This window comes from Zootoca vivipara, chromosome 10 (genome assembly GCF_965207765.1).
Source record: "Zootoca vivipara chromosome 10, rZooViv2.hap1.1, whole genome shotgun sequence".
NCBI lineage: Eukaryota > Metazoa > Chordata > Lepidosauria > Squamata > Lacertidae > Zootoca > Zootoca vivipara.
Genome location: NC_142593.1, coordinates 12,192,845 through 12,318,704, shown reverse-complemented (window position 1 = coordinate 12,318,704; position 125,860 = coordinate 12,192,845). Strand labels below are relative to the sequence as shown.

The following is a 125,860-nucleotide window of genomic DNA, read 5'->3' as shown; positions in this document are numbered from 1 at the left end:
GCTGTAAGTAAATATGGCTGTACCGTGAATAGAAAGACTTTCCAAGAAGCGTGGAAGATGACCCTCGAAAGTACCCTTTCTTGAGTGGCTTACCAACCTTCTCTTATGCATCCTTCATCTATAAAGCCTGCATTAGCGGGTAAGAGGTTTTTATTCATTTTAGCAGGCATAATAACAGGATGCTAAAATATGCACAATAACCAAAGAAGACATTCTTAAGTGAGACTGCACTGCTTAACATCAAAAAGAGAGATCGATTGCTTTTTAACTGGTGTAGCTCCTAACAAGACAGCACAGCTGGTTTGTTTGTTTGTTTGTTTGTTTGTTGTCTACATGGATGGTTTCTATGTTATTGCCTACATGGTGTCTCGGGCCAATATGAAGCCTGAGGTCAATTCTTGTGGTTCCGATGCTGTGCCTGAAATTCGATGCATTAGGGAGGGAGAGAAAGAGGAGGAGGAGCATCTTTCCCCATTTCTTAAGATGCCTGAGACAAACCAAAATAGTCATCAGGATGTAGCTTCCCCTTGCTCCTTTCGGCGTGATTTGCTGCCAATAGCAACTAACCTATCATCTGACTGAAAACAATGACAAAGTTATGTCCTGAGTAACATTAATATTAGGGGAAGAAAAATAATCTTATTGTGCATCTGGAAAGGAATGTTGCAATGGTTTCCTTTTTATTGGCATAAATAGTGAAGCCTTTAGTTCCAGTACTGAGTCTTCACTACAGTTCTTCATGATTATTTCAGTCTTGGTTTTGGAGATGGGAAGAGTTGTGCTTCAGAAACTAGTGTTAAGGTCCGGTGCAAGTCTGTAGCAATCTCCTGTCAAAAAGAGAATGGTAGTCATTCCTTCAAAACAGGCAGTTCACCAAAGAAAACAGAGCTGTGGCATGAACAGTAATGCAAAACAAATGAGAACATGAATGAGGATGAGGACATTAGCATTCGGAGAACAGGAAAACAAGAACAAACCAAAGAACACAAAATAAAGCATTGTCATTGTGCTGCTTTTATTTTCAGAGGCTGCCTCTTCTCTTTCCTTCCTAACAGTGTGGAAAGTGGATTCTATGAAAGTTTAGGCTGAAAATCATCCTCTTATCTTCCATTTTGGTGTCAAGAGTAGTTTATTGCGGTGTTTTCTTTGTTATGTGTCCCTGTACTTGTAACAGCGGGGACCGCAGACATGATAGATATGACTCATAGGCCCTAAAGGATGGAATCTCAAGAGCAGCAGTTCCAAACTGTGGCCCATGGCATATTAATATGCCCCAAGATACCCGAAGTATGCCAAAGCTCAGTGGTACAGCGCCTTCTCTGAAATTCTGCCGTGCCCCTGCTATTCAGTATAGGCAATTCTGTGCTAAATGAACCATTGGTCTGAAATAGCAGAAGACAGGGTCTTAAGTTCCTGTGCCTTGAAACAGGGGGGGGGGTTACCAAAATGGATACTAGGATAGCCGCTCATGATGGCTAAATATGAATACCACTTCCTGGAGTTAAGAAAAGGAAAGGAAAGGAAAGGACCCCTGGATTGTTAAATCCAGTCAAAGTCATCTATGGGGTTGCGGTGTTCATCTTGCTTCAGGCCAAGGGAGCCAGTGTTTGTCGGCAGACAGCTTTCCGGGTCATGTGACCAGCAGGACTGAACCGCTTCCAGCACAACAGGACACTGTGACAGAAGCCAGAGCGCACGGAAATGCAGTTTACCTTCCCGCTGCAGCAGTACCTATTTATCTCCTTGCAATGGCATGCTTTCAAACTGCTAGGTTGGCAGGAGCTGGGACAGAGCAACGGGAGCTCACCCGTCGTGGGGATTCAAATTGCTGACCTTCTGATCGGCAAGACCAAGAGGCTCAGTGCTTTAGACCACAGCGCCATCCACATCCTGAATAAACAAGCACACAATCATTGAAAGGTCCACCTGCTATTGTGAGGCTCAAAGCAATGAAGATGATGCCTCCCCAGCTGTTGCCATTGGCTGTGGGTTTCTTGTGATGTCACAAAAGCACTTGGCAACTGAGTGGATATAAAGGCAGGCCAAGGGGAAAGCCCCTTTTCTGTTTCCAGCAGGACACATCTGGCAATGGATGTGACATTCAGCACTGCCCAGGTTTCTTCCACTTGGAAGAGGCAAAGTGGTGAATGGAAGGAGGCAATCCTCTGGCCGTGGGATGCTAGGGAGCGATAATAAGGCAAGTTTGCTTGCTTGAAGGCTGCTGGTGTCTGTGGTTGGAAGCTGGCGGACGTCTCATGATGGACCCAGGAGAAGCTGGCAGGTGTTGGTGGATGGAAACCAGTGTCTTTTGGATTCAGAAGTTGGTGGAGGCTACAAGGCTAAAGCAGACTGATGTTTGTGGATGTCGGCTGATGGAAGTTCACCTTTGGAAGACAGTCAACAGAATCCAGTGGATATTTGTGGATTGAAGCCAGGGAACGAACGTGAATGGATGTCATGTTTTTGGATGTTGGCTGGTATATGTTTGTGTGAGTACATGGGAGCTTTCAAATGTGGTTGAGACCCCTTATAATGCAGGAATCTTTTGCCAAATGGGCTCAAACCCATTGGCGTGCTTCCAAACTGCTAGGTTGGCAGGACCCAAGACAGAGCAATGGGAGCTCACCCTGTTGTGGGGATTCAAACTGCCGACCTTCCATCAGCAAGCCCAAGACGCTCGGTGGCTTAGACCACAGCGCCACTTCCTGAGGAACATCAGCTAGAGAGGGCTGAGAGTTTTCCAGAGGCTTTTTGTCAGCCACTGTGGAAACATGTTGGAACAGATAATCCAGCAGAGCTCTTACATTGTTCATGAGTACTCTATGCCCCATAAAGTTGGGAGGCTCTGTGCCACTTTGCCGATATATGGGCAGTGGCACCATCCCAAAGGCTAGAGTAATGAAACACAGGATTTCCTTACAAAGTGTATGCTACAATGAGGTAAAGGTAAGGGGACCCCTGACCATTAGGTCCAGTCGTGACCGACTCTGGGGTTGCGCGCTCATCTCGCATTATTGGCTGAGGGAGCCGGCGTATAGCTTCCAGATCATGTGGCCAGCATGACAAAGCCGCTTCTGGCAAACCAGAGCAGCACATGGAAACGCCGTTTACCTTCCCGCTGTAGCGGTTCCTATTTATCTACTTGCATTTTGACGTGCTTTTGAACTGCTAGGTTGGCAGGAGCTGGGACCAAGCAACGGGAGCTCACCCCATCACAGGGATTCGAACTGCCAACCTTCTGATCAGCAAGCCCTAGGCTCAGTGGTTTAACCACAGCACCACCTGAGTCCTACAATGAGTCCTACAATGAGTCCTACAATGAGAGATGTAGGGAAATGATGGAAGGATCACTGCTACCCAGGAAGCATGGTTCTTCCTCTTCTTATCCCTCAACCCTGATGCACTGGACAAAAGGGAAGGGCAGACTACTATATCAAACACAGTATGGTTAAACCCACAGTTTTAAGTGGGTTTAAATACACTAGTGGCCAAAACACTGGAAACCTTTGGAAAAAAGCGTATTTCCAAGGTTTGATGGCTCTCATAATACCTGATTGACTCTCTAAATACTCATGCTCATTGACTACATTCAAATGAAGGAAAGCTACTGCATATCAACCTAAGCAAGTTGTGCTTCCTTTTTTTGGTTATTTGGCTATAACTTTTGATAGAATACAGATTGAACAAACTTTGTTGCATTACATTCTTCCTTAAATTATCTTTCCATTGATATATAATTTTATGGTATTACTTACAAAAAAAGTGGTGTTATGAGCCATCAAACCTTAGAAAAACACTTTCCCCAAAAGGTTTCCACAATTTATTGGACTTTCCCAGCTCAGCCTGGGCCTAAGTCAACCAGCCAGCAGAATTTACACTGGCATAAGTTTCACCCCTCAAAGGGGGTGTTTTAAGGATGGGGTTAGGAAAGGGCAATGAGAGACTTAACACCTATTCCAATCCCCTTTGGACTTTGTCAGATGATCTAACAACCCGGTAAATCTTAGCCAGCAAAAAGGAAGAATTCAAAATTATCCATATACCCCATGAATGGAGTTTGGAATAGTTGTAACATAAGCCAATGTAAGGGGGGGGGCTTGTTATATGCCTGCTGTCCAAGCCACATGCCCGCACTGTATTTGTCACCTAAAATCAGGTTACTGTTCTTTGGGTACCAAAAGTTTGGGACTCTATCTTAGAATAAGGGCTGGGACCTTTGCCAAGAAAGGATAATAGACTTTGCATAAGCTAAATTATAATGTCCAATGTATCTTATCAGGAGCAATGTAGCTACCGGGACCAGGACAAAAAAGGGAGTAAATGGGTCATTGGTTACAAACAATGTTGAATAGGTTTAGTCTTGAGGTTTTGATCCAGAAAACAGCCATTGTAACTTGCATGAGAGAGGTCAAAGAGATGCTGTGGTTACAACAGTTCATGGCTTTGCTATAGCTAAGCAGAGCTACAAATATCCAATATCCACATTCTCACAAGTACCTTGTTCACGCTGCTATAAAAATGTTTATTGTTATGGTTGAACTCAAACTACTTCATTAGCTAAGGGGGGAAATGGAAAGGATTTTGGAGGCTACATGATACAGCAAGACAAAAATCAGAATAAAGATGACTTATATGCTTTTAGCCTTTAGTAGACCATTTGGTGATGAATGTTCATCTGTAGTCTCTGACGCGCTTCAAAATCACACAGCCAGGAGCAAGTTCCTTCCTGAGCCATTTAAGCAATATTTGATAGCACTGCAACAAATCATAAGATTGACTCCTGGATAGTACTTTTATCGCCTTCAGCTAGTGATAAATGCATACCTACCTGGCCCAATAATGATAAAGAATTTTTATTTAGAATTGCCTGCCAACTGGAAATCAAAGCTGGTAAAAAAAAATTGTTCAGATTCTGATTTAATGGTTCTTGAAAGAAGCAGATAAATATCAAACACTATTGGTAAGTAAGGTCCCACAGAGCTGGGAGTTGATAAGCAAATGTGATTATATTTATCAAGTATTAGACAGTGAGTATGGATGGGTCTTGTTACAAAACATTAATAGTTTCCCATTTTGTTTTCTAAAATATTTTTGTGAGTGTGACTAAGTTTTCTACATGCACTCAATGTACATGCGGTCCCTTTCCTTGTCTGCCCCCCCCCACAGCAATTTCCTTTTCCATGCTTTTCCCAGGCTCTGTCTGAGGTAAAGTTGCTTTCCAGCCTATTTGGCTGCTGCTTAGCCTGGGTGAGACTGACGCAAGATAAGCTGAGATAGAAAAACAACTAGAGGAAATGGAGGAGGTTATAATTGCTTCCTGGACCAAGAGAATGCACCCACCTTTTGTTTCTCAGTGAATCAGCTTTGCTGAATATTTAGCTTAGTGTTTGTGGCTTTTTAAAAAACAATAAACTAAAACTGGCAAAGCTACGTTCCCTACAACAAGTGTCTTGGGAAAGAATAATAGTGTCTAAAAGCAGCAGCCCCCCAAATCCAGTTCCTTAGTGTGCATACTTAAACACTTCCTGCTGCCCCAAACCTCCTCAAAACCAATGTGTACATCTGGTAGGGATGCGGGTGGCGCTGTGGTGTAAACCACTGAGTCTCTTGGGCTTTCTGATCAGAAGGTTGACAGTTCGAATCCCCACAAGGGGGTGATCTCCTGTTGCTCTGTCCCAGCTCCTGCCAACCTAGCAGTTCAAAAGCACACCAGAGCAAGTAGATAAATAGGTGCTTTTGTGACATCACAAGAAACCCACAGCCAATGGCAACAGCCGAGGAGGCATCAATCTTCATTGCTTTGAGCCTCACAATGGTGGGTGGACCTATCAGTGATTGTGTGCTTGTTTAATCGGGATGCATGTGGCGCTGTGGTCTAAACCACTGAGCCTCTTGGGCTTGCCGATTGGAAGGTCAGCAGTTTGAATCCCCACGATGGGGTAAGCTCCCTTTGCCCTGTCTCAGCTCCTGCCAACCTAGCAGTTTGAAAGCAAGCCAGTACAAGTAGATAAATAGGTACCATTGCAGTGGGAAGGTAAACGGCATTTCCGTGCGCTCTGGTTTCCGTCACGGTATCCCATTGCACCAGAAGCGATTTAGTCCTGCTGGCCACATGACACGGAAAGCTGTCTGTGGGCAAACGCTGACTCCCTCGGCCTGAAAGCGAGATGAGTGCTGCAGCCCCATAGTCACCTTTGACTGGACATAACTGTCCAGGGTCCTTTACCTTACCTTTGCCTATACATCTGGTCCACACAGTTTAAACAAAACTTGGTTTAAGGACATGTTATGTATTATTAGGACCTCTCAACATTTAGTTCCAAACTGGCTAGCCTATATTGAGAATGATAATATGGAATGATGATTCTTCTCCCATTTCCAACTTAGCTGAGGGGTATGAATCCATGGCTCACCCAGCCTGGTCAATGGTCAAGTATGATGGTGTAAGTCTTGTCTCACTAACCTTTTAATGTTATTTTTGGAGTGTCAACAAGCATATAGATGTAATCGAGTGGACATCTTGTACTTAGATTTTCCAAAAGCTTTTGATAAAGGATCTAATCAAGGACCTCTGGATAAGCTTTGCACTCACAAAATAAAAAGAGAGGTACTTTGGGGAAGCAACACTTGGTTAAGACAAAAAAAAAAGCAGAGAGAAGGAACAAATGGACAGTTCTCCCAGTGGATGGATGGATGCAGACAATGGAGCCCCCCAAGGTTAGATATGGTGCTTTTCAACTTGTTCCATAAACAATCTAGAGGAAGTCTGAGGGATCTCTGTCCCTCCAGATGTTTCTGAACACCCACCAGCCCCACCAAGGATGGCCAATGGTCCCAGATGATGGGAGTTGTAGTTTAGCAACATCTGGAGGGCCAGATGTTCCTAGATCTAGACATAGGGGTGAGCAGCAAGGTAACCAAGTTTGTTGATGGTACCGAATTGTTCAGGGTGCTTAAAACAAAACTGGATTGCAATGTGTTCCACAAGGATCTGTCCAAACTAGGAGGATGGGAAGTAAAATGGCAAACACAGTTCAATGTAAACGAGAATAAAGTGGTGCACTTTGGGGCAAAAGAAACCTATTTTCACATATTTGCTCATGTTGCTGTTCGACAATATGAAGGGCCACAGGGTCCCCTCTCTAACAGATATTTACCCTGTATAAAAATAGGGGAGCGGAAGGGTTGTACTATGGCCTTCATCCAACTCACCAGTTTATTAATTCTTCACCTTTTCCAGTAAACTAGCTTTGTTGTCATCATGAAGAATGAAGAAGCAGAATCACAAGTTCATCTGGAGAAGGATTGGCTCCCTATGCTATCTGTGCCAGCAGATTTGCTGTGACTGTCTTTAGTACTAACCTTCTATACCTGTTGAGATGTTGAGAGGAGAAGGAAAACTGAAAAATTATTTGTATTTTTTTTTTTACAGAATTTGTATACTGCATACTGAAACAAAAATGATGCATAGGCAGCTTACATTAACAAATTAATTGGGGAAGGGATCTCATTTTAAACATCTGTCTGTCATAGTGATCAAATAGAAACAAAATAGGGAATTTTGTGCCAGGTTCAGAATGTTTATGCAGATATATGGTCCTTTTCCTAATCTTTTCCTTCTGATAATATTCCCTATCTTGAGAGGCCTCCTACCACAGTCAAACTACCACCAGATATCTGCAGCCCTTGGTTTTACTTGAAATAACACAAGTGCCCTCCATAGCTGTTCAGTGGCAAGCTACATTTGAAGTCGCAGCCCTTAACTGTCACATATAGTTCTGTCCTCAGAAATGGAGAAATCAACACTGCTCAAGTTAAGAGAGAGATTTTGTTGGAGTTGAGCAAGAGGGAAAGTAAAAAAAGGTTAAAAAAGTAAAGAACCACTAGATGATTAAAAGGTAAAGGCACCCCTGACCATTAGGTCCAGTTGTGACCGACTCTGGGGTTGCAGCGCTCATCTCACGTTATTGGCCGAGGGAGCCGGCGTACAGCTTCCAGGTCATGTGGCCAGCATGACAAAGCTGCCTCTGGCGAACCAGAGCAGCACACGGAAACACCGTTTACCTTCCCGCTGTAGTGGTACCTATTTATCTACTTGCACTTTGACATGCTTTTGAACTGCTAGGTGGGAAAGAGCTGGGACCAAGCAACGGGAGCTCACCCCGTCACGAGGATTCGAACGGCCGACCTTCTGAGCGACAAGCCCTAGGCTCTGTGGTTTAACCCACAGTGCCACCTTCGTCCCTTACTAGATGATTAAGTCCAGTCAAAGGCGACCATGGGGTGTGGCACTCATCTTGCTTTCAGGCCGAGGGAGCCAGTGCTTGTCCACAGACAGCTTTCCGAGTCATGTGGCCAGCCTGGCTAAACGGGACACCATGACAGAAGCCAGAGCGTACAGAGATGCCATTTACCTTCCCACCACAGCCAGCGGTACCTATTTATCTACTTGCACTGGTGTGCTTTCAAACTGCTAGGTTGGCAGGAGCTGGGACAGAGCAACGGGAGCTCAACCCCGCCACAGGGATTCGAACTGCCAACCTTCCGATCGGCAAGCCCAAGGGGCTCAGTGGTTTAGACCACAGCACCAAAAATGTCCAAGAGGGAAAGTAATCTGTCTTCAGAATAAATATTCAGGCTGGCACTTCTTTTCTGCTACTTAATGTTTTGAAATTCAATAGGTGTTTTCCATGCTCTGTTTAACATATGTGAACAAGTTTAAAGGTGTCTGTATTTTATGTGGCAGCAGGAGATTTTTGCCAGAACGTTTTGCAAACAGCTTCAAGGGCAACAAGCAATTTACTGCAAAGTGAAATCCATCTATGACCATTGAATCCAAGGCAAGAGAACTCATTGATTAATACAGTACCAATTTGTAAGACTGTGCCCCCAAATTGGAAGTACTGCTCCTCTGTTTATCTGAGCCTTGCAAAAGCGAAGGAGATTGTTATTGTTGCCCTGTTAAATCTTAGCAATATTTTGCATTGCATTTCTTAAAATCTAGTTGATCCTTGGGTGGGAGGGTGGATAAATCCAAATTCCCCTGATAAAATTTATTTGGCTATAAAACACTCCTTTGTCTTCACTATTAATGGCAAGTCTCTGTTCTCACAGACTGCCGAGGGAGGGAAGTGTTGAATGAACTCAGTTCATCTTGAGGTAAAAATCCCACCCAATGCTATCTCACCAAAATTGCTTAATAATGGGGGGGGGGGACTCAATCCCTTACTTAGTTTTATTCGCATCAAGTGGCTGTTATATCCCTCATTTTTGTTGTTGCTCCTTCCTGTGTCAGCACCACTCTCACAAAAAGGCCTGACTGCTGGACAGAAACATTTAGAAATAGATGCTTTGCAGGGATGCTTCTCTTGTCACACATTAACAGGAGCTGCCACAGTCATTTCACAAAGCCCTCTGTAGACACGCAGCAGCATGTTTAATGCTTAGACATATTGCTGGGGAGGAATTTGCCCATGGGGACAGCACACTGCTCTAATCTCTTTGCGGTCCGCAGCAGGAACTTCAGATCTATAAATTGCTTGCTAAAAGCTGCTGCAGTCAGATGCACAGCAAAAGCATTCACACACACACACACACACACACACACACACACACACACTGACTTGTATAGAGATGCTAACAGTCTTGTGTCAGGAATTAATCTCGGAGTATACATTTTAAATTTATGATAAATATTTGATTGTACCTTTTTCCAGTGTGTGTTCTATTATTATTATTATTATTATTATTATTATTATTCGAATTATTCAATCAAATACCTTTATTAGCATCACAGTATAAAACGTTTCAAGTAACTGGAATAATTAAAAAGACAAGGGTGAAGTTATCAAGAGTTATAAGGTCGCACTGTGGTCATGTCCATTTGGATGTTCTGTCTATTTCCCAAAAGGATATTTCTCTGGGAACCCTTTCGGGTAAAATTGTGGCTAAAAAGGAAAATATATTTGTCCCGATCTGCCAGGAGAAACCTTATTTGACTTCTTCTCAGAGTTGTGGGCCGGAGGTCCAACATTTTGTTCAGCGTCAGTTGGGAAGGTCTGCTGTGTAACGGGCAAACCAAGAGAATGTGGTCCATTATTATTATTTGTTATTTATTAAATTTGCATACTGCCCTATGACTGTAGATCTCAGGGCAGTTCACAACCTAAAATCACAATATAAAAAAACAGAAAATACATAATAAAACAACTCAATAATCTTGGGTAGAATAGTGCATCAGGTATATTTTTAAGGGTAGTTGCAAGGTACCCACAGATGGTTTTGACCCCAGATTGATTAACGTAGAGCATAGTGGTACAACAATCAAGTCAAAAACGAAAATAAAATAGTATTGCCGTTGGCTCTTTATCATTCGCTGTGCTATTGCTACCTTGCTCAGCATACATTAACAGATTCCGGAGGAGGTCAGTTTTAATCCACCGATGGATGACAACAAGAAAAGCCTTGGCTTGGTTTCTCACATTGGTTTTCAGATCCCTTGCTCAGTGTGGCAAGTCAGAAATTAAAATGAGCCAAGCTCTGTGTGTGCTACTGATCTCCTCATGGCTTCCTCAATGTGAGCTGCCATCTCAGGCTAACTGTAACTGTGAGAATCAGCAAGGCATCCTGACTCTGTCCCCAAACCCCGATGCTCACCAAGCAAACATCACAAACATGCTGCATTTGCAGCTGGTTGAGGCTGATGGAAGTTGAAATCCAAAAACACCTGGAAGGAACCATGTTGGCTATCCCTTCTAATAGCACCCTGCAAAATTCCTCAGATAACTGTTTGCTGCTGTGATCCACACTTCCTCATTTCCCCAGCAAAGTCACCTAGAGATCTGAAACCACCGTTCTTGTTTTGTTTTCCTTCCTTACCTCTAAGATGGGTGTTTCTGTGGTCCTCAAGACCATCTCCCATCATCCCTGACTGGGGAAGGTGGAAGCTGAAGTCCAACAACATCTGGAGGGATGCCGATCCCCCACCTCTGCTCTCAGTTCACAGCAGTAAATAAAAACATATAAGCGGCCATGTGGAAGCGTGTCTATTGGCATTATGAAAAAATATTGCCTCTATGTGGGCATCATTGCCTCATTTTTTTTAACACGCTCATTAAAGTTGCTCCCACACATTCTACTTGCATCAAGGGATTTTTCTTTGCAGTATTGATTATGACTCATTTTTGCAAAGATGACAGCTCTGAATCCAGCTTTCATGTACCCATGAAACGCTCCTCATTGGGTGTGTGGGTGAGTATTTCATGTAAAGTTGTAAATTTTTTAAGTGTGTTTTCACAGACTTTGCTATTAAGAGATTGGGGGCTTTGTTACAGTACAGCCGCTGATGTAGGCAGAGTTGGCAGGCTGATTCCTGCAGGGTGCTATGAAGACAAAGGCAGTTGGGGGTAGGTTACTACCAGGCAGGCTTGGTGGTACAGGATCCACAGGTCTTTGCCCCTGTGTCGGCAGGGGCGTAGCTATTCAAGGCTACCAAACACATTGCCAAAAGAGAGAGAGAAGAAGATGCAGCTTAGGATCAGATTTGCTTATTCTGGTGAATATCTGCAAATAAAAATACTTTAAATGGAAATGCAATGCAGCCCATGAAGGGTTGGCTGAACAAAATCTGGGACATGTCTCTTTGAGAATGTTTAGCTTATCAAAATCAGGTGATAAGAGGAATTTCTTAAAAGTTTGATCCTATTTAGACTCCTTTTCCAATCTATGCAAATAAAATGGAAATGCACTTCAACTTCCATGCAATCAGATAACTCTATGGAGGGAATATGTTCACCAACAGTGGAACCTCGGTTTACGACTACCTCGGTTTACAACTATCTCCGTTTACGAACACCGTGGACACAGAAGTGTTTACATCTGGGTTCCACGGCGTCGGATGCGTAGACACGATCTGCGCAGCTCGCACATGCGCAGAAGCGCTCTATTGGCGCTTCGTGCACGCGCAGAAGCGTGCCTTCGCCAAGTGAATGCCTCGACGAGTGAATGCCTCCGCGGAACGGATTGCATTCACAAACCAAGGTACTACTGTACTTGTTTTGGAGGGGGAACTCAACCTTTATAGATTCGGGATATTGTGAGTACGGGTACATGTTCTGCTTTTTGTACCTATTGTAATTGTACATGTTTGAGAATGTACTCCACATATGTTGTTTTCTTGTATTTTAATATGTGGAGCCACCGCAGGCCAGCAGTGACCCGTGCTGACTGCACACGCGCTGGATCCAGTGCTTGCGCAGTCCGATCGGGGCGCCGCTGGCGTGCGGCAGCTCCACAAAGCACCACTTGCGCACGGAGACCCGTTAAGGGGTGCTGCTGGCCTGCGGCGGCACCCCGTAAGGGCCGCCGAGCGTGTGCAAAACACTGTGGAGCCGCCGCACGCCAGCGGCACCCTGACCGGATCCAGCGTGTGTGCAGTCAGCACGGGGTCACGGTAACGACGCATGCGCATTTGCGGACGGAGGCGAGGTTGGGCCAGGGAGGCTGAGTGTCTGTCACACACACACACCCCGGGGCGTCGCTCAAAGCAGAGCGCCCCCCGCTTGCTCCGCCCCTGTTTACCAATAAACTGAAACTGACACAGGAACAAATAGAAGAAGACGCCTTCACTCCGGTATGGCTCCCCTTTATCACATACACAGCCCAACAAGACAATGACAAGAATCCACCAACAGGGTACGACTCAATATGGCTAACCTGATCCAAAACACCCACCTACCCCACTCACACATGAAAAGAAAGCTCACCACAGCCAATCACAAATGAACAACCACACCGTAGACCACCTGTAACCTCTCCCACCACCAAAGGAACACAAGCGAATAGCAGAGAGCCTGCACAAGCGACGCTGACATGAAACCCCCCCCCACATATATTAAGTAAAATAGAAACATTGCCACCCCACCCCACCCCCACTCGCCTTTCCTCCCTCCCCCTTTTCTTCCTAATGTAACACTAATGTCTCAACAAATGAAACTGATCTGTAAAAATGTTACTTGGAATAAAAATTTACACCTAAAAAAGAGAGAGAGAAAAATAATGGATTTTCATGTTACGGCAACAAAGGATTTCCCCAGAGGAATGCGGCAATTAATATTCACTCTTCAGTGTAATGATATAGAAGAGTGAGTATGGTTTGGTCCTATGATACAAATGTTGGAAAGCTTTAGGCATGCATGTGATTAGCTGATTAGCTTCGACTCCTCCAAGCCAAGTTTGCTCAGTCAGCAACTGGCACAAATGATTAGCCGCCGTGTTTCCGGATATGGGTTTATTTCCCCTAAGGCAGACCCAAATGCATTCATATGATCAAACCTTACGACTGTAACATTAAAAATTGCTTTGTTAGCCTTTTATTAAACTATTTCAGATTATATGTGGTGGAGAAGGTATTTTTACATAATAAACATTTCAGGCAAATAGCGAGATGTGAAGCACACAAAAGAGACCTTATTCTTTTGACTCTCTATTCGTCTGACTTGCTCAACAGAGGCTTATTTATTTGCTTCTTGCTTTCTAGGACCAAACTTAGACATTATATGGGGAACATGCCACCACTGTTTCCCTCTCACACAGGGTTGGGTGGCATCTGTAGGGGAGAATCAGTGGGACACCTTCTCATTGTTTGACATTTCCTTTCCATTGAAATGAAAGTGAGTTATGTAAATAGTTACGTAAGTTGAGTGAGTTGCAGAACCTATGTTGAATAGCAGACAGTGAAACAAATTATATAGTACTCAGGGGAAACCAAACTGCAGCAGAATGGAAACAGGACTGGTTGTGATGAATACAGGTCAGAACAGAAATCAGTGCTGCCTTTCACCCCTAGTTGTAAGCTGCTGCCTCCTCCACCTGCATTCCCTATTATCTCAGCAAATGTTGTCTTAGGGCTACATTTGTCTAGTTAACATCCAAGTAGTGGCCTCCTTCAGTGTCAGACAACAGTGGTACATCGGGTTACAAACACCTCAAATTACAGACACTTCGGGTTACAGACTCCGCTAACCCAGAAATAGTACCTCGGGTTAAGAACTTTGCTTCAGGATGAGAACAGATATTGCATGGCAGCGGTGCAGTGGCAGCGGGAGGCCCCATTAGCTAAAGTGGTACTTCAGGTTAAGAATGGTTTCAGGTTAAGAACAGACCTCTGGAAAGAATTAAATTTGTAACCAGAGGTACCACTGTACTTCTCTGTCTCTGTCTGTCTGTCTGTTTGTCTCTGTCTGTCTGTCTGTCTGTCTATCTATCTATCTATCTATCTATCTATCTATCTATCTATCATCATCTATCTATCTTCTACCGGTATCTATCTTTCACAGTTCTACAGCAATAGCAATAGCAATATTGTTATTTATGGGCAGAGGCACCAAGATCCACGCACCATTGAGCAGGGGCTTGTCATGTGCGCATGATGTCACATGTGTTTTTCCTTTCAGAAGCGTGACGAAATCAAAAGTGAGAAAAATAGGTTGGACGTTAGATTTGTGGTCCACCAGGTATAAGAAACCTTCGGCCCTCCGCATGTTGCTGAACTACAGCTCCCATCATCCATGGCCATTGGCCCTGTTTGCTGGGGCTGATGGGAGTTGTAGTTTGGCAGCCCTTGAAGGGCCGAAGGTTCCCCACACCTGTTGGATGGAAATGTGTTGGCTGGTGTAAGGTTGATAGAAGAAGGAATAGTCTTTCTTACTAGCCATGCCCACCCAGTATAAATAGATCTTTTGGAATAATAATAATAATAATAATAATAACAACAACCTTGGCAATTTTCTGCACAATCTCCTACTAAAAATTGCACTGAAAAGGAGGTGCAATCCATGACATAATGTCACCTATTGTTCCTATTTAGTGCTCTGAGACCTTAATTCCTTAAAGTACAGCATAATTTCCTGTGATTGTTCTGGGCCAAAGTATTGCACTTTCATCCATTATCCTAGCTCTCCCTCCTTTGCTGCCTTTTAATTTATTTATTGTGCTGTATTGCAAAAGTGACCCATTCACCAAGACACCCGTTAGTTTCTTCAGCTAATTCTTGTTCCTTTTTAAAAGCCAGGAGTGGAGAAGTTGTGGTTCTCCAGATACAGACTTCTATCAGGCCCAGTGAGCATGGTCAACGGTTGGAGATGATGGCAGTCATAGTCACCAATATCTGGAGGGTCACGGTCTCCATTCATGTTTTAAGCAGAAGCAAGCTAAGCTACATCCACCGTCCTCCGAACTATCTACACCACAGACCCATTTCAGCCCCACCCCATTTGGGAGGCACTTTTTTGTTGTTGCTGGCATATGGAATTTCATTTGTTGGGACAGATCTGTAATTGCATAAAGTCAAATCTAAATAAAGGAAGCATTTTTAATAGGAAACACAAGAAGCTTACTACTGGAACAACGAGAGACAAAATGGCTGGACACAACTAGATGGGACCTGGGAGACCCATGATCAAACTTTCCAAATAGGGCTGGGTGATATATCAATCTATCATCCCAAACCACTTTGAAGTCCATATCGTGATATCGGTTTCATCATTTTGGACCTGGAAATATATTGTGAATCATGATATGTATGCGTGCTGTGCAAAAATCACAATGTGGGGGAAACCGTGAAGCCAGCCAATACTTCTACATAGCTCCATCCTTATTTCAGACATTGTGATCTATTGGTATATCGTGATGTTTAGCTGGTTATATATTGTGATGCTGAGAACCAGAGATTGCCCGGCCTTAGTTACAAATAGACGTGAAGTAGGTTAGGATTTTATTTATTGGTAGCAGGGAGACTTCACCATTTTTCTGATTTGAATCACTCCCCTTACCCTCAAGTTGCTCTTTCTCCCTTGGAAGGAGATATACAGGTTGGTGTCATGTATGTTTCAAGTATATGCAGTATAAAAAATTGCTACACACCACCCCAAGCGGTGCAAAAATTCTCAGGGTTCCAGGTGCTCACCCAGGGTTCGGTTTGCTTGGAATGAGGGACAGTGAAGACACTGGTTTCTTTATGATATGTGGTTTATTTACACATATACGGATTGAGTTTACAACAGAGGGGCTCCCAGCATTAACACCCCAAGAGGGTCTTGCTTCTCCCAAAACCACAGCCTTGGATTCCCGCAGAAATCAGCCTGCAACCTTGCTTCCAACTTTTAATTTATACACACCTCAGCTTTCAACTCTGGCCTTAGTCTTCTAACTACTAGCTTCTAAGTTGAAGGAGGGTAGCCTGCCCAGGAGCGTTGCTAGCTGCTTTGACACGTGGGGCGTCAAAGCGGAGGGCCCCCCCCTCACCGCCAGGGAGAGAGAGCATGTTGGCTGAGAAAGCCCTGCAGCGCCTAGCGAGGTTTTCGCCGGGTGGCTGCCGGGACCGGCTTGCTCCCTTGGCTGATGTGCACTCTCCCTTCCTGCTGCGGTGCGCGCTCTCCTTGGACGGAGGTGAGGGGCGGGCCAGCGAGGGGCGTCACGCCACCCACAAGCGTGACGCCACCTTGTGTGCATTTTGGGGCAGGGCGCGCCGCGTGCAGGGGCGGGTTGCATGTTTTGGGGGCGGGGTGGGCAGCCATGATGGCGCCCCTGGGATCGCGCCGCTCGGGGCGGCTCGCCCCCACCGCCCCTATCTTCCTATGCCCCTGAGCCTGCCCATTTGTCGTCTGTCACAGAGCGGTGCAGCAGGTGGCGGTGCTGCGGTGCAGTGCGTGGTGGCGGTCAGCTCAGCAGGATCCCATCCTCGTCGCCAGTGAAATATACTCGGAGTCAAGAGTGAATTTCATGCTCTTTATTCAGCTCATAGTCATCAAGGAGGAGAAGAGAAGATGAATAGCTCTTTTCCCCCAAACCATCTGCTTATATACATTATTTACACAATGGGCCTTGCGTGATTGGCTACTTCAGGGCTACACCTGTGGGCCAATTATATTGTGGATTGACTTCTGCCTGCAGCCTGATTAGCTGCTCCTACAGGCCAATCAGGTAGCAGATTCACTTCTGCCAGCCGCCTGATTGGCTGCTCCAGCAGGCCAATCAGGTTGCGGATTCACTTCCACCTGGAGTTGGATTGGGTAGCTCCCGCTGATTCTGAATCCTATTGTTCTAGGATTCAGCTCAGTACATAACAAGGGGCATTACCTCACCAGGAAGCTAGCCTGGCTATTCCAGGAATTGAATCCATGCCAGATCCAGGAATTAGAAAGGGGCTCGGGCATACAGCCTACCCCACCCCAAACTCATAGCAGTATGCTTAAGTGCTTTCTTTCATTAAAACAGGTTCGCGTGTTCTTTGGCAAACTCACCTTCTGAAATCCTTGTTGCGATTAAACTCACCCACGAAAACAGCATGCAATCAAACTTTGTGCTGCTCCTATTATGGCAGTCATATGCTTCTGTTGCAATAAAGAGGAAATGTGCCTCAGTTGTTGATCAGTTGCACATGGTAGCCGAAAGCAGTCCATGTTTATTCCAAGTGGATGCTTAATTTCCTTTCAAAGCCCTCTCTTCCACAGTTTGGGAAGTGGGAGAGCCCCGGGGTCATTGGACAAGAAGGATGAAACAATTGACTTGCTGCCATTGCTTCGGGGAAACTTGGGAGACGCAAAACTATTCTGGGTCATCACATAAGCAAGCAAGACTCTCTACTGGGTTAGCCAATGGGGTGTTCAGGGCCACAGCTAGGGGGTGGTGAGGTGGGCCCCTGCCAGGGGCGCAGGTGTTTGGGGGATGCACAAAATCGGCAAAAAAATGTCCATAAATATAAATATTGATTGTTGCCTCATAAGAAATGGTTTTAAATAGAAGGTGAATTGGATGGGGATGGGGTGGAGGAGAGGCAGAAAGAAGAGCTAATTTGTCCATGGCTAGAGGGTGCTATCTAGACCAGGCATCCCCAAACTTCGGCCCTCCAGATGTTTTGGACTACAATTCCCATCATCCCTGACCACTGGTCCTGTTAGCTAGGGATCATGGGAGTTGTAGGCCAAAACATCTGGAGGGCTGCAGTTTGGGGATGCCTGATCTAGACGGTTCTGCCAGGGGCGCAAGATCACCTAGCTACAGCCCTGGTGGTGTTCTCCAATATATATATATATATTTAATCTCATATTTATTGTAATGAGAGATTAGTTTTCATCCACATTAACAGTCTGTGTAGGGTTTTGAAAGTGGTAACTGGCACATATGTGACCAGTGTATATTTGGCGAATCCTCATCTTCACTGAGTATGGATCACTTGCATTTGCAAGTTTCGGCTTTGTGTTTGCAGCCAGAGCAAATCCCAATATAAGCAGATGGGGGAGGAAGGCAAATATTCCAATTGTTCCAATGCCAGAGGGGTGGGCATTGAATCTGAAATGGCATGCCCAAAGGGTGCATGAAATATGGGCCAGTTGGAGGGAGGAATCTCTAATAACACACCTGATATGAACTCCCCATCTGTCCACGCAGTCCTGCTCAGTTCAAACATTCTGTTGAAAGAACAATCCCCTTTTCACTCCATACTCATTTCCTTTGATGTCTCCGACATTTCTGGACACCTTTTATGCTGTGTGAGCATGACTGTACCTTAGAAAGAGGCACTAGTGCTTACCTGCAGCTGGCAGTCAGGTGTGCTAGGAGACAGGTGACAAATAGTTTTCTTTTTTAAGGTTGTTAAAAAAGAAAACTATTTGTCACCTGTCTCCTAGCACACCTGACTGCCAGCTGCAGGTAAGCACTAGCAAGAAACAGGAAGGATGTAACACAGTGGTTTCTTCCTCCTTGTCAGTCTCCTTGTCAAGATAAGAATGCATAGGATTCTGCAATTTATTTTTCCGTGGGCAAAGGAGGCCTGAAATGAAAGCAGGCTTTTGGAATGTACAGCCTTAAACCACCAGCAGCTTGTGGCCTTATAAAGACGGCGATCTCGCTAACACCCTCTTAGTTATTTCTCTCTCGATAGCAATATTGGCTGTAAATCAAGTCTGTACCAGGATTTGCAGCTTGCTCACTGATACAATAAAGGGAGTGCAGTAAAAGCAAAAGTGAATTTTCAAAATTAAATTTGCAGCCATGCTCACATAACCTGGAAGCTGTGGGAATTACAGTCATTTATTTCATATTCTACATGTAGCTAATTAAAAACTCTTCCTCCTCCTTTCCCACTTCTTTTTTACTATATGCGCCCCAAACCCAGTCATGTGAAAGGCTTCAGTCCTAAACCCACTTAGGTGGACACAAATAAGCATAAAAGTTGGTTAGAACGTGGTGTTGATAACACCAAGGTTGCAGGTTCGAGCCCTATATAGGACAGCTGCATATTCCTGCATTGGCTGGACTAGATGATCCTCAGTGTTCCTTCCAACTCTACAATTCCATGATTTAAAATAAAAGTGTATAAGGCTGCAATTCTATACACACTTATCTGGGAGTAACTGAAATCCATACAACCTTCTTCTTCTTCTTCTTCTTCGATAATAATTTTTATTAGTTTTCAATTACAACAATCCAATAAAAGCCTCATTATAACAATGCCAAAATATAGTACAATTAATAAGACCAATCTTTGAGATGCCAAATTATACAATTTAGGTGGCCCCCCGCATGCTAGAATTGATGGTTTGATGATTTACTTTATTTCTGCATTCCAAAATCTTATAATTTCCCATTACACTCCAGTCAAAATAACAATCCCTTATATTGCAACTGCAGTTTTAATGACTTCCATTCGTATTAACACATTAAATGATTTATACATCTACAGGTGAAGTATTCAAACTATATCCTTGTTCTTCCTGTGTGTGGCAATTATTCTGTCCATAATACAGTATACACCTACTTCTGATGTACCTAGGATTGCATCTCTCAATCAGAATATACGGTAGCATTGCAATCATATACACGTTTACTCAAAACATGGAAGCAAAGATCTTGCTTTCAACAGAACTTTTTTAAAGGGCAGAACTACACTCATTCTCAAAGTTAACTTTGCATAGTAATGGTTGGGAAGCATTTGCATGTACTGTAGGAAGCAGTGGGCAGAAGGGGATGTTTTAACTTCCTCCCTGCATGCTACTTTCCCTTCCACCTTCCACAAACTTTCCCCTGGCTACATTTCTTTGCTTGACCAGAAAATAAATGCTAGCATTTGCTAGTTGAAAAGGAAGAGTTATAGAAGAAAAGCAACTAATGCAAAAAATTACTGTCTCTCTCTCACTTCCCTCCTACAAATTCAAGGGAAGCTCTGTGGTAGAGCATCGTTGTTGCATGCAGATGTTTCAAGGTCCAGTCCCCAGCATCTCAAGGTAGGCTAGGAATGTCCCCCATCTGAAACACTGGAGAGACACTGCCAGCCAGTGTAAGGTAAAGGGACCCCTGACCATTAGTTCCAGTCGTGACCGACTCTGGGGTTGCGGCGCTCATCTCGCATTATTGGCCGAGGGAGCGGGCGTACAGCTTCCAGGTCATGTGGCCAGCATGACAAAGCCGCCTCTGGCGAACCAGAGCAGCACACGGAAACACCATTTACCTTCCCGCCAGAGTGGTACCTATTTATCTACTTGCACTTTGATGTGCTTTTGAACTGCTAGGTTGGCAGGAGCTGGGACCGAGCAATGGGAGCTCACCCCGTCACAGGGATTCGAACCGCTGACCTTCTGAACAGCAAGCCCTAGGCTCTGTGGTTTAACCCACAGCACCACCTGCGTCCCGCCAGCCAGTGTAGATAATATCAAAACTAGGTGAACCAACGGGCTGACTCAATATAAGGCAGCTTCCTAGCCCTCTCTACCTTGCAATAAGTTGGTTGGCAATACAGTACCATGATTTCTACCAAACGTGTTGTTCCACCAAAAGAAAGCATGTTGTTTGAGACATGGTCTTTGTAGAGTGTTTAGCAACTCTCCATATCAGGCTACCAAACATGTTGTTCAGTTGCAAGCAATTGTGGTTTGATGCACAAGTCTTTCCAAAGTATATGACAACTTTTTGCATAAGGCTGAATGAAGTTGTTTCGTTCCATCTGACTTAACTGGAAGTGTGTGTGTGTGTGTGTGTGTGTGTGTGTGTGTGTGTGTGTGATTATTACATAACTGGAAAGGTTTGCTTGTCTTCCTCTTTCCTTCTCCCATTTTCCATTTGAATAATGTCTTAACATATAATAAGACAGAAGAAAGCCTAGGGCCTGTTATTTGTTTAATTATTTTAATAAAAAAAATGTCCTTTACCGCACCTAGACAATGAAAGGCACTTTCTAAATAGACCATCACTGTAACACAGAGCATATATGTAATTAAAAGAAGATTTTTCAGGTATTGAAAAAATATATATATTTAAAAGTGAAATTTATACATTGTTTCAATCAATCCAAAGGTGATTTTCATTTCAGATTGTACTCTTCTTGCTTGAATATTTAAAACATTTAATAAACTTTAAAGCTGTATTTCCATAGATTCAAACTTGTATGAGAGGCTACACCTGCATTGCAGTGACTGGGCTGTGGGCACCTGAGATCTGAGCATCACTTGTAATCATTGCTTGGGGAAAAGAATATAGAAAGTTCACCCAGACACATTTTCAGGTAATAATATTGCGCTTCAAAGATTGCGCTTTTCAGATCAGACAGCATTGGTGTTTTGAAGGTGCATTTCTATATAGTGATATATTATTTTAGAGGAGGGGCTACTACTGACTTGTGACTATTGCCACAAGCTATTGAGTTACACCCTAGAATGAACTTTGCCCGTGTATAAAATGTGTTTTTCGCTTGTTGGCTGAAATGATTCACCGTGTTCTCAACCCAGTGTTCCTATAAACAAAACCAATGTATAGTTCAGGGGTCAGCAACCTTTTTCAGCCGTGGGCCAGTCCACCATCCCTCAGATCATGTGGTGGGCCGGACTATATTTTTTTTAGGGGGGTGAACGAATTCCTATGCCCCACAAATATCCCAGAGATGCATTTAAATAAAAGGTCACACACATTCTAATCATGTAAAAACACGCTGATTCCCGGACCGTCCAGGGGCCGGATTTAGAAGGTGATTGGGCTGCAGCCAGGCCCCGGGCCTTAGGTTGCCTACCCCTGATATAGTTCAAGCTCTGGGCTTCTTAGTTCCCTAAGCAGAAAGAGAGTTTGCAAAGGATGCAGGTTCTGCTATTTTGGAGTAACTGTAAAAAAAGAGAGTGCAATTAATCTGGCCTAGAAAAGGAGAAGTGGGGAGGGATTTTCATGTCTGATAGCTGATAGAGAGCCATGCCCTGCCCCATTGGCTGGGTTGTAATGAGGAGCTGTTGCCTGGGAGGAAGAGCTGTTTCCTATATATTTACTCTTGCTTTCTCTTGCATTTTTGCAGGGGTTTCCCTTTGCCTTTCTTGGCAGGAACATCAATGCATTTGGTTGGCTGCTGTTTTTTTAAGTTAACATTTTGCTATCTTGAATTATTCATGGGTGCATTTGAATTTTGCATTTTTGCATTATTCTGCATTAATTACTTTGGTTGCCCCCCCCCCTTTTTTTTTTGGCCGAAAGGCACAAATAAACGATAAGATAAATATATTCTGAATTTTAGAATATGTTATTTATTTTGGAAAGGGCTACTATATTGCCTTCTCATAAAATATCAAACTGGCCTGCAGCAATATCAAACTGGCCCAGTTCAAAACCATCATTAAAATGATTGGCAACTCAATGACATTTCAAACAACTGCAAATGCCTGTGGGCATTTTTTAAAAAAATCTCTTCAAGATACACCTGAAAGTCAAAAGTAAGGTACGCCCATGCTATGCACACATGTGAATCTGCCACTTCAGTCTCTGATATTGCCACTGAATTTTCTGATACCATCTCCCTCTGAAGCTTTGCACCAATGAAACACCCCTGCTGCTAAAAATAAGGAAAGGTGTTTCCCACCACCGCCACATGCCATCTGTTGAACATCCAGAATACAGTATATTGTTTTAGCCAAAACATCATGGGTAGAAATGCAATATGGCAGCCTGACCCAGCATTTGCCTTGGGTGACACTGATATTGCTCATATAGCATATCAACAGTTATTTTCCCATACAGTATATGCAGGGCCGGATTTAGGTTTGATGAGGCCCTAAGCTACTGAATGTAATGGGACCCTTTATATGTCCAGCTGTCCTTTGTCAACAACAAATTGTCACTGTTTTTTGTGTTGAGTATTTGCTATAGGCCTATGGTAATTTATGGACCTAATAGGTATCTAAACCCATTTGCACATGCAGAATGTAGGCACCCTATATATAGAAATGAGCAAACTAATGATATTTTAGGGAGTAGGCTAGCAGCCAGGGCCCAGGACTTACATCAGGCACCCCCAAACTTCGGCCCTCCAGATGTTTTAGACTACAATTCCCATCATCCCTGACCACTGGTCCTCTTAGCTAGGGATCATGGGAGTTGTAGGCCAAAACATCTGGAGGGCCGCAGTTTGGGGATGCCTGACTTACATCATAGGAGCCCACACAACACAAAACACTGTTGCTGTATGTAGGTTCTATTTTATTTGTTTTTTATCTTATATTTTGGAAATGTACATCCAGGATTTTTTTTCATTTACATTTTTGGGGGGCCCCAAGAGAGTGGGGCCCTAAGCTATAGCTTGTTTAGCTTATATGTAAATCTGGTTCGAATCCCCGCAACGGGGTGAGCTCCCGTTGCTCCTGCCAACTAGCAGTTCGAAAGCACCTCAAAGTGCAAGTAGATAATTAGGTACCACTACAGCGGGAAGGAAAACGGCGTTTCCGTGTGCTGCTCTGGTTTGCCAGAAGCGGCTTTGTCATGCTGGCCACATGACCTGGAAGCTGTACGCCGGCTCCCTCAGCCAATAACGCGAGATGAGCGCTGCAACCCCAGAGTCGGTCACGACTGGACCTAATGGTCAGGGGTCCCCTTTACCCCTTTAAATCCGGCACTGCACACACTATATGTCTCTCTCTCTCTTTTTTTTTTTAGTTTTGTTTGTTCAGAAGGGAAACCATCACATTTGGTGGGGGGAGGGAGTATCAAAATTAGCCAGAAAATTGGCTGCAAGTCAAAAATGCCAACAAGGCCTGAGTCACCATAAACAGTCAACGCAAGTAGCAGTCCATTAATTAAGGAATGGGATAACAGAGTGCCTTTGCCAGGGCCAAAATATATTTCCCAGCCGGCTTGCAGTGCCACATATGCATTAGGTAAATTTAGTTTTGTTTGCAGGTCAATAAATTAAATATCTCGTTGAATCAAGTGGATAAAGTACAGCTCCAAGGGTGAACGGAAGAATGGAGAAAGCCAGTCCTGTGAAAGGGTTGGAGTGGGGGGGGGGTTGGACTGGGGAAGCCCTGGCTCAAATTTTACGGCCATAAAGCTCCCTGGGTGAACTTGGGCCAATCACTCACCTTTCTCCTTACCTGCCCCACTGAAGACAATGGGATTTAGTTTTAAGTAGATGTGCACATGTTTGTGCTGCCAGAGATGCACCTTTTTTTAGCATCCCCTGTCAAAACTATCTACTGTACATTTCAGAAAGTGCTGGTTTCTGGTTCAAACAGGTTGTTAAGCTTACAGTGGTACCTTGGTTCTCAAACTTAATCCATTCCAGAAGTCCGTTCCAAAACCAAAGCGTTCCAAAACCAAGGTGCGCTTTCCTATAGAAAGTAATGCAAAATGGATTAATCCGTTCCAGGCTTTTAAAAACAACCCCTAAACCAGCAATTTAACATGGATTTTACTATCTAACGAGACCATTGATCCATAAAATGAAAGCAATAATCAATGTTCTGTACTATAAAATAAATAAGACAGCATTGTAGATGATAAAAATTTACGACTAAACAACAACAACAACAACAACTGCAGTGATGATTGCCATTGTTTGGATGGGGGGCTTTTATCCATTTCTGCAGTCACACAATCAATCAATCAATCAAAACAAAAAACAAGCCACAGAGACAAAAATGAAAAAGCCACACAGACAAAAATGCAAAAAAATAGCAAAAACAAAAGCATCAAATATCACCTCAGAACACTGCAATCAGAAATTGAAGGCTTTAATTAGGATGGGGGGCTTTAATTTTCTGCTTAAGGGTAAAACAGTAGCAAATAAGCCTTAATTAGGATGGGGGGGACCTCAAATTTGCTGCACAACAGTAAAAACGGAAGCTCAGGAGCACTTTCAGCTTCCGGGGCAAAGTTCGAAAACTAGAACACCTACTTCCAGGTTCCGAGTTGTTCGGGAACTGAGCTGTTCAAAAACCGAGGTACCACTGTACTAAAGCAAATTTATACAGGTAGTAAAATCAGATGAAATATTGGTTTAACATTTCACATGCCTTAATAAAGTGGATGGTCCATTTTGTTTGTATATAATGGGTGTTAACAGGCAATCCGCCCGCCCGCCCGACCGACCGACCGACTTTCCCAAAATATTAATCACTGTTGATTCTATACTATTTAGTGGAACTAGAAGAGCTTGAGAAACAGATTGCAGTGATTTTTTAAAATATATTTGTCCGTTAGTAATAGTCAATGACACCTAAGAAGTGGATGTGGATGCAAAGATCTTAGTTTATTCCCGCCAGGGATTTGAGAATGTCTTGGGCTACAAAGGCTCAAAAGGTTATGAAAATATACCCAGAAACTTTGCATTGTAAAACTAGGATTGCGTTTTCATTTGAGTAGATGCCAGAAGTATTATAAATACGTTAAACATCAACCAACTTGATGGCTGTTTCTTATCTTAGAGGGTTAATTCTGCTTTAGAGGTCAAGAATATCAAACAATTATATATATTTGCAATTTTTATATTAATTCACCCAGAAGAAGAAGAAGTAATATTTCTAGACCATAACCCTGAGGAGGAAGGTTGGGGGAAATTGCATAGGTAAAATACAGATTTCTAGTCACTAATTTGGCCCCGATTCAAAATAACTTACTGTGCTATACAGGTAGGTAGCCGTGTTGGTCTGGATCGAAGTAAAATAAAAAAAAATTATTTTACCCCTCCCCACCCCTTCTCTACATAAGTGCCTGGAAACTTCCATTTCACTGTATCTGAAGAAGTGTGCATGCACACAAAAGCTCATACCAAAATAAAAACTTAGTTGGTCTTTAAGGTGCTACTGAAGGAATTTTTTTTATTTTACTGTGCTATACGCTACATGCCTCTTCAGAAGCAAGTCACATTATGTTCAGCGAGGTTTACTCAGAGATAAATGTGGCAGTTCCATTGAACTTCAAGAGTATGTACTTCTGAGAAGACATAGATAGACCTGCTTTATTATTTATAGTTTTTCTACCCACTTTAAACTACCATTTTCTCATTATTTATTTTATTCTAATAGTTTATGTTTGCAGCAGGGGGGAGCAAAATGCACCAGTGATTGTTAGCACAGAGCTAGATGGTTCTGCTATATTATTCATTTTCTCACATTTACGGGTACTGTATGTCCCACCTTTTCCTTCTCCCGTGGAATACGGCAGGCATTCATGCGGTTCCCAAGAGGTCTCTTACCCAGAAACTTACCAGATGCAAATTTGCTTTAGTTCTGTAAGGCGGTATTGTTTCATGTGCCTTCAAACCACACTTTGCTGTTTTGGGTGGTAGATGGAAATCCCATTCATAAACAACAAGTGCTTTTCTGTCTCTGCTTCCTGCTCACTGAAATTCTCTGAAACCACTCCAATGATTTGCAACACCAACAAAGTGTCGAGTTTGAAGCCCGTGGCAATATTTATTCCGTTGAACTTAATGAAGGTTGCTGATGGAGATTAACTTTTCAAGATCTCAAGTCCATCTCGCTACATTATTAGTACTGATTCTTACTTGCTCTACACCTCTGTGGTGTTAGAGAACCTAAGTCTCAACAGGCCAGGGCCGGCTCTGCCATTAGGCAGAGTGAGGAAATTATCCACCCCAGCCATTCTTCCCGAGCTATTTCCTTGGGTTGGAGCACAGAGTTATGTGTGCTTCAAACCCCTCATACACCCCATAAAGCAGCCTGCTTCTTTCAGATGCACTTGATTGGATTTAATGCATTTTTATACTGCTTTCCATTCAAAAGGAAACCCAAAGTGGCTTACAATCAGAGGCGCTGAGTTGCGCCCAGCATTGGGGGTGGGGGGCGTTGCATGTGTGTGGCATCACAGGGGTGCCTATTGCATCGGGAAGAGGCCAATAGTGGGATGAGGCATACATCAAATCGTAATGGCGATGACTGGGTCTGCACAACACAATCTTCTCCTCAATGTCATTACAGTTAATGTACTGTAGTTACATTATGTACAGTTAATGTACAGTTAATGTCAGGTTAAGTACTTAATTGGTTCTGGAAGTCTGTACTTAACCTGAAGCGTACTTATCCTGAAGCGAACTTTCCCATTGAAAGTAATAGAAAGTGGATTAATCCATTCCAGACGGGTCTGCAGAGTACTTAAATTGAAAGTACTCAACCTGAAGCGTACTTAACCCAAGGTATGACTGTATTTGTAGCATAGGAAGGGGGCTTTCAAGGGTTCAAAGGACCACCACTTTCTCGAGCATCTGCAAGCCGTTCTAAATATTGCTGCAATGACCCTCCCACACAGAACTCAAAAACACACTCCGGAAAATGAAACACAAGTCTTTTGGACTGCTAAATAGCGAGCCCGAGAGCCATAAACCTGGCCGGAAACAGCCTATCTCTCACCATGCACTTGCGGAAGAACCCCAGGCTGCCAAGGTAACAGACTCCCTATGGGTCTGCTGACCTCTTCAGACCCCTTAGCATGACGCCTATGCCCAGCTCTGTGCAAAAGAGAAAGTGCAGTTCAAACCATTCGAGAAAGAGCTGGAGAGAGGAGCACCCAATCTGGGGAGTTTGAACTTCAATGTACCACAGGGGGGCACTTCGAAGCACTACCAGTGTCCGATTATTTTGTGCCATAGGCAAGACTAACTATTTGCACCCCACCCCAAATGGCTAACTTCAATTGTCCACAACTGTCATTTCATTAACAAAATAATAATAATGGCATGGCCCAAACTTGAAACTGCTAGATTTATTTTAAATTGCAAGAATAAGTAACACAAGAATCTCTGGTTATCTTTCTCAAACACAAAAGAACATGTTTTAGCACACAAATAATTTTGAATAGTATTGTGAATTGTGATGTTAAAATTTAAGTCTCTTAAGTTTCAACTTCAGTCACATTAAAACCTCACTTTGCAGGCCTTTTGCTTTGCAAATGTTGTTGCTTAGGGCATGTTCAGTTGATATATTTGCCAAGCAAACTAGTCTCTTTTGCAACATTGTTGAGTGTGTGCAAGTTTTTGTTAAGTTTGAGCTTTGACAAACTGTGTTTACCACTTGCCACTGAAACAGTCTCTTCTTTTGGAGACTTAGTAGTTCTTTCACTTTTCTCGACATCCTCTTTTTTCCTCTGTGTGTTTTCCAGAAATATTTCCAATTTGTGAAACTTCTGCCTAAGAGTTTATATCGTCTGTAGTGGGAGCACCACATTCAGAGCCAAGAGGTAGATGAAGAAAGGAAGACCACCACAGAAGGTTCATCTAGGGTCCTTCCTTGAAAGGCTTCCAATAATTTGTCTCTCTGTGGTTCTATGCACAGTGTCACCCATTGCTGTGTTTTCAAAGTGGACATGTGAATATTATAGTCAAATGCATTGATTGGTTTGATCTGCAGTCCATTTTCAGGCGCTTCTTCCTTTCTAGCCATTGCTTTGCTCAATCCACCAACTCCCAGGAAAACTCTCCTTTGAAATATTTCTATTTGACTTCCATGGAGCACCTATTTTAACTTACATGGATAACTACCGGTATATAGCATTGTATTTGTGGCAGTGAAGTCTCAAACACCTTCTTTTCCTTCTTCTTTGGTGATCACTCGTAGCTGAGTAAGATTGTTTTCCATGAACGCAGTCTTAACAGTGAATCTGCAAGTGACTGTGGAGGCCAGTTCTGGATCCATATGTCCTTTCACAGTGGGGACATAGGTTTCTGGGTGGGAGTTTTCACGCTCCTGCCCCCATTACCATTTGCCAATCGGCATGGGCCTTTTGGGGGGTTTGGGTTTGGGATGGGTTTTTGGAAGATGCCTGTGCATGAATTTGTTTTATGTGTGTGGATCAGTGCACGCTGACCAATGCACAGTCTTTGCAGTAAGACACCAACTGGCTGATCTGTGTGGTGGGACAGAATGTTCATAGAATCATAGAATCTTAGAGCTGGAAGGGACCCCAAGGGTCATATAGTCCAACCCCCTGCAATGCGGCAATCTTAGCTAAAGCATCCATGACAGATGGCCATCCAACCTCTGCTTAAAAACCTCCAAGGAAGGAGAATCCTTAAAATGTCTTCAGCTCAACTTCTGTGCGAAAAGGAAAAGCTGACTGGTTGGTATCCAAATCTCAAATGGGGGCAGGCAGGCAGAGGACTAGGGAGATATCCTAGTGTGGCTGAGTGGGGAGCCAGGTTAAAAAGGGAAAAGTAAGTTGCTTGAGGAAAAGGGCAGATGGGAGAGGGATGTAAACAGAGAGAGAATTGTGGGGTGGGGTGCAAGGGGGAACTATTCTAGCTATCAAGGGCCGACGTATGGTATGGCTGGGCAATATATCAATATATCACCCACAACCACGTTGAAGTCCATATCATGATACCGATTTCAACATTTTTGACCTGGCAATATAGCATGAGTCACGATGTGTGTTGCAAAAAACAGATTGTGGGAAAAACTGTGAAGCCACTCGATGCCTCTGCATAGCTCCATCCTTTCCCCCCCAGACATCGTGATATATTGGTATATTGAGATGTTGAGCTGGTGATATATCACAACGTCGAAACCAGATATCACCCACCCCTAATGGAGGGTAGAGCTCAAAGACATGCCAAAGAGGCTAGTCAATGGTCAGGATGGCTTAAGGAAGAGGTTGCCCGGGGTGTAGACCTGATGGTGGAAATGTTGCCGGTTGCAGCTTCTGCTATCACTGTGGCATCTTTACCTGACAACCCAGAAGGCACTAAGTAAAGGGAGGACCAGGGCCATACAGGCTGAATTTAATCTATTGTTTTAAAGTGATGCAGGTGGCGCTGTGGTCTAAACTACTGAGCCTCTTGGGCTTGCCAATCAGAAGGTTGGCAGTTCAAAACCTCATGACCTTATGAGCTCCCATTGCTCTGTCCCAGCTCCTGCCAACCTAGCAGTTTGAAAGCACACCAGCGCAAGTCGATAAATAGGCTGCGACAGGAAGGTAAACAGCATTTTGTTGCGCTCTGGTTTCCGTCATAGTGTTCTGCTGCGCCAGAAGGGGTTTAGTTATGCTGGCCACATGACCCAGAAAAGGCAAGATGAGCGCCACAACCCCATAGTTGCCTTTGACTGGACCTAACTGTCCAGCGGTCCTTTACCTTCTTTTACCTTTACCTATTGATTTAAACTGAAGCACCAGCTCGAGTGATATATCCGAAACGGCGGAAGGTAGGTTGTGACTGGCACCACAAGAAACCGGCTTGGCCCTATCTGAAAGCGCACCCACCACCCAAACCAGCTGCTACATTGCGTTTCCTGAGAGAACCTTTTCCCCCAAAACTACAATTCCCAGAGTCCTTTGGTGTGTGGGGGAAAGGCGAGGTTACGACAAGCATAAAGCCGTTTCAGTTCGTAGTGCAGACGCTTCTTGCTGGTCGTTGGACAGCGCCCCGCCTCCCTTCGTAGCCAGCTAGCTAGCTAGCCAGCCAGCCGGCCGGCCGGTGTTCCCCCGTCTTGCCCCTGCTTTGGCGCGCCTCCTCCCCGCCTTGGGTCCCCCCAGGCCGCTCATGCGCGGTCCTCCTCGCAGTCCGCCGAAGCGCCTTAGCAGCCCCTCCGAGGCGCGTCTCTCGACCGGCACTAGCTCCGTGTCAGCCGGCTGGGGAAGAGGAGGAGGAGGAGGAGCAGGTCCCACCCATCTACCCTCCCGCTTGCCGGGGCTGGGGGAGAGTGAGCAGGAGCCGCCGTCGCCGCCTCATCCCTCCGCCACCCGGGCTGCTGCTGCTGCTACTCCGTGTCTGCGCGGGATTCGCCCCTCAAGGCAGACCGAGGCCGAGCCGAGGGCGCAAAACGAAAGGAAGCGAGCGGAGGGGCGGCGGAGACGGCGACGCCTCCTCCTTTTCCCCGGCCGCCTGCCTCTTCGCCCGCGTCGGCTTCAAGCGCAGCTTCCTCTCCGCCATCCCCGGAGCGGCGGGGAGGGGAGCCGAGACGAAACGCGACAGGACGCCGGTTGCAGAAAGGGAGCTAGACAAAGGAGAGCCGGAGGCTGCCGGCGGGGGAGAGGTGAGTGGCAGGCGGAGAGAGCGAGACGCCTTGTTAGGGACGCTTCCCCCCTCCCTCCCCCGCAAAGCCGGGCGTCCCATTGCTTAGGAGGGTGGTGTCGGAGAGACCAGGTAAGCCCCCCCCCTCCCCGCCATTCCTCCCCTCCCCTCCCCCGCAATCGCATCCCGCCTATCAAGCCTGCAGCAGCGAGAAGGCACTGATGGAGCGGCGCGCGCGGGCTGCGTAAAGGTGGCGGTGGCGCTGGGCAAGGACCGTGGCTGCAAGAATGCTCAGCCCTTGGCAAAATAAGGTGCTCTTCTTGGGAAGCTGGGAGAGGGACGGCGTGGGGGGTGTTTCCACCTTTGCATCTCCCCAGCGGTGTAGAGTCCGAGGCCTTCCCATACCCTGGCGCCCTCGGCTGAAGCCCTATGGTCCATATTGGGGGGTGGGGGTGAAAGTCTGGGTGTTTTGTTTTTCTTCTAATCCGTCCTCAGCTCCATGGCGCTGCCCTTTCCTTCCAAGGGAAAGGAGGAGTGCAGAATGGGAAATAACATGGCAAGGAGGTGAAGTCTCAAATACCACACACATGCACACACTCCGACAACAATTCAGAGGCAATATAGGGGGAAGCGTCAGAAAAAGGAAAGCGTTGGCTGATTTTTGTGTGCTTTCTGGCGATGGAAGTAGCCAGCCATGCTGCCAGGAGCTGGGTGGGTCTCGCCGTGCTATACCAGTCTGCACCTCTGCCATTTTCAGGAAATGATACCCTACGGAGTCTTCTTCGTATATGCAGAGGTTTGGAAGAAAATGATGGTTTTCTGTTTTCTCTGAATTCAGCCATTGAGTGGTTCAGTAAGTAAAGGGGGGGGGAGTCTTTTCTTTCGCTCATTCCTCTCCCACTCAAATAGCAGAGCAGAATATGAGCAGAATTTACGCGTTGCATTTTCCTTATGGGGTTAAAGCGATAGAAGGTCTTTCCCACCCTTTCCCTTTCCCTCTCCCCTCCCTCCCATTTATTTACAACGTCTCAAGATGCCAGATTCGTTCTTGCAATAATTGCTGCCTGGAAAATCGGAAGCGTGTGATATTTTAGTAGCTAGCATGCACTCGATGCAAGTGGACAACATCAACAGTTGCAACAAATTTAATTGCTGGTTCTGGGTGAAGGTAATAGTCACAAGGGAGAAGGTTGTTCAGTAGCAGTATTTCCTGGACTCAAGGACAAATGGAGGCTTCTTCTGTAGTTTGTTTGGTGTGTGTTTTTCCTTGGGAGAGAGGGTGTGGTGGTCATGACTCTGTAACGCAGCAGTGCTAAGCAGTGCATGGAAGCAGGAGGCTGCTGCTTGTGCTTGTGTAGTACAGTAGAAGCAGATCTTGCAGGTCGAAGGGAAGAGATGTTACCTTAGGCTTAATTTCTGAAGCTCCCACTGTCAAAACCATATACTTCTAAGATAAATGCTTAGAAGAGAGGAAGTTAGCTAACAGTACGTGCTAAACCTCCCCATAAAAATAGATTTGATTCCAGTATATATATATTCCAGTGAATACATATTCAGTGATATTCAGCTAAGTTTTACCCAGTGAAATTAATTGACCTAAGTTAGCCATGTTCATTTATTTCTATGAGCATTTTTACCAGTTGGATTAAAACTCTCGACATTCAGCAACAGCTCAGTCCCCTGCATATTTACTAGGAAAATATCACTGTCTGAGATTCATGAGGCTTCATTCCTGATAAGGCTGTAAGCCATATATCCATTCACCTGGAAGTAATCTCCACTAACTCACTGGGGCTTGCTTTTCAGTAGACACAGAGGTGTCTTTAGGATTTTGGCCTGAATTTATTGAGACTCCTTTTGTATGATGAGTTTCCCCAACCACAGTGGATTTCACCAAGCTGCTGCAAAATGCATGGATGCCTAGCTCCAGAGTGGCCAATCTGATGTAAATTAAAGGGTGATGCATGCTTTGATGTGAATATGCTTTCAAATCAAATCCTGCCTTTTCTTAAAGAGATGCAGTTTAAATACAATGGCATAGGCATATCTACAGATAAGTGAAATGTACCTGTTACTCTGAACTGAAACCTAGAAGCAGAGACTGTGATAATGCTAAGCAAGATATTTCTAAATGATGAGTTAATGTTTTAAGGATGCTTTTAAAAAATGAAGGAAGCTAGGTAGTTTGGAATATTTTGATTATACAGTGGTGCCTCGCTTAGCGAATGCCCTGCTTAACGAAATTTCCGCTTAACGAAAGGTTTTTTCGAGCGGAGCTTGCCTCGCTAGACGAATGCGTTTTCCGAAAAATTCATCTAGCAAGTCGCGGTTTCCCATAGGAATGCATTGAAATTCAATTAATGCGTTCCTATGGGCAAAAAAAAGGTCGAAAAAATTCAGTGCATTCCTATGGGATTCGCTGGACGAATTTTTCGCTATAAGAAAAGACCCGTGGAACGAATTAATTTCGTCTAGCGAGGCACCACTGTACTCATTTTCAAGATTCATTCCTAGATCATGATTATGTATGGATTTATATTTATGACACAGGTATATTTGGACATGAACGTGACTGTACAAGTGTGTGTTCTTCTTTCTCTCTTTGTCCAGTATACTCACTATTTATTATTTATTGTACTTAAGCCCCGTTCTTCCCCTCCGCCAAGGAATTAAAAGGCAGCAAACATGGTTCTCTCCTGTCTCATTCAATCCCCATGTGTAACAACCCTATTAGATTAGATAGGATGAGCAGCAGTTAATGGCCCAGGTTTACCCAGTGAGCGTCATGTCTGAGCGAGGATTGGAACCCACGTCTCCTAGGTCCTAGTCTGACACGCTAACTGTTATACCACATTGGTTCCCATTGAGTAGCCATTTCCAGCACTTGTATCGGGCACAATGAAGGGAATACGCTGGTGTGGCCATTCTCATGTTATAAATACGTACACATATTTGACCTGGGCAAGAAGAAAACCCGGGGATCACCTCAGTTTGTGGTAACTCATTGGCTGGCAACAGTGTTATGTTGGAGTTGTAACAGGGCACTTTAAAGTTACTTATAGCTACAATGTGAGGGCTGTTAAAGTTTACTCTTGCCTGTGGTGAGACAGATTCTCAGGGGACAGAAAGGAAGGACACCAGAGAGGCAGAAAGACCTTCCCTGTCTAATGTATTTAAAAAACAAAACAAAAAAACCTTGATTTTAACTATTATGTATTTGTTGTTGTTCTTATGCAAGTGACTCTGTCAGGTCTTCAGCTTGCCATTTTTGGTGAGTCATTTCCAGTTGTGTCCTCTTTTCACCTCTCTGGCCCCACGCTTTGTATAAAACTGCTACTCTGCATCTATTGCTGACATGGAAATATAAACTTGTGCTTGGGACCTTTTGCCCAATGTGGGGCTTGAACCCACAACCCAGAGTTTAGGAGCCCTCTCCTTAAAGCTACCTTTTCTTTGAAGCTTTTGGCATGACCTCTTAGTCGTCCCCTAGTGAAAGTAAACATAAATACATGTACTAGAAATGGGGAAATCTGGCAATTTCAATTCTTGTTTTGTTTTTCCAATCTTAAATCAGTTCTCCACATTTCTATATCTGTTTACAATTCATTTAAAATAAAATCCTCATAAAAATCAACCAGCATCTTACCGTGAATTTCTCCTAATACACATGTTTTTTGTGTGCAATTTCCCTAATGTGCATGTTTTTTTTTTTTTTGCAAAGGCAGTGTCCCTTAGCACAATGCATTTTGTTATCACTCATATATTTCTTCTATGCCCACCTTACCCTAATATGTGCATTTTTGCATTACATGGCTGGAGAACTACACTGCAAAATTGAAAGTGTGCATTTCAAGGCATGGTTGTGTTTCAGTTCATGTCTTGCTTTGGAAAGTGCACATTTTATGCTGTGAACTGCCCTGAGATCTACAAATTAAACTAACTAACAAATAAATTATTTGGTAGGCTCAGGGACACCCCCCCCATTTCTACGTATGCAACTAAAAATGCATTTTCATTGATTGCTTAATTTCCATTCCCTCCATTACTCATCTGTAGCAAATCTTAAATTGGAAGCTCCTTGGGTCAGGGACCTTTCTTTTGTCTCTTGTTCTGCAAAGTGCCATGCACGTTGATGGCATTGTATACTAATACTCTTAATAGGATGAGGCCATAAAGTTTCTTCTTGGATAATTTTGCCCATTCAATTTCCATTCACTTAATGGAGTTGTGTAGGCTGATCAATATTTGATAACTGCCCATATATCCATAATGTCTTGTTTAATTTTTTATTACAGTATGTAAACCCTTTTGGTTTGTTTGAGTCACCTTATTTTCAGTTGTTCTCTTCAGTGCAGGCTTAAAGTAACCCTTCTCAAAAGTAAGCCTTATTGACTTTGTTAGAACTGATTCCAAAGTAAGTGGGTTTAGGATCGTGGCCTTAGCTATTATTGGAAAGCCCCTCTGATACTGTGTTTTCCCCATGTCTCAATTATTGTAGAGCAGGGGTGTCAAACTCAAATTCATCGGGGGCCGCATCAGCAGTTTGGTCACCCTCAAAGGGCCAGTTGTATCTGTAGGACTATGTGTCCACTCTTTATTATCATAAATTATTGTCACTGCATTCAATTATTACTGTTTTTTTTGTAATAATGTAAGTAATAACTAGCTCTGAAAGCAGAAACATAGTCAGAATAATGGCAAGTAGATATTCAAATGTACAATTATTGTACAATTTATTGAAAAATGATTTTTGGTAACTGCACTGGGTGGTGGAGGCTCGCTAGGGTTTCATGCAGGAGCTTTGCAGAGCTACTGGTACATGGAGATGCTGGGGTCCTTCTGCATGCAGGACAGATGTTCTGCCAGTGAGCCACCACCCTTCACCAAAGGGACTGGCTGAGGTTGACTCACTGGAGCTGCTCTCCTGGTTCCAGGGTTTAAGGGCCAGAAGTATAAAGCAGCATCCTATGTTTCTGAGGAGAGGAAGAAAGATGGGAAGGACGGAAGGAAGAAAGGAAGGAAGAAAGAAAGGAAGAAAGAAAAGAGGGAGCAGGAGGGAGAGAGGAAGGAAAGAGGTGAGAGAAAGAAGAGTAGGAAAGAAGGAAGGGAATAAAGAAGTAAAGAAAAAGAAAGAGGGAGAGAAGACAGAGATAAAGAAGGAAGGAAGGAGAGGGAAAGAAAGAATAAGAACGAGAGAGAGGAAGGAAGAAAGGGAAAGGGGGGGGTCGTCGCCTTGATTCAGCGCCAGAAAAGAGCGCGAAGGGACCCACGGGCAAAAAGCATTTCCCGTGCAGCGTGAGTCAGCGGGTGTCCGTTTTAGGAGACGTGCGTAAAGCCTCAGAGTTGCACGTTCATGAGGCTGAGCCGCTGCTGAGCTCACGTTCATGAGGCTGAGCCGCGGCAGGAGGAGGAGGAGGTGAGGCAAGAGGAGGAGGCGGCTTGCCGGGTCGGTGCCCAGCAGCGCCATACGGAGAGTCCCGAGCCTCTGCAACGCAGCAGTGCTCTGTAGCACTTTGAATCCTCCTCCTCCTCCACACAGCGCTGCTGGGTGCTTTGTCTGTGCTGCTGCAGCAGCAGCAGCAGCAGCAGCAGCCGTTTCCAGGCGCCGAGCCATGGCAGGAGGAGGAGGATTCAAAGTGCTACAGAGCACTGCTGCGTCGCAGAGGCTCGGGACTCTCCGTGCGGCGCTGCTGGGCGCTGACCCAGCAAGCTGCCTCCTCCTTCTCCTGCTGTGGCTCGGGGCGCTCCACGCAGCGCTGCTCCGCCTGCCTTTCTACCCCCCCAGGCCCCAGCTGTTTGTTGGCGCGGCGCTTCAGCAGCAAGGTCCCGCTGCTGGGTCCCGCTGGCTGGGGCGCTCGGCGGGCCACATGACGAGGTCTGGCGGGCCGGATTTGGCCCCCGGGCCTTGTGTTTGACACCCATGTTGTAGAGCCTTGTGCTTTTGCTCTGTGTCTTCTTGTTTCTTGGGTTTACACTGACATTTCCTCTTTTGTCTACCTATGCATGCTGTGTTAGAGATAAGTATTGGGAGGGTGATAAGACCTTAGGACCTTAGTGATGGCGAACCTATCACATGCATGTCAGATGTGACACACAGAGCCCTCACTGCTGGCATACGCCCCATTGGCCCATTCATGCTGCTGTTGTTGTTGTTTTCCCCCCCATTTGTTCTCCCGCTCCTCCTACAGCTTGTCTCCACTAGAGCTTGTCTCCGCTACAGCTTGTCTCTGCTGTTAAAACCCAGATCCGTTGTTGTTGTTGTTGTTGTTGTTGTTGTTGTTGCTGGTAGCCAGAGATTGGTTTTTTAACCCTTTCTGTGCTGTTTTTTCTGGCGCTTTGGCAGACTATGTCGGTGCTGCGTGTTAGTTCCAGCAAAGGTATTATTCATCATTTATTTCTGTTCCCCCCCCCAAAAAAAGCGCAGCAGCTTTGGGGCATCCCCCCCAAAAGCAAAGCAACTTTTGCACACACACACACCCCAAAACCCTCCAACACCTCCAACAACAAGCTCAACAACTCTGGGCACTATGTGATAAGTAAGGGGTTTTTGGTTTGGTTAGGTTAAATAATTAGTTTTTGGTTTATTAAATACAGTTATATATTACAATTATACATTTTTGTTATTTAAACTATAAATATCATGAAATTATGGGTTTTTTTCTTGAAGTGACACCCCACCCTCGAGTTATGCTCGTTTTTTGGTGAATTTTGACACACCAAGCTCAAAAGGTTGCCCAACACTGTTAGGTCATTAAATGCTTCCACAACTGAGTAGTCTTATCAATTTTCCTAGTCAGTTCAGTCAATTTATGTGGTCCTTGGATGAAGGGTGGTACAATAATAATAATAATAATAATAATAATAATAATAATAATAATAATAATATTTTACACTACAATTTAAAGTATGTAAATAACTACTTTTGGGACTGGGTCCTTATATCAGTAGGTTGTCTCCTTAATTGACAAGCATTAGCTTCTCTGCTGGCAGCAATTACCTGTGTTGACTTTACTGCCAGAGCTGGGAGACCATAGTCCTCCGGATATTGCTAAACTAAAACTCCAGTAATCTCTGACCATTGCCCATGCTAACGTGGACTGATGGGAATTAGAGTCCAGTAGCACTGGGCTCCCCACTTTTGAGGGCCATGCATCCCCCACTCTTTCTTTGCCCTCATATAACTTTCTTATAGCATAATCCTAGGCATGTTTGCTCAGAGGTGGGCCCCGCCGGGTTCAGTGAGGCTTACTTCTGAGTAGATATGCTTAGGATTGCAGCCTTTAAGCCCTTTTGCAGTTAGACAACTCTGCTGCTTCATAACTGGCTTGCAGTTTGATTTTGGTTTCAGAAATTCCCAGTAGTAGTTCCGCGATGGTAATTTGCCTTGCCCTTGCAGAATGCAGCAACTTCCATATTGTTGTTGAAAGGGAGTAGAGAACAGCCAATTCTTAGTGTAGAAAGAGGGAAATTGGAGTAAATAGATAATAATTTGATCTGGAAAAGTTTAGAAAATACTAGATACCTGTGGGAAGAGAATCTGTTTGCTCTCAATGTGAATGCTCCTTCTGAAATCCTGGTCCTCTGCTAAGGACTAACTTTGTCAGCTTCACAAGGTTTTTGTTGTGACTAGTGCTGGCAATCCTTCATGCCCAGTGCTCTTTTTTCCTAAAAAAAGGTTTAGGGGTACTCTCATTTTGACTCAAGAAAATCACCATTTTATAGTTCAAATCGGGGGAAATAAATACAGTAAATGGACAAAAGTACAAAGATTCACAAAATGTCCCCCCCCAGAAAAGAAATACTGCTTATGCCAAATGCAGGGGGGGTCCTATTTGTGTGGCAAGAAAACCCAAATACTCAAATAAGATGTGTCATTTTGCATAGCTCCTTAGTTTGCCTGAGCTGTTTGCAACATAATACCAATATTGAATTTTGTTGGAGGGGGCTTCTGGGGACAGAAATATGTGCTTGTCCAGGAAGTCTAGCTCCCCCCCCCTTAAAAACTTGGGTCAAACTTTCTTTTTGCTTTTTGAGGCTTCTGTGGAGATTGTCTACAATCTACATACCCTCAAACTTCTCTTCACAGCCAAGATGGTCTAGAAACTTCGGGTATGGATAGATCTGGCAAACAGTTGTCTATTTTGGTAGATTGAATAAGCTTGAGTAGCTCGGCACAGGAATTCTGCCTTTAAAAGGACAAACAAAGAGAACTGGGGTTCTTGGGTCACTGCACATATGTATCAGATGTCCGAAATCCAGTGCAAAGCAACTTTGCTCTGGTGCAAAGACTTATAAGCAATTGCATGCCAAATCCTTGCAGCAAGATAATGCAATCTGCCTGGTGGCCTTTCAGGAACGCTGACCCCCCATATTGCTCGTCAGAGCTCTCCTGCAGCCTGCTTCACTTCAACTGCCATTATATGAGCAAAGGCTCCTCGTGTCTTGTCACGACCGAAAGACGGCAGGAGTTTTTTTTTCAACATCTTGTCGTGGTATTCCTTGCCTATGAAAAGGGGGAGAAAACTTGACTGAATTCAGCAGAGAGGGAAGGGCAGTCTTAAGTAATCAAAAGACAAGTGCAGCAACAGCGTTCAGACTCCGAGGCCTGCTCAGGGTACCACTAATTCAGATTCATTCATTTCAGTGGGTCTGCTTTGAGTTGGGCTTAGCCGGATTCAACCCAGTGTTGCAATCAGAGTAGACCTATTAAAATAAGTGCTGTCTATTTCCCTGTTTTGCTGTTGTATCTCTTCAGGGTGGCATGCATTCTTTCTTACTGCACAATTTTTTTAAAAAAGAGAAATGATTTTTCAGCAAAGTGTAAGAAAAATAACATGTTTGTGTGCTACAAATCGGTATAATTTTCATGAGTGAATGCCATATTGTCCCCTAGAAGCATGTAATGGAAAATGGATTGCGGACATAAAATCAATTAACCTCTGCCTTGTAAATAAACCACTAATTGTGACCGAGGCTACTGGTTGTCACTCTTGTTGATAGTGTTTGGCTTTATTTTTTTTAATATATGATTTCCACCCTGCTTCATCCTTCCCTTCCTTGGTTTGCTGCTGTTCGAATCCCAAATCAAGGATGACTTTATTTAATTGTTTGGAAGCTGGATCAATAATGTGGCGTCTTTACTACTCTATGAAGCTTATTTGTATTAGAATTTTAAATGAGTTTTGCATTGACATTTTAAGCGGTTATGGGCTCCTTTCTTTAGAGGTGATTAACACATCAGGGTTAGAAATGAAGTATGAGGCTGATGCGTTACTGATACACACATAAAATGATCGCTTGGATGTTGGTGTCCCCTAGAATTAGTTTTAGTTGTTTATTGGTAGCTTACTACTTCAATTTGTGCCATATTTATTTTGAGATGGATTTGGGACTACCAAGGTGGCTAATAATAATAATAATAAATTTATATGCCACCCATCTGACTGCGTTGCCCCAGCCACTCAACCAAAGTGGCTTGTGATAGAGAGAATATACAGTATACAAATTGAATATTGGCGGTTCGCCAGATGTAAAACTTAAAATGTCTGGACCACTTCTGAAGTAGGCTCCCAGTTTCATGCTGAATCTGTGTAGCAGTAGGAAAACTTACAGGGCTTGTTCAGAGCTTTGAATAAGTGGCCACATCCCTGCTTGCTTCTGCTGTTTGCTGGAAAATGTGCTACCTACCACCAAGTACCGGTAATTGTGAATGTGCTTGGGACAGCTTGTGTTTCTTCCATACAGTTGCATCCTCAAACTGCTCCATGCAGACAGACTTTCATATGTGTGAACCGGTCCATTTAATGCTAGTTAAATGAAAACTTAGAAGGGTAGTTGATGATATAGGGGGATTTAGAATCTTAATTCATTAATTGCATAATGCTGGTCAGCTTTACATTGTGTACACATATCTACAACATCCATGTGACACTCTGTGCTCTGGCAAGTGGGTTATGTTATCTTAAACTTCCACTTTTAAAATTTGATTTGTCATAGGCTGTCCAGGTTGATGTGGGTGGCGCTGTGGTCTAAACCACTGAGCCTCTTGGGCAGGGGTCAGCAAACTTTTTCAGCAGGGGGCCGGTCCACTGTCCCTCAGACCTTGTGTGGAGCCAGACTATACTTTGAAGAAGAAAAAATGAATTCCTATGCCCCACAAATAACCCAGAGATGCATTTTAAATAAAAGGACACATTCTACTCATGTAAAAACACGCTGACTCCCATACTGTCGGCGGGCCGGATTTAGATGCCAATTGGGCCGGATCAGGCCCCCGGGCCTTAGTTTGCCTACCCATGTTCTTGGGCTTGCCGATCAGAAGGTCGGCGGTTCGAATCCATGCGGCAGAGTAGGCTCCCGTTGTTCTGTCCCAGCTCCTGCCAACCTAGCAGTTCGAAAGCACGTCAAAGTGCAAGTAGATAAATAGGTACCACTCCGGTGGGAAGGTAAACAGCATTTCCATGCGCTGTGGTTTCCATCACAGTGTCCTGTTGCACCTGAAGTGGTTTAGTCCTGCTGGCCACATGACCCGGAAAGCTGTCTGTGGACAAACGCTGGCTCCCTTGACCTGAAAGCAGAATGAGCGCCACAACCCCGTGGTCGCCTTTGACTGGACTTAACCATCCAGGGGTCCTTTGCTTTTTGCCTTTATGTCTATGATCTTGTCTGTCTGCTTAATGCATCTGATGAAGTAAGCTATTGACCAGCAAAAATTCAGGCCACATATAAACCAGTTAGCCTCAAAGGTGCCACAACATTTTAATTATATATTTGTCATCTTGCCACTACAGACTTAATGTGGCTCTTTTTCTTGAACAGTTAGCTTAAGTGGTTCCTGAGACGTCAAGATGATTGATTTTTGCTTGCTCCAAATCTTATCTAATGTATCTTCACAGTAGAGTACTTGTACAATAGTAGCACTTTATGACACAAGTAGGGATAAAATATTTAATTCTCTGCAACTATTTTAGGGCAGAACAATGAGCCATTTGTTCCCTCTCTGTATAAAGCAGGATCCAGAGACAGCAAGCCATTTGTTTGCAGAATAACTAGAGGTCACACGTGGCTTCTAAACATACTAATGTATTATAAGGTTATAATTAATTGTGTAATTCTTGCTTGCAGATGAATTTCTCTCGTCCACTCTTCCTCTCAGGTTCAGTTTTCATAGCAACTCAAATTTGTGAAGTACACAATTCTTCAGGTAGGGAGATTGTGGTGCTAGGCAGGTGGTATTTCATATTCTTCTGCATCCATTTTAATATACAGTAGGTATATGCTATGGCATATGTATATATTGAACAAAATAATAAATAAGAAAATATTTAGCAAAACCCTTCTACCAATGTTTAGAAAATTGTTGTATAAAACAAACCATTGTGTGTGTGTTTTGGTTTTCTTTCTTTCTTTCAATCGAGCACAATAATCTTTTGTACTTGTTTAGACAGCTTATGAAAACTAGCTTGTTCATAAGAATGTTGATGTTGTCGATCTTCATTAGTTGTCGAATGTTTTACTTTTTGTTTTACAGAAGGGGAGACATTATCTGACCCATAAGCCTTTGTCCCCTGTATTACCCAGCACCTTACAAAGGCATGATGGATTTATATACATATAGCCTTTACATTAGTGACAACCAGGAATGGTCAGGTAGATTATGATCTGCTGCTAGACCTCTGGGTGAGTTGCAATAGATCTGCAAAGGCCTCTCCCCCCCCCCCCGATACTTATTATAAGGTTATAATTAATTGTGTAATTCTTGCTTGCAGATGAATTTCTCTCTTCCACTCTTCCTCTCAGGTTCAGTTTTCATAGCAACTCAAATCTGTGACCAGTGCTAAGTGAACTTTAAAAGAAAATAAACCTTTGGGTAGACTGACCTTCTGCTAATCACTTCTCTCAGCTTTCACGTTCCTCACCTAAAATAGAAGTATTCGTCTGATGCCTTTTACTTAGTTAAGGAAAACTGTTGACTGAATAAACACTTTGCTACTTTTCCTCCAAAATATATTTACAGTAGACTTGAAGCTAAAATGGCCCAATCTTAAGAGTGCTTTATTCTGTCTCATTTTCAAAAAGTTTATTCCATCACTGAATTTGGATTCCCAGATGTTAGAATGCAGTTACTAACTTTCTGAAAGGAACTTGGTATACTAAGTTGTTTACAAGGTATGTTCATGAGAATTGTGTAGCTCACATTCCCCTTTTTGTGTCTAAGGAGATTTCATGATCTCTGATGCCAGAAGGAAGAGTGGCAATTTGTCTAACCACTGTGACTGTAGATGCGTATGCAAAACACAGTGGTCAGAGACTTTCCTTTGCTTCCAGGCCTTATGCTTGGCAATGTGTTAAGTACTGTGAATTAATCATATCAAGTGATGATTTCCCCCTTGTTCCTTTGTATTCTTTTGTGTGCCTCCCTTCATCTCCATAAAATTGCATGAAGCCACTGTGGCTCAAATGATTATTCTTTGCTTTTACAAATTGTTTGCAGAACCAGTTTACCGTGTGGTCATTCAAAAATATAGCAAGGCAACTTTTTAAAGAGGCAACTAACCTTCAAAAACCCACTGCAGATTTCTTTTTCTCTGGTGGATAAGAGATTTGTCCCAGTAGGGAGCATACTCAGGTGTTAAGCTTAGTAGATCCTGTGGGAATGCTCGAGGACAGAACAGTAGAGACATTGACATTTAAGAGTAGAATGGAAAGTTTAAACATAATTATTTGTTTAGGTTGCCTAATGTAAGTTATGTAATTGCATGTAGGTATTATGTTTGGAAAACTACTACTTGTATTACTCAAAGCACTCATTATTCTCTCTGCCCAGTACGGTACTTTGAAATTAAAGATCTCTATAGAGAAGACATTAAGTCTCCTACACCCAAAATATAATGTTGCTGGGCAAAGGACCTTTTTAACCGCATGTAGTGGAATGTTGTAGCTTCTAGAGCAACATCTCCATTAGTATAAAAAATAATTATGTGCTAGTGCAAAAATTCAGGGGATGCACACCTGTGTCTGGTCTGGAATACTTGGTTGTGTCTGTTGTATATTATTTTAACAAGTTGTGGGCTTTTAAAATAAAAAATATGCCTCTTGTCTGAAATAACAGGCCTTTCCCCAACCCCCATGCATGCCTTTTCCTCACCATAATTCAAGGTAAGGGTGGTATTGTGAGCAGTGCCTTCTGGGGAAAGGCACTGCAACTTATTTTTCAAGTATTTCCTCCCCCTTGCTCCTGCTCTCAAGTTAGGGAGTGTGTGCCAGGGAGAGTGGCCCATTGGAAAAGAGAATTGTTAGAAGGACCGGATTCAAGTTCCACTTGCAATATTAATTCATTGTGTGGGCAAGTCGCTCTCTCTGAGTTTCAATTCCCCACAAACAAAATCATGTTCTCATTGTGATGTTGCAAGGGCAAAGTACAATAAAGGCTGTGAGGTTCCTTGCAAAAATAAAAGTTCCATGTATATGTAAAAGAATAGAAAAAAGGTAAAGGACCCCTGGATGGTTAAGTTATTAAAAAGCAATGCCCTAGCTCAATACTTTCTACAGTACTTAGACTGACACATCACAATATCTTCAGAAAAGGCCTTTCTCAGATCTCCTCCTTCAGATTATTTGAACCAGGGATGCCACAAATAGACATTATTGCTAAGCTTCTCCTGCTTCTCCCGCTCTTTGTGCTTTGGTAAAAGGTAAAGGTAAAGTACCCCTGGATGGTTAAGTGCAGTGGAAATTGACTATGGGGTGTGACACTCATCTCCGCTTTCAGGCCGAGAAAGCCGGTGTTTGTCCACAGGCAGCTTTCCAGGTCATGTGGACAGCAGGACTAAACCGTTTCTGGCACAACAGGACACCGTGACAGAAACCAGGGTGCACGGAAATGCTATTTACCTTTCTGCTGCAGTGGTACCTATTTATCTACTTGCACTGGTGTGCTTTTGAACTGCCAGGTTGGCAGGAGCTGGGACAGAGCGACGGGAGCTCATCCCATTGTGCAGATTCAAACCTCCAACCTTCTGATTGGGAAGCCCAAGAGGCTCAGTAGTTTAGACTACAGCACCACCCGCATCCCGAATAAACAAGCACACAATCACTGGTAGGTCCACCCGCCATTGTGAGGCTCAAAGCAATGAAGATGATGCCTCCCCAGCTGTTGCCATTGGCTGTGGGTTTCTTGTGATGTCACAAAAGCACTTAGCAACTGAGTGGATATCAAGGCAGGCCAAGGGGAAAGCCCTTTTTTATTTCCAACAGGTCACACCTGGCAATGGATGTGACATTCAGCACTGCCCAGGTTTCTTCCACTTGGAGGAGGCAAAGTGGTGAATGGAAGGAGGCAATCCTCTGGCAGTGGGATGCTTGGGAGTGATAATAAGCATGTTTGCTTGCTTGAAGCCTGCTGGTATCCATGGTTGGAAGCTGGCAGGTGTCTCATGATGGACCTAACAGAAGCTTCTGCACAATGGAACACCGTGACGGAAACTAGAGCCCACGGAAAGACAGTTTCCGTTCCCGCTGCAGAGGTATCTATTTATCTACTTGCACTGGTGTGCTTTCGGACTGCTAGGCTGGCAGGAGCTGGGACAGAGTGACGGGAGCTCACCCCGTCATGCGGATTCAAACCGCCAACCTTCTGATTGGCAAGCCCAAGAGGCTCAGTGGTTTAGACCACAGCGCCTTCCGCATCCCTTTACCTTTGCCATGTATATGATAAATTCCAGATAGGGGATGGCAATAAGTAGCTTGTAGCTTGCTAGACCCATTGCTCGGGTTCTGTGGCTCCCAGTAAGTCCATGTAGGTAAGTGGGAGAGGGTGTTTTTGGGGTTTGTTTGTTTTTTGGATTATTACTAACTTTACTTTTCAAATTTCAAATTTTCATTTATTGTGCCCATGGGTCTAGAGCAGGGGTGGCTAACCTTTTTTTTTTGGCCCAGCCACATTGAGGGTTGGTCACCCCTCTGAGGACTGCATGCCATCTTTTGTGCATGCATGTCATACATGTGCAAACTGACACAGTACATGCACACAGTGGAGGGAACACATAGTCAGCAGCGTGCATAAACACTCACTCTCAGCAAGCATGTTATCTCCCCCTACCCCAACACTGCCACGCAGAGGAGAAGCACAGCAGATTTGCTCTCCAGGGTACTGCTGGGATCATCATCATCATCATTAATTGAATTTATTTACTGCCGTATATCCGCAGGTCTCAGGGTGGCTTACTGGTTAAAAAGGAATGTTTTTGCTTGGCATCTAAAGGTGTATAATGAAGGCGCCAAGTGAACCTTCCTGGGGAGAGAATTCCACACAGGGAGCCACTGCAGAGAAGGCCCCGTTCTCGTCTTGCCACCCTCCGACCCTCTCAAGGAAGAGGCACATGAAGGAGGGCCTCAGAAGATGACCTCAGCTGCCATGTGGAGGGAAAAAATAGCTCCAGTTGGCAGTCATTGATGGCTGCCAAAAAGATATGGTGGCTTGCAATTGTTCTCGAGAACAGGTGCTTTGGCTGCTCTCAGTAATAATTATGACAGATCGTCTCTCTTTAGAAGTCAACCACGAAAATTGCATCATGTGGAAGCAAAGACACAGTCTTCTTGTGAACATGGGTTACAAGAAGCAGTTTTGGGGTGCCGTTTGGACCCAGGTGGCGCTGTGGGTTAAACCACTGAGCCGAGGGCTTGCTGATCAGAAGGTCGGCGGTTTGAATCGCTGCGATGGGGTGAGCTCCCATTGCTTGGTCCCAGCTCCTGCCAACCTAGCAGTTCGAAAGCACGTCAAAATGCAAGTAGATAAATAGGAAGCGCTACAGCGGGAAGGTAAACGGCGTTTCCGTGTGCTGCTCTGGTTTGCCAGAAGCGGCTTTGTCATGTTGGCCACATGACCTGGAAGCTATACGCTGGCTCCCTCGGCCAATAATGCGAGATGAGCACGCAACCCCAGAGTTGGTCACGACTGGACCTAATGGTCAGGGGTCCCTTTAACTTTTACCTTTACCTTGGACAGTAAAATATCCCAGGACCAGAGCAGACATAGCAGACAGCTCTGAAACTATATGGTCAGTGCAAAAATGAATCAAGTCTCTCTAGCAGAAAGCTCCAAGCATTTTACACCTGTTGCTCAAGATCTGGAACATGGCCTGTCTCATAATAGCCAAAATTGCAGTGCTCAGCAAGCATGTGGTCATTTTTGTTCCTGAACCAGCTTCTAGAGAGAAGTGAGACCTACAGTGGCAGTCACGAAGTTATCTATGCATGCAAAATGCAGCTGTGTTTACAACTGATTACCCAGGTAGAGGGCTAAATTGCAAGTTACAATAATAAATACAAAGTGTTATAAATTGCATGTGGATAGCATAGCTCTTCAGTGTCTCACATATGGACTAGGTTTGTGGGTGTGTTTTAATTTTATAAAATAAGGCACTTAATTTTGTGATTGAAAAGCAGCTGCAGCTTTTCTCATCGATAAGAAAAGTGTTAGTTTGTGAATTCCATTTCATATTTACTTTAGCAATGTATCTGATACCGGATGTATCTGAATTTTGTGTGTATGTGTGAAACTTAAAAATAGCCTCTAGAAGATATTGGTTGTACTCTTTTAGTTGCAATGTGAATTAACTGAGTTTCATTCATGACATGGGGAGAGGCATAGCTTTTAAGGGACTTCTATAATTCTCACTCCTGCCTGTTTTCATAATGCTCATAGCTAGTCAGAAGAGTTATCTCAGCCCATGGAATTTGTGGAAGTCACTTTCATTTAGAGAATGTGCTGTTAGGTTTTTTATTTAATTTGGCACTTCTTGTCAAAGCACTTCTGAGCCCGAGCCCATGTGGGACATTCAAGTTTAATAGCACTTCTCATAATAGAGGTTCTGGCAAAGTTTAGTTTAAAACCTGCAATTCATCACTTGCAAATTATGCTTGCACTGACTTTGGAAAGCAAAGGTTAGCTTCGTGCATTTTTGTATCTACAAGCACAGTTTTGCATTATGAGGACTCCTTGGGGGATGTTACTGTGTTTGTCTTTAGGTGCCACAGGCCTCGCTTTTGCTCACCTCAATTGACCTCTCATCTATTCCTCTTTCTTCAAAAATAAAAATAAAAATTGAGCAATGTGACAGATTAAATAGTACTCGTGTATGGGAAGCAATGTAAATTTTATCGAGGCTTCTTTTTGAGATTGGAAAGTGTCTTCGAGAAAAACTAGCATCTTTCCCTATGAGGCAGTGCTTCCCAAACTTGGGTCTCCAGCTGCTTTTGGACTATAATTCCCATAATTTCTGGCCACTGGCCTTGCTAGCTAGGGATGATGGGAGTCATAGTCCAAAAACAACTGGAAACCCAAGTTTGGGAAACACTGTGTCTGAGGCAATCCACAGGGTGAATTGGGGGAGCCAGCTGTGGAGATAGCACAGCCCACACAAGCAGTAGCTGATATTGTTGAAATCTCTTGGTTGTGGTGGCGCTGTGGTCTAAACCACTGAGCCTCTTGGGCTTGCCGATCAGGAGGTCAGCGGTTTGCATCCCTGCGATGGAGTGAGTTCCCGTTGCTCTGGTCCAGCTCCTGCCAACCTAGCAGTTTGAAAGCATGCCAGTGCAAGTAGATAAATAGGTACCGCTGTAACAGAAAGATAAACAGTGTTTCCATGTGCTCTGGTTTCCGTCACGGTGTCCCATTGGACCAGAAGTGTTTAGTCATGCTGGCCACATGACCCAGATACAACAAACGCCAGCTCCCTCGGCCTCAAAGCAAGATGTGTGCTGTGATACCATAGTCTCCTTTGACTGGACTTAACTGTCCAAGGGTCCTTTACCTTTACATTTTTACCAGTGTTGAAGGAAGAGTTGTCTTAGCAATAGCTATATAGTGGCTTGAAAAATACATATTATGCTATTTGGAAGTATGTGTGTTGAACAGTTCTGTTTGCAAAACAGGTTCTGTTTACCTTCCTTAAGCCGTGCAGGTGATTTAGCCTACAACTCCTATCAGCCTTAGCTAGCATGGCCAATGGTCAAAGATGATGAGAGTTGTAGTCCAACAGTGACTGGAGGGTACTATGCCTAATAGGTAAAGGTGCCCCTGACCATCAGGTCCAGTCGTGTCCGACTCTGGGGTTGCACCGCTCATCTCGCTCTAGAGGCCGAGGGAGCCGGCGTTTGTCCGCAGACAGCTTCCGGGTCATGTGGCCAGCATGACAAAGCTGCTTCTGGCGAACCAGAGAGGCACACGGAAACGCCATTTACCTTCCCGCTGGAGCGGTCCCTATTTATCTACTTGCACTTTTTATGTGCTTTCAAACTCCTAGGTGGGCAGGAGCTGGGACCGAGCAACGGGAGCTCACCCCGTCACGGGGATTCGAACCGCCGACCTTCTGAGCGACAAGCCCTAGGCTCTGTGGTTTAACCCACAGTGCCACCTTCGTCCCTTACTAGATGATTAAGTCCAGTCAAAGGCGACCATGGGGTGTGGCACTCATCTTGCTTTCAGGCCGAGGGAGCCAGTGCTTGTCCACAGACAGCTTTCCGAGTCATGTGGCCAGCCTGGCTAAACGGGACACCATGACAGAAGCCAAAGCGTACAGAAATGCTGTTTACCTTCCCACCACAGCCAGCGGTACCTGCTTATCTACTTGTACTGGCATGCTTTCGAACTGCTAGGTTGGCAGGAGCTGGAACAGAGCAATGGGAGCTCACCCCGTCGCAGGGATTCGAACCGCCGACCTTCTGATCAGCAAGCCCTAGACTCTGTGGTTTAACCCACAGCGCCACCTGGGTCCCTACTATGCCTAATACTCCTGCTTTATTTGTGAGTAAGTGAATCTGCAAAGAATTGCAATTGTGCAATTCTTTCTTTCTTTCTTTTCAAGGAGAGGAAAATAGGAAGAGAATCATTCATTTGGTCTAACCAAACATAGGATGTCTTTCACAATGTGGAGTTTTCTTGGAAGGAGTACGTGATAAAGTATAAATGCAGTTTAAACACTTCAAGCAGTGAAATAAGTTGGCTGAAGTACAGAGATTGCCTGAGAATTGCTATTAAAAAATTGTATACCTTCAGTATACCTTTATTAACACTGGGGTGTTAATAAAAAAAGAAAGAGCTAAATCACCCATTACAGATGAAGCAGAGTTCATGGATTACAGCAAATGTAGGTTAGGTAAGTGTTTAGTTTAATTAGAGAAAAAATGTTTTAAGGCAGAAAAACCAGAATTTAATTGGGGAGGGGGAGTCCTAGGTATAGCAAGGTATGAGGGAGTCATTCCTAGGAATGTTTTGTGGGTTGTTAGAGTATGTGTGAGATATCACAATCTTTACATAGTGTGAATGATAAAAACAAATGCATCCTTTGTGTTCAATGGCTGTAAATGAGAGTGGTGGATTTACCAAGGATCAGTTATCTCTCTTGTTAATTAACTGCCATCTTTGGAAACAAAAACAAAAAAACATCACCTCCCTCCCCTTCACAACATTTGCACACCATTTGACTGTAATAAGGCACCAAAGCAGTTCACAAAAAGAGCAAAGCAATCAAATTACAGTATTGGTAAAGAACAGTTAAAACAACTATTATGAAACATTAAATGATAATACAATTATTTATAATTGAAGAATTACCATACATCATCGGAGAAGACTTGCTCCTGTGTCTGAAAGAAAGCTCCATTTTTGCAGAACCACAAACCTTATTCTACCATTGTTAGTATCCATCCAAGTTCGTCTTTAATTCTGACATTTTCAGAATTACTCGTACCACCCATTTGTCCTTGCATACAGTTCATCTCCTTTAACAAATAGACCCCTTTGTTAAAAGATACAGCCCATTTATCTAAGCTCTAGCTGAGCTAATATAGCTGTTATTTCTTCCCGAAGAATAAATTTGATAGGAAACAGCTATGGGTGGGGTGGGCATATCTCATGCAACCAGGTTGTAGTCCCTAGAGGTAGTGACAGTGGGAACCTTTGTAAGGTCCTGATTTATTAAACACTCCGCAATCAACTTTTTGAGGTATGAGACTGCTTTGCTAATATTTGAAATGTTTGCCAAGACTTTTTAAAGGACATTTAAAACTTCAAAGCTTCTGTGGTCAAAACAAAATTAAAAAATCCTTCCAGTAGCACCTTAGAGACCAACTAAGTTTGTCATAGGTATGAGCTTTTGTGTGCATGCACACTTCTTCAGATACACTGAAACAGAAGCTTTTGTGGTGTCAGCTTTGAATAATAGGACCCTCTGCTAAGTCAAGGCTCTCACTTGCCCCAAATATGTGGGGAATGCTTGCCCCAACTACACTATTCCAGTTTGAACATGTACAGAATCTGTGATAGGAATTGAGCCTTGTTTTGAGAAGAAGTGCTCAGTTTTTCGGAGCAGTGTTCCTACTCATGAATGATAGGGTAGAGCAGCACCTAACGCTAAAGCTTTTCCCCACAAGCCTTGGTAAACTGTCATTTATGAATTGCTGGTTGTGGGCAGTGTCAGACCGAGAGTATCTACCAGCTGTGAGTTGCTGCACTGCATAAACCAAGAGAATCACTCAGGATTTCTTTTAGTGTTGTAGGGGATGCTGAGATGAAAATCATGCTCACTTACCCACAATGCAGCATTTCTGACCCAGCATCCTTTGTGACATTAAACAGGGCCTGTAGGTGGACCTCTCAGGCTGCGCACTCCTTCACTCATGTCCTAAAAGTTGCTGTCTTAAAGCAACTGGATTCCATGCACAGATGGGCCAGCACTGGATAAGGAAGAAGGATCCACTCTGTTCAGTGGTGCTGGGTTGGGTCCTGGCTAAGTTAGTTGTGCTTAGTTCCTATCAAAATCACCAGGCCGTAAATTAAGCCTGTTGAAGGAAAGTGATAGATTGGTTAATTCTCCATGAGTCAGCAGAGACGACTCATTCCCCACAAGGCAGCTGCAGACATCTTGTAACTGCCTTATCGGTATTGCTGGGCAGAACTGGCGCACGAGGCTAGGCAGATAAGGCGCTCAGGCTACAGCATTTATTGTGGTAGGACATTGGGAGAATCTGTGTGAGACTGTGTGGAACAGAAAAAGGAAGAGGAAGAATTGGGATTCTGGACAAGACTGAAGAGTTGCAGGACTTTGAAAGCAGCTGAATTTAGGACTTGGCAGCAAGGACTTTGAAGCAAGGAACCCTCTCTGGGCTCAGAGAGAGAAGACTACTTGTAGTATCTGTAAATAGTGTGCGTATGCATAGTGGTGTATGTTGGTGTTGGCCCATAGCTGCCAAGTCTCCCGTATTCCCCGGGAAACCCCCGTTTTTCCAGCCGTTCCCAGCTGGAAAAACAGATTTTTTTGTTTTCCCCCAGTTTACTTACCGGCCGGGGGAGGCTCCTTCTGTGCATGTCTGGAGTCTCTGGACATGTTGAGAAGCGATTCCTGGCGCAACGGCCATTTTGGAACTGTGCGGAGCATGCTCAGAAGCGACTTTCGATGCTGCTCTGCCCAGTTCCAAAATGGCCACAGCACGACTTCCGGTGTGGCGGCCATTTTGGAACTGGGCAGAGCAGCATCGAAAGCCGCTTCTGAGCATGCTCCACCCAGTTCCAAAATGGCGGCAGCGCTACTTCCGGTCTGCCAATCCCTTATTTTTCCGGCAGGAACTTGGCAGGTATGTGTTGGTCTAGTAAAGACAACTCTGCTAAATGTCTGTTTTTTGCAGTGAGCTTGACTGAATTCCCAAACCCAAACTCTGCTATCTAGAGTGTTTTGGCAAAATATTTCATAAGTCACAACCTGCTTCTTTTCAGTCTCTTCAGATGCACGAGATGTGTAAGATGACAGGGAAGGTATCTTCTGATTCTGTACATACACACTATAGCATTGGTTGTTGAGCGGTGGGTCAAGACCCACTTGGTCACAGCCCTAATCCAGGCTTCCTCAAACTCGGCCCTCCAGAGACTACAATTCCCAGCATCCCTGACTGCTGGTCCTGCTAGCTAGGGATCATGGGAGTTGTAGGCCAAAAACAGCTGGAAGGCCGAGGTTGAGGCAGCCTGGCCTAATTCAAGGTGGGTCGCAACAGGAGCACTACTTTGATACAAATGATTTAGGTAAAAGGGGAAGCATGCTTAGAGCTTGTCAGCCTGTCTTTTGGGATGTTCTCTTCTGAACTTAAATACTGAAATCACTGACAGAGCTGCTCATATGGGCAGTTTGCAGAGATTACAGTGTGTCAGTGCAAAGTTCCTATTTCTAGTTCTCTAAATCATTTTCTGCTGCTGCAGCATACCACAAGCTGGCAAATTGTTGCAACCCTTTTAAGGGAATCTGTGACTTCCCCCATAGTTTCTACCACCTCTGGAGCATAACACCCTTCCTGACATATTAAATGGTGCATTGATTGCATATTTATAAAGTAGTGTTTATTTCATGTGTTTATAATCTGGATCTTAATGCTTATACTCTATTATGCACCCCAACATTTTGGAGGGATGGGGCCTAGGGGTAACTTGAGTCAAATGTTGTAAACAGTTGTCATTGCCAATACAGATGCAAGTCCACTGAGCTTAGGAACTATGTTGCTTCTGGAAGCTTAAGTTGCTTTCACTTTTGAAGGAATAAGGAAGGTAAAGGTAAAGGGACCCCTGACCATTAGGTCCAATCGTGACCAACTCTGGGGTTGCGGCGCTCATCTCGCTCTATTGGCCAAGGGAGCCGGTGTACAGCTTCCAGGTCATGTGGCCAGCATGACAAAGCTGCTTCTGGCGAACCAGAGCAACACACAGAAATGCTGTTTACCTTCCCGCTGTAGCGGTACCTATTTATCTACTTGCACTTTGACGTGCTTTCAAACTGCTAGGTTGGCAGGAGCTGGGACCAAACAACGGGAGCTCACCCCATCACGGGGATTCGAACCGCCGACCTTCTGAACGGCAAGCCCTAAGCTCTGTGGTTTAACCCCCAGTGCCACCCGCGTCCCTTTAGCTAGGAAGAAAAGGACGGACTATTATCCAAAGAGTCCTTTTTGTGGCATGGGCACAAGAGCTGGGGGTTCAAGGGTAACCACAGGATTAAGGAAGTTGTTTAACTGCAGAAAGAACAAAGCTCAAGCTACACACCATTTTTAATGTGTTGTGCATTTGCATGTATGTGTTTGAAAAGCACCACAGGGGACTCCTGGAGTCGCTCATTGGTAGAGCATCTGTTTTATATGCAAAAATAAAAATAAAAATCGCTGGTTCAATCCCTAGCATCTCCAAGTAGGTCTGGTAAAAGATTCTTGCCTGTAACCCTGGAGAGCTGATGCCAGTCAGTGTAAACAATAATGAGCTAGATTAGGGGTCAGCAAAAAGTTTCAGCAGGGGGCTGGTCCACTGTCTCTCAGACCTTGTGGGGGGGCAGACTATATTTTGGGGGAAAATAATGAACGAATTCCTATTCTCCACAAGTGCATTTTAATAAAAGCACACATTCTACTCATGTAAAAACACGCTGATTCCCGGACCGTCCGCATGAAGGATCTGGCCCCCAGGCTTATCCATGAGCTAGATGGTAAAGGTAAAGGTAAAGGACCCCTGGATGGTAAAGTCCAGCCAAAGGTGACTATGGGGTTGCGACGCTCATCTCGCTTTCAGGCCGAGGGAGTTGGCGTTTGTCTGCAGGCTTCCCTGTCATGTGGCCAGCAGGACTAAACTGCTTCTGGCGCAACGGGACACCGTGACAGAAACCAGAGCACATGGAAATGCTGTTTACCTTTCTGCTGGAGTGGTACCTATTTATCGACTTGCACTGGTGTGCTTTTGAACTGCTAGGTTGGCAGGAGCTGGGGCAGAGCAATGGGAGCTCACCCCGTCGTGGGGATTTGAACTGCTGACCTTCTGATCGGCAAGCCCAAGAGGTTCAGTGGTTTAGACAACAGCGCCACCAGTCTCCCATATGAGCTAGGTGGACCAATGCTATGACTATGGTTGGGCTAGATGACCCTCGGGGTCCCTTCCAACTCTACAATTCTATGACTTAGGCAAGAGTAGGTCACTTTCCTATATTCCTATGATTGGGAGTGCAGTGATGGAGGAGGCAGCCTGAAGCTCCTCCTGCACCATGGTCCTAATCAATACTGGTATTTCCATTTCCCGAAACCACTGTTTGTGCTCAGAAGAAAGCTGCCAGCAGTTCAAGGTTTCCCCCCTCCCCCTCCCCAGCTTTAATCCTCACATTCCTGTGTGGCAAATTAGATTGAAAGGTACCCACAGAGTTTTGTAGCCAAGCGGGGTTTCTCCTTGGTCTCTTAAGACCAACACGATCCACTACTACATCATGCTGACTCCAGCACTGAGACAGACGGCTGACCTGAGTATATTTTGCTGATATGTCAGATATAAGTACTTGGACTTGCTGTAAAGTAACATAGAGGAACTTTACTTCCAAGTAATGCTGTTTTGGTGAAGATAGCAACCTTATAACAACAATTCCTTCCCTTTTGGGTATAATTCTTATTAAATTTTCTGTTTTACATTTTAGAATATCCATTTGAACAACTTTAAAATACCAATGACTTCCCTTCTTCTCTTTCCTTGGTTCATTTTGCATATCATAAATCCCTGCATATTTTACATAAACTAAACCATTCAGTAATCCATTATTACATCCATCAAAACTTATTTACACTGTTGAATTTATCTTAATGCTGCCAACGTTTTCAAGTGTACACAATTCCCCCCCATGTTTTCAATAAGCATTTTCCAATCTTCTTTAAACCTATGTTCTTCTTGTTCTCTTATTCTATACAAGTCTGCAAGCTGCACATATTCCATCAGTTTAAGTTGTCATTCTTCTTTAGTATAACAATTCCTAGGTCTCATGCTCATATGAGAGCCACAGAGAGTCACTTTTGTCAATAACCATAGCTACAGAGACAATGTGACAACCCACCCCTTTTACCACTCCTTTAAAGAACTGTGATTGGATTAAAAGAAGGTAGTTAAATTAATCTAGACTGAGAAAAGCTTAGCCACTTTATCTTAATCCCTTTCAGGGTGGTTAGAGTGACAAAGGGGTAGACTGAGAACTGCAGCCAGGGGATGAGAGGCAGAAAGATGTGAATGGAATAAAGGTCTCTGTGCGCACTAGTAAAGGCGCAGATACCAGTATTTTTACTACTGTGAGTACCAAAGCTTCCTGGAATGGAATGGTCGGAATGAAACTGAAATAGGGCCGGCAGGAAAGTAGGCATCTGATTAACATAATCCACTTCGAGTGGTCTCAAATATGCACTCCAAGGGTGCTGCCAAATGGCTCCTTCCTGCTGGGATGGAGGGATGTTTGCTACCATCCAGCCTGAGGCTTCTTAAGGTAAAGCTAAAGGGACCCCTGACCATTAGGTCCAGTTGCTGACAACTCTGGGGTTGCAGCGCTCATCTCGCTTTACGGGCCAAGGGAGCCGGTGTACAGCTTCCGGGTCATTTGGCCAGCATGACTAAGCCTCTTCTGGTGAACCAGAGCAGCGCACAGAAACGCCGTTTACCTTCCTGCTGTAGCGGTACCTATTTATCTACCTGCACTTTGACGTGCTTTCGAACTGCTAGGTGGGCAGGAGCTGGGACCGGGCTACGGGAGCTCACCCCATCACGGGGATTCAAACCGCCGACCTTCTGATCGGCAAGCCCTAGGCTGTGTGGTTTAACCCACAGCGCCACCCGCGTCCCTTAGGCTTCCTAGAAGACCCTTTATGTTTTATGTTGCTAAGTGCTGTGCTGTATCTGCAACAGGCAGGAATCTCTTCCCCAAATGGCATGGAATATAAGGCCTGCTGCATGGGCTCCAGCAGACTGGGCTCTGGCGATAGGAAAGAGCAGTCTGTGCTTCTCATATTGGTTGTTGTTTTTAATTGCCATTTGCAAGAGGGTTTTTTTCCTTCTTCAAATTACACACACACACACACACACACACACACACACACAATAAGTGACAGGTGCCATTTGTGGATATTGTTGTGTATTCAGTAGCTTTGACTTTATTTGTTAGGTACTATAATATCTTTCACCAGAGGATCTCAAAGTGGCTTATGCAATAATAAAACAATGCAATGCATATAGTCAAAACGGCTATAAAATTGTCATTTGTCACAAGCAATATGAAATCACTAACATGCAGGGTGAACAACTGATCAAACATTGTCAATGATTTGCGTAAGAAGATACTCAAGGTGCCAATCCATTAGCCACTGACAGATGATAACCACCTCTGCTCAGAAATTGCTCATATTGCAGTAAACCGTTAGCATAACATAGTGTTCTCTGTGTGTGTGTGTGTTCTACAAACAGCGTTTTCATGAATAGAACTGATGTAAAGGGGGTGGTCCACAAGAGGTTTATGCAAGGTTCTGTGGCCTGGTTACTCTGATCCTAGAATATCTTCAGCCTGTGAGTAAGAGTTAGGGTATACAGGACTGAGGTCGTTTAGGGCTTTAAAGGTCAGCACCAACACTTTGAATTGTGCTCGGAAACATACTGGGAACCAATGTAGATCTCTCAGGACCGGCGTTATGTGGTCCCGGTGGATCAAATGAAAGAAATGTCTTACCAGTTAGATTCTTTAATAATCACAGCGAGAGACAAAATAACACATCTCCCTAGAAATGGCGGTTGTCCCAATTAAGGCTCACCCCCCCCACCGTCCCTATTAATCTACGCCACTCCCATATTTTATAATCTGAGTTTGTATCCTCTGTGCTTTCTGTTCTAACACTCTGAGCTCTCCATGTCTTTGGAGAAGGGGGGGGGTGAATGCTATCCAGAGGCTGTGAATCTGTTAGCCCTCTCTCCCCCAATGCTGTTTCTCCTAGCTGTTCTCTATCCAGTATTTCCCAGCTTCTGAACTATGCCCCTCTCCAAACCGCTGCTCCAAATTTATACTGTCCTCCTGCTCCTGGGAAGATACAGGATCCGGGTGAGGGGGGTGGCTCCCACCACTCTTCCTCAGTGCAGCCCTCCTCAGCATGGTCCCTGACACCCTCCTTGCAACAAGGAGCATTTTCTACAAAGACACCAGTGAATTGCATATTGATGCGCTGTGGCTCATAAGTGCAGGTATATTGGGATCAGATGCATGTGCAGGATTCTGGAAAGAAGCACATATCTACTCTAGTGATCCCTGTGCATTTTTACTGCTGTGCCATGCAAGGTGTGTCATCTGAACTGGGACTTGTGGCTAAACTGTCTCCTCACTGGCCATAAGCTGTAGGCAAGGTTTGTTCTTAACCATGTGTCCCAGTTTAGCCAAACCTTTGCTTAGCTCACGGTAGAAACCAAAAGGACCGGGGAGGATCAAAGTGGACCTCTCCAGCAACCCACATGTACATGTGGCCCCTGTAAGCCATGGATTTGTATTGTTTGTGTGATTCCAGTAAGCTACAGAACCAAGCCATTTGTGTTTCATGCATGTTGTATCAGAACTGGCCAGAGATCTGTGTTTCAAACACTTTCAGACTAAACTGCTTGGCATAGGGGTTTTTCCACCCCTTTGAATATTTCTGGGTGTAATTGCCAGACAATTGCAAGAACCAGATAACCAAAGACTGTTTTTAACAACGTGATACTTAATAATTTGTGTGTGTGTGTGTGTCTGTGTTGATATTCTTAGGCCCGTTGAGTAACTGCTCTCTTTGAACAACTGTAGACTGATTCTAATTGGGGATGAAAACTAGATGTTCATATATATCTGTGTAGTCTGTTTTGATTTCCCCCTTGTATGTGCTCACAAAGAGTCAAAGCAGCTATGAATACATTATGTCTCCTTATTTCTGCATGCTACAGATGTCAACCTAAAGGGCAATGTTTCTGAAATGAGCACATTTTCTTCTGCACCAGCTGTAGCCTTGGAGATTCAGGACAACCTTTATTTGCCGTCAAGCTCAGTAATGCACTGATATTTTAATTTTTTAAAATGTTTTCAAATTATTGTACATGTTACATATATGCATGGTTGTCTTTTCAGCGTAACTGGTGCAAATTCTGCCTCCCGTTTCAGATTCTCTTAGGAAGGAGATTCATGCATGCAACTTCTCTTTCTGATTTGCTTTTTGCCTGAGATCTTACCCCTTCAGGGGTTTACCAGTACCATGCTATATAGCTGGCTTGGATTCAGTTTACATCACAGTAATCCAACTGTGAGGTTAGTAATGCATGCACAATTCCAGCTGTCAAGCTACCCAATGCAAGAATGGCCCATGGTCTTACCAACCGAAATTGGTAAAAGGCGGGTAGCCTTGGAGGTGTTTGCTGACGTTCACTATTTGACAGAATTATGTTTAAACACTTAACTCATATCTAATTCTTGTTTTGATACTGCATGATCTTGCTGACCCCCCCTCCTGCTGATATAGAAAGGTAAAATAAAGCCATACTGACAGTCCGTAATGTAACTGAGTGTACAACACAGCATGATTTAAAATATATATAAAAAATACTGTACTTGTATTGCAGTGAATGTAGTTGTGAGCTACCAGAATTCAGCCTTCATTTTTATGTACTGGATCTCATTTGCATGCCCCTCCCCCTTTTCCTTTCTGCTGTCACGGCCATTAAAGACCTTGAGGCATATCTCCATAAATCGATTTAGTGCTGAGACAAACATGCATTAGAGTTGGAAAGGATCTAGCCAGCATGCAATTTAGCCCAACTCTCTGCTTAGAAGATGATACGTTCTGTACCTAAAGGCCCTCTCAGCAAGTGCCAGTTCAGCCATGAAAACTTCTGTGGCAGAAACAGAGAGCATCGTAATGTGAAAATTAGGATTTTAGTTTTCACTTTTAGTATTTTGGCCACCAGAAAAAGCTCTGTATGAAAAGCAATCTACATATATATGTGTGTGTCATCTGAGCTGGTGACTTCATGTCTTAAAAGCTTCAGATTTGCTCACATTTTCTCTGTACAATTGATAGCTGTTGTCACTTGAACATTATATTTTTTTCTTCCTTTTTATAATTTTTATTGGTTTTACATAACTTTTTACACAATAACTGTAACCATTCCAAAACATAAAAAATAAAAAGGTTCTTTCAAACCTATGGATCTCCTCCCCTCCCTCCATGAGTTCCATTTTCAAAGGTTTTAACTTTTTCTTTACTCTGCATCTTTTACCGTTACCCATCTGTTACATAATCATAGTAACCAAAATTCATTTCACATTACAAGGGTCATTGTCCCCCTGCCAATGATTTTAATTGTCTATGGTGGCCTTTTAAGTATGTTAAAAAGTTATTCCAATTTTTAAAGGAATACTTGATCTTCCTGGTATCTGGTCTTTCCCATCAGCCTCGCCATATTCCATCAGCTTGGTCTGCCATTCCTCTCTGTTCGGCACTTCTCCTTCCTTCCATCTCTGGACCAGAAGCATTCTCGCTGCCGTCGTTGCATACACAAACAGTCTTAAATTTTCTTTTTGTAGTTCCTCAGAACATTGTTTTTCAAACCCAACCCTGGTATTTGTTGATTCTCTGTGGATATAGGAGTATAGGCACCCAATATCCTTGCTTCTATTACCCTTTTTAAGTATTTGAAAAATTTGGAAATACCTATAGTTAATGAGTGTGAACTGGGAGCCATATGGTTTGAGGCTGGAACTTAACCTAGTGAATTTCTTGGCTCTGGACATGCTCAGGATTTGGTGCCCCCTTAGGGACAGGTCAGAATAGAGATGTGGAAAAAATAGCACCTTATGTTTGGCATGGGTGGCGCTGTGGTCTAAACCACCAAGCCTCTTGGGCTTGCTGATCAGAAGGTTGGCGGTTCAAACCCCCGCGACATGGTGAGTTCCCGTTGCTCTGTCCCAGCTCCTGCCAACCTAGCAGTTTGAAAGCACGCCAGGGCAAGTAGATAAATAGGTACCGCTCCAGCAGGAAGGTAAACAGCGTTTCCGTGCGCTCTGTCACTTGTCAAGGTCCTCCGTGCACCAGTAGCGGTATAGTCATGCTAGCCACATGACCCGGAAAACTGTCTGTGGACAAACGCCGGCTCCCTCAGCCTGAAAGTGAGATGAGCGCCACAACCCCACAGTCATCTATGACTGGACTTAACCGTCCAGGGGTCCCTTACCTTTACCTTTTACCTTATGTTTGGCAGACCTGGTACGAACAGGAATGCCCTCCTAATCTTGCCTGGTCAATAAAGAAGTGCTTTCTGCATGCCATTCTGCATCTCTTTAACTTCAGCAACTGAACATGACACAAGCTCAGCCCTGTGTTTGGGTAAAGCCTTCAATTCTGTGCTAATGTTTCCAACCACATTTCCCCCCATCTCTGTCCTCTTGTAACTCTACAGCTGTGGTCTTGCTAGTCCTGATTCCTTATGCCAGCTGGTTGTTTTTCTGCAGCACTTCCTCAGAGTAGCCTCTGCAATGAAGAAGACGACGAACCATCTCCATTTACAGTGGTACCTCGGTTTATGAACACAATTGGTTCCGGAAGTCTGTTCATAAACTGAAGTGTTCATAAACTGAAGCGAACTTTCCCATTGAAAGTAATGGAAAGTGGATTAATCTGTTCCAGACGGTCCGCGAAGTACTTAAACTGAAGTGTTCATAAACTGAAGAGAACTTTCCCATTAAAAGTAATGGAAAGTGGATTAATCCGTTCCAGACGGGTCCGCGGAGTACTCAACCTGAAGCGTACTTAACCTGAAGCATGGGTGTAATTGGTTCCGGAAGTCTGTTCATAAACTGAAGCACACATAAACTGAAGCGAACTTTCCAATTGAAAGTAATGGAAAGTGAATTAATCCGTTCCAGATGGGTCCGCGACGTTCGTAAACCGAAAATTCGTAAACCGAGGTGTTCATAAACGGAGGTTCCACTGTACTAAACATTGCTGCCTGTATTGGGTTTGTTTGAGGTGCAAGAGAGCCTGATTATGGAACCAGGCAATCCGAAATCTATCTGTTTGCTTTTAACCCTCCAAATGGTTAGGCTAAATAGCAGGAGCAGATGGGGAAGCAAATTCATCATGGTGCTGTGCTCAGCAAAGCATGACAGGGCATTTAACCTTAAATAGATTTGATCTGGTTTCATGGCGCCCTTTCATGAATTTCTAAACAGCATTTGAAGTACTTCTCTGGTAATGAGCCTCTGAAGAGCAGTACATTGGAATTATGATATGCAAATATCTTTTGTTTCCACAATAGAAACAGGCTTATTAATATTCATATATAATACAAACTAACTTTGACAAAAGGTGCCGGTGCTTTTTGACCCTCAGTTAATTGAGTGAATTATTTTTGACAGTCATTATTTCTCCTGTTGCCCCTACTGGAATTAGTACGTAGTGTTTATGGCATCCAGTCTATCTTTAATTTAGAAGTAGACTAATTTTCTGCTTCTTGCTTTTCTGGCACGGGAGGAACAATTCACTAGTCAAGATGAGGATGAACGCCATTGTTCTCACCAAAATTAAAGGGGAATTGTTCTATTGGGAAAATACTTATATGTTGAAACAAGTTAGATGTTTGCAATGGACAAAATGTCTAGGTTATTCTGGATTAGAATTTTTATTGTATCGTAGAACGTGATCTTCCATCTAGAATATTTTTTATTCCTGCAATATGCTACATTTTCGTCATTTTTGAGTACCACCTTGGGGGGGGGGGCTGCAACCCTTTTTGTAAGCTGCTTTTAACAACAGGCACCTGTGATTGGCAATTATGTTTGAGTCTTCTTTTATGAATACTGCTTGTGCATTTATTTCCCCTAGCTCTTAATGTGGCACACTAAGATTAAGTTGAATGTGTATAGTTTGCTTGAACTTCAGGGAGGTGGTGGCTGAGGAATTATGCCCATGTTTTAAATTCAATTAATACCACTAAGAGTACTATTTTCAATCAATCCAGAATCCCCCACCCTCAAAACATGACTTCGTATGTAAGGCTATAGATTTTTCCTACAGCCCAAATAGCCAAAGGTGCCTCCATTCACCCACTGAAGTTCTTAGCTTTTCCTTTCTTAAAGTCTCTAGCCCTCATTGTCGGGCGATATGAGAGGAAATATGTGAGCACATTTCCTAATATGAATGTGTGAAGTAGACCCTAATTCCACCTAAGAGTTGAAACAAAATTTGCATGTAAATGCATCTTCCATTATCTGTGTTCATGAGTCTTAAGTCCAAGATGCAAATACAATAGTGTTTACAAACACCATTGGGTTTTAGTTGCATACTTTTATATGCTGGTGTAATGCTGGGTTATGCCATTTGGAATATGTAGCAATTCCCTAAGGCTTTGTACTTAATCACATAGTTTGACACACAGTGTCAAACTTTCACTAAATTGGTTCAGTGTAAGGACACACAGTTGTCCAAGGGGCCAGGAAAAATAACTACAGTAACACTATTAAGTGGTAAGATTTAAAGCAAAAAAAAAAAAGTTTTCAGAGAGTTTCAGAGATGTGCATGCAGTTAGATTTGTTAAGGTAGAAAGTCCATTTATTTCAGCTCTGTTTAATGGTAGTTGTTTGATCAGCTAATTGATTTTTTAAAGGCCCATTAGATTGCTAATAACTTGCAACATCTGTAACACAATCCATGGGGATGTTTATTTACAGCCATCTTTGCACATGTTTTTAGCAGGACTGTTGCACCTACTAATCAATCATTCATTCATTATTTATAGGGTTCAATACATAGCTGCCAAGTTTTCCCTTTTCTCACGAGGAAGCCTATTCAGCATAATAGAATTTCCCTGAAAATAAGGGATAACTTGGCAGCTATGGTTCAATATTTTACCTTTCGTGCCAAAAGAAAGTGATAAAATAAATCGCCTGCACAGTTACTTACATTTAGTACCCTATGCATATACAATACAACAAGGTGACTTTTATTTTATTTTAAAACTGTAATTCTGTTAAAACATATTGCAGCATATTCTTTTTATAATTAATGGAAGCATGTCAAACCTTGCTGTTGGGTTTCTTCCTCCTCTTCCTGCAAATAGGTAGAAGAGCTTTGTCATAGTATCTCGATTCCCTTGGGTGTGTCGTAAATGGTGCTCATAATGAAACAGAAATTCCTCAGAGGTTTTCTGGTTCTGGTGTGCTGCTAAATCATATTCATTGGTCCTTCAGGCACATCTCTTTGTCACTCTTCTTCCAACCAAAGTTTGTTTTGTTATTGACAGAGCCAAATATTAAATACATATGTATGGTAGAAGCACAGATGCTGAAAGCTGTCCTGAAAACCAATGATGATCTAATCTTTTGACAAGTGTAAGATTGCTGCTACAGGTCACCTTTGAAAGAAGGCACTGTGGACCTTGGCCTGTCATTTGTTGCTGCAGCATTTAAGTTCATATTGTTAGTGCTTCTAAATGTAAAGGTAAAGGGGTAAAGGGACCCCTGACTGTTAAGTCCAGTTGCGGACGACTCTGGGGTTGCAGCGCGCATCTCGCTTTACTGGCCAAGGGAGCCGGCGTTTCTCTGCAGACAGTTTCCAGGTCATGTGGCCAGCATGACTAAGCCGCTTCTGGCGAACCAGAGCAGCGCATGGAAATGCTGTTTACCTTCCCGCTGGAGCGGTACCTATTTATCTACTTGCACTTTGATGTGCTTTTGAACTGCTAGGTTGGCAGGAGCTGGGACCGAGCAACGGGAGCTCACCCCATCACGGGGATTCGAACCGCTGACCTTCTGATCGGCAAGCCATAGGCTCTGTGGTTTAGACCACAGCACCACCCGTGTCCCGATGCTACTGTAGACTAGTTCAAATGTTCGATTTCTGGTAGAAAACATTATTCTGTTTCCTTTTGATTGTGTTTTGACACAAGGAAATTTTGTGCAGGAGATTCAGTTAAACCAACCAGTACTCTTGTGAAAGTCTGTGATTTTGTTACCCAGGACTGAATTCCCAGATCATTCCATTTCATTGTCTCCTGTTACATTCCACGAATGACTTTTTTCTAATGCGGTGTTTTCACACATATACCATTTTGACAATTATTTTCCCTTGTTGGGTGAAGAACACTGCAGTCTTCAGGCCTTCAAATCCCAACAAGATCTGGTTTCAAAAGTAACAGTGTGTGGTTTTTTAAAAAATAAATAATAATAATAATCATATGCCTAATTTGATTATTTAGAGTAAAGCCATTTTAAAAAGCTACTGGGTTCCAAACAAATGGTCTTGAAGCGCCTTTTGCTTTCTTGGAACAACTTCTGGCAGACACATGTGACTCGTGAAACTTGGGCCGTATTCCCTGCATGACTCTTCATATGTAAATAGTCATGATTGAGTGGCTGGGATTGTTCAAGTGGGAGGGGACAGCAAGGGCTCTATTCTCTCTGTGTTTGTGCACTGAAAAAAAAGATAATGAAGCCCTTTGTACCCCCTCCAAAGACCTGCATTTCAGCAGGAATTGGCTGTGCAGCTGCAACCCTGGCAACAAGACCTAGCAGAAAAGAATTAGGGCAGTCTTCCAAAATACAAGGCAGAGAGAGAGAGAGAGTGGCCACATTTGGAGGTGCATGAAATGCCAAGCTTCTACGATCAGCAAGATCTACCTTCCTGAGGCATAAGATTTTTGCTTTCTTTCTTTTTCTTTTTTGAAACAGCTAAATAGCAACTTCCAGACTGCTGCTGTTACGTGTGTAATCTACTTATAAAATATGGTGGGGTGAAGCCTCAGAACCTGCCTGACTGCATGAAGAGGATTTGCATGCATGCGAAACTTTTAAAAACCTCAGACAGTTTCAGATTCCCCCTTTCTCACCCTCCATTTCACTAGGTAGCCTAAAGCATCCATGTATTATTTTTGTATGTGTGTGGGGGGGGGGCTGGATTTAGGTTTGATGAGGCCCTAAGCTACTGTAGGTAATGGGGCCCTTTATATGTCCAGCTGTCCTTTGTCAACAACAAATTGTCACTTTTTTGCGTTGAATATATGCTATATGGTAATTTATGGACCTAATAGGTATCTCAAGCCATTCACACATGCAGAATGTAAAAAGGTAAAGGGACCCCTGACCATTAGGTCCAGTCGTGACCGACTCTGGGGTTGCGCGCTCATCTCGCGTTATTGGCCGAGGGAGCCGGCGTACAGCTTCCAGGTCATGTGGCTAGCATGACAAAGCCGCCTCTGGCAAACCAGAGCAGCACATGGAAACGCCGTTTACCTTCCCGCTGTAGCGGTCCCTATTTATCTACTTGCACTCTGACGTGCTTTCGAACTGCTAGGTTGGCAGGAGCTGGGACCAAGCAACGGGAGCTCACCTTGTCACAGGGATTCGAACCGCCGACCTTCTGATCGGCAAGCCCTAGGCTCAGTGGTTTAACCCACAGCCCTATGCAGAATGCAGGCACCCTATATATAGAAATGAGCAAACCAGTGATATTTCAGGGCAGGCATCCCCAAACTTAGGCCCTCCAGATGTTTTGGACTACAGTTCCCATCATCCCTGACCACTGGTCCTCTTAGCTAGGGATCATGGGAGTTGTAGGCCAAAACATCTGGAGGACCGCAGTTTGGGGATGCCTGTTTTAGGGAGCAGGCTAGCAGTCGGGGCCCATTATTTACATCATAGGAGCCTACAGAACACAAAACACTGTTGCTGTATGTAGGTTTAATTTTATTTGTTTTTTATCTTATATTTTGGAAGTGTACATCCAGATCTTTTTCCTTTAATTTTTTTGGGGGGGCCCAAGAGAGTGGGGCCCTAAGCTATAGCTTGTTGAGCTTATGTGTAAATCCGGCACTAGTGTGTGTGTGTGTGTGTGTGTGTGTGTGAGAGAGAGAGAGAGAGAGAGAGAGAGAGAGAGAGAGAGAGAGAGAGAGGCACTGATTTAAAACACACACCAACCCTCACTCTTGATACTTTAAAATCTCAATGTAATACTTTTAATTTCTCTTTCTATCCCATCTCTCTGTTGATGCAACTTTTAGAAGGTTGGGGTAGATGGGTGTAAACTCTTGCTGGTGAGCTGCACCTATTGTAGCATAAGCCTTTGACGGCATTAACTTGAAATCTTTCATTGGGAATAAGATATGTGTGTCTTCAGCCGTGTGATTTGCTGTTTGCGTAAGCGCGGGTTTAATAAGGATAACAGTGCTGATGTGAATACAATAGGCTTCATTAATTACCCAGCTGTTTAATGTGATTCAATGAGCAGAGTTGCACTGCTGGCTTGGCAGGAGATGGGAGTGTGACCCCCCCCCCAAAAGCAAGTCAAGTAGTGATACTTTGTGCCAAATTATCTGAGTCTGAGCAGCACACAAATAAGAGATTGGGTGAACTAGCCCCTGATTGTTCATGAAAGGGTAGAATGAATCCCTAGAGCACAAGGCATGACATTACCCTTCTTAGTGACAAACAGGGAGTTATGATTCTGACTATGCATTGCAAAGCTATGTTTAAAGCATACTTCACCTCTGCATATTAAACTGTGAAGAACTTTCAGAAATTTGGGTTAATGCAAATTACCTTTTTGGTTGCTCTTGTCATCGTTCCCGACAAAATCAATAGTACCCATCAGTGAAGGTCTGTCTTTTTCTGAGTAGTAAAAATAGGGGACACGGGTGGCGCTGTGGTCTAAACCACAGAGCCTAGGGCTTGCCGATCAGAAGGTCAGCGGTTCGAATCCCCGCGACTGGGTGAGCTCCTTTTGCTTGGTCCCTGCTCCTGCCCACCTAGCCATAGCTGCCAAGTCTCCCGTACTCCCCGGGAAAAACCCCGTTCTTCCAGCCATTTCCCGCTGGCAGCCCGGATTTAAACCCCCCCTCCCCCCGGTAAGGAGGCTCCTTCTGTGCATGTCTGGAGTCTCTGGACATGCGCAGAAGCGATTTTTTGGCGCTGCGGCCATTTTGGAAATGGGCAGAGCATGCATAGAAGCGACTTCCGGTGCTGCTCTGCCCAGTTCCAAAATGGCGGCAGCGCGACTTCCGGTGCCGATCCCGGATTTTTCAATCTGGGAGTTGGCACCTATGCACCTAGCAGTTCAAAAGCACATCAAAGTGCAAGTAGATAAATAGATATCGCTCCGGTGGGAAGGTAAACAGCGTTTCTGTGCACTGCTCTGGTTCGCCAGAAGCGGCTTAGTTATGCTGGCCACATGACCCGGAAGCTGTCTGCAGACAAACGCCAGCTCCCACGGCCTGTAAAGCAAGTTAAGCACCGCAACCTGAGTCGTTCACAACTGGACTTTACCTTTACCTGAAAATACAGTGGTACCTTGCAAGACGAATGCCTCACAACAAAAAACTCGCAAGACGAAAGCATTTTGCGATCTTTTTGTTGACTCGCAAGACAAATCTTTCTATGGCCGTGCTTTGCAAGACGATTTTTTTTTTGCATTTTTTTTGCTTTGATTTGTTTAATTTGGAAAACCGCAAGACAAAATTTTTGCAATACGAAACGACTCACGGAATGAATTAATTTAGTCTTGCGAGGCACCACTGTAAAATAAAAATCCAGTGCAAAGTAGGTTAAGTGCTGGGGTTTTTGCCTGCTGACTGTAATAAGTTGGTGGCAATGATAAGTACTGTCAGTCCTCTTGTTCTTCTCCATAGTTTTAATAGGAATGCTTTAATGCACATCCACACAAATGGCAGAAAGGCTGTGGGGAGGGGGCAGAGGACCTGGCTTAGAGGCAGAGCACATGCTGCAAAACTCCAAAACTCAATTCCTGACATCTGCAGGTAGGACTAGGAAGAAAGTCGCTTGCCTGAAAGTTTGTAGGGCTGCTGCCAGTCTGGGTCAACAGTACTAGGGTGGGTGGACCAATGATCAGACTCAGTGCAAGGTATCTATCTTTCTGTGTACTGTGTGCAATCAGAGCATTTTTGCAAGACCTCATGGAACTAATAGGGTTGGGGCAGGTTTACTCTGCTCAGGTATGGAAATGGATTTTAATGCAAAGCCAGGGAGTGCAAAAGCAATTTAATGCTCCAAGATGCAATTGCCAGGCTTAAATGATCATCATGATACTATTTAGAGCCGCGGGTCAAAGGCGCACAAAGGAGGGCAATTTGATTTTTAAGGGGGGGGCAATTCGAGAATGAGTTATAAACAGTGAATGGCCTTTTAGGCTTCCTCCACTTGAATAGGAGTTTACTTTTTGAATAATAAGAATTATATGTCACAGGAGGGGGGGGGCATCAGGATTTTAGAGATGCTTAGGTGGGGCATGGCCAAAAAATGGTTGGGAACCACTGAGCTAGATGATTGTTATATAGGCCACGATCCATAGGGCGGCCACAAGAAGCAAAAATACCACTCATGCAGATATAAACATTGCCTTGTGCAACCTATGTGTACGATTGACTGAGGCTTCTGTCAGCTTCTCAAGATGCAGCTTAATTCCCCCCCCCCTTGCAGGCAACACAGCTTGGAACCTGCTTTTGCATATAGAAAGACTCCTGCCTAAAACCTTGTTCAGTTACTATCAGTCAGTTTCAACAGCACTGTGCTTGATGGAACATTGATCTGATCTTGTATAAGACAGCATTTCTCTTTCCTTTAGCTTAGTTGGTGTACCTGTGTGCAATGCTGATAAATAGCAGAGCATGTCCTTTACATGTCACTTGCAGATGTACTAAGTCTGACTCCTGGAGTTTTTGATGGGGCCCCTTCAGCCAATGTCTGCCTACAACGTCATCCCATTTCCCCTTTATCTCTTGTCAACGCACACCAGGCCGGGGCTCTTGCAGAAGCCCACTTGAACTGTACAGCCTGCAAAAGGGAATGTGTGCTTTTGAGTCCACGATAAGAGACCTGCCTTTGAATGGCATCTATTCAGCTTCCTTTACACATCTCTTTATCTTAAAGAAGCCGTTATCTGAACAAGCTCCTGCAGCCTTCCATATGCATAACATTCTAACTAGTACAACTCCCCTTTCAGCAGCTGTAATGTGATTTCACATGTAACAGAGGCGAGACAAGACACAGCCTTCCCACAAGGGTATAGTTGTGCAACTGTTGCTGTTCACTGTGTAAAATCTGACTAAAATGTGTGTTTTAATGCAGATTGGGTAGAGCTGCTGTACATGAGCCAACAGTAGTAGTAGTAGCAGTTGTTGTTATTTATTGAATTTATATACTGTAGCGCCCTTTATGGGACGTGGGTGGCGCTGTGGTCTAAACCACTGAACCTAGGGCTTGCCGATCAGAAGGTCGGCAGTTTGAATCCCCATGACGGGGTGAGCTCCCGTTGCTCAGTCCCTGCTCCTGCCAACCTAGCAGTTCGAAAGCATGTCAAAGTGCAAGTAGATAAATAGCTACCGCTCCAGCGGGAAGGTAAACGGTTTTGCCAGAAGCTACTTAGTCATGCTGGCCACATGACCCAGAAAAACTGTCAGCGGACAAACATCGGCTCCCTCGACCAGTAAAGCGAGATGAGCGCCGCAACCCCAGAGTCGTTCACGACTGGACTTAACTGTCAGGGGTCCTTTACCTTTTTTACTGCCCTATACCCAGAGGTCTCAGGGCAGTTCACAGAATAAAATCAAGATATCAAACCACAAAATACATAATAAAAATAAAAATGACAACCCAATAACTCCCTGGCACAAAAAAACACACATTTTTAAAGGGCAGAGGATGTCAATCAAATCAACCTGGTTGATTTGGCCTGGTTAAAAAGAAACGATTTTGCATGGTGCCTAAAGGTGTATAATGAAGGTGCCAGGCAAAGTTCCCTGGGGAGAACATTCCATAGATAGGGAGCCACTCCAGAGAAGGCCCTTTTTTGTGTTGCCACCCTTCTGACCTCTGAAGGAGGAGGCACACGAAGAAGGGCCTCAGAAGATGATCTCAGGGTCCGGGTAGGTTCATTTGGAAAGAGACGGTCCTTGAGGTAGTGCGGTCCTGAGAACCGTTCTCCCTAGAAAAAGTGCAATGCCATAGAATCATAGAATTGTACAGTTGGAAGGGACACTAAAAATCATCTAATCCAACCCTCTGCAATAGCAAGAATATGCAGCTGTTCCATACAGGGATCGAACTTGCAAACTTGGCATTATCAGCACCATCCTCTAACCAACTGAGCTATCCAGATACATATTTAAAAGTAGCATGCAGTGTCATTGAGTCAAATACTTATCCGTGGTTTGACGCTTTCACCTTGAAATCATATACATTTAACATCCCATTATTATGAATCTCGTTTAGCTGCTGTTGTTTGCTTTACTGTAGCAGCAAATCCCTGACCAGTTCTGCCATGGTAACTCCGAACCCATATATAGGTGAGAGCAGGTCTGGAATTCACTGAACCTCTGTTCTGGCACTTCTCAGGTGGGCACCATTGCCATTATAAGAGAACATGGGAGGTGTTTGTGGTGAGTTCTGGCACCTCTGTGTCTAGGGCAGGGGTCAGCAAACTTTTTCAGTAGGGGGCCAGTCCACTGTCCCTCATACCTTGTGGGGGACCGGACTATATTTTGGAAAAAAAATGAATTAATTCCTATGCCCCACAAATAACCCAGAGATGCATTTTAAATAAAAGGACACATTGTACTCATGTAAAAACACCAGATAGGCCCCACAAATAACCCAGATGTGCATTTTAAATAAAAGAACACATTCTACTCATGTAAAAACATGCTGATTCCTGGACCGTCCGCGGGCCAGATTTAGAAGGCAATTGGGCTGCATACGGCCCCCGGGCCTTAGTTTGGAAACCCCTGGTCTAGGGGGGGGAAAGCACTGGGTTGAGAGCAGATTGAGCTGGGGAGTGTGGCATGGGCTTTTGTTTGATTCCAGCAAGCTTTTAGCCACTGGGATTCCATACTGTAGACACCCATTACCCCTTGTTTTATTTATGACCTGGCAATATGGTGGAAGTGTCTTTTCACTACAGTGCTATATTGGAAGCAGAAGATTGCTAGTGCAGATGGCACATGGTACTGTTTTATTTGCACACGAGGCATTCCCATTTCTACATAGTTAACGGTGCAGATATATATCCCAGCAGTTGCAAGTGTTTTTTTTAAATAGTCACCAGATATCTGCTGGCAGAGGCAGGTGAGAACTGCTGGTGCTTGGCGCCTCTTATGCAGCAAACTTAACTGAGAGCAAGGCTGCAATCCTATGCATGCTTACTTAGGGCTGACATTGAACATAAGAAGGGACTTGCCTGTTTATTCATTTTCAGGCTTGGGCTGCAAACAGGCAGCAAATGCAGTGATGGTATAAAAGATGGATGGGACAGACCTACTACAGGCAGTGCAGTTTTCATCCTGAGGTAGAAACTATACAGCATATTGAAGCATATATCTTTAACTTTTTGGACTTTTCAGATGAAGGGTAGGAGCAGTAAAGATGGACAAATGCTATTAAAATGGTTCTAGATAATGAAATTTATGGTTCATGAAGAGCTGGTTCTTCTTTCAAAGAAGAATGAGTTCATATTACTGAAGAGTATTCAGTCGGACTCTATGGAACTGGGAATATCTATTCCAGGCACCCCCAAACTCGGCCCTCCAGCTGTTTTGGGACTACAATTCCCATCATCCCTGACCACTGGCTCTGTTAGCTAGGGATAATGGGAGTTGTAGTCCCAAAACAGCTGGAGGGCTGAGTTTGGGGATGCCTGATCTATTCTATATAAAACAAATGATGTGAAATTTCTTACACATTTCTTACCTTTCAGTGATAGTTTGGATGACCACAAAGGGTTGTCCCTCTGCATAGGACAGATCAGCAGTATGTTCTGAAAGTTGGGAAGGGTGACAACAATACAGTGGTACCTCAGAAGTTGAACGGAATCCATTTCAGAAGTCCATTCGACTTCCAAAACGTTTGGAGACCAAAGCGTGGCCTCCAGTTGGCTGCAGGAACTTCCTGCAGCCAATCGGAAGCTATGGAAGCTGCATCGGATGTTTGGGTTCCAAAGAACATTCGCAAATCGGAAAACTCACTTCCGGGTTTGCCGCGTTTGGGAGCCAAAATGTGTGACTTGCAAGGCATTCGGGATACAAGGTATGACTGTATTGGTAAACAGATGAATATTTTCAATTCATCTCTTCTGCTAGCAAGATGAACGGCCAAAAAAAACACACACAAAAACCCAGCTTCAATCCTCATTATTTTTCAGAATGCACATTTTAAAGTTGCCAAAATTATCCAGCATTCCTCAGAGTGATGCTGCCTATATATCTGAATACATATTATGGACAGCTCGAACTTCAGCTGACCACTCTTTTTGAAGGTCGTCTGAGTGCCTGGCTAAGAGGATTTCCCCCCTCCTTTTATTTATTTATAAAATTGTTGTTGACATTATCGTAGCATTTTACTAAAACAACTGCGTGCTGCTGCTGCTTCATGTAGGCCAGGAATAATTTTGTCGGAAGCCACGCTAACAGGTGCTGATCTCACTGAGATCAGATTACTTTATATCTGTTCAGCTATAATCATGGGCATTATAGCCCTAATGGATGTATTGAGTGATTGGTACCCAGATATATACCGGTATATATATATATATATATATATATATATATATATATATATATATATATATATATATGCTGACAAAGCACCAGGATCTATATCTATACTTGGAATGTTATATTTAATATATTAGCTCAACTTGAGATGCAGGATGAAAGTTATAATACGAGCTGCTTGGTTAACAAGCAAATTGTGGAGTTACAGTAGAGGCAATAAAAATGTCATGTTTAAATCTTCTTTACTGCCCTCATACATGCACACACAGCAGATTTACAATGGTACTGTGCCCTCCCCCCGCCCCAGTTTGTGGTGTATGGTGCTGAATTCTTATATGTAATGTCAGCCAATTCTCAAAGCAATATTTATCTCATGTCCTCCAGAACTGGGAAACAGTAAGAGCTTTGTTGGGTCTGCTATGCAGGCCCACAGCATGGTGAGATACTACCTTTGTTTTCAACATGAGGTAAGCACATGAAGTGTTATTTTCCTTAGATGTAGATCTGTTTGTAAACACCCCCCATTAGACAAGAATCAAAAGCTTAAGCCTGCCAGTTATTGTTTGTTTTGAAGGGTATTGCTGGCTGGATTTAGTTGTGCTATTGTCCAGCTTTGATATGCATTCTGAACTTCCTGTGCTATTTCTGCAGTTTACTAAGACTGTTCTTTTGGTTACAAATAACACACAAGCCTTAGCACAAATTTGCTAACACTATGGAAGACTCAAGATTCAATTGATCTAGACTGTAGTCCAAAAACAGCTGGAGACCCAAGTTTGGGAAACCCTGTTCTAGACAGGTTTGGAACACTGGGCCAAAACCAACAGGATGATATTCAAAAGAAATAAATGATAAAACCCTGCATAGGTGCAAAAAAATCAAATACACATACAGAATGAGGGTTATCTGTAGGGCCATCTTACCCATAGGTGCTAGGGGTGCGGAGGGGCTCTCAGGGGCGCCAGGCAGAGTCCAAGACCCAAGAGTTGAGTCTGGGGAAGAGCCCACCCATCAGTTGGAGTATCTGAAGAAGTGTGCATGCACACGAAAGCTCATACAAATGACAAACTTAGTTGGTCTCTAAGGTGCTACTGGAAGAATATATATATATATATATATATATATATATATATATATATATATATATATTGTTTCGACTACACCAGACCAACACGGCTACCTACCTGTAATGAGGATAATCTATTCATGTTGTATTGCTGTTCCATAATCGGAAGGTGATCTGTTCAATTGTTTTTTCAGATATTATGAAATGAAAGCTAAAACAGAAACTGTAGATATGGATATTGTTTGAAACCCAGCAATCTTTTAAATGACAAGAATATACACAAAAATCAAAGGGCTAAATCAGATTTTCACAAAAATGTGGCAGTTTGCTTAGAGCTGACAGAATATTTTAATTGAGACTTTTTGAAACCTTACTTGTGCAAGCTACGCGGTATGCATTTAAAAGATAAATATTTCATTATGATCCTTGGTGCCTGGCATCGCTGGATGAATACTTTACAATAGATGGAAATGTGGCTTGAGTGTATTACTTGTAGGCAAACCAGCGCTCAGTATAGGTCTACCACTCTCAGCTGCTGAAATTTTTTCTTGTTTTGTAAATCAGATTATGTTTCTTGGGAACTGAATTTCTGTGTGCATGATGAGGTCAAATGACAGTTTTGTCAACAATGCTGTGCTGTGCTGTGCTTGAAAATGGGATTGTGCATGCCCTTCTTCGCTAGATTGCAGCAATTTTGTGTGTTAGAATTTTGGTTATTGTTCCCTTAGCAAAATGGGGGGAGCCAGACATATTCCTGGTATGTTTTGCTCTCTTTCTTTCAGCTTTTCTTTGGAGCAGTACTTAACTGAGAGGGGCTGGGTTTCATCCCTACCTGGAATTCACGCTGACTGACTTGGATGCCCTTCATCTGATGAGTGGCTGATGGATGAGATTAGAGACCATGAGAATAAGTAAATAAAGGAGGCCAAGCCCTGCACATTTTATTTATGGTGATCAGAGCATATGGAGAGAAACATCAAATTGGCTTGCCTGGTCTCTTAAATGGTTGTCCCACACCTCAAACAATACAAATTTGATCATATAGTTGACTTGTTGCCTCTCACTTAAGTGTTAACTTCATTTTAAAATGAATATTGTGGTTGTTATTTGGCAAGCCAGGTGTAGGTGTGTCATGTGTTGGACTGCTTGGGTAAACAAAGTTCAGGAGGTGGAGCTGACGTGTATTATCCTTAATCCAAGTAAACTATGCATAATAACCAGTGAGGGAAACTTATTTTAAGAAAATTATAGGGTAGAGATGAACAATTCAGAGTTATAAATTCAGCTCAGATGCTGCATTAACGAATGTCTGTTTCCAAAGCATTCACATTTTATTTAATTACTTCACTGATGCTATCTGTTGTGTTGAGACGTAAATGGTTTGCATCATTTTAAAGCTGGGCAAAGCCCAGAAGGATGGAGAAGACTTAAAATCTTCTTCAGGTTCTGCAGATCCAGCAAAAGTCTCCTCCCATCAAGCTTTGTCTAGTACTGTAATGCTTGCAAAGAGGCGAAAATCCAAAAATAACCACATTACTTACAAGACCTTAAATAGTCATAGGCCCCGTTAGCTGCAAGAGGAAGTGGTGTGGGAGTAACTGCAACATGATGTACTGTGTGAAAGAGAATGGTAATGCGTAACTTTAAAATACACAGACTTTTAGATTATGATTAATGTGGGGAAGACATGCATTCATTTTGCTTTTGAGTGCAGGGGCCAATTTAATTCAGGCATTAATGACAAATCAGCAGTGCAATATAGTTTTAATATCTGGCTGTGCACAGAACTATTTATAACCGGTTTTATACTAAAGAATGGTGTGTGTGTGTGTTTGGCTGGGGGGGGGGGAATGTAGGAGAGTTTCTATGCTACCCACATCCATAACAGCAAGGATAGGATAATTCTTCAGAGCTCTTTGAAGAAGAAGAAGAAGAAGAAGAGTTTGGATTTGATATCCCGCTTTATCACTACCCGAAGGAGTCTCAAAGCGGCTAACATTCTCCTTTCCCTTCCTCCCCCACAACAAACACTCTGTGAGGTGAGTGAGGCTGAGAGACGTCAGAGAAGTGTGACTAGCCCAAGGTCACCCAGCAGCTGCATGTGGAGGAGCGGAGACGCGAACCCGGTTCCCCAGATTACGAGTCTACCGCTCTTAACCACTATACCACTGTGCTGCAGTAGTTTTAAAGCAGGCCTGCCCAGCTTATGAATGTGATGGATGCAAGGGCAAATGTAGTCTACAAAACCATGTAGCATAGTTTGCCAGGTACTTGATGAACCTCCTGTTTTTTTCACACTATGCAACCTAATTGGGGGGGGGGGAATGATTGAGGGAAGGCCCAGGCTAAATATAAGAATATCACATACATTATGGAGTTCCGTGGTATCTTCTCACATTGCTGTGATAACATCTAGAAATGGCTAAAGTGAATTACATGACTCCCACACTAAGGTAAAGGTAAAGGATCCTTGGACGGTTAAGTCCAGTCAAAGGCAACTATGGGGTTGTGGCACTCATCTTGCTTTGAGGCCGAGGGAGCCGGCGTTTGTCCACAGGCAGCTTTCCGGGTCATGTGGCCATCAGGACTAAACTGCTTCTGGCACAATGGGACACCGTGATGGAAACCCAGAGTGCACGGAAACACCATTTACCTTCCCGCTGGAGCGGTACCTATTTATCTACTCGCACTGGCGTGCTGTCGAACTGCTAGGTTGGTAGGAGCTGGGACAGAGCAATGGGAGCTCACCCCGTCACCATCTGATCGGCAAGCCCAAGGGGCTCAGTGAAGCGTCACCCACTTCATTTCAGCTAGAAATTGCTGGAGAGAATTACATGACTCCCACACTAGCATCTTGACCCCTTGGGAAAATAATAGGCTACTGTTGTAGAAGAGATTTTTTTGACATTAGAGTTTTCTGATGGAGCTGTCAGGCCCTGTGAGGTCCAAAAGCAGGGATCTAGTACAAAAGCTATGTCCCTCATTCTTACTATTCCTGCATCACTGAGCAATGTCTGTACATGATATTGGAACTCAGTCCAGGCTACAACTGTGCCATGGTTGGAAAGCAAATAATAATAATAATAATTCTTGCAAAGCAGATAGCTAAATAAAGTCCACTGAGTTGCAGACCTCCCAGTAAGGGGGCATTCTTGCACACATGCCCCATTTGATCAGAAGAGTTAAGCATGTAGCAAACATTTGAAGTCCCATTTGCCTGTTCTTGACGTCAGGCACATAATGCTCATCCTTGGGTTTCAGATAGTACATGCATAGACGAGTCTAAGAAGCCCGGGACACAAATTTTCATGGCCCTCTAATGGCTATGGTGGCTCATTTGCCAGAAGTAATGTACAGTGGTACCTCGCAAGAAGAAATTAATTCGTTCCGTGAGTCATTTCGTCTTGCGAAAATTTCGTCTTGCAAAGCGCGGTTTCCCATAGGAATGCATTGAAATTTAATTAATGTGTTCCTATGGGCAAAAAAAGAGGGCAGAACAAAGTCAACCCCCAGCCTGATGGGGACATAAGAATGCGAGGGGGGGCGTGAGGCGCCGCTGCCCTCTGGGGTTCCTGCAGGTCCATCCCCGCGGTGCGCTCGCTTCCCCTTCCCCTAGCTCACCCTCCAGCGTTGCGTCTGGCACGCTCGCTTCTCCTTCCCCCAGCTCACCCTCCAGCCTCGCGTCCGGCGTGCTCGCTTCCCCTTCCCCCAGCTCACCCTCCAGCCTCGCGTCCGGCGTGCTCGCTTCCCCTTCCCCCAGCTCATCTTCCAGCCTCGCGTCCGGTGCCAACTCACCTGCCGAGCCCAGGAGCAGCCACAGCAGCCGCATTGCCCCCAAGCGCCACAGCCGCTCCGGAAAGTTTTAAGGCTCTGCCAAGCACCTCCGCCTCTCGGCCCAAGCCCAGCACAGGCCCAGGCGGCTGTGCGGGCGGGGAGGGGCTCCCTCCCTCCTTCCCCAGCAGCCGGACCCTCGCACCCAACCAGACAGCCAGACAGCCTGTCTGCCGTCTATGCGCTCGCTCTCCTGTTCGTGCGCAGCCTCTGGAGCGCAGGGTGGTGAGGCTACTTCGTCTAGCGAAGACCGGCCATAGAACAATTCGTCCTGCGAGTCTCCCAAAAAATCGCTTTCGTCTTGCGAGTTTTTCGTTGGGCGAGGCATTTGTCTTGCGAGGTACCACTGTATTTAGTAGTGTAACTCTGGAAGTGTATACTTGATGCTAACCAAACTAAGCCTAGGGACTGACTTCTGTTTCAAGTGTATCTGAAGAAGTGTGCATGCACACGAAAGCTCATACCAAAATAAAAACTTAGTTGGACTTTAAGGTGCTACTGAAGGAATTTTTTTATTTTGCAAGCTAAGCCTCTTAGAGCAAAGGCCTAGGAAGAACTCAGTATACATTTATATAAACTAAGCCTAGGAGTCTTAATTTGGCAAGAATCGACCATAACCCAGTAGGCAATGTTGCACATACTGCCCCCCCTCTCTCCCCCTCCTCTCTCTCTCACACACACAGTATTCAAAGCCCAGACAAGAGATACTCAGGAGACAAACCCCTCATGATGTGTTAACACCTGCAGTCGTCCTCCTTCCTCTGGTTTTCTGTACTCTTTATCTCTTCCTCCCAATACTGAAGCAGCCACATTACCACATTTCCTGTCTGAAGTTTCAGCAAAGAAGCAAGAAAAGCCAGAAAGCAAGAAAAGAAGGGCTTGATCCTTAAAAGTGAGCCATTTAAATATTTAAAAATTGTGGGAGGGGGTTTCTGCTCTTGAATGGTAATGACTTAGCAATTTCATTTGGATGTTGCCTTTATATTCAGAGAGAGGGAGGGAGGTCTTCAGCCTGACAAAAGCCATGTTTTTTATTACGAGAGTTTATTAACATTAAACTTCTGCTGCTGCTCTGAAATCATCCTTCCAGTCCATTCACTCTGAGCAATGCTTTTATTTTTCCCTGCTTCAGAGTTACAACTATGTAACCTCCCCACTCTCAGTTAGTAACTTCATGTTCTCCGCTGTTACTCGTTAAGAGGTTTGATTAAGGACTGAAAAAATGCTGCTTTTGAGAGAGGCAAGATGCCTCTTGTTCACTAGAACGATGAGGGTACATGCAGTTTGAAAGTGTTTTTGGAATTATTTAGGCATATTTGCTGCCAGTATCTTGGCAGGCTTTGAGACGCAGCCAAGTAGGGCCTGTATAGAGATGCTGTTAGTCTTTGGGGCTGTATTTATGTATAAGCTAAACAAGCTATAGCTTAGGGCCACACTATCTTGGGGCCCCCCAAAATAAATTAAAGAAAAAAACTGGATGTACATTTCTAAAATATAAGATAAAAAAAACCTACATACAGCAACAGTGTTTTGTGTTGTGCATGGACCTATTACCTAAATTACCATATAGCATATATTCAACACAAAAAGCAGTGACAATTTGTTGTTGACAAAGGACAGCTGGACATATAAAGGGCCCCGTTACCTTCAGTAGCTTAGGGCAGGCATCCCCAAACTCGGCCCTCCAGATGTTTTGGGACTCCAACTCCCATCATCCCTGACCACTGGTCCTGTTGGCTAGGGATGATGGGAGTTGTAGTCCCAAAACATCTAGAGGGCCGAGTTTGGGGGGTGCCTGGCTTAGGGCCTCATATGGCACTGTGTATATGCAGCAAATGGGATTTGCATGCACAATGCACATGGCAGTGCTTTGCAAAGCCATCACGACTGCAGAAATTGCAGTGGTCACGAAGGCAGCCACCATAAGGAGGCACCATTTCAAAGAAACAAGGGTGTGTTGCAAATTGGACAGCAACCCTTTGTGCCCTGATGCACTCCTCTATGGACTGCAAGCGTGAATTGGCACTTTTATACATTACAGTGGTACCTCGATTTATGAACACAATTGGTTCAATAAGTAAGTCAATAACTTGATGGGACCTAAGTACAGCTACGGTAGCATATCTGTTACCTTGGTTGTGGTTTTATTACATGTAGTAGTAATATTATTAGTCTCCTTAACATGAGAACCTTTGCCTATACTTCCATGCCTTGTTTCCCACACTCAACAACTAGATTCCTTTGGGAAGCAAACATGGGGGCAATAGCCCTCCCCTACTGTTGTTCCTCAGCAAGTGCTATTCAGAGACATGCTATTTGTGATCAGCTAGATTACAGCCCTAATGACCATTAGTCATTGATAGCCTTATCCTCCAGCAATTCGTCAAAATCACTTTAAATTGGTGGCCATCAATAGGGTTGGGCGATATCTGGTTTTCATCATCACGATATATCACCAGCTAAACATCACAATATATTGAAATATCACAATGTCTGAAATAAGGTTGGAACTATGTAGAGGCGAACAGTTGGGCTGGGTGATATCTGGTTTTCAATATCATGATAGATCACCAGCTCAACATCACAATATACAGTGGTACCTCTGTTTAAGAACAGCCCTGTTTATGTACTATTTGGTTTACGAACTCCGCAAAACCGGAAGTAGTGTCCCGGTTTGCAAACTTTACCTCGGTCTATGAACGGAATCCAAACAGTGGAAGGGCACTGGCGGAAGGAGGCCTCATTAGGGAAAGCGCACCTTGGTTTAAGAATGGTTTCGGTTTAAGAACGGATTTCCGGAACGGATTAAGTTCGTAAACCGAGGTACCACTGTACAGATATATCACATTTTCCACCACATTGTGATTTTTACATACACACACACACTCATGATTTGTGATATACTGCCAGGTTAAAATTTATGAAACTGATATCACAATATGGACTTCAAACCGGTTTTGGACAATATATTGCCCAGCCCTAACACATTTCATGATTCGCGATATATATGGCCAGGTCAAAAATTATGAAACCAATATAACCAGTTTGGGACAATATGTTGATATATCGCCCGGCCCTAGCTGTCACTACATCTTGCCGTAGTGACTTCCGGAGGGCTGTGTGAAGAAATACGTAAATAATGGGTGTCAAAAGCCTCAATCTGAAAGCATAGGCAGATTTGGCTTAGGTACCCATGAAAAGTTAATAAACCTGGGATTAGGTCCTTACATATTGCCTTACAGAGGAAAGGGTTTTGGAAGTTCCCCTCTGAAAACCTCTCTCCTCTTTCACCTGTAAGTTTACAGGAACCAGGTGATGTTGTTACAGGAAGGCAGTAGCACAGTTTCAGTGAGGAAAACAGCAAGCACTTCAGCCTTGGTTAGCCATCTATGAAGCAAGAATAATGGTCCTGTTTCTCACGCCAAATATAGTTGTGGGTGAAGAAGGTAGGGAAGGCTCTCCAATTCTGAGCTTTAGTGCTAGCTGTAAATCTAAGTTCTTAATAAATTCATCACTCTAGCTAATAAGATTAGGGATATAAAGTGATTAGGAGTGCATTGCAGGAGTCTCCTTTACCTAGAATGCCGTTGCTGAATTATGCAACGCTACAATTTTAGCCAATTAAAAATATTGGTTGTCTGCAACCATATTTCAATCTTGTTTAAGAGGATAATCTCATGGGCCTTCATTAATATGAGAAACCTAGACAGGCAAGAACTGTACTACATGTAATAATTTGGTTTGTCTCTCAGAGTACAGCATTTAGGTCCTGAACTTTCCTCACATTATGCTGCATGTCCCAGAGATCAGTATTAATTCAATTTTTATTTAGAATGCTTGGCATCTTATTATACTTATGCACAGATAAATGTATTTTTAAATGATATATAATCCCCTAGGGTGGCCACATGTTCTGTTTTACAGAGGACAGTCCTCTGTTTGAAGTGCTTTCTGGCCCAAGTGTCATTTAAAGATAATGAACATCAGGAAGAAGGGAGAGCAGCAGGCCCCTTGAAGTCATTGTTATTTATTTATTATTATTATTCCTATTATTAATTCAATTTATATACCACCCTTTATCAGAAGATCCCAGGGCATTGTAAAACATTTCAGAACATCAATGATAAAAATGAAATAAAAACTTTATACAAAGCATACTGACAGACAGCCTAATAATAAAATAGTCATCACACTTCCCCCCACACTTTCACAGGCCATAGATTATTTAATAGCCATAGGCCTGGGTAAAGGGGAATGTTTTTGCCTGGTGACTAAAGGCATGTAGTGAAGACACCAGGACAGCCACTCTGGGGAGAGAATTCTACAATCGGGGAGCATTATTATCAATTTACAGTGGGGTGGAAGGTTCACAGGCTATGAAGGACTTGTTCACAATTTTTTTGACAGCTGCAAACATTATTATAGCCAGGAAGCAGAATATACAATGCAAGAATGGTATAAAGAGGTGGGGGGGTATAGCTATTAATGATAAATTAACATGTGTCATTAAGGTAAGACAGGGAATATGCAGGAGAAATGGTTTTGAGGGGATATGGAAGGTGTTTGTAGAATTTGTACTGTTAAAACGGAAAGGGGTCTAACCATCGCAAGAGACATTGAAATTTTGAGAGGTTGGATAGTTACAATGGAACGGTCTTGGTGGTGGGGTGCACATTTTTTATTCTTATTTATTTATGGTTATTACTTTGTCAAAATAAAATAAAATATTAAAAGGAGAGGGGGGAAGAAAAATAGAAAGGCTGTGAACTCGATTCAGCTCTGGTACTCCAAATAAAATATTGTGCTCAATGTTTTTAAAAATAAAATAATCGGGGAGCCACCACAGAAAAGGCCCGTTCTCTTGATGCTCAAAAACAGTTAGCACCTGGATAATATAATAATTATAATTATAATTATAATTATAATTATAATAATTTATTATTTATACCCCGCCCATCTGGCCGGGTTCCCCCAGCCACTCTGGGCGGCTTCCAAAAAAACAGAAATTCTAAAATACAGAAATCCATCAAACATTAAAAGCTTCCCTAAACAGGGCTGCCTTGAGATGCCTTCTAAAGGTCTGGTAATTGTTCTCTTTGACCTCTAGTGGGAGGGCATTCCACAGGGTGGGTGCCACTACCGAGAAGGCCCTCTGCCTGGTTCCCTGTAACTTGGCTTCTCGTAATGAGGGAACCGCCAGAAGGCCCTCGGAGCTGGACCTCAGTGTCCGGGCAGAACGATGGGGGTGGAGACGCTCCTTCAGGTATACCGGACCGAGGCCGTTTAGGGCTTTAAAGGTCAACACCAACACTTTGAATTGTGCTCGGAAACGTACTGGGAGCACACTGTCTTCTCCACTATGTTTTTGACCAATGCAAAGTTTGTCCCGAACGTTTGAAGCCCCTTATCCGCCATACCCCACCAAGAGTGTATCCACCATCACTTCACTTTCTCAGAACCAGAATGTTTCAAACTACCTTTTCCTCCCCCCGAATAGCTTAATAACTCCATTTCCAAGAAAACAATAAAGATTAATTTTTACCTAGAGTAACTAGTTTTACTGCCACAAAATTCCTTGCTTAAAAATCAAGTCATAATTATATGACTGACTTAGTTTAATTATACTTCGTGTAATAAACCTGTGCTTTTATGGCAGTATTTATACAGGAAGTTCTAGGAATTAATTGGAGTGCCTGATCTGCAGGTGTTGGAACCGGCAGATGGAAACACACATTTATAGGTAGATTTTCCGTCTCTCGCATGAGTCGTCGAAAGCTTTGATCCATTCACCAGAAGCAAAATGCAATCTGGGCCAAGAAGGAAAAGTAGCTAGCCACACATTCAGCAGTTGTGTGAGTTGGCCCTCAGCCTCCCAAACTGTGCCTGGAAGACTGGCTCAGGCTTTCTCTATAGCAGGTACATCTAATTTCCAAGAGACTGCAATCTACTCCCACTAGAAATAAACTGACAGTGATCTACACATTGGATTGACCAGAGTTGTTGAGCTTTTGTTTTGGTTTGTTCGCTGATGGTTCAAGATCACACAACCGAACAGGATCGACCAGGGACATCCCGCGATCAACCAGTAGATCGCGATCGAGCAGTTAGGCATGCCTGCTCTATAGCATCCGCTGTCAAGAGACTGGGCCTGGTTCTTGCAGTCATAGAGGAAAGAAAGAAGCCCAGTCTTTTCTTACTGTGCCACAAATTGCCCCCTGCCTTCAGAATCGCTTATCTCCTTAAACTATGGAGGATAACACTACTGCTCCTGCTACAGACCACGGCACCCCATTTGACCAAACAATCCTTAGTGGTCACTTTCAATCCCATGCCTTCTGAAAAAGAATCAAGGAGAAAAGAACCAGCTAGATCCAAAATCTCGGTCGAGATCGCATTCTAGATCTAGATCTAGATCAAAATCCAGATCCAGGTCATGGGCTAGTTCCAAGTCCAGTGGCCACTAACAATGGGCCTTGCTTTTAGGCATGTATCATCCAGTCGCGCAGTTGAGTTATGATGTTGCAACATTGCTTAAGTTAAAGTTAAACTCCCTGCTACTGAGGTCCTTGTGGTATTTCTATGTATATATATTTTTGCAAAAGACTTGCATTTTTATGCTTCAAATATGGATATTTGATGGCACGTTGATTATGACAGTAGTTTACAGCTTGTCCTAATGAACTCGCCCACAAGAGAGATTACTTTTAACACCGGAATTCAAGAGGAGACCCCCAGCAAAATGATGTTTATCCCCATCTCTAATAGGAGCCTTCGTTCTTTCCCACCATCCTGAAACTTTCCACCGCTGTGCTATATCATGCTAAAGGACCAGTGGCCACAAAATTTCATAGCTCAGCTGTTCTCAGCAGGTGCTGGAAGGCAATGAACATAGGTCTTGATCAGGCTATTCCCCACCCCCCAGGTTTCTTACATTTTTAATTTGCAAACTAATATACTTCTGCATACCTGGGGAGCTCACTTTGCACGCAGAATGGGTTATCTCTGTGTTTTTTTATGGCCCATTTGGTTCCAAACCGATAAGTATAGGACCACCCAAAATCAGCATTAAGAGGAAGCACGAGATTATATGAATGTCACAAAGGGCTCACAATGGTGCACTCGGCATTCTCTATCTTCTGCGTAATATATTTTGACCTTGATTTACAAGGTAAGGCTGGGAAAATAGGTAATATGCCAAATGACCAAAGTAAGAGCACCAGCATAATGCTTCATTGCCCTTTCAAAGTGTAACAGCTATATAGTTTCAGGTTAGAGATTAACTAGCCCTTCAGTTTCACAAAAGAATGGGTGGAATTTTGTGTGTCTCAGTTTTTCCGCTCCAGGAGCTTAAAACCTTTTAAGGTAACAGCGCATACTTCGGATATTATTTTCCATTTCGGAAAACACTATTACTTAAAGCAGCAGGATAGCAGTGGTAAATTACGCCTGTCTGGCAGCATGCGGACACCAACCAGGTTGTTGAAACACACTTCAACAAGGCCGGGTTATTTAATGAGCTTGCAGTATGAACAAACAATGCCGGTGTGGAGGGGGCACTCTGTCAGTACCTTGTGTTAAGAAAAAAGGAATATTTTTAAAGCTGGAGGAGGTCTTCATTTCCCTTGTCACATTGCAATACAATGTAGAAAGTATCAATATAGACTATTTGTGAGGGTTTGGGCGGCGGCGGCGGCGGGAGGTACTGTTAAGCCCTTGATACTTATGGGATGGGAAGAAAGGTAATATAGTGTTCGTACTCTGATTCTCTGTATTCTGAGATTTATTTTATGGATTCTTTTTTTATATTGAATTATGTCTGGTATATAATGTTGCAGAACCTAGAATGTTCCCGAACCTAGTAGGCTCTAAGTGCCGAGCAACAGATTTTAAATCAGTTGTTTTAGAAGCCATGTAACAAGCACTGTGAATTTTATTTTTACTTTTTTTCTTTTCCCAGGTTACCATTTGGAATCTGGAGTAGAGCGTCGTTTTCTGTAATGCCGGGCCCAATATCTTGAGAGGGAAGAGACAGAGAAAGCAGCTACTCTGGTGCCAACTCAAACTGCAGGGGAAAGTTGAAAAGACGGATTTTATTTACCCTCTGTGGGACCTGTGCTCGTTGACTAAGAGGAGATACCATCTCACGGATTTGGAGCTTTATCTCTTGCGCCTGACCTCTGTAGTTGCACTTTGAACTGGTAGCAAATATGAGTGAGTTCTGGTTGTGTTTCAACTGCTGTATTGCAGAACAGCCGCAGCCCGTAAGTATGAATTTTGCTTTGCTTTTCATTGTTCGGTAATGTTGGTTCCATTCACTTTTTCTTGTGCATTTTTGTACGTGGGCTATCAGGATGTCCCTGCTGCATTGAAGAAGCAGTCAAACTTGTTGACTTTTGTCCAATAGAGTGTTCACAACGGCTATTCCTAAATTCCATTAGTGCCGTGGAACAAGTCCTTTTTGATGCATCTGGTTGGACTCAAATCAGTCCTCTGATGTGACCAGTGACAAATTTACAGCAGCCACACCTCTTTCCATTCATACTGTAGTTCTGATTTGAAAATATTGTTTAGTGCATGTAGATAGAAACACACATCCCATATAATCTGAATGTTATATAAAACAAAGCCCTTCAACTTTACCTATTTTTCCCTTTATGCCTCCTAAATGCTGGCTAATTGTAATAATTTGTACCTAAGAAAAGGAGCACATAATACAAATATGCCTCTCAGGCAAAGGTATGTTTCATCTCTTGCTCTAATGCCAGATATGAAGTTCTAAATACTATTATATTACATATACCAGATTTGTATAGCACATATTGTGCTATTGAACTAGTCCATATCAAGCTTGACATTGTCTGTATACTCATCTGACGTAGCAACAGGGGGAGAGAGAAAAACATACAAGCTTACATATCGTAATGCCAGAACAGAGGTGGTTGCTATGTGATTCACAAACTAAATGTTATTTCTAATATTTATACTTTGCTCTTCAAAAGACATTCAGAATTCCCTTGGAAGAAAGTTAAAATACATGGGCTGTGTCCAACTAAGTTGTTATGTAGACAGAACAACTTCTGTGAGCATAGTGGAATAAATTTTCATCCTGTGGGCCCCTAAATCTACTCCCCCCCAACCCTCTGCAACAGATTGGGGGACAGGGCGGGGTAAGGATAGGCAGCAGCAGTTCTGTTGCGCATGGGGAATTTGTTCTGCTTGCACAGTGACAATCAGGCAATAAAATAATAATAAACATGAATGAAAAATGCAGCAAAGAACAATTATCAGCAAGGAGCAGAGTTAAAAGCGTTAAAGGTGTGGTTTAAAGCGTTAAAGGTTTATATATATCAGTGCTTTTTTTCTGGGGTGACACGGGGGTACGCATCCCCCTAAACATCTTTGTACTTGTCCATTTACTGTATTTATTTTTCCCAATTTGAACTATAAAATGGTGGTTTTCTTGAGTCAAAATGAGAGTACTCCTAAACATTTTTTTTAGAAAAAAGCACTGAAAATAATACAATACAATACATAAAGAAAAACAGCAGTAATAATCAATGTATTGCTATTAATTCATTCCCTTAAAAGTGTGGTTTTTTAATCGTGTTTTTAATATTCTGGTCGGAGCTGCATAGAGTGGCTGGGGAAACCCAGCCAGATGGACTGGGTATAAATAATAAACAACTTCTTCTTCTTCTTCTTTGTTCATCTGGAGCTGAAAAGATGCCAGACTTCATGTCTGGTAAACCGCCTGAGGAGAGAGACTGAGCAGCATGGTGCCACCACTAAAAAGGCTGTCTCTCCAGCTACCATCTTCCTTATCGCCTCTGGCAGTGGGACCAGAGAAGGTCTCTGTTGGGTCGACTACATCTCCGTTTGCCTCACCATTCCCCCCCCCCCTGAGAAAACCCACGGTTTACCACTGAATGAGACCAAACAGCAGCTGGCTTTTCCACAGATTGCTGTTTGTTCCGATTCAGCAGTAAAGCAGGTGTTTTCCAGGGGGGAAGCTGCAGGGCAAATGTAAAACCCTCAGACCCAGGCCTAAAAAGCATGACAGAAAATAACTTTCTAGGCACGGGAGAAGCGGGATGAGCCCTGAGGCAGATTTTAATACATTGGAAGGACGATGTAACCCTTAGCTACCATATCCCCTCATTGAATGTGCAGGTTAAATAGTAGTAGTAGTAGTAATAATAATAATAATAATAATAATAATAATAATAATAATAGTTATACTATGTCCATCTGACTGGGTTTCCCCAGCCACTCTGGGCAGCTTCCAACAGAATATTAAACAGAATAAAACTTCAAACATTAAAAACTTCCCTAAACAGGGCTGCCTTCAGATGTCTTCTAAAAGTCAGATAGTTGTTTGTTTCCTTGACATCTGTTGGGAGGGTGTTGCACAGGGCAGGCGCCACCACCGAGAAGGCCCTCTGCCTGGTTCCCTGCAACCTTCCTTCTTGCAGGGAGGGAACTGCCAGAAGGCCCTCGGAGCTGGATCTCAGTGGCTGGGCTGAACGATGGGGGTGGAGACGCTCCTTCAGGAAACTTAAATGTGTGGGTACTATACCTTGGATGAAAACGTACAGAAGGCAAAATAGGGACTGTAAAGTACTTGAAATCATAATGTGAATGGTTACATTCAGACACTATGTAGACGGATTTCAGTTTTTTTAAAAAAAAAATTCAAACCTTTGCAAAAAACAGAAACCTCAGCTACACTGCTGCTGCAACTGTCAGAGAATGCAATTTTGAAGATCCTGACAAAGGAATATTCTGAAAAATGATGCTAATATTTGACTGTGAGCAAGTTACTCCTCCACAGTTCACACTATAAAAATGACCAAATGCCAGCTTTAATGAACAGAATTTTGGGAGGACTTCATGCCTTAGATGCCAGAATGGGGAGTTACTATATCCTTAAAAGTAAAGTGACAATTTTGAACTCTTCGGGCTGATCTAAATGTGTTGTCCTTCTAGGGCTTTATAACTTGAAATAATGCTTTCGGACAGCCACGTAACTGAACACAAACAGATCCACAACATAAAAATATTCTATTGAATTCTGGAGGTGTTACGTTCCAGAAGAGCTGCGCAAACTACTTGTTCCCTTGCTTGTTTCAGGAAAGTGCAGAATTATTTTTAGGCTCATTGTCTTCTATTAACATCTAGAGTTTCAAAACAGAGTGCATGAATATGAGTAAATGTGCATATGTAATTTATGAAAGCTTTCTGAGAAAAAAATCCAAAATCATTTCCACATTTCTTATTGTAGGAGCTACAAAAATGTTGAAAGTCATTTTCCTTCTTTTTTTAAAAATATTTTTATTAGTTTTCAATAACAATAATCCAATGAATGCCTCATTGTATCAATACCAAATTATAATCTCAATTCCAATATCAATCAAATACCCAGTTACATGATTTAGGTGCCCCCCCGCGTGCTAGAATCGAAGGTTTGATAATTTACTTTAATTCTGCTTCCAAACTCTTATTTAATCCAATTACATTCCAATCATAATAATAATCCCTTATACAAACATTTTAAACTTCTATTCGTGTTAACACATTTAAAATTTTATAAGTCTGCCAGTGAAGATCAGTATTATTATTTTCCTGTGTGTGGTGTTTATTCTGTCCATATTTTCCTTTTGTCCTTGCTGGATTTTATGTCTTTCTTGATTGTTGCTGCTCTCCATCATGGAAAGTGATTTTCTTTCTTTGGCTACATACAACTTAATGAGACAAAGGTCTTGGTTGGCAACACAAGGCGTAATTGTTGTGAAATTAATATTATACAGATTGGCAACATTTTTTTTCAGAACAGAGGTGATGTTGCAAAAGAGAGTATACTGTATGTGAACAGTAAGAAAATATTAGAACTCCTGCTTCTTCACCTGTTCACCACCCATCTTCTAGGAAGAAATAAACAACAGACTGGGATTGTGGTGCCCCTGGAGCAGATCATGGGGAAGGGTGGTAGGATCCTGCTCTCCTATTCTGCACTTGCATCTTCCTCTCCTACCATATATTCCGGCGTATAAGACGACCCCCAACTTTTCCAGTTAAAATATAGAGTTTGGGATATACTCGCCGTATAAGAAATACGACCCGGCGTATAAGACGACCCCTGACTTTTGAGAAGATTTTCCTGGGTTAAAAAGTACCGTAATTTAATTATTCAGGGCAGTGAGCATTATTCAGCTATCTTGTTGGCAGAGGCCAATTTAGGGCAATGCAAAGTGCATTAGGTGATCAGCTGAGAAGGGCATCTTCTAAAGCCTTGTAGGTGCTTGGCCAGCTTTGGCAAGGAGGTGTGAGGACTTTGACACTTGACAGGTCCTCCTTCCACAGAGCCTAGGGCTTGCCAATCAGAAGGTTGGCAGTTCAAATCCCCACGACCGGGTGAGCTTCCGTTATTCTGTCCCAGCTCCTGCCAACCTAGCAGTTCGAAAGCACACCAAAGTGCGCAAGTAGATAAATAGGTACCGCTCCAACGGGAAGGTAAACGGCTTTTCCTTTTTTTTCTTTTGGAGGATGGCTCTAGGACGCTGCTAGAGCCTTACACCTTCTTCCCAAAGCCTGACTTAAGCAGCCTTAGGGGAGGACATCAAGTGGCCTTGCTCAGGGTGGTATATTACCAAGGTCTGCCCCTGTTGTTAGATGGCCAGAGGAATGGAAAGTGCTGGGCACTGTCAAAATTGACAGCGTTAGCAATGTCTTGGCAATACACGTGCCCATACAGGATGTACCAATTTTCATGAGAGATCAGCAAGGAGCATCACCCATGTTGAACTGAACATACATTTTGTGTTCGCCTTTGTGTGTGTCTACAGCTTAGCATTTTTAGAATTCTATAGAGTATTCAAAGCACACAGGCTAAGGATCATTTTGCTAAATCTTGGCAGAGACATAAATTGAACTAGGGACTTCCTGATTGAAAGTGCAGTCACTGCAATACACCCCACGCCAGTTCTGATTTCACCTTCCCAGTGAAATACAGTCATACCTCGGGTTACAGACGCTTCAGGTTGTGCGTTTTCGGGTTGCGCACCGCGCCAAACTCAGAAGTACTGGAACGGGTTACTTCCGGGTTTCGGCGCATGCGCAGAAGTGCTAAATCGTGCTTTGTGCATAAACAGAAGCGCCAAATTGTGACCCACGCATGCGCAGATGCGTCGCCGCGGGTTACGAACGCTGCGGGTTGTGAACGTGCCTCCCGCATGGATCATGTTTGCAACCCGAGCATCCACTGTATGTGTAAATGTATCCTTGTACACCTTGGTTCTTGAACGCCTTGGTACTCGTACATTTTGGCTCCCGAACACCACAAACCCAGAAGTGAGTGTTCCGGTTTGCAAACGTTTTTTGGAAGCTGAACATCTGATGTGGCTTACACGTCTTCTGATTTAGTGCAAGAAGCTCCTGCAGCCAATCGGATGCCACGCCTTGGTTTTCGCTCTTTTTGGAAGTCGAACAAACTTCCAGAACGGATTACGTTTGAGAACCAAGGTATGACTGTACCTATAGAACAGGCTTCCTCAACCTCGGCCCTCCAGATGTTTTTTGCCTACAACTCCCATGATCCCTTGCTAGCAGGACCAGTGGTCAGGGATGATGGGAATTGTAGTCTCAAAACATCTGGAGGGCCAAGGTCGAGGAAGCCTGCTATAGAATATTTGACACTAGCCAGTAAAATAATTCAATTCAGTTTAAGCAGCTTGGACACACTAAAGTTAAAATGCCTCACATTTATTTTAGAAACAGCTAGTGGTGTGTGGGTGTTTGTATGTATGCACACACAGAGAGACACATAAATATTCTCAGTCTTTTTACTTAAAATTGCATTGGCAGTTAATAAAATGACATTCAGATCATATATCGACCGCTGTGTGTTTGTGATAAATGGAAAGTTTGGGGAAGAGGATTGGGCTGCTACTTAGGTAAAGAAACATTCATGGAATATTTTAATGTATGTAATACATCTGTAGCACAATTGGCCATTGTTCCCTTTTGGATACACTTCCAGAGCTTGAGATTTCTATCGCAATTCAAGCTCTCTCTCAAAAAGTGGGCTCCTGTGATTTATTTCCAAGTGATTTGCTTGGATTTAGGATATACTTTATACACTTGTAAAATGAATGCTGCAGAATGTTATCTGTTTTTGGTACCGTGCTTCAATCCTAAGAATTTTTGTGAAAAATATGGGAAGCAGCTTCTGCCCCTGAAAACAAGTCAATTCCACTTAATGAAGAACAACCAATTCGATTGGTAGCTATATCTTGCACAGTGGTCAGATGTAGCCGTAAAACTCTGAACTTGTCAATACTATATTTTGGAATTTTTTACTTGTAAAAAAATTCTGTGTCATCTGCAAACACATACTTTAATTGAAAGGTGAGCTGTAGAAAAATATTTACAAATAATATTAATAAGCTCTCTTAGCCAGAGAGTTTCTAGAACTTTTTCCTGTCTAAATTTAGCAGTATTTCAGTTTAGCTAATGATTGTTTCTAACTTTTAAAACATTTGAAAGCATGTACTCTGTGACCATGTGTGGGCACAGGAATTTAGTATACACAGAGCTCAGATGGAAGTTGCTCCCTACTCAAATGGATAGGACAAAACTATGTCTGCTGCATTCTCTCCCTGGTATTTACAAGTTTTGGAGCATTCTCCACAATACAATTCAGAAAACTATAATGTCAGTACAGTTGTACCTTGGGTCCCAAAAGCCTTGGGAGTTGAATGTTCTGGCTCCCATACCTGCCAAGTCCTGGACGGAAAGATCCGGGATCGGCAGCACGCGACACCGGAAGTTGCGTTCACGCAACTTCCGGTGGCGCTTTGCCCTTCTATGGGCACCAAAAAATGGTGGTGCCAGCGCCGGAAGTCGCTTACGCGTATGACCGAAAACACGTAAAAGCGACTTCCGGCACCGCCATTTTCTGATGCCCATAGAAGGGCAAAGCGCCACCGGAAGTCGCTTTTACGCGTTTTCGGTCATGCGCGGAAGCGACTTCCGGCGCCGGCGGCGCCATTTTCTGGTGCCCATAGAAGGGCAAAGCGGCACCAGAAAAATGGCCGCCGGCAGAAGTCGATTTAAGGGAGAATATCGGGATTAAAAACTAAACGGGAGACCGTCGGGAAACGGTAGGAAAAAAGGGGTTTTCCCGGCAGAAACGGGATACTTGGCAGCTATGGGCTCCCGCACAATCGAAAACAGGAAGTGACTGCTCTGGTTTTTTAACGTTCTTTGGAAACCAAATGCCTAATAGGGCTTCCGCAACTTCTGATTGGCTGCAGGAGCTTACTGCAGCCAATCAGAAGCTGCGCTTTAAAAGTCGAACGTTTCGGAAGTTGAATGGACTTACGGAACTGATTCTGTTTGACTTCCAAGGTATGACTGTACTGCAGTCCAGCATTTAGGACCAAACTGGATATAATGTTAACTGTATGCTCATTACTAATGAGTCAGGGATGATGGGAATTGTAGTCCAAAAAACAGGTAGAGACCCAAGTTTGGGAAACACTGATTTAAAGGGCCGCATACTTTTTTTTTTTTAATGCTCTGAGATTACTCCAGCCAGTAAAAGCTCCACTTCCAGCGATTCAAGCTTGGCTATTCAGCAAGATCACCAAAGGGGCATGTTTGTGCATGTAGCGTCACTTTTGAAGTGTGATCTTATTCAGCATGGTATTGGTATAAACACAGCTGACATTAGATGCCATTGGCGGGACTGCCAACTGATTAAAGGTGTTTGATTGCTCAAATAGCTTACATTCTAGCAAATTATTAATGGATGAATGCTGACCTGCGTGTACATACAAATGGAATCTGTGGGTTCCCTGCCCCCCCCCCAACCTCCGCCGTTGAAACAAAGCAAGTTTGTCTTGGTTTTAATTTATCTATTAAAATGTTGTGTGTATAAAATTATCTTTAAATGCATGGTCTAAATAAATTTTTCAGTACACTCTTTTTGCAGTCTTCAAAATCTCCACACAATTCAGGGTTGCCGATTTCTTAAAATAATCTGCTTGCAAAGCAAGGGGGGGTTGCTATTTTTGAAAAAAAAAAAACCTCCACTTAACCAGTCTCCAATTACCTGAAGTATTTCTAGGTGTCATACCAATAGGATCTCCCCAAAGGCTACATGGTACGTCCCACCCAGAGCCATCTTTCCCATAGGGTGGGGGAGCTGTGTGGCTTTGCCGGTGGCCTCCCCTTTCTTTGCATGCCCACCAACTGTGCCCCACCAACCATAAGGCTGGTGGGCATGCAGCTTCCCTCCCAAGCCTCCTCGGGAGGAGAGCGATCCCCGCAGAGGCTGAGGATGGAAGTTGTGCCCCACCAACCATATGGCTGGCGGGCACGCAGCTTCCCTCCCATGCCTCTGTGGGGATCACTCTCTTCCCGAGGAGGCTTGGGAGGGAAGCTGAGCTCTCCTCCCGAGGAGGCTTGGGAGGGGCGCAACTTCACTCTCAAGCCTCTGCAGGGAACACTCTCCCGCAGCGGCATGGGGGAGAGTTGCACCCCCCCGATGGCTAGCAATGCACAGCTACGGCCACCCCAACACTATCCATGGTAATTTAGGGGCGCTGGGTGGATATTTGCACCCCGGCGCCGCATCTGCTAAAGTCGGCCCTGGTCCCACCCATCCCAGAGTAAAAAATGCCATAGCATAGTGATTTGGTGCCACTGTTGCCAACATAGGTAAAGGTAAAGGGGCCCCTGACCATCAGTTCCAGTCGTGTCCGACTCTGGGGTTGTGGCGCTCATCTTGCTCTATAGGCCGAGGGAGCCAGTGTTTGTCTGCAGACAGCTTCCGGGTCATGTGGCCAGCATGACAAAGCTGCTTCTGGCGAACCAGAGCAGCGCACGGAAACGCCGTTTACCTTCCCGCCGGAGCGGTCCCTATGTATCTACTTGCACTTTGACGTGCTTTCGAACTGCTAGGTGGGCAGGAGCTGGGACCGAGCAACGGGAGCTCACCCCGTTGCAGGGATTCGAACCGCTGACCTTCTGATCGGCAAGCCCTAGACTCTGTGGTTTAACCCACAGCGCCACCTGGGTCCCTGTTGCCAACATAAGAACATCTTGATACACATCCTCAGGGACTGCAAAGGCTGCCCCAGGACTCAGCAGGGAGAGAACCTGTGCTCACTTTGGCAGCACATATAATACTACTACGTAAAACAGGGTGAGAACCCATAGGAGGAAGGGGTGTTGGCAGATCTGGGCAATATTAGCAGACAAGCCAATGCAACTCCAACCACTTGCTAACAGGATATCCGGTTTCCATAGGAGCAGCATGGGAATGGGGAATGCCCCAAATTCTATTATTATGACAGCTGGGGTGTGGGAGACTCTTTCCACTTTCTCCACATGTATTTTTATACATTTCCATCCTCTGATCATCTTGGCCAGGCATGTCAAACCTGCGGCCCTCCAGATGTTTTGGCCTACAACTCCCATGATCCCTAGCTAGCAGGACCAGTGGTTGGGGAAGATGGGAATTGTAGTCCAAAACATCTGGAGGGCCGCAGGTTTGACATGCCTGATCTTGGCTGTATATTCTTATCTGCTCATCCTAAGATAAGAGCACTTCATTTTCTGCTTAGTTTGATATCATCCAAGGTTTTAACAAATGGGGGGGGGGGAACCATTCACAAAAAATAATGGAGTAATATGAGGATTTTAATTGGACTCTGATTACACTGGAGATAAGCAGTATATTAGAGTATGATCATTATAGATAGCATCAGTCAGTGTTCATCAGGATGGTAAGGGACGAAACAGGATTACCATGCTGAGTTCCTTGCTTGGCCAAAAATATTTCACTTGAGAGCAAAACAAGAGAACTGATAGAAGGTCATGTATTCTGAATTCAGCATGCTCTGTTCGAAATGTTGCTTCTGCAGAAATGACCACCAGGAAAAGCCTATGGTCGCTTAAAAGCGCCAGTTGCTTAAATGGGCGAGGACCATTTTCAGGGTGTGTCTACTCAGGTAGTACAAAATGTTGTGAGGGGCATCAATTAGAATTTGTCTGCATATCAACAGTATGGAATGGCAATCTCTTGCCCTGTACAAGTTTCCAGTTGCAACTAGAATTGCTGTTTTGTATACACCTTGCTGTGGTTGGGAAAAGGAACAGCACTTCTCCGCCTTAGACTCAGATGCTACACTGCAGATTTCTTGGTGTTCTTTAAGCAGTAATGTGTACCAGTGATGGCACTATCACTTGGAAAGACCTCTAGGTAGATTCGTCAAGGACCGCAGATGTTTGAAAGTTTGAGAGCAACATGTAGGTCAAAGACTCTCTCGGCTGTCATTGTATCTGCACACTTTGCTGTTTAAAGTCCATCCCCCTTGATGTATAAAAGACAAACTCACAACACACTCAATTGCTGCAGAGACCAGAGCCATGTGACTTTGTGCAAGGAAAACCACTGCACAGATGTGCTTGTTGCTGCACCATGTCTTTCAAAAAGCTGTTCTTTCTGACTCGCAGCCTTTCCCTGGGGCTGGTGGGGGGAGATACTTCTGCAAAGTGAACATTGTTTTCATAGCCCTTCTGTAAAATTGAAATGGACAAGTAGATGTCATCCGGCTAGTCGCTCTGAACAAATCTTGTTCTGAATGTGTTGCACCCCTTCATAGTGAATTAAAGCAATTCAATTCCTTGTCTGCTAAAATGAAACGAGTGATCAACCAGTTCTAAAGTGGGGCATTAAATTCCCTTTAGGCACACACAGCAAAACAAATATGTAAGAGTGCTCTAGATATGCTACACTTTCTGAGTCTTACTGAGCTGCTGACACCAGTACATGGGCATTCTCTGCTATATATCTTTTTCATATATTCATCTAGTAGTTGCATGCCCACAGGATATGTTCCTCTAAAACGAGTCATGTTCCCATCAGTATTAGAATGCATTTGTGCCTGAACACCTCGATGTTTGAACTGGACATCCACAGCTTGAATCAGATCTTAAACGGTGCCTTTCACTCCAAAGAACCATGAGCAGAATTAAAACGATCTATTAGAGCTATTCCACAAACTCATGGGCAAGCTAGTGCTACACTTATTGCCGTGCAATGTCACCATGTATTACAGTACGAGAAACCTAGTGAATAAGTAAGATGCAAGCTTTATCATACAAGGTGTGACCGGAAAGTTTAATGAATGGTCGCAGAAATCGGACAGCGAGAAATATTTGAACATACAATAGGCATCGGAAATCCACGAAATGCTCACAATTGTGTATGGAGATGAAGCTGTAACTCGAAAGACAGTGTATGAGTGGTTGAAGCGTTTCTGTGAAGGATGGCAAATCATCGAAAATGATCCTTGGTCTGGAAGACCATTGACGAGCAGAACGGTGGCAAATGTCGACAGAGATCGTGAGCTATTGATGCAGGATTGGCGTTTGTCCGTCCGAATGAGCGGAAGAATTGCATATTCTGCATGAAATTGTTACTGAGGTTACTGAGTTCTCCCACCCTCCATATTCTCCCGATCTGGCCCCACCAGATTTCTTTCTTTTTCCAAAACTGAAATCATGCTACTGGTGAACCCTGTCTGCTCAGCAAAGGGGCAGGCAGGTGGAAGTACCCTGGACAGGCTTTCCAACAGCCACCGCCGCCTGCAAAAACCCTTAAATGAGGTATTGCCAGGGGAGAGTAGTGTGGTTTGTGTGTACATCCTGACATTCTTCCTCTAAGGAGCATGCTGAATTTTTGGAAATTGTTTTGCTGATTTTGAAATGGGATAGATGTTTAAAGTGGTGTGCTCCACATACGCGTCTGAATTTCATAACCTGCCTACAGCTGCTGAATAATCGCAAGATTGCAAAAAATGGCCACTTTCTCCAGATGAAAAGTGAATCCAAGATGAAAAGTGAACAATAACATCTGAATAAGTTATTTTGCCTTCATTGGGCAGATATTTGAAGCTTTGTGCGTGCCATGGGTATTGCGGTGAAAACGAAATGAGTGGTAGAAATAGTGGGCTGGACATAGGGGGAAGGTGTTGTCACAAAGTTAGGATCCTGGGCAATTTCTAGTCCACTTGTATGCCTTCACCTGCAGCATGAATTTCAAGATCATAAGAGATTGGATATGAGTCCATTTCTCTCCTCCTCCTCTTCTTCTTCAAGCCAGCATGAGCTTTAAGGAGCCAGGCACAGGTGCTGAGGAGCAAGGCTAGCCTTCTGACTGATAGGCAGAGTGATTTGTCTTGCTAAGGCAGCAGGTGCTGGGGAGTAGGAAATGTTGGCAAGGAGTTGGAGGACAGAGCTGTGGGTACCACCTGGCTTGCCCTGTGCCTCCAAAGCCTGCTGCCCTCAAGTGTGCTGGAGCTATGGAAGATGTTGTCTTGTCACCAGCGTTGAAATAAGGTTCCGCTGCCTGTGGACTATTGTGCCTGGCAGTAAATTCCCTTGAGCTGTCTCTGCTGAGGAGAAAGAGATGTGTCTCTTACTGCAATGGAGTGTTAAGGCCTGAGAGGGAAAATCTCAGGGGAATTGTTGCATAAGGAAAAACTAATACAGTAGATAAACTGAGAAAGGAGCCTAGGACAGAGAGAGCCACCCAGAGGGAAACTGTCAAATGGATCAACAATGGTTCAGATCTCATTCACCTTTATCCAGTCTAAAACTTGGCAGAAATTCAACAGCTGTAGTTCAAGTGGCAGAAACCTAGAGGCCTGCAGTTTGGGGGGTCATGAATTGAGCTTTAAGAGAGAAGAGTTTAAAAGTTTAAAAAACAATCTGAAATAACGTTAAACCAAAAAAACCCACCCCTCTCCAAGCTGTGTATGCACATATAGATATAAACACAGCTAAAATCCACAAACCAATTGGAAAACAAATACATGTATACATAAAACTATCCCCATAATATATATATATATATATATATATATATATATATATATATATATATATATATACCTTATAAAACAGATATAGGCAACTAAATTATATGCCCAGGTACATATGTGTGTGTAACTCATTACACAGTAAATTTCCAGCCAATTAACCTATTACTGTTTGGAGATCCCATCATTTTATGAGATCATCACAGTCATGAACCCTTAATTTTTCTTGGTTTCCTTTGTTGCTGGATACAAGATTGAATACTGCTTACAAACAGCCACTTCCACTTCACTTACAGTATTTTGGGTCATAAGTGGCTCGAGTGTGTGTGTGTGTATGTGTATATGTATATGTATATGTAGAGCTTGCCTGTTTAACTTCCCAGATCATTGTGTTCTGGACAACAGAGTTATGTAAACATTAGTAGTTTCAAATACAGTGAGGTTGTTTCCCTCCGCTCCCCTTTCAACTCACTATCTTACATTGCTGTCCACCGAGCCTCCTGGGCTTGCCGATAGGAAGGTCAGCGGTTCGAATCTGCATGGCGGGTTGAGCTCCCACTGCTCTGTCCCAGCTCCTGCTAACCTAGCAGTTCAATAGCACACCAGTGCAAGTAGACAAATAGGTACCACTCTGGTGGTAAGGTAAATGGTGTTTCCGTGCGCTGTGGTTTCCATCACGGTGTCCCATTGTGCAAGAAGTTATTGTTAGGTCCATCATGAGATGTCCGCCAGCTTCCAACCACAGATACCAGCAGCCTTCGAGCAAGCAAACTTGCCTTTCTATCGCTCCCTAGCATCCCACTCCCAGAGGATTGCCTCTTTCCATTTACCAGTTTGCCTCCTCCAAGTGGCAGAAACCTGGGCAGTGCTGAATGTCACATCCAGTGCCAGGTGTGTCCTGCTGAAAATAGAAAAAGGGCTTTGCCCTTGGCCTGCCTTTATATCCACTCAGTTGCCGAGTGCTTTTGTGACATCACAAGAAACCCACAGCCAATGGCAACAGCTGGGGAGGCATCTTCATTGCTTTGAGCCTCACAATGGCAGGACTTTATCAGTGATTGTGTGCTTCTTTATTCGGGACACGGGTGGAGCTGTGGTCTAAACCACTGAGCCTCTTGGGCTTGCCCATCAGAAGGTCAATGGTTCAAATCTCTGTGATGGGGTGAGCTCCCGTTGCTCTGTCCCAGCTCCTGACAACCTAGCACTTCAAAAGCACGCCAGTGCAAGTAGATAAATGGGTACTGCTGCAGCTGGAAGGTAAATGGTGTTTCCGTGCCCTCTGGTTTCCGTCACGGTGTCCCATTGTGCCAGAAGTGGTTTAGTCATGCTGGCTACGTGACCCGGAAAGCTGTCTGTGGACAAACGCCAGCTCCCTCGGCCTGAAAGTGAGATGAGCACTGTAACCCCATAGTCTCCTTTGACTGGACTTAACCGTCCAGGGGTCCTTTATTCCAGAGAGAGGAAGGGGGGTGCTTTACCCAGTGCCCACTACCTGATTTGTGTCCTCATGCTGAAATCCAAATCGCTGATGCTCTCATCTGGGCAATGGCTGCCTGAAGGTTACACACCTTAGCTTCTTCTAATCGGTTATAAGCTGGTTTGAGGGGAAAGCTCAGCAAACAGGAATATTTCTCGAGAAGCTAGACATTGTGACTTGCATCATGTGTACTTTGCCTAAAACACCAGCAAAGAATAGAATTGTGGAGTTGGAAGAGACTCCGAGGGTCCAACCCTCTGCAATGCAGGAATCTCAACTAGTTCATACAGGTGAAACTCTGAAAATTAGAATATCGTCAAAAAGTGCATTTATTTCAGTAATGCAACTTATTATTTTTTATTTTTATTTTTACAAACGCATTCTTTTGGAAATTCCACATTAATAAAACAAATAGTTACAATAAAACAAAAATAAACAAAAATAAGCATCAATATTCCATTTCATTAATTACATTCCATTTATAATTGACCCGCCTAACGACAAATAATTACAATTACAAGAAATAAAGGCTTGACATATCTTGCTTTGCACGTCATGCACCTATCTCGTATATTGGCTTCACCTTTTAAGTTGCATTACTGAAATAAATGTACTTTTCGATGATATTCTGATTTTCCGAGTTTCACCTGTACATGATAGATGGCCCTCCAACCTCTGCTTAAAAACCTCCAAGGGAGGAGAGTCCACCACCTCCTGAGGGAGTCTGTTCCACTGTTGAACTGCTCTTACTGTCATAAAGTCCTTCCTAGTGTTTAGTTGGAATCTCCTTTCTTGTAACTTGAAGCCATTGGTTCGTTGGAGCGTGCTAGAACCAGAGTAAACAGCAACGTGTACATCGTGTGGAATGACATGTGAAGATCCATTTTAGGGTGGATTTGTAAATATCAGTAACTTACCGTATCTTCTTTCTTCTTCTGTGGAGTTCACACTTAAAGTCATATGCATTTTTCTGGGGAAATTTGTGGATACTAGAGCGCCTCAAAGCTGGGGGGGGGGCGGGCAGGGGAGGATGGGGGGAACCTGTCTGCCCCTTGTAGAAGCTTTGTTGTGGTCCAGGAAAAGCAGCTCTTTCTAAAAACCAGTTTTCCACTTTTAAGAACTGTAATTTGTTTCCTTTTTTTCCAGTCCTTCAATCAGATGAAACAGCCGCAATAACTTGTGAAGTCTCAGATCACAGTAAAAAATGACTGTGGTTGTCTGTCTGAAAAAAACAATTTATTTTGATTGTTTGAAGGAGAAACACATATGTGTTTCATAGGTATTACGTGAGGCTATTAGGGAACCATCCATTTCCCCTAGTAAATCTGTTGCCTAGTATCTTCCTGTGAAATATGACTGCTGTTTTGTTGTTTAGAATAAGCATAAAGGTATTACTTTTCTGTCTGGTGAGAAGATTAAAGCACGAGCAGGCAAGTTCACGAGGAGAAAAGCGAAGTCTCAACAGAGATAGTCAGGTTGGTGCCTTTGAGATATTTTAGACAACTCCCATCAGCTCAACCCGCATAGGCAATACAGTTGTACCTTGGTTGTCAAATGCCTTGGTACTCGTACGTTTCGGCTCCCGGATGATTTAAACCCGGAAGTGAGTTTTCCAGTTTGCAAACTTTTTTTGGAAGCCGAACGTCCGATGCAGCTTCCATGGCTTCCAATTGGCTGCAGGAGTTTCCTGCAGCCAATCAGAAGCCGCGCTTTGGTTTCTGAACATTTTGGAAGTCAAACGGAGTTCTGGAATGGATTCCATTCGACTTGCAAGGTACGACTGTGATGTCATTTGTAGTATGGAGAGCATCCCATTGGCTACGCCTGCATGTGTCTAACAGCCATGGGGTTCATGTTAGTACCGATTCTGGTCACAACCTACCTCCCCTTTTGGAGGGCTCCAGGAAGGAAATTCAGAGCCCCCCCCCTCTATCTCACTGGGCTCTCCTGCTTTTAAGCAGGTTTCTCCCAGTTAGACTGCCATGCTAATTTCACTTCCCAAGCATTCACTTAATGTAAAAACAGACCTTCCGCCCCAACTGTATTATATATAAATAGGACACATGCATGAATAAAATCCTTTGGGACTGAGCACCACCTCTAGTGTGCCTCTAAAATGTCTGTTTTCTTTTTTAAGAAGTACAATACAAAATATATTTTATTACATTTTGAGTATTTGCCTGCAAAAGGATACGTTCTGCACATCTGTATTTGATGGCTGAATTATTATTTTAAGGAGCACCTGAGTTGTCTATAAATCAACTGAACTACAAGACGAAAGAAAATGACATGAAAACTAGAAGGAAGATTATTCTCTTTATTAGGCTGTGGGTTCCTGCAGAGATACTTGTTCTCTGTACTGTTGTTTTTTAATTTCTGAACGCCAACTCTCTGCTTTTTTCCTTCTCAATTGGAAGTGACATTTATTTGGTTGAATAGGAAGGGTTTTTATGTTGTAACTACTGATACACATCCTGTCATGGAGCTGCAGCGTTTCATCATGTCGGTTGACCTCTCTCCAAATATTTCCTGTGCAAGTTTCAAGAGGCTCAGCAAGTAAAAAATAGACTTCCCCCTCCCTTGTTACTTTATTCCTTGCTGCTACCCTTTGTTTATAAGCAGCTATCACTTTAGCAACTGTCAGTGTACTCTTTAGGTATTATATTTTGATTTTCAGAATTCTTTTTTTAAAAGTAGATATTAGGAATGTTCTTTTAGCCACAGTGACTTCTGCCCTTGTACATTTATTACTTGGCTCCTGAGAGCCTACTTGGGTTGAGGGCAGACCTAAGGCTTTTTCAGCCAAGTTCTTGCAAGATCCTACATTCAAATAAATACAGGATCTTGAAATTCAGCTGCTAGATCCTTCCTATCAGAATCAGAAGAATCTTTATTTGCATCAGCCACTAGCCATAGCAATAAAATAAAATGAAGTGTACTGAAGATAGATGTAAAAACAGCTATAGAAAATACATTTTGCGGGTTTATATCAATAATTAAATCATAGCTCTTATTCTAATTGCCCCTGCTAAAAACCTTGCAGTTTTTGCTGTCACCCGATTATCTTGATCTGCTAAAAGAAAGGACACAGTAGCAATGGTTGAGCAACCCAGCAGGGGCAATAGTAGATAGGTAAAAACCTCACTCCTCAAATCTTTATAAAAGAGTGCCAGCCAGAAGCACATGAGCCACTGACTTAATTCTGCCATCTCCACATGGACATAACAGTTTTTCCAGCAGAATTTTTTGAAATTGACAACTACAGCCAAAGACAGTATATTCAATCTTGTGACAGTGAAAGCACGTCTGTATTTTGGAATTGTTAAATTTTGCAAAGACAGTCGTACCTTGGTTTTCAAACGCCTTGAGAGTCAAACGTTTTGGCTCCTGAACGATCAAAAACAGGAAGTGATTGTTCCGGTTTTTGAAAGTTCTTTGGAACCTGAATGCCCGACATGACTTTGGCAGCTTTTGATTGGCTGCAGGAGCTTCCTACAGCCAATTGGAAGCCATGCCTTGGTTCCTGAATGTTTTGGAAGTCGAACCGACTTCCAGAACAGATTCCATTTGACTTCCAAGGTATCACTGTAGATCCTTCCTTTGGTTATGGAAGGGATGAGTGACCTGGGCCCGATAACAACTGAAGGGGCCCTCATTCAATTAACTCAGTTCTGCATTATCATACTACATGGAATTTTATCCCAGGAATAGGCTTTGGAAAAACTATGCCATGTGCTAAGAGATTTTTTAAAAAATAAGTAAACAAATAAAGCCGGCCTTCAGAGAACTCCATTTTCGCCATGATAAATTGCGAGGGAGCCCAAAGTATTCAGAAAGATTAGCATACCCTCCCTCCTGGAAACAGTTCCTACCGTGTTTCCCCTTTTTTAATACGTAGTCAGAAAGTAAGCCATGGCAGGGTTTTTAACCATTTGAGAGCTATAAGACATACCCCGAAAATAAGCCATACTTCCGCACCAGCTAGCAGGACCCAGCATGCCGGCCGCGACAGGAGGAGGAAGCCTGCCGGGTCGGGTCAGTGCCCGGAAGCGGCGGTGGCTGCTTTAGTGCCAATAAAGCGTGCAGCAGTGCCGCACGGAGCACCAGCCAGCAGGACCCAGCTCCTGCAATGCCGGCCGCGGCAGGAGGAGGAAGCCTGTGGGGTCGGGTGGGTGCCCAGAAGCGGTGGCGGCTGCAGCGCTGACAAAGCGTGAAGCAGCGCCGCACGAAGCACCAAGGGCACGAGCGGCAGGAGGAAAGAGAGAGAGGCTCGTTACTTGCGGCACTTTAAGAGAAGCAGCCAGAACCGATCTCCATATTCCGAGCCTCCCTTTTGCGCGTGCGGGCATGTTAAAGCCCCGATCACTTCACTCCCCACTTCTTCCTCGCCATCCCTCCCTTTCACGCATTGCCTTGACCCCGCAGCCCCCCTCCCTGGCCATCTTCCCCTAAGTGCAGCGCTGCTTCGTGAGCGCTGCAGCCGCACGCTCTCTGTGTGTGCTGCAGCCGCACGCTCTCTGTGTGTGCGCGTGTCTCTTTCTTTCTCTCCCTGTGCGTCCGTCTCTGTGTGTGTGTGTGTGTGTGTGTGCGCGCGCGCGCGTCTCTCTCTCTCCCCCCCCGTGCGTCTCTGTGTGTGTGTGTTTGTGCGCGTCTCTTTCTTTCTCTCCCCGTGCATCCGTCTCTCTCTGTGTGTGTGTTTGTGCGCGTCTCTTTCTTTCTCTCCCCCGTGCGTCCGTCTCTCTCTGTGTGTGTGTTTGTGCGCGTCTCTTTCTTTCTCTCCCCGTGCATCCGTCTCTCTCTGTGTGTGTGTTTGTGCGCGTCTCTTTCTTTCTCTCCCCGTGCATCCGTCTCTCTCTGTGTGTGTGTTTGTGCGCGTCTCTTTCTTTCTCTCCCCCGTGCGTCCGTCTCTCTCTGTGTGTGTGTGCGCGCGTCTCTTTCTCTCTCTCCCCCGTGCGTCTCTGTGTGTGTGTGTGTGTGTGCGCGCGTCTCTTTCTTTCTCTCCCTGTGCGTGTCTCTCTCTCAGTGTGTGTGTGTGTGTGTGTGTGTGTGTGTGTGTGTGTGTGTGTTTGCGCGCGCGCGCGTCTCCCCCCCCCCCCACAGAGAAAAGGTTCCGCTTCGGCTCGTCATTCAGCCGCGCGCGCGCGCCAGGGGCATGGGCCCAAGCCTCGTCCCCCTCGCGCTTCCCTCACAAGCATCTCAGAGCGGGACGGGTCACGGCCTCCCTCCTCATTCCTCGGCCGGCGTGAGAGAGCCCGGGGAGCAGAAGGATCCCAGGTTTAACCCCCAGGTACCCCCAAGTTTGAAATTCTGGAGAGCTGCTGCCAGCCTGGTTGACAGCAAAACCTGGATAGCACAGTAGGCTAGAGTGTGGTGTTTATAATGTGCGCGGAAGAGAGCACCGAGTGTCCTGAGCCAGTGGGACCCAGTTGTACCAGCACTTAAAAAAAAAGACACCCCCTGAAAATAAGCCACCGTGTGTTTTTTTGAGGAAAAAAAGTTATAAGACGGTGTCTTAAAAAAGGGGAAACACGGTAGGTTATGGTCTAGTAGGACAATCAGTTTGGAAGGAAATCTGCAACACAAATACCATTGAGCCCTTTTAACTCTTTCTTCAGCTGGCCAGTGTTTTCAGTATGGCAACCATTTAGCGCTAGTCTGAAGGGCAGCTTTCCCCCCAAAGCCAGACACTTTGTATGTGTGGTGGAATTAGAGCCTTAAAAGCTTTGTGATGGTTGCTTTCAGAAATAAAAATAGGTGCCTCCTCTAAACTCTGTGTTACTGTGTTCATAAACCAAAATTAGTTCAACATAGTTTAGTTATATTTACAATTTAAATACCTATTTTCATTGATTAAACCATTGCCCATAGATTCAGGTTTTTACAAATTACAGATTATTGCACTTACAGTTGACCTTGGGCAAAGAGATCTTTTAAAAATCTTCTGCTTCCCCATTTTATAAGAAATCAATTCAACATTAAGTGTAGAAAGTACACAGGAACTTCTTTTCCGAAGGGCAATTGCTGCATACGGAAGCTAAGTTTTGTGCAAATCGCAGCTAGTTACAGAAAGGTTAAAACCCCATTCTCAGGACTACTTAGGTCCTGATGAAAATCTAGGTTTCGGTATTGACCCCCCCCACTCCCCCCCAAAAGAGCTGACAACATTGCATGCCGCACATTTAATGTAATGTATAGTTAGAACCTTAGAATTGCAGAAAACCATTAGTTGTTTTTTAAATGGAACTGAGTTATTAACAGTCATTTTTTGTTGCATGAGGATCTGATAAACTGAAGTTCTAGTTTGCCTTCCTGTTGCAAAGCACTTTTATCAATGTTCATTATACCAAAAGTAAAAGACTTGTATTAAAGGACATTATTTACCGAATATACTTAATGGAGCTTTAGCAGAGCTTTAGAATGACAAATGAATTCTTTCCCCCTGCCATCCAGTCTAAACATGCTTCTTGAAAGAACTATTATTTTTCAGGAATCATCTGACAAATGATTCTGTTTGTTTAAGAAGCATGCCCCAAAATTGCTAGTTTATCGTGTGATGACTAAGACCACCACAACATAATGGCATAGTGGGTAAACAGTTTAGAGGCTGCATTCTTCACTTTAAAAGATTGCTAAGGTGACGCTGTGCTGAGCCAGCTAAAAAGAAAAGGAACTTTGTGATTCAGCAGAGCAACATCAGTGTGTGAGGTCTTTGCTTCCAAAGTATGATGATTAGTTTTGTACGAAATCAGGATCTGTTTAAAGAATGACAACAAAATCCCCAACAAAAACCCAGACATCTGGCTGTAAAAGACTAGACTGCAGATTGACAATTACTTAGAACAAGGGAAATACAACAGATTTTCCCCTCACCTTTAGACTAGTGGGTCACTGACATGTTTTGCTCTTTGATGCTTAAAAATATAATGCTAGTAATAAAAATGATATTCCCCAAAACCTCACTTCCCTTTCTACTGGCCTCAGTCCAGTATACCTGAAGGAGCGTCTCCACCCCCATCGTTCTGCCCAGACACTGAGGTCCAGCGCCGAGGGCCTTCTGGTGGTTCCCTTGCTACGAGAAGCCAAGTTACAGGGAACCAGGCAGAGGGCCTTCTCGGTAGTGGCACCCACCCTGTGGAATGCCCTCCCACCAGAGGTCAAAGAGAACAACCATTACCAGACCTTTAGAAGGCATCTCAAGGCAGCCCTGTTTGGGGAAGCTTTAAATGTTTGATGAATTTCTGTATTTTGATATTTTGTTGGAAGCCACCCAGAGTGGCTGGGGGAACCCGGCCAGATGGGCGGGGTATAAATAATAATATATTCTTATTCTTATTCTTATTCTTACTGTGCTGGACCTTCTGCATCCATTGTCATATTACTCAGGTTCCTCTGTTGCTAACTTCTCTTTCTTTTTTCCCTTCCATTTTCTTTTGACTACTGGCTGCCTCTTGGTTTTTTTGCCTCTTTTATAAGTGGGTTGTTAGTTTTGTAATTTTTTTCTAACTTGTTTTTCAACAAAGTCATTTTCTTTATCCCCGCCCGAAGTTTTCCTGACATAACTAAACTCCCCCACCCCACCCCACTGCCTGTGTGAGTGAAATTATATATGGCAAATTTAAACTGAAGTGTGAAATCAAAGTAGCTGCCATCTTACCTGGGAGTGCTCCCCACTGAATTCAACAGAACTTACATGCTTAGGTTTAAAGACATACATGGATTTGTGGTAGGTCCTTAGTAAAAAAAAAAAGGTAAAGGACCCCTGGATGGTTAAGTTCAGTCAAAGGCAACTATGGGGTTACAGGCCGAGGGTGCCGGCGTTTGTCCACAGACAGCTTTCCAGGTCATGTGGCAAGGGTGACTAAACTGCTTCTGGCGCAATGGAACACCGTGACGGAAGCCAGAGCACATGGAAACTCTATTTACCATTTAAAAGGGACGAAGGTGGCATTGGGGTCTAAACTACTGATCCTCTTGGGCTTCCAATCAGAAGGTCGGTGGTTTGAATCCCTGTGACGGGGTGAGCTCACATTGCTCTGTCCCAGCTCCTGCCAACCTAGCAGTTCAGAGGCATGCCACTGGGTTTGAGCCCCACATTTGGCAAAAGATTCCTGCAATGTAAGGGGTTGGGCTACATGACCCTCATGGTCCCTCCCAAACTCAAATTCCTGATTCTCTGATTCCATGAAACCAATACCCCCCCCTCCCATGGGTTCCATCTATTCATGAATATCTACCTTCCACACATCACATTCGTGCACATGCAAACACCATTCTGCCTCAACCACATTTCAAATCTCCCATTTACTCACACAAACATATACCAACCATCATCCAAAAACATGACATCCATTCACGTTTGTGCCCTGGCTTCAATCCACAAATATCCACTGGCTTCTGTTGACTGTCTTCCAAAGGTGAACTTCCATCAGCAACATCCACAAACATCAGTCTGCTTTAGCCTTGTAGCCTCCACCAACTTCTGAATCCAAAAGCCACTGGCTTCCATCCACCAATATCTGCCAACTTCTCTTAGGTCCATTATGAGATGTCTGCCAGCTTCCAACCACAGATACAGCAACCTTCAAGCAAGTAAACTTGCCTTATTATTGCTCCCTAGCACCCCATTGCCAGAGGATTGCCTCTTTCCATTCACAACTTTGCCTCCTCCAAGTGGAAGAAACCTGGGCAATGCTGAATGTCACATCCATTGCCAGAAAAGGGCTTTCCCCTTGGCCTGCCTTTACAGTATATCCATTCAGTTGCCAAGTGCTTTTGTGACATCACAAGAAATCCACAGCCAATGGCAACAGCTGGGGAGGCATCATCTTCATTGCTTTGAGCCTCACAATGGCAGGTGGACCTATCAGTGATTTTGTGCTTCTTTATTCGGGACACAGGTGGAGCTGTGGTCTAAAGCACTGAGTCTCTCGGGCTTGCCGACCAGAAGGCCAGTAATTTGAATCCCAGTGGAGGGGTGAGCTCCCGTTGCTCTGTTCCAGCTCCTTCTAACCTAGCACTTCGAAATGGGTACTGCTGTGGTGGGAAGGTAAACGGCGTTTCCGTGAGCTCTGGTTTCTGTCACTGTGTTCCATTGTGCCAGAAGCGGTTTAGTCCTGCTGGCTACATGACCCGGAAAGCTCTCTGTGGACAAACACCAGCTCCCTTGGCCTGAAAACAAGATGAGTGTCTCCTTTGACTGGACTTAACCGTCCAGGGGTCCTTTACCTTTACCTTTTACTTAGTCACTTCATTGACTTTGTCTGATGGATTTGCAAGACTCTAACCCTCTGTAAATTCATTAACTTTGAAACGGAACATGCAGGGAATGTAATAGATTTCTAAATATCTGTTGATGGCTGAGATGGCACATCTTTTGTGTGCTGGGTAAAGTATATCTTCACATCAGTGGACATGAAAATGAACTGTGATCAACTGCAGTGGACCATCAAAGTGCCAGTGAATATGGTTTATGCATCCCACTCCTGTTCCCGTTTGATTATTATGGATTCCTCCAAAAATCCTGAAACATGGTTTGGTGACCTCAGTTAGATTTCCTAATTCTTCAACCTACATCTCCCAGGGTTCCCCGTGGAAACAGGAATGGCTATTAAACTAGTTTGTCTGTAGCATAAAATGCTCTAAGCATGGTATAGAAGGGACAAGTGCAGCACATGTGTTCTCTGCAGAAGTTATTTTCCACCTGAATCCGTTTTCTTGGTAGCGATTATACTGTTTGTGCTCATGCACTTCATCCTTTGGCAGCAGATAAGGGAGGTAAACTAGAAATGTAATAAGAAGAGTTGTCTGCTGAAAGATGCAGAAATAACTGAGAAATAGAAAAAGGGTTGATACAAATAAGTGAGGCAAGTAAAAGCATGAAGAAAAGTTCATGCTGAGGTTATGCAGAAGATTTGATACTGCTAATTAGATCAATAATCCAGCCACCCATCATAATCCTTTGAAAGTTAGATGCATCTACAATTGAACCATTTCTGTATTTGCAGCAGTCAGTGATTAAAATGCTGAAAACAAGGGTTTCGAATCCTTCATGGCTCTTTTCCCCATTGGAAGAGAAGGCAGGGGTGGGAGAGATGTAGCTTTGACAGGACAGTGTTTACTTGGCTCAAGCGATGGACTGTAAAGCATTTTTTAAAATTTTTCGTCAAAGCTGCAAATTGGCAAGTAGATGGCTTAGCGGTGGGGGTTTCCCTGCAAACTTTCTCAGACTGACTTAATATTTGAAATGTTAAAATCTATACAAGGGGGTGGGGTTGTTAGGCAGGTAAATAGATAAGTAATTACATTAAGAGCTGCTCCTCACATACAGTATTGAATTTCCTACATGGGTATTGCTTGTGGGTAGAAAATGTATTTCTACCCACAAGGGACCCAGGTGGCGCTGTGGGTTAAACCACTGAGCCTAGGGCTTGCCGATCAGAAGGTCGGCGGTTCAAATTCCCATGGCGGGGTGAGCTCCCGTTGCTCGGTCCCAGCTCCTGCCAACCTAGCAGTTCGAAAGCACATCAAAATGCAAGTAGATAAATAGGAACCGCTACAGTGGGAAGGTAAACGGCGTTTCCATGTGCTGCTCTGGTTTGCCAGAAGCGGCTTTGTCATGCTGGCCACATGACCTGGAAGCTATACACCGGCTCCCTCGGCCAATAATGTGAGATGAGCGCGCAACCCCAGAGTCGGTCACGACTGGACCTAATGGTCAGGGGTCCCTTTACCTTTACCTTTAGAAAATGTATTGCCCTTGTAACTTCCCATAGAGGAAAACAGTCTTGTTTTAAGTGACGCTGAAAGAAAGGGAAAGAGTGGGAGTGAAAAGGATACAGAAGCACATTTGGTGTGTGTGTCTGTGTGTACACACACACACACACACACACAGAGAGAGAGAGAGAGAGAGAGAGAGAGAGAGAGAGAGAGAGAGAGAGAGAGAGAGAGAGAGAGAGACTAGATCCTATGCATATTCTAGCAGTGCTCTGTGGGGGTGTGACGTTTGTGTTGAGCAGCTTTAAAACAGGAATGACTTCAACTACCGTAGTGCCTCAGTTGCCATAGTAACTGGGGCCTGTAGTTTCAAAGGTTCACCCCATGCATGGGTAGAGAAATAGAAGAAGAAGAAGAAGAAGAAGAAGAAGAAGAAGAAGAAGAAGAAGAAGAAGAAGAAGAAGAAGAAGAAGAAGAAGAAGAAGAAGAAGACTCCCATGTTTTGAAAAGAAATTGGGAAGACGTCTCACCTCCCACCCTCAATTTTGATCCCAAACAACTGTCTGAATTAACAGTTTTTGCACGGGATCTGGCAGGTTGGGGTCACACAGTTGCCCCCCAAAAGAGGACATGAATCACACACATACATAAAAGGGAATCGAAGAGAACACCGATTTTTTGCAAGTGGTGGTAGCTATAAACCACAGGATCATGTAGAGGTAATAACAGGAATAGGCTCTCACATTAAGCCCACTAGGTCTATAGCATCTAGACTCAGAACTTGGTTGAAGGCCATAGCTCAGTGGCCCAGGTTGAGCCCTTGATGTCTTCAAATAGAGCTAGGAAAGACTGCTGCTGAAACCCTCGAAAACCAGTCAGTGTACGATACTGAGCTAGATGGTCTGACTTGATATAAGCAGTTTCCTGTTTTCATAATATAGCCAATGAGGGGGGAAAGCAGGTTATGAAACCCTTAGAGTGGTACCTCGGGTTACAGATGCTTCAGGTTGCAGGCGCTTCAGGTTACAGACTCCGCTAACCCAGAAATAGTACCTTGGATTGCGAACTTTACTCCAGGATGAGAACGGAAATTGCATGGCGGCAGTGGAAGGCCCCATTAGCTAAAGTGGTACCTCAGGTTAAGAACAGTTTCAGGTTAAGAACGGACCTCCAGAACGAATTAAGTTCTTAACCCGAGGTACCATTGTATTTTCCAGATGATTGTTGGCAGCGGAATGCCCAGGGCATTCTTCTTCTTTGGCAATTACTCTTAGCTGAATAAGATTGTCTTCCATGAACACGGCCTTAGCAGTGAGTCCGCAAGTGACTGTGGAGGCCAATTCTGAATCCGCATGTCACGATAAGGGCTTGAAAACAGTTTCGGATGATATATTGATATATTGCCCAACCCTACTTGGCATTAGCTTCAATAGCGTAATATTGTTTGGATTTTTTTTACAGCTGCTCTCCTTTGTCCTCTCCCATTTGATAGGTTTCTTGATAACATTCTCTTGAAGTGGCTAAAATGGAGAATAGGATGGGGGTGCAATCTTAAGCCCCGAAAAAAGTAAATTCCATTGACATTGATGGGGTCTGCGTACAAGTCCATGTGTTTAGGGCCAGCAGTTTTGTTTTTGTTTTGTAGATCTGGCATGCTTTGAGATGCTTAACATTCATGTAAAGGAGTCCAGAAATCCTGGTGTGTTAGCTATCCAGAAAAAGTGGGGGGCCTAGGAGAAGGGCATGCATCTCGTGGGCTCGAGTTCATTCCAAACATATTTTGCTTTTATGGGCTACGGCCCATGATGTATTCTCAGCTGTAGCTTTGATTTGCAGTGACTCAACTGGGGCAGTGTTTGGACAGCAAAAAAATCCCGCTGATGAGACATGTAAACTCCCACCCAGAGCTCTAGGTGGTCTTGCCATCTCATCACATACCAAGAGTAGGAGGATATTGACCCCTTTAAATATGTGATGGAGAGCAGGTTTATAGGGCCAGCAGTGAAGGGGTCAAGAAAACTCTTCAGGGCAATTGCATAATGTTTATTTTTTTTGGCTGTTAAAAAAAAGAAATACATGCCTAGAATTGTGTTGTTCAGATAAGATATTACCTATTTGATTCTGCTTCACTGATAGATTTGAGAATATTTTGTATTAGATGTTGGAATGAAGATTACTAAACCGAGATTTCAGTTCCATCTTGCTAAACAGATTTCAAGAGAGGGAATTAAAACGAAAACAAATCTTGGAGGGAAAATCCAGTGTTAAGTTGTTAGAAAAAAACTTAATTCTGTGCTAGTAGGGCAACCTCACCACACAGCACAAGAGTGCTGCATTTGCTGGTTGATATTAGGAATGGCATTTGGCTCCATCTTAGAAAAAATGAAAGTCACAGGAGATTAAAGTTTAATATGCTGTGCTTTCTCATAGAGAGCAAGCTGTTCAAATAGGTGTATTAAGTGGTAATTAAACCAAGAAATTAGCTGTGATCCTATAGTTAAAAAACAACAACGATGATGAAGTCACAGTACTCTTACCTTGATCAAAGTGCCATGGGTGCAAACATAAAATGACTACCAATGGCAGCAAAAAAAACAAAACAAAACTACTCTATATCAGTGAGTGCAATCACAAAAAGTACTGGTAAATATCACATTCAGACAAGGAATTGCCATGCATCAAGTGAAAGCAAATTAAACACATACATACAACAGGTTTTTTCCAGACAGATAATTATTAATAATAATAATAATAATAATAATAATAATAATAATTTATTTGTACCTCACCCATCTGACTGGGTTGCCCTAGCCACTCTGGGTGGCTTCCAACGTACTGTATATAAAAATATAATAAAACATTAAATCTTAAAAAGCTTCCGTATGTTTGTAATATACATAAGATTCCTGTTTTTCTTTTTAAACTCTCCTCTATGCTCAACAGTTGAGGACCTCTTTTCGTCAGCCCTTTGGCAAATTACAGACTTGTATAGAATATGTATAGAAGGAGAAAGGAAAGGGGCCAGGCTCAAGAGGAACATTCAATCTAGATTATAAACAGAGTTAGAACTGAGTCCTCCTTGATAATACCTTTGCTGACTCCTGTCTTGCACACGCATCTTATACCAGCCACTTATAAACAATTACAAAGAAATTAAGTTATGAAATATGGACCATGGAGACGTTGGCTACCCAAATGTGATACAAAGAATGAGGACACCAGGAGTGTGCCTTATCTCCCAAAAAGTATATGAATTGACCAACCTCGATGGCAAATAGAGGTAATGTGAGCCTTTTGAAAACACACCATGGATTGTGCTTTCAAGTACTGTAAGAAGATGAGTTCTGAACTAAAATGCATTAAACTCTCTGCAAATAGTTAAAACAGTGGGGGTTTTCTGGGGATACGCAGGGGTATGCATACCCCTAAACATTTTGTGAATCTTTGTACTTTTGTACTTTTGTCCATTTACTGTATTTATTTTTACCAATTTGGACTTTAAAATGGTGATTTGTCGAGTCAAAATGAGAGTACCCCTAAAAACTTTTTAAGGAAAAAAGTAAGTTTCAAGTTGCATTTATTATTTGGCTCATGCTTCATATTTAAACCTTATTTCCCTTTGAATCAAACTGGTGTCTTCTTTCTCTCCTTTCAGAAAAGACGGCGGCGAATCGATCGGAGTATGATTGGTGAGCCAACAAACTTTGTTCACACAGCTCATGTAGGTTCAGGAGATCTCTTTAGTGGAATGAATTCGGTAAGTTTTTGCCAGGAATCCTGCAGCATTTTATTTCTATTTTTCCAGCTTTTTTCTTTTATTTATATTTTATACATTTATTTACAGTTTATACATTTATTTACAGTTTATACATTTTTGACAAAGTAATAATCATAAAGAAAGAATAAAAATGTGCACCCCACCACCAAGACCATTCCAGCCTCCCAAAATTTCAACACCTCTTGCGATGGTTTGACCCCTTTACCTTTTAACAGTAGAAATTCTACAAACATCTTCCATATCTCCTCAAAATCATTTCTCCTGCATATTCCCCATCTTACCTTAATGGCACATGTTAATTTATCATGAACAGCTATATCCCACACCTCTTTATACAATTTTATATTCTGCTTGGCCCTTCCACTTCCTAGCTATAATCATGTGTGCAGCTGTCAATAGATTTGTGAGCAAGTCCATAGCCTGTGAACCTTCCACCCCATCCCTGCAGCATTTTGGACTGTATCCTTGAACATGTATACCAGGGGTGGCCAACTCCCAAGACACTGCGATCTACTCACAGAGTTAAAAACTGGCAGTGATCTACCCCTTTTGGGGGGTTCTGGTCAAAGTTCTTGGGCTCCTTTTTGAGGACTGAGGACGGCCCTGTTTTGGGGGGTGCAGGGCACACATGTTGAGCTTTTTCTAGGGGAGCAAAAGTTGTTGAGCTTCTTTGGGGGGAGCCAGTGATCTACCACAGATGTCCAGTGATCTATCGATAGATCACGATCTACCTGTTGGACGTGCCTGCTGTATACTGTATATTCTTTTTATATAATTGCTTTATTGAGTTTAGAAAGGTATAACAAGCAAATACAGTCATACCTCATGTTACGTTTGCTTCACGTTGCGGATTTTCAGTTTATGAACGTGGCAAACCTTTCGGGTTCGCTGCGTGCGCAGAAGCGATCTGCATGCTTCGCGCATGCGCAATAGCGGCACTCTACTTACGGACTACTTGCGAACGTACCCCGAAACGGATCGCGTTTGTAAGCAGAGGTACCACTGTATATATATAATCAAAAACAGAAATAAAAAAGAGAAAACAATGTTTGTTCACCTGTACATTCTTCTTTGTTCCCAGTGACGTCCCACCATCCCATCGTGTATTTACTGCTTAGTATATCTAAAGGTAAAGGGACCCCTGACCATTAGGTCCAGTCGTGACTGACTCTGGGGTTGCAGTGCTCATCTCGCTTTACTGGCCGAGGGAGCCGGCGTGCAACTTCTGGGTCATGTGGCCAGCAGGACTAAGCCGCTTCTGGCAAACTAGAGCAGCACATGGAAACGCTGTTTACCTTCCCGCCGGAGCAGTACCTATTTATCTACTTGCACTTTGATGTGCTTTCGAACTGCTAGGTTGGCAGGAGCTGGGACTGAGCAATGGGAGCTCACCCTGTCGCGGGGATTCGAACAGCCGACCTTCTGATTGGCAAGCCCTAGGCTCTGTGGTTTAGACCACAGAGACACCCGCATCCCCGCTTAGTATATCTAGTGCACTATTAATCTCCATTTTCTTTTCAGTTGTCTATATTACATTCACTTATATTTATCCATTGTATCACAGAAGTTGTTCAAGTCCTGCCACTGACTTCATATTACCACAGTAATTTTTAAGATATTGTTTATACATGTCCCATTTCTGAAAAAATTGCCTGTTCAGTATTACCTCTCAGTTTTTCTGAACTTCATCAATTTACTTTGCGGTTCCAGCTTTGTTGGGGTTTTCTCTCCTTTCCAATTCATTGTGATTAATATCTTGCTGCTATAGTAGCATACAGGAATATTTCTCTCACAATTTTAGGTACGTCTGGGCCAAGTATACCTGGGGAATATGTATATATTCTAAACATTAAACAATTTAGATTTGTAGTCCACCCTGTCCTGAAGAATAGAGATGTGAGATAAATTTATTGCTTCAATTTTTTTACAAGATGACACAGATGCTCAATTACTTATATTTTAATGGCAAAAATAGGTTGGGTGCCTTTTGGCCACACCATTTTGCAGCTCTTACGAGGCAGTAGGGAATGCATCAGTCCTGGAAAAAGAAGTGGAGAGGTAAACTCAAAGGTGCAAAGGAATTGGTTAACTTATTCAGGCACCAGCATTTCTAATTAGTTAAAGAAGTCTTCTTCAGGCACAGCTAGAAAACAAATGTAGTGGTACCTCGGTTTTCGAACGTAATCCGTTCCGGAAGACCATTCAACTTGCAAAATGTTCAAAAACTGAAGCATTTACTTCTGGATGCATTTACTTACGGAAGACTCAATATGGAAGCCACGTGGCACGTTCGACTTCCAAAAAGCATTCGAAAACCGAAGCAGTTACTTCTGGGTTTTCAGCGTTCGAAAACCAAAACGTTCATTTTCTGAGACATTCGAAAAGCAAGGTACCACTGTATATATTTACAGTGTAATTGTGCTTGTGTTTGAGTAAGTGTATATAGAGGACTGTAGCCTTGGTGTATCCTATTAAGAAAATTATGGATTCGTTTATACCTTTAACACACCAACATATCAAATATTGTAGCTGATTCACTCAAATGAATAATATCAGAAAGCCCGTAACACGGACAACCTAAATGGCAGAAACAGTGTTAGAAGCAAAGTATTACTTCTCTTTTCAGAACATTTGTAGTGAACGGAAAATGTTGCATTTTCTCCCCAAGAAGATGTCAGTCTGTAATAAAAAAAAATGCATGTTGGGACACAGACAGCTTCAGCTTCCTTCTTGCAATCCAAAATGCTCTTTCCTATATCCCTTTTATTGTACAAGAAACTCTTGTTATCATTTTTTTAATCGGCTCAAATCTGCCATGTAAAAATTTATGCTAAATGGTTTCGTCAAAGGAAATGCTGAAACTGTTTCTTGAAAGGAAAAAATGTGTGTTTGCCTGTAGCTATCTAACTGTACAAGAAAAAACCTAGGAGCTGCTAACGAAGGAAAATAACATACGCCACTGATAAAATTAACAAATCAGCTGTTCCAGAATTCTTTGATTGGCATGACCTTTGAAATATCCTGGAGAAAACTTGGATAGCCCTACATAGAAATCCCTAAAGTCACACGTTCCTATGTTAACATAGCTCACTAGAAGCAAGAATCAAAAGAACTCACATCTTCACTGAGGAGGGCAGAGGTAGTGTTTGCAAACCTAGAATTGAGATGAATAATTTAGATGTAGTCTGCACATATTGGAGAGCAGGTTTGGCTGTTAACTTGCAGCACAAGCACAGAGGGAACAAACTCCCTGCACTTTTTGTTCCACCAGCACAGCATTATATTTAAAATGCATTAAAGGTGTTTACAAGGTTGGAGAAATCCCTGTCCATTCCTTAGATGGATTTTGAGATTCTGCAAAGGCTGGGGAATGAGCTGCATTGAAGTTACAGAGCCAAATGCCTTTAAATCAGTGTTCTCTTTATCATCTACTCATTTCATGCTGCTTGGGGATCTGAGCTCCCAGAATACATATTTCAATTTTAAAAATTGCAAAAATAAACAGAATTTTAAATTTCACCTTACGAAAAAGGGGCATACTAATATTTGATTTTAAAATCTGAATAACATTCTTGCATTTTTAAAATAAATGTTATGCATGTACAATATTATTATTGTTGTAGCAAAGTGACGTCATGCTCAGCTGTTTTGCATATTTATTGCACACATAACTCCCCCCCCCAATTTTCCCGAATAAGTTTGTTCTCCTTAAAGGCTGTTTTGATTCATGGCTTACAAATCACAGTAATGAATGCCATTTTCTTATATTTTTTATGGATAAGCGTTTCAAAACATTTTTGTCTCTGTCTATTTCATCCTCTCCTGCCAACCTAGCAGTTTGAAAACACGTCAAAGTGCAAGTAGATAAATTACCTTCCAAGCGGGAAGGTAAACGGCGTTTTCGTGCGCTGCTCTGGATCGCCAGAAGCAGCTTTGTCATGCTGGCCACATGACGTGGAAGCTGTACGCCAGCTCCCTTGGCCAATAAAGCGAGATGAGCGCCGCAACCCCAGAGTCGGTCACAACTGGACCTAACGGTCAGGGGTCCCCTTTACCTTTTTATTTCATCCTAGAAGAATTTATTTCATATAACAGAATTGATATGTTAACATTCCACTTAAATAAATCTCCTGTTAAGAGAGTAAGAGATGAATCATTTGGAAGAAAACATGGACCTTTATGGCATAGCTATGTAGACATCTATTTTTAAGACATTTGTTGCAGTGCATACATCCTGTGTAAGAAATCTTGGACTCTTATATAATATACACAATTCTGTCTCTCCTAAAAAGAAAAACATTTTTCTGTTTCTAAGCCATGTTTATAACTCAAGCAGGGCCGGTGCGTCCATTAAGGTGAACTAGGCAGTTGCCTAGGGTGCCAAAATGGAGGGGGCGCTGACACGACGGGGAGCACTGCTGGCTTCTCAGGACTCGCTCTGCCGCTGCACCCCACCGCCACCTACCCGCGTCCAGGGCGGACGGCAGCAGCAGCGCCGGTGCAGCCCAGGCGTGCCCGGAGCGCCAAGGGCAGCAGAGTGTGGAGGACATAGCGGGAGGGGCGCTGGGAGGGGAAGGGGGTGAAGGCTGGGCCAGACCTGCAGGGAGGAGGCAGACACCCGGGGGGGCGGGGCGCCAGAAGGTGATCTCGCCTAGGGCACAAAAAACCCTAGCACCGGCCCTGAACTCAAGATCGCACATGTATATTAGCTGCAACATCAAACGATGTACAAAACGATAATCCCATGCTGCAGCTGCAAGTGGCCAAAGGTCGCTTCACATGTTGCTCCCACAAGGTGGCAATCATGTGATCACACAGCTCCCCCTGGCCTTGATGTCCAGGCATTAGGCATGAGAACCCCCGCGACAGGGTGAGCTCCCATTGCTCTGTCCCAGCTCCTGCCAACCTGGCAGTTCGAAAGCACACCAGTGCAAGGAGATAAACAGGTACCGCTCCCGGGGGGGGGGAGGTAAACAGCGTTTCCATGCGTTCTGGTTTCTGTCATGGTGTTCCATTGTGCCAGAAGCAGTTAAGTCATGCTGGCCACATGACCTGGAATGCTCTCTGTGGACAAACGCCGGATCCCTCGGTCTGAAAGCGAGATGAGCGTCACAACCTCATAGTTGCCTTTGACTGGACTTAACCGTCCAGGGGTCCTTTAGGGCAGTGTTTCTCAACCAGTGTGCCTCCAGATGTTTTGGGACTACAACTCCCATCATCCCTAGCTAGCAAGACCAGTGGTCAGGAATGATGGGAGTTGTAGTCCCAAAACATCTGGAGGCACACTGGTTGAGAAACACTGCTTTAGGGACAGCAAGAGATGTTATTCTCCTTATGGAAACTAAACAAGTAGGAAAAGTGCTATCCATGTCAAATGTGTTAAAATGCCAGTAAACTTAAAGACTAGGAATGAACTTGTGCTGATCTAATGAACTTGAGAGGCCGCCAGTTCATGGCTGACTGTGCCCCTTTCTTTCCTACCCTTTTCCTGTATGTCTAGGTGAGTTCAATTCAGAACCAAATGCAGTCCAAAGGAGGCTATGGAGGAGGAATGTCTGCAAATGTTCAAATGCAGCTTGTAGATACAAAGGCGGGATAACCGTGGGACATACTTTGAGTGAGTATTACAGAATTTGCAAGCGCTGTTGCTGACTTTTCTCCACTAGTAACAGAAAAGAAGCTGCTGTGCTCCTTTTAAGCGATTCTCTGTAAATAGCTTATTCATTATATTTGCCGCTAGCCCAGGAGCCGGATGCAAGAAATATGTGCATGCAAATGTGTGTTATGCATTATGCAATGAGTGATAAGATCAAGTACTTACAAGTACCAATTATAAGAAAGAGATTTCGTTCAACTGATTTCGCACACTTGTCTGTCAGGAATTAGCTTTAGGCCTTCGGCGCTCATCTTTGTAGGAAATGTTGTCCCCTGAAGTTCTCAGTGGTACCAAAATGAGAACAGTTAAATTGCAAAGAAGGGGGAACATCACAGTTAAAGCATGATTGCACAAATAGAGCATGAGAGCATTTTTTTTTCTGATAGCATCTTTTAAGGGTGGGTGCTCCTTTGTTCCCTGCTCCTCCCACGCATGGTGTACTGCTGCTGCTGCTGGAGGTTAGGAAACACACATTGTAATGACGTCTCAACGTGAGATGAAATTTGCACTGCGTGTCACAGTTTGAGAGGACACAGCCTATGGCTGCCATGTTCAGTAGCAGCTGCTTGCAAGCTACATTTCTTTCTTTCCCCACGTTTTATTCATTCTTTTATTTACATTTTATACATTTATTTACATTCTATACATTATTTTTTGCAAAGTAATAATAATAAATAAATAAGAATAAAATGTGCACCCCACCACCAAGACCATTCCATCGTAACTACAGTATCCAACCTCCCAAAATTTCAGCACCTCTTGCGATGGTTTGACCCCTTTCCATTTTAACAGTACAAATTCTACAAACACCCTCCATATCCCCTCAAAACCATTTCCCCTGCATGTTCCCCGTCTTACCTTAATAGCACATGTTAATTTATCATGAATAGCTATACCCCACACCTCTTTATACCATTCTTCCGTTTTATATTCTGCATGCCCCTTCCACTTCTTGGCTATAATAATTTGTGCAGCTGTCAATAAATTTGTGAGTAAGTCCTTCATAGCCTGTGAACCTTCCACCCCATCGTAGATTGATAATAATGCTGCCTCTGAATTTTGGTCATCTTTAACCCAGTGATTTCTGTTATCTCCTTCTCCTCCTCCTCCTCCTCCTCCTCCTCCTCCTTCTTCTTCTAACATATTTACACCCATGTGAACATAATTCCGCAAGCTACATTTCTGCCCTCGTTCTGAGATTGTCTTGTTTGTCTTACTCATTCATTGCTATGGTGTTTTTTCCCACAGATCCTTGTGAATATCTGTACCTTCTTTCCTGTGTTCCTCTCTGCCTTGGTGACTGCTTCCTGTGCTCATGAGAGAAGTTGATGGTTCATCGCCCACCCCTTGTGATTACGCCGTTGAAACATTCCTTTTCTGCTGTGAGGGTGACATTTATCAGACTGGTCTTGTCATGCTTTCCAAGTGGCAAGCTTACATCTATCTCACTGCTACCAAAACATCCGTGGACATGTATCGGTTGGTTGAGTTGTTCTTTTGGGGACGTTTTTAGTCTACTCTCAGCATTTTAAAACAACATTTTTAAGCAATCTAAACATGTAGTTTGGTGTTGGGTTGACCATTTTATTTGTACTCCCTCTGCAAGGCCTCGTTTACGGCATTCTCATCTGTTGGGTTTTTTTAAAATCCTTATTTCCTTATCTGTGATTAGAAGCAAGCAAGTTGCTATTAATATGTTGAACCTGTCATTGTTAATATAATTTTATTATTTTTTAGGGAAAAGGTCTGGGACCTGCAAGCACAATGATCATTTCACACACAGTCAGAAATCAGCAGAGTATATGAGCGCATGCTTTGTGAATTTGCTTGGTATGGTGGCCTGTTGGGTGCCAAAAACGTGGTGTTTTTTTTAATGCTTGTTCTTGCAGATGGATGATATTATTGCCGATTAAAACGTTTTGCAATGGCACCAGATCATGCTAATCTCTCTGGGGGAAAAGGTCTTGTATCTTTTAGCTGCTTTGGAAACACATCGTCTTAGGTTTTGATCCAACTGATCTTGAAATAATAAAGAGAGCTTGCATTCATAAGGCATTTTGTTGTAAATGTTCAGTATATTTATTTGAAAGAGCTGACCTCAAGATTGTAACCTGGTGTAGTAACGTACATACTAAATGTTGTGGTTGCGCTTTTGTCTGGTTAAAGAGGCATTGTTATGTTGGCTGCTTTTTCTTTTCTCTCTTCCCCCCACCCCGACTTTTTTTTTAATGCTTAATTTTAGGCCATTCCGGCATTGCCAGTAGCAGCATGTTGAACTGCCTGCAATATTATAGCTGGAATTTAGTTGACCTCTCTAAGTAGTTGGCGGTTTCCGCGTACTAAATATTTAGGGGCCATGTAAGTTGCTGGAAGCAACGTAGAAACCTGGCAGAAACTGGTGCCAGCGAAAACAACATACAGGGTGGCTTTTTGCTATATTGGTCAAGAAGCCTTTTGCTCAGGTTCCAAAGCATGTTCCTCTTTCACAAAGTGTGAAAATTGTGTTTTTTAATATTGCACTGTTCTTGAAATATTTCTGTAAGTGGTCCTCTTTTTTCTTTTCTTTTCTTTTTTTCATCTTCCCCACCCTCATGCCCCCTGGGTCATAAGAAGTTGAAGTCAGTTGATTAAACACTAGCAAAATATTTTTTTAAAGAAACCACATTTAGAATGCTCCTCATATGTTTTTAACATCTTAACTGGCAAGTGGCATTACTGAGCCTAATTGGAAAAGTTCTTGAAAGTGACAAGCACAGATAGATACAACACAAGAGAGAGAGAGAGAGAAAGAAAGAGAATTTGCGGCATAAAATCCATTCATTTCCACATGGTTCATGCAGAAACCTCATGAAGCTAGCATTGCTTTGTAGTTAATGCCCAAATATTTCTCTCTGCTCCCATTGATAATTTGTAATGGGAAGACACTAGAATGAAAGGTAATCAAAAAAACAATTTTAATTTTTTTCCCCTGGTACTACTGAAAGTATTAATATTTTTCAAAAGCTAATAAAACAACATCCATTGGATAATGATCCAAGACCACTGTTGGAGGCCCAATCTACCAAGGAAGTCATATGTCTAAACATCTCTGAAATGAGTAGAAGCAGTGGCTGAGCACATCTGTGCAAGGTATTGCTTCGCATTCATTTCAATGAGCTAAGTCCAGAAGATGTTCCTGTTGCCTTGATCCCATAGACTTTCTGAGGACGGCAAGGTTATAGGACCATAATACGATTTTGTGGGGCAAAGATTCGATTTAGATCTCCCATCAAACAATCTTCACTGACTGGAGGTGCTGATTTATGAGGTTCCACCTCTCTTTGGCTGTTTGGGCCAAATAAATGGCAACCTAATGATTGTTATCTTAGTTCAATTGTGTACATTCTCAAAAATGCTCTTCAAAATATAGGATTTCAGAATAATTTTCACTTTTGTCCTTGCTGACTGAAAATAAATTTTTGGGAGCATTTGTTTGGTCTTGGGGAAAAAAAATCTTCAGCTCAGTCGCCAGAAAAGAGAGACATATTTTTATAACAAACATACTTTTTTTTGTACATTATGTTCATTCTTAAATAATGTAAGTTCAATGTTGTCTTGTAGATATTAAAAGGAGAATATTGACTTTTGATTCAATAAATGTTTTCTTTCAGCTGCTGGTTTACCTGTTTCTTTATCATAACCACTACCTATTTGTTTGGAGGGATCAGAGCCTACCGGCCTTCAAAACAGCATTTCATCTTTTCAGTTTTAGTGCTTTACTGGAAGGTAAAGGCTTCCATATGGAAGCTGCTTTGTAAATTCTCTTTTAGATCACTATTTAACAAAATGTTGCAGCCTGGAGCATTGGTATAGAAGATTTCACCCACAGGACAGACGCCACCACCGAGATGGCCCTACAGCAATGCATCATATTTGAGACTGCCTAGGTCAATGGCCAAGGAATTGCAACAGGTGGTTCACAAATAATCTTTTGGATGGATTATCAACTGCTACCCACCATGTTTCACAGGTATTGAAAAATAGCCATTGGCTTCCAGTGTTTATGTCATAGGGCTGATCTGGACTTATAACACCCTAATATCTCGAGAATTTAACATCACTAATTCAGATGTCTTCTAAAAGTCAGATAATTGTTTTATTTCCTTGACATCTGGTGGGAGGGCGTTCCACAGGGCAGGCGCCACTACCAAGAAGGCCCTCTGCCTGAGTCCCTGTAACTTCACTTCTCACAGGGAGGGAACTGCCAGAAGGCCCTCGGAGGTGGACCTCAGTGTCCAGGCTGAATGATGGGGGTGGAGATGCTCCTTGAGGTATACTGGGCTGGGGCCGTTTAGGTCAGTATTGGGATGGGGACGGCATAGAAGAATCATATACCAATGGGACCCTGTGAGTAGTTCCATATATTTATGTTAGGCCCTGAGTGCCATTGCTTATGTAGTCCAAATGGCTCCACGCCTGCCCAAGAGTGAGGTATCTACAGGCTTGGGGGAGGAAAATTTAAGGAGGGAAGTAGTCCCCCAAAACAACCCAATGCAGACAGAGCATGCTCAGTGGCCATGGGATGTTGACCGAGTGTTGGGAGTGGAGGGATAGAAAACTGGGTGGTTCTTGCATCTGCTGTTGAAGTTGTAAAACAATGAATGGGACGGAGCAATGGAGAACTTCTGAAACAACAATGGGATATTAGCTCTACTCAAGGCATGATGGAGAGCAGCAACGGCTGGGAGAAGACAGACGTAACATTTTACAAGGACAGGAAGGAACACCACGGACAGAATAATTGTCACACACAGGAGGATATAGTTTGC

At 43.6% G+C, this 125,860-nt stretch overlaps 1 protein-coding gene across 6 annotated transcripts; it reads left to right on the top strand.

Moving 5' to 3' along the window:
- Positions 1-30,624: 30,624 nt before the first annotated feature.
- CDC42SE2 (CDC42 small effector 2) lies at positions 30,625-124,701 on the top strand. Of its 6 annotated transcripts, none has more exons than XM_088653028.1 (5): positions 30,625-31,399; positions 86,498-86,801; positions 115,274-115,375; positions 120,897-121,013; positions 122,301-124,701. In XM_088653028.1, exons 2-4 carry the CDS (start codon positions 86,748-86,750, stop codon positions 120,993-120,995), a joined length of 255 nt encoding a protein of 84 aa, XP_088509154.1. In that variant the 5' UTR covers positions 30,625-31,399; positions 86,498-86,747; the 3' UTR covers positions 120,996-121,013; positions 122,301-124,701. The 6 variants fall into 6 exon arrangements, with proteins under 6 accessions (XP_088509154.1, XP_034955622.1, XP_034955624.1 ...); XM_035099731.3 differs by having other exon boundaries at positions 30,649-31,289; XM_035099733.3 differs by lacking the exon at positions 30,625-31,399 and adding an exon at positions 31,432-31,578.
- Positions 124,702-125,860: the final 1,159 nt, after the last annotated feature.

Coding starts and splice junctions, on each gene's coding strand:
- CDC42SE2 (XM_088653028.1), top strand. CDS start 86,748: ATGAGTGAGTTCTGGTTGTGTTTCAACTGCTGTATTGCAGAACAGCCG. Junction 86,802..115,273: donor TTGCAGAACAGCCGCAGCCC/GTAAGTATGAAT, acceptor CTCTCCTTTCAG/AAAAGACGGCGGCGAATCGA. Junction 115,376..120,896: donor TCTTTAGTGGAATGAATTCG/GTAAGTTTTTGC, acceptor CTGTATGTCTAG/GTGAGTTCAATTCAGAACCA.